The sequence below is a fragment of the Cetorhinus maximus genome, chromosome 6 (assembly GCF_964194155.1).
Source record: "Cetorhinus maximus chromosome 6, sCetMax3.hap1.1, whole genome shotgun sequence".
Taxonomy (NCBI): Eukaryota; Metazoa; Chordata; class Chondrichthyes; order Lamniformes; family Cetorhinidae; genus Cetorhinus; species Cetorhinus maximus.
The window spans coordinates 100,698,058-100,842,236 of record NC_135884.1 but is presented as its reverse complement, the minus strand read 5'-3'; the positions used below and the strand labels follow the sequence as shown (position 1 = coordinate 100,842,236).

The 144,179-nt window shown below is 41.0% G+C and overlaps 1 protein-coding gene across 1 annotated transcript; it reads left to right on the top strand.

The window, feature by feature from the left end:
• The first annotated feature begins 26,859 nt into the window (after window positions 1-26,859).
• On the top strand, window positions 26,860-126,571 carry pard6a (par-6 family cell polarity regulator alpha). Its single transcript, XM_078544202.1, has 3 exons — window positions 26,860-27,663; window positions 28,334-28,556; window positions 123,420-126,571. The coding sequence occupies exons 1-3, from the start codon at window positions 27,565-27,567 to the stop codon at window positions 124,262-124,264; spliced, it is 1,167 nt and encodes a 388-aa protein (XP_078400328.1). The 5' UTR covers window positions 26,860-27,564; the 3' UTR covers window positions 124,265-126,571.
• Window positions 126,572-144,179: the final 17,608 nt, after the last annotated feature.

Genomic DNA, 144,179 nt, shown 5'->3' with positions numbered 1-144,179 from the left:
CACAAACAGCAATAGAATAATGACCAGATAATCTCTTTTGGTGATATTGGTTGAGGAATAAATATTGGCAAGGACATCAAGGAGAACTCCCATGTCTTCTTTCAATAATGCCATGAAACTTTTTACATCCCCCTTGAGAGGGCAGACAAGATCTTGGCTTAAGATCTTATCTGAAAGATGGCACCTCTGACAGTGCAGCACTCCTTCAATACTGAAGTGTCAGCTGAGATTATGTTCTCAAGTCTCTGCATTTGAACCCACAACCTTCTGATTTAGTCGTGAGAACTGAGCAAAGGCTGATGCTATTTTTGGAAGGTAGGACAGATAAACATCACCCAGAATGTCCCACAGCTCCTGCCAACCAAATCATAGAATCAAGTAACAAAATGAGTGAAATGTTTGTAGAGATGTCTGTGACTCAGATCGCCCAACCTCCAAGTGGAAAATCAGAGGGTCAATAGTCCCTGTAAAGATTTTCCATGGATTGACTATGTGATCATCCCTCATTACAACGGTAAAACTGTCCCCCACTTCTGAGTTACTCTTCAGTTCTGATTTTACCAGCTTCGGCGTCAAATGCACTGTGACCTGTTCTACCACACTGACATATAAACAGTGGAAATATTGCACCATGATTTGGTTTCAGAAATGTTGGTGATTTTATTTTTACGGCTGTTTTCTCTGATTTTTATACAAGATAACGCATTCAATTTCAGCACAAAATGTGGAAATGTAGAAATTCCTGAGCAGACACTCAAGCAGATTGCATCCCTTTTTGCTACAAATTAAGTCAAACATCAATCATGTGACTGACAGTCAACATACTGACCATATTAAATTTGACATTGGTTTAATCAGACAAAGAAACATTGGCTTTTCAGGCTAATCATATTAATCCATGCAGAAATGACTGTAGGGTCAGGAAAAAAAAGGCCTCGGTATACGAAGGCTGCGGAACATGAGTTAGGTGTGGAGATAGTCCTGGACTAAAACGCTCTGAAGAATTTTGCTGAGGCTGCAAGTACTAGATCAGCTAATTAAAATAACACTTCTACAACACTAGCTTATTGGATACAACAGTGTAAATGTGTTATGCCATCTCCAAAAACTGGAGTTTTTTTTTTGTTTCTGGCAATAGTTGAGTTGCAGGCTGAGAAATGGATACAAATGAGGTAGATGTCAGAACCTGACAGGCATCAAGGTAAAGATTAATTTGGTGCTGACTCCTTTACAAGTCTTGTTGTAAAGAGATTAATTACCAGAATGGCCAATTATTCAAAATCTCAGAAACAGATTATCGCTGTACAAAATTCTGACCAAGATTAGAAAATGGATGAAGAATGTTACTTTCATGAAATAGAAATTGATATCACAATTACATCATCAGGACCTCAAACATAATTCTGGCAGCACAACTATTTCTGTGCCATGGACCTTGTGCATTCAGTATGAGAACATGTGAGAGCAGTGCTGATAGGTCTTTGCTACCTTAACCAACAACATAAAACCACATTAATCAAGACTCCTGTATTTCTGTTGCCTCTTACCTCTGCTTATACGGCTCAGCCACAAAATCTCTTAATTGGGTGTGAAGCATTTTGTGTCATTCTGAGGTCATGAAACGTAGAAACTAGTAGCAGGAGTAGGCCATTTGTCCCTTCGAGCCTGCTCCACCATTCAATATGATCATGGCTGATCCTCTATCTCAATGCCATATTCCCGCTTTCTCACCATACCCCTTGATGCCCATAATTTCCAAAAATTTATCAATTTCTTTCTTCAATATGCTTAGTGACCCGGCCTCCACAGCCTTCTGTGGTAGAGAATTCCACAGGTTGACCACCCTCTGAGCGAAGACATGTTTCCTCATCTCAGTCCTAAATGGAATGGCCTTTCCCGTATCCTGAGACTATGGCCCCTGGTTCTAGATTCCCCAACCAGGGGAAACATCTTCCCTGCGTCCAGTCTGTCTAGTCCTGTTAGAATTTTATACCTTTCAATCAGATCCCCTCTCATTCTTCTAAACTCTAGTGAATACAGGCCCAGTCAAACCAATCTCTCCTCATATGACAGTCCTGCCATCCCCGGTACTAGCCTAGTGAACCTTCGTTGCACTCCCTCTATGGCAATTAGATCCTTTCTTAGGTAGGGAGACCAAAACTGCATGCAATACTCCAGCTGTGGTCTCACCAAGGCCCTGTATAACTGCAGTAAGACACCCCTATTTCTGAACTCAAATCCTCTTGCAATGAAAGCCAACATACCATTTGCCATCCTAATTGCTTGCTGCACCTGCCTAGTTACTTTCATTGACTGGTGTACAAGGACATCCAGATCCCTTTGTACATCCACATTTCCCAATATATCACCATTTAAATAATACTCTGCCTTTCTGTTTTTCACACCGAAGCGAATAACTTCACATTTATACATGTTATACTGCAACTGCCATGTATTTGCCCACACATACAACTTGTCTAAATCGGAGATAAAAACAAAAAACTACTGCGGATGCTGGAAATCCAAAACAAAAACAAAAACAGAATTACCTGGAAAAACTCAGCAAGTCTGGCAGCATCGGTGGAGAAGAGAAGAGTTGACATTTCGAGTCCAATGACCCTTCAACAGAACTCTGTTGTATGTCTCCAGGGTGCGAAGTCCAACGCCTGATCCCCGATGGGTGGGTAAGGTGGATAATTTGTACATAAGGGTTAAATGAACTTGTATAGTCTGGCATAATGGTTTCGAGTCCAATGACCCTTCAGCAGAACTCTGTTGAAGGGTCATTGGACTCGAAACGTCAACTCTTCTCTTCTCCACCGATGCTGCCAGACTTGCTGAGTTTTTCCAGGTAATTCTGTTTTTGTTTTTGTTTTGTCTAAATCGCCCTGAAGCCTCCTTGCATCCTCTACACAACTCACAACCCAGCCCAGCTTTGTGTCATCAGCAAACATGGAAATATTGCATTTGGTTCCCACATCCAAGTAATTTATATATATCGTGAATAGATGGGGCCCCAGCACTGATATCTGCGGTACATTACTAGTCACCGCCTGCCATTCGGGAAAAGATCCATTTATTCCCACTCTCTGTCTCCGGTCTGTCAACCAATTCTCAATCCATGCTAGTATATTACCTTCAATCCCGTGTGCTTTAATTTTGCCCACTAGCATCTTATGTGGGACCTTATCAAAAGCCTTCTTGAAATCCAAATACACCACATCCACTGGTTCTCCTTTATCCATTCTACTTGTTACATCCTCAAAAAAACTCCAGTAGATTAGTTAAGCATGATTTACCTTTCATAAACCCATGCTGACATTGTCTAATCCCGTTAATACTTTCCAAGTATTCTGTTACCACGTCTTTTATAATAGACTCTAGCATTTTCCCCACTACTGATGTTAGGTTTAACTGGTCTGTAATTCTCTGTTTTTTCTCTCCCTCCTTTTTTAAATAGTGGGATTACATTTGCCACTGTAGGATTTGCCTCCACATTTGCCTCTGTAGGAACTGTTCCAGAGTCTATAGAATTTTGGAAGATGACCACCAATGCATCCAATATTTCCAGGGCCACTTCCTTTAGTACTCTGGGGTATAGATTATCAGGCCCTGTGGATTTTTCAGCCTTTAACCCCATTAATTTCTCTAGCACCATTTTTTTACTAATATAGATTTTCTTCAATTCCTCCCTCTCACTAGACTCTTGACTCCCTAATATTTCTAGGAAATTATTTGTGTCCTCTTTTGTAAAGACAGAACCAAACTATGTCTTCAATTCTTCTGCCATTTCTTTGTTCCCCATTATAATTTCCCCATTTCTGACTGTAAGGGACCTACATTTGTCTTTGTTAATCTTTTTCTCTTCACATATTTATAGATGCTTTTACAGTCAGTTTTTATGTTCCTTGCATGTTTACTTTCATATTCCATTTTCCCTTTCTTGATCAATCCTTTTGTCCATTTTTGCTGGATTCAAAACTGTTCCCAATCCTCAGGCTTTCTGCTTTTTCTGGCAATTTTATATGTCTCCTTTTTGGATCTAATACTATCCCTAATTTCTTTTATAAGCAATGGTTGAGCCACCTTTCCTGTTTTACTTTTGCACCAGACAGGAATGAATAATTGTTGTAATTCATGCATATGTTCCTTAAATATTAACCATTGCCTATCCACTGTCAACCGTTTTAGTAAGGTTCCCCAGTCCGTCATTGCCCACTTGCACCTCATACCCTTGTAGTTCCCTTTATTTAGATTCAGGACCTTAGTTTTGGATTCAATTTCTTCACTCTCCAACCTAATGAACAATTCTATCATTTTATGGTTGCTCTTCCCCAAGCACAACAAGACTGTTAATTAATCCGTTCTCATTGCACAATACCCAGTCTAGGATAGCCTGCTCTCTAGTTGGTTCCTCAATGTATTGGTCTAAAAAACCATCACGTATACACTCCAGGAAATCCTCCTCCACAGTATTATTGCTAGTTTGGTTTGTCCAATCTATATGTAGATTAAAGTCACCCATGATTACAGTTGTACCCTTATTGCATGTGTCTCTAATTTCCTGCTTAATGCCTTCCCTTACATCTCCATTACTATTTGGGTGCCTATAGACAACCCACACCAACATTTTCTTCCCCTTGGTGTTTCTTATCTCCACCCAAACAGGTTCCACATTACGATTTTCCGAGCCAATATCCTTCCTCACTATTACATTGATTTCCTCCTTTATTAACAATGCTCCCCCAGCTCCTTTCCCTATTTGTCTGTCCTTCCTAAATATTGAATAACCCTGGATGTTCAGTTCCCATCCTTGGTCACCCTGCAGCCATGTCTCCGTAATTGCAACTATATCATAACCGTTTACATCTATTTGCACTGTTAATTCATCTACCTTATTGCAAATGCTCCGTGCATTAAGATACAATGCCTTTAGACTTGTCTTATTAACCTTGTTAGTCATCTTAGCTTTATTTTGCACTATGACCCCATTTGTTTTTCGCCCTTGTTTTTTCTGCCTTCCAATTTTGCTTCTTACTTTTCTGTCTTTTCTTTCTATCCTTGTTTCCCCCTCCTCTGTCTCCTTGCTCAGGTTCCCATTCCCCTGCAATTCTAGTTGAAACCCTTCCCGACCACACTAGCAAATGTACTTAATATATGCAAGTTCTTTCTTTATCTTTTGTGTTGCTGGTGTCATTAATGGTAACCTGGATACTTGGTAACTTCTTTCCACACTGAAATTAATCATCACTACTGCTCTGTGATTTTCTGGCAGGAATTACTGAGTCTAACTTGTGTATCATTTGTTGATCATCAGCTATCTGCCTCATCTCTCTTTCGTACCAAGAAGAAAACCTGAAAGAAGGTAGCCACCTGTGAAAATAGCTCAATATGAATGGCAGATTATGTTGTGATTTGATCCTGATTCTACCAGTGAATGAATGGCAGAGAAATAACAGATTTCCCCACTGGGCCATCAGATGATTTTAATTTTCATTGACATCTTTCCTCAGTATTCTCCCTTCTCTTCTGAAGGGGCTGACTTTTGATGGGGATTGGACCCATCTCTGCTGTCTCAGAGATTTTTTTATTCATTCAAGGGATGTGGGCTTCGCTGACTGGGCCAGCATTTATTGCCCAACTCTAGTTGTTCTTGAGAAGGTGATAGTGAGCTGCCTTCTTGAACCACTGCAGTCCACACCCACAGTGTTGTTAGGGAGGGAGTTCTAGGATTTTGACCCAGCGACAGTGAAAGAATGGCGATATGTTTCCAAGTCAGGATGGTGAGTGACTTGGAGGGGAACATCCAGGCGGTGGTGTTCCCATTTATCTGCTGCCCTTGTCCTTCTAGATGGTAGTGGTCGTGGGTTTGGAAGATGCTGTCGAAGGAGCCTTGGTGAATTCTTGTAGTGCATCTTGTAGATGGCACACACTGCTGCTACTGTGCGTCGGTGGTGGAGGGAGTGAGTGTTTGTGGATGTGGTGCCAATCATGCGGGCTGCTTTGTCCTGGACAGTGCCAAGCTTCTTGAGTGTTGTGGGAGCCGCACTCATCCAGGCAACTGGGGAGTATTCCATCACACTCCTGACTTGTGCCTTGTAGATGGTGGACTGGCTTTGGGGAGTCAGGAGGTGAGTTACTCGTCACAAGATTCCTAGCCCCTGATTTGCTATTGTAGCCACAATACTTATATGGATAGTTTAGTTCAGTTTCTGGTCAATGGTAGCCCTCAGGATGTTGATAGTAGGGGATTCAATGATGGTAATGCCATTGAACATCAAGGGGTGATGGTTGGATTTTCTCTTGTTGGAGATGGTCATTGCCTGACACTTGTGTGACGTGAATGTTACTTGCCACTTGGCAGCCCAAGCCTGGATATTGTCCATGTCTTGCTGCATTTGGACATGGACTGCTTCAGTATCTGAGGAGTCTCGAATGGTGCGGAACATTGTGCAATCATCAGCGAACATCCCCACTTCTGACCTTATGATGGAAGAAAGGTCATTGATGAAGCAGCTGAAGATGATTGGGCCGAGGACACTACCATGAGGAACTCCTGCAGCAATGTCCTGAAGCGGAGATGACTGACCTCCAACAACCACCACAACCATCTTCCTTTGTGCTGGGTATGACTCCAACCTGCAGAGAGCTTTCCCCCTGATTCCCATTGACTCCAGTTTTGCTAGGGCTCCTTGATGTCACATGGTCAAATACTGCCTTGATGTCAAGGGCAGTCACTCTCACTTCACCTCGGGAGTTCAGCTCTTTTGTCCATGTTTGAGCCAAGGCTGTAATGAGGTCAGGAGCTGAGTGGCCCTGGCAGAACCCAAACTGAGCATCAGTGAGCAGGTTATTGCCAAGCAAGTGCCGCTTTATAGCACTTTTTGATGACCCCTTCCATCACTTTACTGATGATTGAGAGTAGACTGATGGGGCGGTAATTGGCTGGGTTGGATTTGTCTTGCTTTTTGTGTACAGGACATACCTGGGCAATTTTCGACATAGCCAAGTAGATGACAGTTTTGTGGTTGTACTGGAACAGCTTGGCTAAGGGCGCAGCAAGTTCTGGAGCACAGGTCTTCAGTACTATTGTCGGAATATTGTCAGGGCCCATAGGTCTTTGAAATATCCAGTACCTTCAGCCGTTTCTTGATATCACATGGAGTGAATTGAATTGGCTGAAGACTGGCATCTGTGATGCTGGGGACCTCCGGAGGAGGCCAAGATGGATCATCTACTTGGCATTTTTGTCTGAAGATTGTAGCAAATGCTTTAGCCTTCTCTTTTGCATGTATAGTGGGGGATATGAGGTTACAGATTGTGTTCGAGTACAATTCTGCTGCTGCTGAATGTCCTCAGTGCCTCATGGGTGCCCAGTCTTGAGTTGCTAGATTTGTTCAAAATCTATCCCATTCAGCATGATCATAGTGCCACACAACACAATGGAGGGTATTCTCAATGTGAAGGCGGGACTTAGACTCCACAATGACTGTGCGGTGGTCACCCCTACTGATACTGTCATGGACAGATGCATCTGCGGCAGGCGGGTTGGTGAGGGTGAGGTTAAGTATGTTTTTCCCTCTTGTTGGTTCCCTCACCACCTGCCGCAGACCCAGTCTAGCAGCTATGTCATTTAGGACTGGGCCAGCTCGGTCAGTAGTGGGGCTACAGAGCCACTCTTGGTGATGGACATTGAAGTCCCCCACCCAGAGTACATTCTGCAGCCTTGCCACCCTAAATGCTTCCTCCGAGTGACATTCAACATGGTGGAGCACTGATTCATCAGCTGAGGGAGGGTATTACATGGTAATCAGCAGGAGGTTTCCTTGCCCATGTTTGACCTGATAGGGTCATGGGGTCCGGAGTCGATGTTGAGGACTCCCAGGGCAACTCCCTCACCACTGTATACCACTGTGCCGCCACCTCTGCTGGGCCTGTCCCGCGAGTGGGACAGGACATACCCAGGGATGGTGATGGTGGTGTCTGGGACATTATCTGTAAGCCATGATTCCGTGAAGATGACTATGTCAGGCTGTTGCTTGACTGGTCTGTGAGACAGCTCTCCCAATTTTGGCACCAGCCCCCAGATGTTAGTAAGGAGGACTTTGCAGGGTCAACAGGGCTGAGATTGCCGTTGTTGTTTCCGGTACCTAGGCTGATGCCGTGGGGGTCCATCCAGTTTCATTCCTTTTTTGTGACTTTGTAGCAGTTTGATACAATTGAGTGGCTTGCTAGGCCATTTCAGATGGCATTTAAGAGTCAACAACATTGCTGTAGGTCTGGAGTCACATGTAGGCCAGACCAGGTAAAGATGACAGATTTCCTTCCCTAAAGGACATTAGTGAACCTGATGGGTTTTTACAACAATCGACAATGGTTTTATGGTCATCATTAGACTTTTAATTCCAGATTTTTATTGAATTTGAATTCTGCCATCTGCCATGGCGGGATTTGAACCCAGTCCCCAAGCATTACCCTGGGTCGCTGGATTACCCATCCCTAATTGCCCTTGAGAAGGTGGTAGTGAGCTGCCTTCTCGAACCACTGCAGTCCATGTGCTGTAGGTACATCCACGGTCCTGTTAGGGAGGGAGTTCCAGGATTTTGGCCCAATGACAGTGAAGGAACGACGATATATTTCCAGGTCAGGATGGTGTGTGAGTTGGAGGGGAACTTCCAGGTGGCGGTGTTCCCATCTGTCTGCTGCCCAGAAATGCTCTAGGTGCAATAGCTGGCATGAAAAGTGACATTTTACCCGCCGGTCGCAATGGCAGGTTTTTGCAAAGTATCGTTCCCTTCCCGCCTCATAAATTATACAATCACAAGAAACACACCATCTCACTGGCGGGCGGCCTCCGATTTGCCCACCACGCTGTTACCTCGCTGCTTCCTCACCCCAGGTGCCATATTTAATCTGCAGTCGCGCGCACTGTTCTCAATGCTTGCAGCCCAGGACTGCTCAATGAAGACATGGCCCCAAAAGCCAAGAAGAGTGCAGCCCCTTGATTCAGTGATGCATCCCTGGAATGCCTTTTGGATGCAATGGAGGCCCACCTCTACCTCCACTCTGGCAGGAGGTCCTCATTCTCACCACTCCAGCTTGGGTGGCAGCGGTGGTCAGTGCCAACACTGCACACAAGAGGTTGGCCATCCAGTGCAGAAAAAGGATGAATGATTTCATCCGTGCCACCAGAGTAAATCAACCATTTCATCACTCTCAACTCACTCACTCACAAGCCCATCACACATTCACTGGCATCTCACTCACTGCCAGCTCAAGGGACATCACCACTCACTCTCTCACACACACCCTCACATCTCCATCTGGCCTCATCTCCTCTGGAGATCACCTCTTCATCCCATCCATGGCTTCACTCAGCACATACACATGCTTGGCATCCTTCTCATTTGGCCTGGCATGTGCCTTACTCTCCATCTGTCTTTATGCAGGACAAGATCACGCACAATCAAAGGGCGAGGTCCCAGACCGGGGGTAGAGTGCCCGACATCAAGATCCTCACTCCTTTCGAAAGTTGTGCATTGGAACTGACCAGAGAGGATGTGGACCATCCTTGTGGCGACGGTGAGGTCGGCGGCAAACATCGACATGAGGATTCTGCATCAGAGCATCCCTATGGTAATCCCCAGGATGTTGACGGTGGGAATTCAGTGATGGTAATGCCATTAAATGTCAAGGGACGATGGTTAGATTCTCTCTTGTTGGAGATGGTCATTGTCTGGCATTTGTGTGGTGTGCATGTTACTTGCCACTTGTCAACCCAAGCCTGGGTATTATTCAGGTCTTGCTGCATTTGAACACGGACTGCTTCAGTATCTGATGAGTCGTGAATAGCGCTGAACATTGTAAAATCATCAGTGAACATCCCCATTTCTGACATTACGATGGAATGAAGGTCATTGATGAAGCAGCTGAAGTTGGTGGGACCTAGGACACTCACCTGAGGAACTCCTATAGTGATGTCCAGGGACTAAGATGATTGACCTTCAACAACCACAATCATCTTCCTTTGTGCTAGGTATGACTCCAACCAGTGGAGAGTTTCCCCCTGATTCCCAATGACTCCAGTTTTGCTAGCGCTCCTTGATGCCACACTTGGTCAAATAGTGCCTTGATATCAAGGGTGGTCACTCTCACCTCATCTCTGGAGTTCAGCTCTTTTGTCCATGTTTGAACCAAGGCTGTAATGAGGTCAGGAGCTGAGTGAAACATAAACTGAGTGTCAGTGAGCAGGTGAGCAGTGAGCAGTAAGCAAGTGGCGCTTGATAGCACTGTTAATGTCCCCTTCCATCTCCTTACTGATTGTCGAGAGTAGACTGATGGGGTGGTAATTAACCGGCTTGGATTTGTCCTGTTTTTTCTGTACAGGACATACCTAGGCAATTTTCCACATTGCCGGGTGGATGCCAGTGCTGTAGATGTACTGGAACAGCTTGGCAGGGGCATGGCAAGTTCTGAAGCACAAGTCTTCAGTACTATTGCCAGAATATTGTTAGGGCCCAAAGCTTTTGCAGTATCCAATACCTTCAGCTGTTTCTGATATCACATGGAGTGAATCGAATTGGCTGAAGACTGGCACCTGTGATGCTGGGGCTCTCTACAGGAGGCCGAGATGGATCATCCACTTGGCACTTATAGCTGAATATTGTTGCAAATGCTTCAGCCTTAGTCTTTGCGCTGACATGCTGAGCTCTCCCATGATTAAGGTTGGGGATATTTGTGGAGTCTGTTCCTCCAAGGAGTTGTTTAATTGTCCACCACAGTTCAGGACTGGATGTGCCAGGACTACAGAGCTTGGATCTGATTCAATGAGCTAAGGGCACAGATAGATACATGGCAGCATGACATCATTGCTATAACAGAAACTTGGCTTTTAAAGAGAGGCAAAAATGGCAGCTCAACATCCCTGGATACAGAGTTTTCAGGCAGAATAGAGTGGGGGATAAAAAAGGTTGGGGGTAGAGAATTATTGGTTAAAGAAACAATTACAGCTGTGAGGAGGGATGATATACTAAAAGAAGCATCAAATGATGCCATGTGGGTTGAGCTCAGAAATAAAAAAGGGGCAGCCACATTGCTGGGAGTTAACCATATACCCCCAAATAGTGGAAGGGAGTTAGAACAGCAAACATGTCAGCAAATTTCTGAGTTCAAAAACAATAGGGCAGTAATAGTTGGGGAACTTCAACTATCCTATTATCAATTGGGATACGAACAGTGTAAAGGGCGCAGAGGGTACAAAATTCATGAACTGCATTCAAGTGAACATTTTTAGCCAGCATGTAACAAACCCAATGAAAGGGGTGCAATTCTAGATTTAGTCTTTGGAAATGAAGTTCGGCAAGTGGATGAAGTAGCAGTGGGTGACTATTTTGGAGATAGTGACCATAATACAGTTAGATTTAGCGTCATTATGGAAAAGGACAAAAATAGAACATGAGTAAAAGTTCTAAACTAAGGGAAGACAAATTTTACAAAGCTGAGAAGTGAACTGGTGAAAGTGCACTGGATACAGATACTTATAAGGGAAAACGGTGTCAAATCAGTGGGAGGTCTTCAAAAGTGAGATTCTAAGGGCACAGTGTAGACATGTGCCCACAAAGAAAAAGGGTAGTACTGCCAAATCTGGAGCCCTCTGGTTATCTAAAAGCATACAAGGTAAGATAAAGCAGAAAAAGAAAGCTTATGACAGTCACAAAAAGCTCAATACTGCAGAAAGCCTAGAGGAGTATAGAATATACAGGGTGAAGTAAAAAATGAAATTAGGAAAACAAAGAGAGGATAAAAAAAAATATTGGCAAGGAAAATCAAAGAAAACCCAAAGATGTTTTACCAGTACATTAAGAGCAAGAGAATAACTAAGTAATGGGTAGATCCTATCAGAGATGTACATGATAACTTGTGTGTTGATGCTGAAGATGTGGGCAGGATTCTCTATGAGTATTTTGTCTCTGTCTTCACTAAGGAGAGGGATGATACAGACATTGTAGTTAAAGAGGAGGAGTGTGAAATATTAGTTAGAATAAGCATATTGAGAGAGGAAGTACTGGAGGGATTGACATCCTTGAAGGTGGTTAAGTCACCAGGGCCGGATGGATTGTATCCCAAGTTGTTAAAGGAAGCCAGGGAGGAAATTATGGATGCTCTGAGGATCATTTTCAATCCTTACTAGACACAGGTGAGGTTACCAGGGGATTGGAGATCTGTGAAAGTTGTACCAATATTTAAAAAGAGTGTGAGGGATAGGCAAGAAAATTATAGGCCAGTCAATCTGACTTCAGTGGTGGGCAAATTATTGGAATTAATTCTGAGAAACAGGATAAACTGTCACTTCGAAAGGCACAGGTTGATCAGGGGTAGCCAGCATGGTTTTGTTAGGGGAAGATCATGTCTTACTAACTTAATAGAAATTTTTGAGGAAGTAATAAGGAGGATTAATGAGTGGATGTTGTCTACATGGATTTTAGTAAGGCATTTGACAAGGTCCTACATGGCAGACTGGTCAGAAAAGTAAAATCCCATGGGACGCAGGGGAAGGTGGCAAATTAAATCCAAAATTGGCTCGGCGACTGGAAACAAAGGGTATTTCACCTCTCTTCTATTTTTACTTAGTTCTGTTGAAGGGTCATTCGGACTCGAAACGTTAACTGTGTCCCTCTCCGCAGATGCTGCCAGACCTGCTGAGTTTTTCCAGGTATTTTTGTTTTTGGTAATGATTGATGGATGTTTATGCGAATGGAAAGCGGTTTCCAGTGGCATTCCACAGGGCTCAGTGTGGGGTCCTTGCTGTTTGCTATATATATTAATGATTTGGACTTAACTGTGGGAGGAATGATTGGGATAAAAGCAAAATACTGCGGATGCTAGAAATCTGAAACAAAAACAGAAAATGCTGGAAAAACTCAGCAGGTCTAACAGCATCTGTGGAGAGGAAAAAAACCAGAGTCAACGTTTCGCATCCTTATGACTCTTCTTCAGAGCTAAAGAATGATTGGGAAATTTGCAGATGACACAAAAATTGGTGGTGTATTTGATAATGAAGAGGATAGCTGTTGTCTCCATAAGATATCAAGGGGGGAATTTTCCCCATATCAGGCGGCGATCGGGATCATGCGGCCATTTTGTGCGGGCGGGCCAATTAAGGCCCACCTAGCGTGTTTGGCGACTCCCAGGGACGGCGGAAGTGGGCAGGCGCAGGCGGAACGGCAATCACCGCTGGGTCCAATGGCGACCCGGCGGCCTGTTTAAAGGCCAAACTACAGCTGCACCAAGGCCAGAAGTTGGGGGAAGGCAAATGAGAAACAGCCGTGCAGGAGGGTAGGGCGGGTGGCCACTGTGCGCCGAGGTTTTCCAATGAGTGCCTTGCTGCCCTCCTCGAGCGGGTGGCAGCATGGCGGGATGTGCTTGTCCCCGAGGACTGGAGGAGGAGGCCACCTCACTTGATGAAGTGTGTGTGGGAGGAGGTTGCGGAGGTCGTGAACTCCCACGACGTGGTGCGATACTCATGGACCCAGTGCCGCAAGTGCTTCAACGACCTGCTGCGCATGGGAAGGGTGAGTAGCATGTTGGCATCATTCACTGCACACATCATGTAACCTTCTCCCCCGCTGGCGGATCACCCATGTCTGAGTGGCCTGAGTGCAATGAGTCAGTGATGGCATGTGTCCTTAGCTGGGCAGCCCACCAGATATTACCTATGTGTTCGTCAGCATGAGAGGGCTGTGATGAGATGGGTTCTGCACCCGCAGCATGTGGTGGACTGACACCCACATGACTGTGGTGGGGTCAACCTGGAAGAGCTACACCCAGGCGCAGTGGTCGAACACCACGACATGTGGAAGTCAGGGTGATGATATGGTGTGAGGGGATCTTCAAGGTGCTGTAGCACAGATGGATGTGCTGCCCTCTGTGGTCCATGTCATTGTGCCTCCTTGCAACGGCTGGTACAACTGTGTGTTCCCAACTGTGATGAAAGCAGCATATGGGGGAGGGAAAGGACAAACCAGGCATATTTGTGTGAGTGCTGGCCACCAGCGGGGGAACGGTGCACTGCAGACCTGCAGTGGCCAACTGGGCTTGGGGTGGGCTGGCCACGAGGAGATTGACGGTACAAGTATCATTTATCAATGCAATTTTTTCATTTGCAGGAGAAGAATTCTCATAACAGTGCCGAGCAGCTGAGGACTGGCGGTGGGCCAGGCCAGATAGTGATGCTGAGCCGCTTTGAGTAGGAGGCACTGGACCTGGAGGGGCGGCATGCACCCAGGTCCACGGGCAGGTATGTATGGCCAACACTCATGTCACCAGTAGTCTCCCAACATCCATGCTATTACTGATTGTTCAGTGAGTGACGTTACCAACATGGCTTCCCCAGTGCGTGTGGAATGATGAGCGCTTGATGAGCCAGGGGACAGGCATGTACATTGACATTGCCCGCAGGCTAACTGATCGAATTTACTCTTCCTTTCAGCATCATCGGCGCACGGCCGGGAGCAGGAGCAGCAGGGCCCCCCCTCTGACACCTGAGGGGCATGAAGTTGCACCTTTAGAAGCCTCACACCATCTTTGCCAGGCAGGCACCAGCGCAGATACTGGCACCTCGGCGGGCATCATATCTTCGGCTAGTGTCCCGGGTCACAGCAGTGAGGGCACTTCACAGTCGCTGGAGCAGCTGGCGGAGACAGAGACTGCCGATGGTGCCTGCAGTCGGAGGACTGAATGGGCCCAGGCACATGCTCAGTCCGTGGCAGATGATGAGCCTCTGGAGTCGCGGGCGTTGCAGCCAAGTGCTGACATGCGGCCGGGTGTTCGGGAACATCTGGTGGAAATACATGAGGCTCTGCTTGTCTTGGTGTCAGTGGTGGAGGAGTCTACGTGAGCTATAGCCAATGCATTGAGCCTCATGGTTGAATGGCAAGCTTCCTCCATGGAGAGATTGGCGACTCTCATGGAGAGGCAGCTCCAGGGACAGGATCAGGGGTTCTTGGGGTTGTGCTCAGACCTTCACGCCCTCACAGGGGCAGTGACCTCGGTGGTTTGGCCACCAGGTATCCCACCACAGTGCCCATCCATCCACGGTGAGCAAGGAGGGCCAAATGGGCCTCATGTTGGAGGAGCAGCTGCCTGTCATCTCTGCTGGCGCCTCTCAGGGCGCTGCAGATGAGGGCAGCAGCTCCTCTGCCCCTCTGCCAGTGACCACGGCACCCAATGAGGCTGCGACAACTGGGGAGATGCCAGCTGTGGAGCTGGCAGCTCCCTCCCAGGCGGGTCCATCACAGGCTCGACGGGCCAGAGGACGCCCGCCAAGGTCATCGAGGCCAACAGGACATCAGAGAGAGCAGGCTGTCTTAGATGCCACTGTCAGCGACAGGGCACCAAAAAGATGTAGCACCCGCAAACAAAAGATGAAGGCACCTTAGGCACACCCTGGGTTCATCACTGGTGCTTTTGTGTTGCTCCCCCGCCAAGAGTTGTTTAGAACTTTGTGTGAAGTCCAACACAATTTTATTTCTGTTATGTGAAGAGACTTTTGTTACAATATTAAATTTATGTCGTCACAAATGTCTGTGGGTTCCTCTTTTTTTGGAATGGTCCGTGGATTCCTGAGATTTGATGACTGATTTGTGTGACTTTTAGATTTATTCACTGCGCCCATCGCCAATCCGCCTATCCAGACAGATGAGGTCTCCAGGATGGAGGATACATGCTCCTTGGATTAGAGCGTCCCGGGTGTCCCTGCCTCCCTGGAGAATGCCCGGGTCAGCCTGTGCCCCCTCATCATTTCCCTGCATGTGCTCATCCTCGGACTCACTGCTGGACTCATCATGCTCAGCCCCAGCCACTCCGTCACACCTTCTTCATCCACAGTGTCCCCACTTTGCAGAGCTAGATTGTGCAGAGCGCAGCATGTAACCGCTATAAGCAACACTCGATCTGGGGCGTACTGGAGTGCGCCCCTGGAACTGTCCAGGCATCTGAAGCACATTTTGAGAAGACCGATGGCTCTCTCCACCACAGTCCTTGTGGAGGCATGACTTCTATTATAGCGCTGCTCAGCCTCTGTTCTTGGATGGCGGAGAGGTGTCATGAACCACCTTCTGAGGGGATAACCCTTGTCACCCAGCAGCCATCCATCTAGCCGGGCTGGAGCACTGAAGAGCCCCGGCACCTGGGAGTGTCTGAGGATGTAGGCGTTGTGGGAGCTGCCTGGGTACCTCACGCAGACTTGCAGGATCTGCATCCTGTGATCACACACTATCTGCACGTTCATGGAGTGGAAGCCCTTCCTGTTGACGAAGGCACCGGGCTCACCTGCTGACGCCTTGATGGCCACATGTGTACAGTCTATTGCACCCTGGATGCGGGGGAAGCCAGCAATAGCCGCGAAATCTCTGGCTTGCTCTGTCTGGCTGGCCTCGTCCCAGCAGTAGTGGATGAAGGTCAGTGCATGCCTGAACAGAGCATTTGTGACCTGCTTGACACAAGTGTGGACAACTGATTGGGAGACACCACAAAGATCACCCACTGAGCCCTGGAAAGAGCTGGAGGCATGGAAGTTGAGGGCAGCTGTGACCTTTAGAGACACGGGCATGGAGTGTCCACCCACACAGTTAGCTGATATCTCTGGATCAATCATCTGACAGATAGTGTTGACTGTCTCCCTTGACAGATGGAGCCTCCTTCGGCACTGCACCTCAGACATATTGAGGTAGCTGCTTCGTGCTCTGTATATCCTGACAGCAGGATAGTGGCGTATTCTGTGGCCCCTTACACCTTGGACTACCTATTGGCCCTGCGCCCCTTGTGCCTGCACCTGTCCTCCCAAAGGTGGCTCCCCTGGAGGCTGAATGTGCACTCCTGGCCTCCTCTCCCTTCTAGCCCTCCCTTCCTCCTCGGATGATGTGCCTCCAGTGGAGAGATCACCTCCCATTCCCAGGCTCAGGGAGGTTTGCTGAAACCTACAGGCCCCAAAACAAATCCTCACTGAAAAGCGCTGACCTGAAGGTTATGAGTGCAGTCCAAGCAGCTGCAATGCATTTGATACTTCTCCACCTCACACACGCAACTTTCAATAACTTCTGAGCACTAACTGTTAAATGTCTGGATTCGCAAAAACAATGATCCCTCTTTCCCACCCGTGATTGAGCATCATTAAAGTTTTGGATAGCCGCGAGCCCGAACGTCTTAAAATCCACGACAATTGGAGCCTCAATTACCTTAATTGGCCCAGTAATAACTGGCGGGTGCGCAAAGGACATCGTCGCGCGCCCGACCATGCGTCATTTTACGCGTCGGCATGTGGGTCCTGCTCCCTGCACGCCAATTAAAAAATTCTGCCCCAATGGTTTGGTTGAGTGAATGGAAAATTGACAAATGGAATTCAATCCAGAGAAGTGTAAGGGAATGCATTTGAGGAGGGCAAACACAGCAAGGGAACATTCAATAAATGGGAGGATATTGAGAGGGATTGAGGAAGTGAGAGACTTTGGAGCACATGTCCACAGGTTCCTGCAGGACAGGTGGATAAGGTGGTCAGGAAAGTAAATGGAATGCTCTCCTTTATTGGGTGAGGTATTGAATACAAAAGCAGGGGTGTAATGATGGAACAGTATAAAACGTTGGTTAGTCCACAGCTGGAGTCTTGTATACAGTTCTGGTCACCACATTACAGGAAGTACATAATTGCTCTGGAGGGAGTCAGAGGAGATTTACAAAAATGTTGACATGGCTGGGAAATTGCAGCAATGAGGAAAGATTGGATAGGCTAGGGTTGTTTTTCCTTAGAACAGAGTAGGCTGAGGGGTGACCTAATTGAGGTGTACAAAGTTATGAGAGGCCTAGATAGGTAGACAGGAAAGACCTGTTTCCCCTAGCAGAGAGGTCAATTACCAGGGGGCATAGATTGAAGGTGATTGGTAGAAGGATTAGAGGGGACATAAGAAAAAACTTCTTCACCCAGAGAGTGGTGGGCGTTTGGAATTCACTACCTGAATTGGTGGTTGAGGCTGAAACGCTCAACTCATCTAAAAGGGACCCGGGTCTGCACCTGAAGTGCTGTAACTTACAGACCAGATGCTTGAAAGTGGGATTAAAAATGAGTTACTAGTTTCTTTTTACTCTTTTTTTGGCTGGCACAGGCACGATGGGCCACTTTCTGCACCGTAAATTTTCTATGGCTTTATGATTGTGTAATCACTTAGCTTTGTCTATTGCTTGCTCCTTATGCTGTTTGGCACGCATGTAGTCCTGTGTTGTAGCTTCACCAGATTGGCACCTCATTTTAGGTATGCCTGGTGCTGCTCCTGGCATGCCCTCCTGCACTCTTCATTGAACCAGGGTTGACCCCCTGGCTTGATGGTAATGGTAGGGTGGGGGATATGCTGGGCCATGAAGTTATAAATTGTGGTTGAGTACGATTCTGCTGCTGCTGATGGCCCACAGCGCCTAATAGTTGCCCAGATCTGTTCGAAATCTATCCCATTTAGCACGGTGGTAGTGCCGCACAACACAATGAAGGGTATCCTCAATGTGAAGGTGGGACTTCGTCTCCACAAGGACTGTGCAGTGGTCACTCCTACCAATACTGTCATGGACAGATGCATCTGCGGCAAGCAGGTTGGTGAGGATGAGGTCAAGTATTTTTCCCTCTTGTTGATTCCCACACCACTTGCCACAGACCCAGTCTAGCAGATATGTCCTTTAGGATTCAGCCAGCTCAGTCATTATTCATGTTTAAGCCTGGACAGTGTTAGCTGGCTATTTAACTGTGGAGAATAATACAACCAAGCCCAATCCACTTGATCTCCACATATGCACATTTTCTATCAGGGGTCATTGGATATAGATGAGAAGTGAGAATTCTCTTTAATTGTTCCCCTACCTGGTCTAAGGTGACTGGGATCATTTACAGGATCCCAACTTTTAACCCTGGCTAACATCAGCTAACTCAGCACAGACCAGAAATTGAACCTTCTAATCTGCACACCTCAGTATCTCTTGGTGCATTTACCCTCCAAGCCATCAGGGGTGCTACACATTTCTATTTTTATTAGCATTGTTTCTTGTTTCCAATGTTTTGCTCAGAAAAGAACAAATTAACATCATCGGAGAGCACATGTAATAATGTAGTGTCATTGCACTGCAGAAGTGGTGCTACCTTATTTGCTGGGCATATGTTAATTTTAGAGAATGAATTAGTTTGCACAACTGTCAGCAACAATAGTGATCGGTCATTGCATAAGATGACCTTTACACAGTTCTATAAATAAAAAAGTCTTGGATTCTTTGATGATTTAGTGTGTAAGTACACTGCCGTGCTTAATAGTGAGCCATAAGGACTAGGGAGGTCTCAGGTTTAGTCTATAGTATGTGTTGAGTTAGCGATTGAACAGCGTGCACAATTGGATGTTGAATGGGAACAAAATTGTGCTCAGTTCTGATGCGCTCCATAGTCAAATAGCCTACAAGCACTCATTAATTTCACACACAACATGAAGTCTTTTGGGTCAGGCATCAAATGGATGTCAGTGGCCAGGCAACAAACCCCAGACTGAGCCCCTGTACTCAAATTTGAGGAGAAAATTCGAGGATAATGATAATGATAAGGGAGGAAAAAACATGGGACAGGTATATTTCCTTATTAGCGATATCTCTTTATATTTTGAGTTTATTCTGATCCAGTTTGAATGAATGAAAGACCTCATAAATGTTGGGAACGACTTCTGTATGGGACAAACGTACATACGAATTAGGAGCAGGAGTTGGCCACTCGGCCCCTTGAGCCTATTCCCGCTATTCAATAAGATCATGGCTGATCTGATTATAAAATCAACTCCACATTCCCACCTACCCCCGATAACCTTTCACCCCCTTGCTTATCAAGAATATATCTAACTCTGCCTTAAAAATATTTGAAGACTCTGCTTCCACCACACTTTGAGGAAGAGAGTTCCCAAAGACTCAAGACCCTCTGAGAGAAAAAAATGTCTCCTCATCTCTGTCTTAAATGGGCGACCCCTTATTTTTAAAGAGTGACTCCTAGTTCTAGGTTTTCCCACAAGAGGAAACATCGGCTGAGATTTTCTGTGTCCGCCGGCGTCGGTGTGTTTGGTGGTGTGAGCGGATAATATGGCGCGATCGGTTTCATGATGGTGTGAAACCAGTTTGCAATCTTCCGCTCAGCCTGCTGATGGCTGAATGTGTTTCCTGCCATTGGACTTCAGGAACCTCATTGTAATACATCTGCATATCATTATTAGGCCAGCTCGCTGGAATCGTTCTACCCCCCCACAACCACCCCCAGCCCTGCTGGATCGTCCACCCACATTGGCGGGAATGTGCTTCACAACAGCACATGACATGCACCTGGTGGGCCGCACTTCGCTCAGGACTTCAAGGTTTGTTTGCCTACCTTCCTTTGGTCAGCACTCGCAGTCATCAGCGCCAGGCTTCACAGACAGCACCACATCACTTTTAGGGGGGCTCACAGCAGGTCTTTACTTACCAAATCAGCCTTATGTGGGTGGCTTTATAATGGCTGCAAGCCTAGGGCTAGCTTGGGGAAGGGGGAGAAGTGGCCTCAGGCAAGGGAAGAGGCTGCAGGAGGGCTGTAGTGGGGAAGGAGGGTAACCCAGGGTGTGTGGGAGACACATGTTGATCTGAGCGAGTGGCCTCAAGATGGTGAGGGCTGAGGATGCAGACTCCAGAGGAGATGAGGTCAGATGGGCATGTTGAGGGTATGTGTTTGAGAATGGGTGATGATGTCCCTTGAGCTGGCAGTGAGTGAGATGCCAGTGAATGTGTGATGGGCTTGAGTGTGTGAGTTTAGAGTGATGAGATGGTTTCCATACCCTGACTGCATGAATGAGATCATTCATCCGCTATCTGCATTGGATGGTCAACGTCTTCTGTGCAGCATTGGCACTGAACATCACTGCCACTGCCTCCCAAGCCTGGTTGGTCATGCCTCTGCCCATCCTGTGGCCAGGGCGGGAGTAGAGGACATCGTGGCAGGCCTCCACAGCATCCAAAAGGTGTTCCAGTGATGTGACACTAAACACAGGGGCTGCAATCTTTATGCCTTTCGTGGACATCTTCCCTGCAATTAGTCCTGGCTGGAAGCACTGAGATGTGTGCGCACATCTGGATCTTAAATATGGCGCCCAGCATGATGAAATGGCGAGGTGATGGCATGGCGAGTGAATGACAGCCCATCCGCCATCAAAAGGGCGTGTTTCCCAGGAATGCATGACTAATGCAGTGGGTTTGGGATGATACGACGTGAAAACCTGCCATTGTGGCCGGAGGGAACACCCGCTACTGCACTCATTGCAAATCTGGGATGACTCTGCCTATCCTTTCCACATCCACTTTCTCGAGACCCCTCAGAATCTTATATATTTCAATCAAACCGCCTCTTACTCTTCTAAACTGCAGCGGATGCAAGCCTAGCCTGTCCAACCTTTCCTCATAAGGCAACTCACGCATTGCAGGTATTAGTCTGGTAAATCTTCTCTGAATTGCTTCAAATGCATTTGCATCCTTCCTTAAATAAGGAGATTGATACTGCACACAGAACTCCAGATGTGATCTAACCAGTGCCGTGTATAACTAAAGATTAACCTCCCTACTCTTGTATTCAATTCCCCTCACAATAAATGATAACATTCTATTTGCTTTCCTAATGACTTGCTGTACCTGCATACAAACCTATTGTGATTCATGCACAAGGACACCCAGATCCCTCTGTCAAAGCTCTGCAATCTCTCACCATGAAGATAATATGCTTCTTTTTTATTCTTCCTGCCTAAATGGACAATTTCATGTTTGCCCACATTATACTCCATTTGCCAGATCTTTGTCCACTCACTTAACCTATCAATGTCACTTTGTAGCCTCCTTATGTCGTCTTCACAGCTTACTTTCCTACCTATTTTTGTGTCATCAGCAAATTTAGCAACCATACCTTCAGTCCCTTCACCCAAGTCATTTATATAAATTGTAAAAAGTTGAGGCCCCAGCAATGATCCCTGTGGCACACCACTGGTTACATCTTGCCAACCAGAAAATGACCCATTTATGCTTACTCTCTGTTTCCTGTTAGCTAGCCAATCTTCTATCCATGCCAATATGTTACCCCCTACACTATGAGCTTTTATTTTCCGCTAGCTTTCTCTCCTAGTCTAATTTTTCCCTCCTTATTAATCTTTCAGTCATTTTTTGCTGTTTTTTTATATTCTGTCCAATCTTTTGACTTGCACCCATCCTTGTGCAATCATATGCTTTTTCTTTAAGTTTAATACTATCTTTAACTTTCTTAGTTAACCATGGATAGCGGACCCTCCCTTTGGAATTTTTTGTTCCTGTTGGAATGTATCTATTCTGTGTGTATTCTGAAATATCCCGTTAAATGTCTGCCACTGCATCTCTATTGACCTATCCCTTAACCTCTCTTGCCAGTTCACTTTAATTAGCTCTGCTTTCATGCCCTCATAATTGCCCATATTTAAGCTTAAAATACTACTCTTAGAACCACTCTTCTCTCCCTCAAACTGAATGTCAAATTAAAATCATATTATGATCACTACTACCTAGGGGCATCTTCACTATGAGGTCATTAGTTAATCCTATCTCGTTGTACAATACCAGGTCTAGTGTTGCCTGCTCTCTGGTTGGCTCCAGAACATGCTATTCTAAGAAACTATTCTGAAAACATTCTATGAACTCCTCACCTAGTCTTTGCCCATCTGATTTTCCCAGTCTATATGTAGATTAAAATCCCCCACAATTATCACCATACCTTTCTGGCAAGCTCTCATAATATCTTCCTTTATACCCTGCTCTACCATGTGGATATTGTTAGAGGACCTGTACATCACTCTCACAAGTGACTTCTTGCCTTTATTATTTCTCGTCTCTACCCAAACCGCTTTTACATTCTGGTTTCCTGAATTTAGGTCATCCCTTTCTATTGTGCTAATACTATCGTTAATTAACAGAGTCACCCCTCTACCTTTTCCGGCTTCCTGTCCTTCCTCATGTACCCTTCAATATTCAGATCCCAATCTATGTCATCCTGCAACCAAGTCTCTGTGATGGCTATCAGATTGTACTTATTTATTTCCATTTGCGTTATCAGTTCTTCATTTGTTTTCTTTTGCATTCTACTTTTTTTTGTAACCTCTAGCCTTATCCGCTGATTTACTCCTAGGTTTGTACTCTCTATCCCTTCTTGTCACAGTCTGTTTATCATTTCCCATTTTAGTACCTTTCTCTCTTGCCTTGTCTCTATCCTTTAATTTACCACATCTTCCCAAATTTGATCCCTTGCCCCTCACTATCCAGTTTAAAATCCTCCCCACTTCCCTAGTTAATGGATTTAACATGGTACTTAACATGCTACTTCCCATGGTATTTGTGGGAGTTGAACTCTGAATAAAACTAGTGCTAAAAAATCAATTCATGCACATGCTTCTTTATAAATAAAGGAAAGTATACCTTGGAAGACTTTAATGTACAATGGCATTGTCTTGTTGGTGTTGACCAGCAATAACAATGTAAAATGACAGCAATTGGACAAGAAGATGCGCTGAAACAGTGGGGATGAGTTTCCTCTCCATTTTCAGCGCATCAGCAATATTGACATGCCAGAGATGTTATGTCACCTCCAACATATTATCCTATCATCCCCAAATAGTTACCTATACCTATACACCATAGGGCTGCATTTTGCCTTCAATCCTTTTTGTCATTAACATGCTATCCTTAAATAACATAATTTTGAAGTATGGTGTCAGCTTCCACATGTATGCTAACAACATTTGGTTCTATTTCACTGTCTCCTTTATCAAACCCAAGCATTTCTTCTTTCTTCAACAGGCTATACAACAGTGATACCTGGATGGGCCAAAACCTTCTCCAGTTAAATATCAACAAAGCTGAAGTCATCCTCTTTTGCTCCTGCAAACATCTCTGCATCACTGTTATCAACTCCAACTTTGAACCTACAAGAGTGGAACTTTGGTGTATTGTACAACCCCGAGTTCAGCATCCATGTCAACATTTGATTCTCATCAAAACTACTTTTACCACCTCACTAACAGTATCCTTCTTTGCATTGTCCCTTCTCTTTGCTACTGCAACTTGTCCACATCTTTAGTATCTCAAAACTTAATTTCTCCTAAGCTCTCCCTGTCAGTCTCCCAAACTACAACTTAAGCGTGATAGATCACACCCCTGCCACACCTGTTCTTACTAAGCTTTACAGACTTCTCGTAGCCTGTAAATTTAATTTTAGATCCTTCAAATCCCTCCAAGGCATTACCCAACAATATGCCTGCTTCTATTCTTTAACTCTAGTTCCCCATTCCCTCTGCTTAACCATAGACAGTGCTTTCTGTACATTCAAAGTCATACTTAAGGTTCTCCTCATTGACTAACCTTTACCACTCCCAACACATCCTCCTACTCACTGTTTATTTTTAGTTCACCACCATTAAAATACACTGAGATGTTCCTCTGCGTTTGATGAGTGCTATAAAAATGCAAGTTATTATTAATTACAGTCAGTCAGGGAATGAACCTTTGAAAAACTGGAAAGAAGTATGACTCAGCTGGTAGCACTCCATGCCTCTGAGTTTTTAAGCATGACTCAAGGCTTAAGCAGGTAAATGTAAACTTGTGTCAGATTAGGGAAAGCAATCAGTCCAAAACAAAACAAAACTAATCAGCAAGACCATATTTTATTCAGGTTCTCAGTGGGAGAGGGAGCTACCTGTGAAAACTTTTTTGTGCATACATAACCTTCACTGGGAACCTCATCTACATGTCTGGAAAAACTCAGCAGGTCTGGCAGCATCGGCGGAGAAGAACAAAGTTGACGTTTCGAATCCTTATGAAACGTCAACTTTGTTCTTCTCCGCCGATGCTGCCAGACCTGCTGAGTTTTTCCAGGTCTTTCTGTTTTTGTTTTGGATTTCCAGCATCCGCAGTTTTTTGTTTTTAGCATCTACATGTCTATTCATTGCAAACAGAATTGTCGTCCATGATGAGCCAACAGCAATACAAACACTGCAGTCAGATCGATGGTTATGCTTTACTAATTAAGTGAAAGATCTAATTCCAATAGTCAACCTTTTCTAGTAGCAAAAGGTAGTTCAGGATGACCTGTGCATTAAATTCAAGTTACAATCCAAAATTATTTTAGATTTTGCAAGTATTTAGCTAGAGAAATCCCCTAATGCTGTTTCAATAGTTCAATTAAAAAAGTCTCACTCCCAATGTATTTTACAGCTACATTTTTATTTGCAGGTATCAAAGTGCTCATATATTATTTAATTCAGTTAAATAAGGTCAGTTAACATATGATTAAGCAATATACAAACCTCCTGCTTTCTGTTGCAAAGCTGGTGATTTACTCCAACACAGATTCCCACCAGAGGGTGGTGGGAATCTGGAGCTCACTGCCTGAAAGGATGGGAAGAGGCAGAAACCCTCATAATATTTAAGTAGTATTTGGATGTGCATTTGCGATACCATGGCATACAAGGCTATGGGCCAAGTGCTGGAAAATGGGATTAGAATAGTTAGGTACTTGTTTGACTGGTGCAGACTCGATGGGCCGATGGGCCTTTTTCTGTGCTGTAGACCTCTATGACTGTGCATTGTGGCATAGGATTCAAACTAAGGGAATCCTGAATTCCTGGAAGTCCTGTCCTATAATTAAGACATTAAAATTAATTTCAGTTTGCTTATTTAGGTAGACATTAAAGGTCCCATGTGCTATTCAAGGAAGTGCAGGGATTCTCCCTGTATCCAAGTCATGCTTTCTCTTTCAACCAAAATCACAAAATTACATGAAATCTATGGTGCAGAAACAGGCTGTTCAGCCCAACTGGTGTATGTCAGTATTTATACTCCCCATGAGCCTCCTCCCACTCTAATTGCCTCTTCCTGCTCAGCTCCCATTGCCTGCCAATCCAATTCAAGCATCAAACCTTCCTTTAAATTAATTAATGATACCTGCTTCAATAACACCATGTGGCAGTGAGTTGGACAGTCTCACCAATCACCATGTAGAGAAATTTCTCCGAATGTCTTTATTTGATATGTTGGTGGCACCTTATATTTATGAACGCTCTTGTTCTGAACTCACCCAGAAGTAGAAACAATTTACCTTAGATTCACTTTATCCCAAATCCTTTCAAAATTTTGAAAATCTCTATTAGGTTTCCTCTAATCATCTCTTTTCCAGGAAAAAACCTCAAATTTTTCCTGATGCATACAGCTTCTCAGTTCTGGAACCATATTTGTATAACTTTTCTGTACTTATCAAACCCTACAATAACTTTTTTTTGTAGTATGGACAAAAGAAATACACGGTATTCCACGTGGTTTAACCAAGGTCCTAAATAACTAACATTACCTCTCTGCTTTTGTATTTTATTCCTCCAGAAATGAACCCTAGCACTTTGTTTGCATTCCCAGGGTGCCTCCATTTGTTTCTTACCTTATCAAAAGCCTTCTAGAAACACATGTTTAAAATGTCTACCGCATTGCCCTTGTATATTCTTTCTGTTGCTTCATTAATTAATTCAGTGAGGTTCGTTAAACATGGTCTTCCTGCTGAAAATCTATACTATTGCTATTACATTCTGAGGCTCTTGCTGTTTTATCATTTGATCTTTTAACAGATAGCTTGGTATCTTTCTTACCATTTACATTAAGCTAACTGCTTTACAGAGCCCTGGATTAGTTAAATCTCACATTTTGTAAATAGGAGTTACAATCGCTGTTTGCCGGTGCTCTGACATTATCCTTTTTATATTGATTTTGTTTAAATATGTCTCTTCTGTTTCCCTCCTAGTCTCATTGAGTATCCAAATGTGCAATCCATCCACAGCAGGAACTTTATTCTTCTTAGATTTGGCTAGTAATTCTTCTCTTTCTATCGTACCTGTTATAATATTGCTCTTGATTCCTACTGTTGTCATTTCCTCTTTGTTGCCACTTCAGTGAAAACTGAGGCAAAATATCTATTCGGTATCACCGAAAGTAGATTATGTGCGTTCATCATATTGCTATTTGTGGAATCTTGCTTTGCACGAACATGGCAGGTGGCGTTAGCCTTCGCAAGTCTTCGTACTTCATGTAAATCGTTATACGTGAAGCGGTTTGAAACATTTCAGAAAATTATAACGAAGTGACCTGCAAAATGCTTGGTTTTCTTCTGATGTCTATTTACATTGCTTATAAAATGACTTGAAGGCACATACCTGCAACTGTTGCTCTGAACATCATTCTCTTGAGAAGGTACAAATTACAATCGCGTTCTAATGTTGCCATCGTTACTTGACAGCAACATTCCAGATGACATCATAATGATACCTGTCCTGGCCACGCCCCCGGGACCACAAGCAGCCATTCATGAATTTGAGGAGGCGGGAGTCATCATCGCGCGGTGACGTAGAGCCGGGCCAGTGGTATTCTCGCAGAAGTCAGTTCCATACGGTAATAGTGCAGCTACCTGCAGCTGAGTCTTAGCAGTGTATGGTTGACATAGACCGTGGGCAACGCAGTGAGACCATGTCCAAACACCACAGGACACCAGCCAGAACTGTGGACAATATTATCGAGGTGAAAAGCAAGGTAGAGAATTTGCTGATTACTTGATTTTCTTATGTAAAATTAGTATTTCTCTCAATGCTAAACTGGCTTCATATATCAAAGCCTATATAGCATCGTGGGATTTTTTTGGCAATGATGTAAGGTGGTTTAGGTTATGTAACAATGCAACAAAACGGGTCTCAATTCTACCGATCGCTGCTCCCTGGATGTTTTCCAGGAGCTGTGTGTGTGTGTTGTATTCACAACTGCGCACAGACTACGGTTACTTGGGACGTGCTGCTCCTGGGAGCGAATTGACCCGCTAGGATTATAACAAACCTCACCTTCTTTCGCAAAAAAATCTCAAGGCGCCTGCAATTTTTTAGGATCTGGCGGCTAATGTTGCTGCGGCACTTGTTTTTCTTGCTTCCTGCACAGACTCTTTAAGCTATGGTGCCAGTTTCTCAACATCTCGTAATGTGAATTATGATCGCAATGTTGGAGCCATATTTAATATTACGTATTGCAAAGAGTTTGACAGGCAGGGCTTCGCTCGTGAAAATGATATTATTGCTTACAAAATCTATTCTTGGATTTTTAAGACGGTATTTTGGAGAACTGGATTAGTTTAATTGTTATTTTGCTGAATTAGAAACCTAACAGAGTTTAAACGTGCAGGTGCTGCAAACTCAATTATCTCCTTTTTTCGCAGTTCGACGCTGAATTTAGAAGATTTGCTCTAAAACGTTCAAATGTTGGAGGTTTTCAGGAATTTTACCAGCTGATCCAAGCCGTCCATCAGATCCCGTACGTGGACGTATTGTTGGGATACACCGATATCCACGGGGATTTGTTGCCCATCAACAACGATGACAATTATCACAAAGCGCTATCGTCTGCCAACCCTCTGCTGCGAGTCATCATTCAGAGACGGGGTAAGTGCAGCACCTACTATACGACATTCTTTTTATTGCAACGCTGGCTCCCGAAGATGTTTCCCATTTTTTAAAAACAATTTGCTTTTGACGAGAGTAACGCGGAATCCGATAGTGGGTTAAATGGTCTGGATATCGATTTGAAACTATAGATAGTCGCAGCTGGTAAGAATGTCCTTCTTAATCACTTATTATCCTAAATATACAGAGAACCTTGTAACCCCGATCCAGGCTGAGTTGATCATAAAAGGTCTTAGCTATGCACGGAATCCCGTTAATCCTGAGCCAAAAAACCAGGAAAAAAATAGCGTTAGCGTGCAGTCTCTTTCAATGAGTGCTATTTTTAACCGACGATTTATCCATTATTCACTTTGCTTTTGTCTTATTTGGGCTAAATATAGATAGTGACTCACTGCTGCCAGTGTCAGACTTGGCGATAAAAATGGCTTTAAAATACAGATTTTTAGTAGAAATGATCTAAACTCCGGGTTCCCTGTTAGAATCGTTGATTAGATTTATGGGTTAAAATGTATTATTTTGAGGCGGATGTCTCACCGAAGGGTTGCTGGTTCCTGGGAAGACTTGTTTTCTCTTTAAAAATACTCCTGGGCCCCTATAACACTAGTTAGACCTCAGCTGGAATATTGTGTACAGTTCAGGGTGCCACACTTTAGGAAGGATGTGAACGCATTGGAGAGTTGTAGGAGAGGTTTACGAGAATGGTTCCAGGGATGAGAAACTTCAGTTATGAAGATAGATTGGAGAAGTTGGGACTGTCCTTCTTGGAGAGAAGGCTAAGAGGAGATTTGATAGAGGTGCTCAAAATCATGAGGGGGGTGGCTAGAGTAGATAGGGAGAAACTGTTCCTGCTTGTAAAATGATTGAGAACAAGAAGGCACATATTTAAAGTGATTTGCAAAAGAAGCAAACGTGATGTGAGAAAAAACTTTTCACACATCCAGCGGCTTGAGTCTGGAATGCACTGCCTGGAAGTGTGGTGGAGGCAGGTTCAATTGGAGCATTTAAGAGGGAATTAGATAATTGTTTAAATAGAACCAATGCGTAGGGTTATGGGGAAAGGGCAGGGGAATGGCACTGAGTCATGATGCTCATTGGGAGAGCTGTTGCAGACTTGTTGGGCCGAATGGCCTCCTCCTGCACCTTAACAATTGTGATAACTATGATATTCCATAAGTACCCAAATTAAGTTGAACGAATGTGCATCCCATACTGATGGTTACATACTAATCTTCTAGAATTCTAACCTTTGATGTGTTGATATGTGATTCTAGTATTTTTCTTCCTGTTCATTGTGGAGTCTGCAGAGTGGATGAGGGGCTAATCTGTAGACATCAAAATTTGTGTGGGCTACAAACTTTGCAACCATAAAGTTATCTTACAGTCCCCTAAACTATATATTATTACTTAAAAGTGGGGAAACAAAAATACAGGGTCTGCAGCTTTCGAGTGCCTTGGATTAAATTGTCAACAAGTGATCCAAACAGCTGTAGAAAGTTAGTAGTGTGCCCTAATGATGTCTTAACAATGCATCACAAACTCAATCAGTGTAATTGATTACTTATTGTATGCATAAGTTCTTAAACTACAGTGGATGGATTGTTGCTATCATGGTGGTTTCATGACTTGAGCATCTTTCATGCTACCCATGAATTGAGAATGGCTTTAGATTCAATTATGAAATGAAACTCAATAGGGTTATTTAATCACAGATCTTTTGATTGCTTAAGGATAATTGAATAACATCTTGTCTGAAGTGCAGCTGCAATTCCAGTAAAAACCATCTTTTGTATTTTATATATTTGCCACCTTGCTGGTGTCAAGATAACTGTTGTAACCAAAGGTAAATCGAGTTAGCAAAATTTTTTAAAATAAAGATTTAACATGTAGGTGGGAATCAAATATAGTATAGTAATTAATAGCCTGAGCATTAGTTGTTTGGAGGAAGGAGATTGCAAATATTTCACTCTTGCAGGAGGCATTTAATGCTTTTTACTGCCCATCTTGTCAATTTCTGCTCTGTCCAACCCACCCAGCCTAGTACTAGCCCTGTGAACTCTGCCAGTGAATCAGCTCTCACTGCTCCTCTTTGCATCTCCTGCAGAATATCCATTCATTTGTGAACAAGGTCCTTTCCATCCATAAGCTCATTGTGGATGATTGCACTGACCCTTGCCCCATACTTTTTACTCTCTTCCCTATTTTCCTCATCTCTAAGTTTGCCTTGTCCATGAAACCTACCACCTTCTCCCTTGATCCTATCCCCAATAAACTGCTGACCACCAACTTCCCTTCTTAGCAATATCAAGTAACATGAGGGCCAACTGTGCATTCTCCTAGGGTGTTGTCCTCCTTTCCTTCAAATATGCTATCATCACTCTTCTCCTGAAAGAAAAAGCGCCTTAGGCCCCTCCATCCTTGCAAACTACACCCCCACCTCCAACATCTCTTTCTCCCAACTTGTCACTTCTCAAATCTACATCCACATTTCTCTGAACTCCACATTGAATCCCTCCAGTTAGGTTTCCACCCTTGCCATAGTACCTCAGATGGCTCTCATTAAAGCAACAAATGATATCTTATGTGACAGTAAAAATGACAAAGGTAAACTATTCTTTCTCGTGCTTCTTGACCTGTCTGCAGTCTTTGACGTGGTTCACCAAACTATCACGACACCACACTATCCTCCTCCAATGACTTTCTGCTTTCAGCCAGCTGGGTTCCATTCTTAATTGTAGCCAGAGCAGTAGCTTCAATTCCTACTCCTGCACCTTTTGTCCAACAAGGAACTGAGGTAATCATTGGCTTCTCTCCCTCCCATTTCTTAGCCACTTGGTGATATAATCTGAAAAGTTGGCATCAGTTTCCACAAATATGTTGACGACACCTAGCTGTACCCCTTCACTGCCTCTCCTGATGCCTCCAGTGTCTTTGAATTGCCAGACTGCTTGTTTGACGTTCAGCACTAGAACAGAAATGTTCTCCAACTCAATCTTGGTAAGACTGAAGCCATTGACTTTGGTCCCTGCATAAACTTTGTTCCCGTAGCCACTGACTCCATTTCTCTCCCTGGAAACTCTTGAGGCCTCCACTTTGGTATGATATTTGACTCCAAGATGAGTTGCTAACAGCTTATCTGTGCCATCTGTAAGATCACCTATTTCCATCTCTGTAACTTTGCCCAATGCCACACCCCCTCAAACTCATGGGTTTGTGTTTTGTTACCTCTAGACTTGATTATTCAAATGCATTCCAGGCCGTCCTTCTATGTTCTACTCTTTGTAAAATGTTGCTACCTGTGTCTTAACTCACACCAAGCCCTGTTCATGCATCACCCCTGTGCTTACATTGGCCCCCTGTTGAGCAACACCTACATTTTTAAAATTCTCAATCTTTGTTTGTAAGCCCCTCCAAGGCCTCACTGTTCCTTATTTCTGTAACCTCCTCCAGCCTTTCAACTGCTGCTCCAATTCTGGTCTCTTGATCAACAATAATTTTAAGCAAAAACAAAAAAACTACTGCGGATGCTGGAAATGCAAAACAAAAACAGAATTACCTGGAAAAACTCAGCAGGTCTGGCATTCTCCGCCGATGCTGCCAGACCTGCTGAGTTTTTCCAGGTAATTCTGTTTTTGTTAATAATTTTAAGCACTTTGTTATTGGTGGGCATGCCTTCAGCTGCCAAGGCCATGAGCTTTCATTTCCTCCCTAAACCTCTGTACCTTGCTACCTCTTTCCTTTCAAGGCACTCCTCTTTGACCTCTTCGACCACAATTTTGGTTATCTGCCCTAACATCTCATGTGGCTCAGTCAAATTTTGTTTGAAACAATGTGAAGTTTCTACATTATCTTTTTCAGGACTACAGAACCATGTTCCAATAGTCTTTAAAGTCTGCTCTGAATATGGATTTTGTAATGCTTTCAGACCTGGTGCAGTCATTGATGAGGATTACTCATTTCCTATTAATGTTTTGGTTATAGCTTATATTAAATTTTTTTTAGTGAGATTGTTTGTTTACTGTTGCAGTGCTTTTCTGGTAGGTAAGCAAATGGCATGCTGCCAAGGTTCAAGAATGCAGTGGCACATATTCAAGAAGTTTAAATGCTTTGATATAGTTGCGCAATGCTGATAAAGACATGCATTAAGACCTCATGAATTCCAATACAGCACCCAAGTATTTGATATTGAGTGAGATAACTTTATGGACTGATTTCTACAATCTTAAGTGGATAAGCAAGTTATTTCTGTGAAAATGCAGAACAGGTTGAAGGTGTTGATTTGAAGGTCTTTGTTATCTGTGTACTAACAGATGATGGTTGTACTGGCCAGGTGAATGATGAAATTTTATCCTCTTTCTCCACCACACCCAGCTTCATGAGATTATACAATTACTGCCTAACTGAATCCAAATCTGAGTTTGTGCCTCCACAGTAAATCTTTTTTTACACAATATTATATTGTAAACCGTAAAAGAAAATAGCAAAAAAAATACTGCTCTTACCAGCTTCTTTATTCCCTGTCCCACAGTATGTAATTCATACAATTTAAAATGTGGAGTGAACAGGACCTCATCAAAGTTAGTTGTATGTAACATTCTGGTCCTTTTTAAATCTAGGGTTGCAAGTTTATGCCAGGAATATTGAACTGCTGCAACTAAACCTCAGTACTCTTTCAGTGCCAAACCTCCACATGCAATATCATTGGCAATGCCTAGTACTGAATCTTTTCACAGGCAATCATCAACTGGAGCTTTGTGTCACAAATTGCTATAGACAAGTTCATACACCATTCATTTGTGCGTGCTCTTCCTGTTTTATATTTACCTTCTTTGAGACGTTCAGACATTCTTTTTAAACAAAGTTATATAAAAGTTCTAGTTGGCTTCGGTGGCACCCAGTTTTAACATCTAACGTGGGGTTTTGTGCCACTGACTAAATGCTGGATAGTGAACCTATATTCCATTCAAACTATTCTTTAGGAAAGCATATTGTTTGATTTTTGTGAACATTTAGCAAGAGCTAATATGCTCTTACAAGATGCTTGGCACAATTTGGTAATCATAAATTGAAAAACCAAAATGGTACGTCACTAAACTAAAATGGAACTGATTCATTAGTGTGGGTTGCTGATTGTGTGAAGTGCTATATTTTGATCCATATTTAAAAATGTTATGTAATACAAGTTTTGTGTAAATAAATAATTGCATGCAGTGTAGCAGTGAGTCACGGTCGTAAAGCAGTTGTCACTAGCTTTTATACATTTAGCTGATTAAGTTGAATGCTTGCTGATGATGCAGAGACACCAGCTTGGTAACCTCTGACCTTTTTAAAAGTGGATAGGACTGTCTTGCAGTACTTCAGTTGGTAGCAGTCATGTGTATGTAAAATTCTAGTCATCTGTGTACAGTTGACCTAACTTTAAATGTAGCTGTGTCCTCCACTTCACCCCAAGCTAATTTACAATGTAGACGAATGGCTGGCTGATTTTTAAACATGTTAAATGTATGGGCAGGTCCACAGGCCTGATCAATGTCACCCCTTTGTTCTTGCAACAAGAAACTACATCTGCCAGTTCCTCTCACCTTGGCCAAGATTAAGAACAATACTTCTCCTCTGAAGGAAGAGTTAGGAATGAAAATCATGATTTTCATTCCAAGTTTGGTCTCAGTTGAGTCACTGTTCTAGGATTGTACCTACAGGTCTATTAATAAATCAGTTAGTTTTTTTTTTAACCACAAAAGATCATTTGCCAATTATCAGTGAAATCATGCAGTTAATCCTTCTAATGCGTTTTTTATTCGCAAAATGAGCCAGAGATCTGCTTACAGAAGTTTTAAATGGAGTTTAAAAAAAAAAGTGCTAATTTTGACATTTCTAATATGGGAAATTGCTGTGCAAGTAATGGGCCTTTTGCTGGATTTAGAGGTTTATTTGGATTTGTAGACCTGTCAATGAGATTGTTCCACAATGTGAATCCTTTGTGGAACAACGCAATCCTTCCTGCCATTGCTTTTGTACGTAGACTATGACTGTGAAATATTTTAAATATACTGCTATCATTGTAAAAACTGTCCATGTCAATGCTACTCTGTGTAAGTACATAATCATGGGAGGCATGCTGAACTGATGGGATTTTATTTTAGTTAATATAAATGGTCAGACAGTCCAGTGAAACTGGTGGACATTAGAGACAATATATGCAAATAAGCTACTTGAATCTTTATCATACTAATGCTCTTGTCAGGGTTTTATTTCAGATTTCCAACGTCTAGATATTTTGCATTTGGTTCAATTGAATGTTGGATCTTTCTGATTTCTACAGTCCAATTACTCTGAGTAAACACACTGAGGCATCTATTGGTATCTTAGTGTAGCATCTCTTTCCATTTCACACAATATGTTGGCATTTCTTGGGAAGGTGCCATTTGTGTCCACTTGGATATTAGATGGACAAATATTGACTCTTCTAACTGGAGTATATCTGTTGTACTTAACTCCTCTTGGGTTCACTCAGTTTTCAAATTAGATTCCTTTATTTTGCACAGTGGTCGATGTCAACTACCCCACAATGTTAAGATCAGCTTATTGTAAACCACTTTGAGTAACTGGATCAGGGTTTGGATCGTCAAATTCTGAGCGATCTAAGGTCTCAAATTTGTAGTCCATAGGCAAATATTTCAACCGAGCTGTAAAATGTGTCCCGGGATTATCCGCAGCCTGTCACATTGACTCCGTTCACTCACCCGCTGTGTGAGTGACTCCCCTTTCGCCCAGGAGCTCGGCTCTACTCTGGGGTCCACACTTAGGTGCAGCATTGCCGGAGGCACCGTCTTTGAGGAGACGCGAACCCCAGGTGCTGTCTGCCCATTCGGGTGGATGCGAGAGATCCTGTGGCACGGTTTGAAGAAAAACAGGAGAGTTAGCTGTCCTGTGGCCCCGACAAGCAGTCAGCCTGCTACCTAAACCTGTCAAACTCTCTGATCCTTTATCACCTTTGCGGTTTGTTGAGCCTTGCTGTGCCCAAATAAAAGGGAATCCCAAGTATATAAGCATATATAAGAGCCCATGGTGTTAGAGGCAAGGTACTAGCATGGATAGAAGATTGTCTGTCTTGCAGGAGGCAGAGATGGGGATAAGGGGGTCCTTCTCAGGATGGCGGCCGGTGATTAGTGGAGTTCCGCAGGGGTCAGTGCTGGGACCACAACTTTTCACTTATACATTAATGATCTAGATGAAGGAACTGAGGGCATCCTGGCTAAGTTTGCAAATGATACAAAGATAGGTAGAGGGACAGGTAGTATTGAGGAGGCGGGGAGGCTGCAGAAGGATTTGGACAGGTTAGGAGAATGGGCAAAGAAGTGGCAGATGGAATACAACGTGGGGAAGTGTGAGGTCATGCACTTTGGTAGGAAGAATAGAGGCATAGACTATTTTCTAAATGGGGAGAGAAATCTGGAGTGCAAAGGGACTTGGGAGTCCTAGTCCAGGATTCTCTTAAGGTTAATTTGCAGGTTGAGTCGGTAGTTAGGAAGGCAAATGCAATGTTGGCATTTATTTCGAGAGGACTGCTGAGGCTTTATAAGGCTCTGGTCAGACTGCATTTAGAATATTGTGAGCAATTTTGGGCCCCGTATCTCAGGAAGGATGTTCTGGCCCTGGAGAGGGTCCAGAGGAGGTTCACGAGAACGATCCCAGGAATGAAAGGTTTAACATATGAGGAACGTTTGAGGATTCTGGGTCTATACTCGATGGAGTTTAGAAGGATGAGGGGGGATTTGATTGAAACTTACAGAATACTGAAAGGCCTGGATAGAGTGGACGTGGGGAAGATGTTTCCATTAGTAGGAGAGACTAGGACCCGCGGGCACAGCCTCAGAGTAAAGGGAAGACCTTTTTAGAACAGATGAGGAGAAACTTCTTTAGCCAGAGAGTGGTGAATCTATGGAATTCATTGCCACAGAAGGCTGTGGAGGCCAGGTCATTGTGTATTTAAGACCAAGATAGATAGGTTCTTGATTGGTAAGGAGATCAAAGGTTACGGGGAGAAGGCGGGAAAATGGGGTTGAGAAACTTATCAGCCATGATTGAATGGCGGAGCAGACTCGATGAGCTGAATGGCCTAATTTCTGCTCCTATATCTTATGGTCTTATATTCTAATTAAATAAATGGACAGTTTAGTGGGTGGGGGAAGAAGACTCATATCAGTGATAGTTGTTCAGCAAGCCTTAAGATCTTGTAAAGTTCCTCCCTAAAGGGGGGGATGAATCTGTATGCACAATTGCTTCAAAACCACGTGGAAAATGTTTGCTGGGTTTATGTTTGGGAGTGCATGACTCTCTCTAAAATTTCCCTAGTTTGATGCTGATCAGTTGTAATTTCTATAGGAAGATTTATTTTCATGGTTAGGAGTGAGGATAGTTAGTGGCAGACCAGAGCTGCTTTTACACTGAGTTGTATTGGTGCTGTTGAATCCATATGTACACTTTTTGTGCAGACACTGGCAGGCACAAACATTCAAGAAAACTCATCAGATTTAAGACTGGCTGCTGGCAACATGTTTTATATTTTTAAAAAATCTCTTGGGCAATCCTGACATCAACTTTGCTGTTGCTGACTGTATTAGCATATTAATCTAATTTGAAAGCAAATTAGTGCATCTTCATTTTGAAGGATAGTTGTATCTTAATTATAGCTGAAGTTTTTTGAGGTGGTCACTAGTGTGATGGATAGGGGGGTGACAACAGAAGTTATCCATATTGACTTTCTAGAAGACACATTTGATAAGTTTTCACATTGAGCAAAAATTTGAAGTAACCCTGTGTGGTGTAAGTGGTGTTCCCAGGGATCTGTACTGGGGCCTCCAGTTTTTCATGTATATTAATAACTTTTGTGAAGGAGTAGAGTTGTACATCTATTTTTGTCAATTATACCAAGTGGGGAGGAACAATAAGTTCTGTGGATGGGGGCAGAAAGTTATAATGAGACATGCACTGCACTGTATTTCACTTCACTATAATGGTTTAAACTCCATTTTGGCTGTTAATATTCAGAATTGTCTGAACCATAGACCCAAGGAATTGTAGAGAAGGATAGTGATGTCCATATACACACTACTAAAAGTATAGGAACTAGAAGAAATCAGTGTAATAGAGTTTGGCCTGTATCTTAAAGATTTGAATGAAGCAGTAGAGATTTAAACCCAAGTTTGCAGAAAACACTGAATTAGGTTGGAATTCAAAAGTGAGGAATTATGCTTCAGACCTATTGCCCAATACTGGATACAGTACTCTGGAATGTTATGATACGGCAGGTGGTATTTGCTATGCTGACCAAATCCACAGGGGAAACCTGGCCATGCTATCACAACAGTTTTGCAATTTGTATTTATTATGAGAAGCTTGTGCACTGAATTCTGAAGTAATGAGTCCACTAACACCTTTTAGAGATCTTAAAATTAAATTAAAATATTTATTAACAAAAAAGAACTGAAACACATACACAAGATTACAGTTACACTGTTACGTAATATAACAAATCCCAAAATTCCTAATTAACCTGACTCCTAACTACACACCCCCTTTTAAGGCAACAGTCCCAAAATAGATTTTAAATTTTAGATAGGCAATCCAGCAAGGTTACCACAGGCACCCACTTGACAAAGGCTTTTAACAGAACTTTGGTTACTGGAACAGCAAACTTCTGCAAAGTGACTTGAGGCTCTTTCCACAAGTATCTTTTAGATCTTACATGGCCACCACCTGATACAACCTTCCTCCTTTAAATATATTTCACTTTCTTTAATCTGTAAATCCCATTGTTCCCATATGTATTTGGAATTTATTTTCCAAAACTATAAAAATCTTTCATGTTGTCAATATGGCCTTTCCTTTAGGGGAAAAACAAACGTAATAACCTTGCCCTATTTATCCTGTCAGTTGTAAAACTTCATGTTTCTTTGAAAAACAAAAACGTGTCTCCACTTAAAATGCAAATTTCATTCACACCCTGTCTGCTGAAATTTTTACCCTAGCTCGCTCATCAGCATTTCTAATACCCTTTTTACATCTAATTCTCTTTTTATAATTTCAATCTTACAATCTAACCAACTCTAAATCAGCCACACAGAACCATCTAGACACACACAAACACAAGCCTACTTTACCCCACAATAATATTATGAAAAATATTGTTTTGTGACAGCAATGCACCTTGGGGAACATATATTGGAGAAGGTGCAGCTCATAATCACATGAATAAGACCAGTTTATGTAAACTTGGTTTGTATTCACTGAGTTTAGAAAATTGAGGTGTTTAAATTTGATAGAGAAATTGTTTCCTCTGGAATCCAGAATGAGGGCATAATCTTGAAATTAGAGCTCAACCATTTGGGAAATAAATTGGGAAGCACTCCCTGACATAGAAGTGGAAATTTGGAACTCCTCTCCCCAAAAAGCTATGCATATTGGGTCAATTGAAATTTGAGGGGGTAAATGAAATGGAGGTACATATCAGTCATTGAATGGCATTAACTCAACTGGAGACATTAACAGTAATTTTAAATTGCAAGTGAATTTTGCTTTTGTATTTAGAATTTAGAATTGTGATTAAATATAAAATGGCTGTTCTGTGAAGCATTGTTTTGCATATTTGACTCAAGTGATGAATCTACATGTAAATACTGAAGCCAAATGAAAGTGAGCCTACTGTTAACACCTGGAACTTTTTACTTTGACTTTGGGTCTCAGGAAACTCTTGTTCAAATGAATTCTGGGTGATTTTTCATGCTGTACTCTCCCCATCTTGCGTTTGGAGGCTGGTTTCTAATGAGACCCACAAGCTTGTACAGGTCTCTGATTGCTATACCTCTGTTTATGAACTGGGGGGCTTAAGAATCCCAATCATCACCTGGAATTTTCCAGCCCCTCTTCCGGTGCCGCCGATGTGAACATAGATTTCAATGGCTCGCTGACCCTGCTGTGGGGTGGGTGAGGGTGGTGCTGGAAAATTCTGGCCATCATATTTAACATCAAAAGTAGTTTTGAACTTTTGTTTCAGATCCTTTCTTAAGATAACATCCCCATCCTAATATAGGGCAGGCCAAGAAATTAATGCAGCATGATACCTATAGCGTTTTGACTTGGAGTCAATTGTGTTTTAGCAGGTAAATTCAAAAGGCAACAAATCTGATCTAACATCTTTAATGAGATGAGACTATTTGTTCTTTGTGGTACTGTTATACCCTGTAGTACAATTTTTAAGAATTAGTGTCACAATGAAATCTGTTGAATTATAGGAACCATATAATTACCATGTTGGTGGTGAGGCCTGAACAACATATGCTAGGTAGGAGAGAAGGCTAAACAGTTTCCACCCATGCTGTCCCAGCTGTATCCTTGACATCTCCTTGGTAAGATAAAGTTATTGGCTCGGATCCTGAAGCATGCTAATTTCATCAGCATACACATTTCTGAGAAGGTCTTGTGGTGTAGTGGGTAGTACCTTGCCTCAGAGCCAGAAGGTTCGGGTTCCACCTCAGGATCTGATGGCCTGGGAAGGTGTGTTCATAACATGGCCAAGCAGGTTGATTATCAACTTGCCACTCCTTCTGACGCACATCAATGATATGCAGTAAGAGCAGGAGAGATTCCTGGTCAGCCATGTGATGGAAAGAAAGTTGGAGCCTCTATCATCACTATCCATAACTCCAGACTACAGAATGCAAAAGTACATGTTGGTACAGCAACTTGACTAGGTAATCTGTAACACAGCACCATCACCACACTCCTTGTTAAGCCAATGACGTTTGTGCTAGTTCAGCCACGTTCATCGGATATGTACCCAAAGACCTCTTTTGCATGGTGAACTGGCCACATGGTCATGTCTTCCTGGATGTCCACACCTCCGTGTACTACAGGGACACTTTGGAAATGAGATATGAAGATGGTGGATGTTGACACTGACAACTGGGAGACAGTCACTGATAGCTGTGAACTCTGGAGGCTGACTGTTTGTTTGGAAAGGCATTGGAAGAGGCAAGTAAAAACCGAAAGCTCAGCTGGCTGAGAAGAGGCCAGAAAATCATGCACCAGCTTAACCCAGTCTTCCTCTGCAGCAAATGCAGCAGAGACTGCCATGCCTGGTGGGGCTCCTGAGCTGCACCAGGTAATGCTTAACATAGAGTTGACCATCGAGGTGCAAACCATCATCTTATGAGACAAGTTGCCACCAATAAGGAGTCTGCTGAGTTTTCTATGTAAATTGAACTAGTCTAAGCTTATTTTGTGCCCAGTTAGTGGACAGTCAAAATGTTGAGCATTTGCACTGTTAAAATTTGTTTTATTTAAATCAGTGTTTCAACTGAAGCCAATCTTAGCACAGATTTGACATCATGATTTTTTTAGGTTGTAACCTTGAGTTGATTCGCAATTCCATGCTGCTGGTACAAGAAACTGCTATAATTTACAAACCCTTAGTTTTTGTCATGGGAATTGGAGGCTGGTGTTACTGTCATTTGTGCTATACTACCTTTACATGTGTATTGGTGAGATGGTGACCATTTTGGTAACAGCATTGTAGAATTTAGATCAAGTGAGATAGTGATGGAATCTATTTCTCCATTTTTAAATGATGGCAGGTGAAATTCATTTGTTATTTCTGGATGAATTCTGAGATCATGTCTGCCTTAAATCAGAATATTAAATTGACAAGATGCAGAATTGTGGATTCATGTGGGATATTAATATTTTCCCGAGCTCAATGTTGTTGAAACACATCAAATGTAAGAGGGTGCCATTTCTTGCCAGGATATAGGTTTTGGCGCATTATGTAAAATGGATTTCTGCCTACGAAGCATCATTGTAAGCCTAAAGAAAGCCTGACATACTTGTAATATTGATTCTTGGAATCAATTCCTGAGCAGCTGGTAACCAACAAATGCTGACATGCTGTTGAAATTGATAGATGCAAAATTCAGATGGTTAGTTTTTACTGGTTACAGATAGAGCAGAAGGAACAAGTTTAGAATTAATTGCTTTTTACTGCTCGAGTGAAAACAAAAATACCTGACAGGCTCGTGTGAAAATTGGAAATAAACTCTTGTTTCCAATTTTGCTTCCAATAAGATAAACTACACCACCAACTGAAAACAGATATATATTTAGATTGTCGCATTGACCATGTAACTGCCAAATGCCAGTTGTCCACTGTTGCAAAAATGAGATTGTCTGACTGCGAAGTAACTTTTAGTGTTGTTTTGTGTACATTGTTTTAAAGCTATTTTGGTTGAGGTTAAAACTTTTTCAATGTGATTTTTTTAAAAAGGGGCTTCTTTAAACTAAAATTGGTCACTCTGAATTTTGTGTATTAGTAATCCTGTATACTTGTAACCTGTATGCTAATACCTTCTAGTGACACACACACTCCCCCACCCACAACAAAAGAAACATGGCAGCATTCATGCTGGCTGAAAAAAATTGAATGAAAAGGTTATGATATAGCATAGAAGTCGAGTAGTAAAATTACTTGCATGGGCTGAAGTTGGAAGTGTAAGTCATAAGGTTGTCCCCAGTGTCCATGTGAAGAGGTTCTTGTGAATGTCTGATTTGGATAGCTCTGTTCAGTGGTTTATTTTTCGGGGAGATCTTGGGTAGGGAACGGGTAGAAACTAGTCCTAAACAGAAAATGCTGGAGACATACACCAGGTCAAGAGTTGTACAATTTTTAAAGTTTTTGAGCACCACTAGGAAGGAGATCTATTTATCTAACTGATGTGTTACCTCACATTAAACATCATTGCCTATTAATGCTTATATCACTCAAGTCATTAATTTAGATGCACTTGGACACTGCACCAGCAGCAAGTTCAACCCCAATCTTTGCAAACTAATATCCTCTTGTTCAGGATTCAAACCATATTCTCCCTCACCCTTACTGATCTCATCCCATCTATTCAAATAAGAGGAAGGGAAAACTTTTCTTTTTAATTTGGTTTCATTTCCTCTAGTGAATGCAGTTATATTTCCTGCTAGGTATCTGATCTTACCTTCTATCAGTATTAAGGTTTCTTTAAGTAGCTACTGCGACAGTAGATTCACAACTGCTCTTGTAGTGTAAAATTCTATTGGGTTCGGAGTCACCTTGGTCAGAATGCAGTTCTACAGCAACTAGTCTCATACCACTGTGACTTCATAATTGTGGTAGTATATCATTATTTAGAATGCAAATATGTGTCATTATCACACACAAAATACTTTTGCGGGAGAATTATTGCCCTGTAGTCAGTGACCAAACTACATTCCATTAAACAGGAACCAGAAAGATTGCATGCAACTGTGCACTTAGAAATAAAAGCAAAGAACTGCGGATGCTGGAAATCCAAAACAAAAACAGAAACAGAAATACTGGAAAAACTCAGCAGGTCTGGCAGCATCGGCGGAGAAGAGCGCAGTTGATGTTTCAAGTCCTCATGACCCTTCAACAGAACAGAGGACTTGAAACGTCAACTGCGCTCTTCTGTGCACTTAGAAATGTCTATTTTGTTACTCCTGTGCCAGTATTTTTCAAAGTTATATGTGGACCAAAGGTTTGCTCTTGCCTAGTGGCGCATGTAAAATCTCAGCCGATGAGTAAGAAAAGACGCACCAAATATATGCAGTGTGATGTAATCCAACTTTTATAGACAGGATTGCCCTGTTGAGCAAGATTTCAATTTTTTTTAAAAACAGACTGCTGTGCTAGTAAGATGCATTCAGCAACTTGTATTTATATAGTGCCTTTTTAAATTGGTAAAACATTCAAGGTGCAATGCAAGATGTTTGTCAATGTTAACCAACAAAGCTCTTGGAAGAGAAACAGGCATTATAAATAAAACACGTATGAAGCTTGTAGAATTTGAAAGGAGTATGACTTGTAAATGCTGCATCTTAAAACAGCCAATCCATATCAACATTTTTATTTCTAGTCATGAAGACTTTCTTATATAGCTTAAAAATCAATATAAATTTAGCCAGCTACTCTGACTTTGTTTAACAGCTGCCAAATCTAGTATTCTAAATTACCTGTGGTCATCCACTTCTATACCTAATGCAATCTTGAGATCAATAGCTGTTTTGACTGTCCAGCAGAAGATCATTTCCTGTTGAGTAGCAATCCTGCTATCATGATGAGATTAATTATGCTTTCCAAAATGATATCCCAACTATGAATATTTAGTACATGTGATGGGTTAGTCCAGAGTTCTTGAACAATAATTTAACCCTGACCCTGAGGAATGCATGTAGCTTCATTTATAATCATTAATGCTTATGCCTCAAACTGAAATTACATTCCACCAGCTGCTGTAGTGGGATTTGACCCCATGTCCCCAGAGCATTAGCTGGGCCTCTGGATTACTAGTCCAGTGACACTACCACTATGCCAGACTCCCCTATATGGTATACTTTGCATGCAGACTGTGCTGAAGGTTTTGTGTATTCTATTTCCTTCTCCTGCATGAGATCAGTATTTTACTGAAATCGCTTGAACCCTTAAGTGCTGAACAACTGTTGTGCTAGGATGCCTTCCACCCACCTCCTTGAAAGTCTCACTCAGTTGTCTGCATCTTTCTCTGATAACGTATGCTTCCAGTAGGGGATTAGTGATTCGTGATCCAGGATGAGTAAGCCAGCAATTAATGTCCTGTACCTCTTGGCTTGGTGGTATTATGGCCAACTGTAGTACTTAATTGTCCTGTTTGCAGTCAGCCAACCTGGAATGGAATCTACTCGATTGTGAGTTACTTAAGTAAAATTATTTTACTTTTTTTGCACTACCTTTGCTATGTTTTCATTATTTGAAATTACTGTATTGAATAATTCAATTAACTCAAACTGACTTAGATTATTAGAAGGACACTATATGGCTTTGTACTTGATCACTTGGTGAATTTACCCTTAGTCTATATTTGTCTCTTTTATAGAAAGGACTGTGTTTTCTGCTAAAGATACTGACTAGAAACACTGATTCGTTTAAACTATCCTAATTTGATGAGTTTGGGTAACATTTTGTTAGTCTGTTATTGGAGTATCATTGCTGACAATAGTCTCTAATTCAGCTACTTTGTGTTCTAAATGAGCTGGCACTGATCTTTGATGGCATGGAGTGCTAAGAGCTGCTTTCTCTTCCAATATAAATCAATTATTGGGAGAAAACCAAAATATTTCATATTTTGCAGCTTTAAGATAGTTCAAAATTTTGAATGACCTCTTATTTACGGAAGGTACAAGGTGGTGGGATGCTGACCATGAGAACTTTGGGATAGTCAAGTCTGGAAGTAACAGAGAACAAACAATTGTGTAAATGCAGCCTAAACTAAATTGTATTCGAGTAACTGGAAGAGGGGGGTCTCTGCTCGGCTTTACATTCAATTTGGACCTAAACATCTTTTCAGTCGTTTCGTTTTGGTGCTAACTAAGCATGTTATGACGCAGCAGATGATGTGTGCCAGGCAGATCGAATCCACGAGGGAAACTCTATCCCACTATTGCAATGGTTTTGCAATTTGTATTTATTTTGATGCTTACAATGAATTCAGAAGTAGTAAGTCCGCCAAGACTTGAGATTTTTTAAAAATTAAAATATTTACTAACACAAAAGATTTCAAACACATACACAGGTCTATAAATTACTATAAGTACTCCTAAAATCCCTAATTTACCTGGCTCCCAGTTACACCCCCTTTAAGGCAACAGTCCAAAAATAATTTTAGATTTTAAACAGTTCCAGCAAATTAACACAATACCCTGGGCAGTGGAATTCAAAATGACTCTCTCCAGCTTCAGTTTCTGTAGACAGCAGGCATATGCACAACTTCACACACTTCTGTTAGGTCTTACAATGCTTTTCCCTGACACACTGCCACAATTTCCTTTTTATACATGTTTCACCCTTTTTTAATATGTAAATTTAATTGTTTCCATATGTCTTGGAACTTTTACCTTTCTTTTAGATCTTTTCATGTTGCTACTATTCTCATTAACCTCATTGAAATTCAAATCCCCTTTCATCTATCTGAAAATGCAAATTCTCTTTACACCTTGCATGCAAAAAAAACTGCTTTGTACTAGCATTGACCTTGTAACATAAGTGCACCCTTTATTGAGCACAACTGCACTTTTGTTTTATTGCCAAATTTTGGGTAAGAATATTATGATCAATTAAGAGAATTTTTTTTTTCTCTCACTACTTTACCTAGCGATGGCCAGAGTCAGTCAACACAACTTCTATTTAAGTTACTTGTGACGTTTAAAGATTTTGAGATTTTCTTTCTTTTTGGGTAGGGCCCAAAAACTGACTCAAATTGCAGTCAACCCAGTTTTCCTATTGTAACAAAATGTCATGAGTCAACTACTGACTTATTTCTCAGGAAACTCATCTGCACAGTGTAACCTATTGCCTCACACTTTGCAGAAACATGACTGTGCTATAACCGAGAGTGTCAATGATGGAGATAAAGGGTGTGGTCTGTTCCTAAATCCAGTTGGCAAAGCTATGTTTAATTATCTTTATTGTGTAAGGATTATGTTACAGAAATAGTCCTTCTTAAATGTTGCTAGTGTGTTTAACACAGATCAATTTTAGTTGACAAAAAAAATGGCTGCACTACTGGGAAGGTAATTCTGGGGTAAGTTCTTAAATTCAGGTAATTGCCCAGGATGGATGTGCAGGGAGAAGGGGGGAAATTGACAACTTCACTGCCACAAAGGCAATGTGCAAGCTAATAGTATGGGAATGAATTGAGTGGAGAAAATTAGCTGAATCCAGAAAACATCATGCAGGCTAGATGCATCGGTGCAGACTTGAGGGCTGAAGGGCCTCTTCTGCACTCTGATTCTGTGATCATGGTCCTGGTAACAGCAAAACTGTCACTGGTTGCCGTCATTACCCAATGACATTGACAGCAACTTCTGGTGTCCCCACATACAGTTAAAACATGGAAATCAAGAATCAATTCACAAACTTCTGGCTGTTGCTGTCTGCAGGGACTTCAATCTTTAGAGATCAGTGGATGAGAACTTCTCCTTCATACTGCAATATAGATATCAAAGACTCCCAAAAAGTTGCACCTTGATGAAATGTAACTAGGGTTTAAAAGTCAACTATTGCTGAACAATCTCTTTGGTGCTGGAAAACTCATTTCATATTTGAGTAATGTCAATTTTTTTCTTTTTAAAAATCCATAGATCTTAAAGTTTAGAAGCTGAAATATCCAAAAAAAAAGTGTGCTCCAATCTTCATTTTACTCTGTAAAATTTAACTGTGTAAAATTTACAAAAGGGAGATCTTGTGGCACATTGCGTTGTGTCCCTACCTTGAAGCTTCGGGTTCAAATCCCACCCCAGGACTCGAAGGCCAAGGTAGGTGTGTTCATAATGTGGCCAAGCAGCTTGAGGATTGGTCTGCAAATCTTTCCAACATGCTAATTGCAGGCAGCAAGAGCAGGAGAGATTCCTGGTTACCCATGTAATGGAAAAAAAAGTTGAAGCCTCTACCATCATTAATCCATGGCTTTAGACTAGGAATGTTGCCATAGCAACAGACACCATTTTACAAAAAAATGAAGATGATCAGTGCACTTTACTTGGTTTGCCATCTTGTGAGCATTCTTCAATGTGAATGGCTACTTTCCCATGGACAACATATTGCTGGACACTGGAGATACTTTGACTTGATGTCAGATTCAAATGAGAAAGTTGATCTATACAGATTGTAGATTGTCTGAGGTCAGCAGAAAATGCCATTGCTTTGCTGCTGGTTGCAAAATCTGGATCTCAGTTCTCTAAGCATCAGTGATGTAGTTTTACAGTCCATTGCAAAATGTCTCAATCAAATTAGTTAATGTAATATAAATGCTGGTAACAAAGGTAATCTTTCATTAGTTTCCTGAAGGCAATGTTAACTGAAAGGGAAAAGGCTTCTAATTTTACAAAACAGGTAGTCTGAAAGGTTGTAGAATTGGGAGTGGAGGTTTGGCGATCAGAAAACCTGGAAGTATGGATTTCCAGGAGATTCTGACAAATTCAACAGTGGGACTTTTTTTTTGTGTATGTTTCCTGGCCACAGTCAGCCAGTTTGATAGCTGAACTGGCTATCGGGTAGGTGGGCCTGCAGCTCCAGGCTGCAACTGGGAATCCGTTATTGGGAGACAGTCAGTCCGATTCCTCCCCTCTAATTGGAAAATTACACCCTAGGTGCGTAAACATTTGAGCTAATTTTATTAATGAGCTTCAAGGTTTATCAACCTTGATTTATTGATTTAAAACCTGTTAATTCTCAAAAGGCCACTAGGATTGTAAGTATTCAGACATTTTAAGGGTGGAAGAAGATTTGTTTGATCCTTGTGATTTTAAGACTTTTCATTCATTGGAATGCACTTAATTACTCTTCCCAACTGTGTTAGGTTGATTAAATTTTGCTTTACATACAATAATTCAAATTAGACTGCATGAGAACAACTGTGCATTTTCCAAGTGCCTTTTCAGAGAAAAGTACAAACTATTGGGAACATAACCAGAAGAAAATTCAATTGCCTTTTTTAAACCACTATTTGTTTACTTAATGTAAAATAACCCAGGAAGCACTTACTTGGCTTTCAGCAAATCTGCTCTAATTGGTGAAAGTGTAAGAGCTATAATTATTTCCTCACTAATTAATTAAAAATCTTAAAGTTACTTCATGGCAAGTCTGAGCATCATGTCTAAGTATCTTGAGCATAAAGTATCTGTGAAAACTGGTTTCCTAGTGAAAAATTAATGGAGGGTAAGTGCTCACTCCCCATGCACAGTAATATAATCTCTGTTGGTTAGGGGAAAGAAAGGGCAAGCTTTAAGCCTTTTTCTGTAAATAGTGGTAATGATTGGTTTTCCCTTCTTGTAAGTTCAGAGTTCTGATCAATCTGACCTTTTAGCTCTGCTGGGAGCACAGACCTCCTGGCTTGCTGGGTGATTTCAGTGCTGCTGTGGCTGAGTGTGTGCAACCCAGATGCAACCCTTTTCTATGAAACTTTGCTTACTTTTCATGCACCTGCACTAACACAACTACCTTCCAAAAAAACACAACACACCCACGCCACCAGGGAGAGGTGGTCTTCTCTACTTAGATTTTCCTCTCATATCTGCTGTGCTTTCTAAGTAAAGCATTTTTTAATAATTTAAGATATGGTGCTAATCTGGGAAGTTTTTTTTTGGCAGGTTTAGTTCCTGGAATGGCAATACCCTGAAAGCTCATCACAATGAAGTTCTGTCATTGTGAAAAGTTCAGATGCTGATGACAAAGGAACTACGGTGGTAGTTTCATGCACTGTTTCATTTTCCACTTTGTTTGGAGCAGGGTATGATTTGACATGCAATTTTATATTCATTTATAAATATTTAATAATTAGATCATTTTACTAGAATGCAGAATCAATAGTCTTATCATTCACTTCCTATATTCCTTTCTGCTACATCTCTTCACACCTTCTGTCTAAAGCTACAACACAGGATTACTTGCGTGCCAAACAGTGTAAGCAGTATGTACTGGACAGAGCTAAGCGATCCCACAACCAACGGATCCGATCTAAGCTCTGCAGTCCTGGCACATCCATTCATAAATGGTGGTGGACAATTAAACAACTTACTGGAGGAGGAGGCTCCACAAATATCCCCAACCCCAATGATGGGGAGCCCAGCACATCAGTGCAAAAGATAAGGCTGAAGCGTTTGCAACAATCTTCAGCCAGAAGTGCTGAGTGGATGATCCATCTCTGCCTCCTCCTCCGGAGGTCCCCAGCATCACAGATGCCAATCTTCAGCAATTTCTATGCACTCCACATGATATCAAGAAACAACTGAAGGCACTGGATACTGCAAAGGCTATGGGCCCTGCCAATATTCCTGCAATGGTACTGAAGACTTGTGCTCCAGAATTTGCTGTGCTCCTAGTCAAGTTGTTCCAGTACAACTACAACACTGGCCTCTCCTCAGCCATGTGGAAAATTGCCCAGGTACATCCTGTATGCAAAGCAGGACAAATCCAACCTGGCCAATTACTGACCTATCAGACTACTCTCATCAGTAAAGAGATGGAAGGGGTCAACAACAGTGCTATCAAGTGGCACTTGCTTCACAATAACTTGCTCACTGATACTCAGTTTGGGTTCCTCCCAGGATCACTCGGCCCCATGACCTCATTTCAGCCTTGGTTCAGGAGTTCCTCAGGGTAGTGTCCTGGGCCCAACCATCTTCAGTGGCTTCATGAATGACCTTCCATTCATCACAAGGTCAGAAGTGGGGATGTGTGCAATCATCTGCGAAATGTTCACCATTCACAACTCATCAGATCCTGAAGTAGTCCATGTCCAAATGCAGCAAGACCTGGACAATATCCAGGCTTGGAATGACAAGTGGCAAGTAACACTGCCTGGCACTTGTGTGGCATGAATGACCATCTCCCAGAGAATCTAACAATCTCCCCTTGACATTCAATGGCATTACCATTGCTGAATCCCCTGCTTTCCAACATCCTTGGGGTTACCATTGACAAGAAACTGAACTGGACTAGCCATATAGATACTGTGGCTACAAGAACAAGTCAGAGGCTAGGAATCCTGCAGTGAGTAACTCACCTGCCGACTCCTCAAAGTCTGTCCACCATCTACAAGACAATCTGGAGTGTGATGGAATTCTCTCTCCTTGCCTGGGTGAGTGCAGCTCCAATAACACTTTAAGCTTGACGCCATCCAGGACAAAGCAGCCTGCTTGATTGGCACCCCATCCACAAACATTCACTCCCTTCACCACTGGCGCACAGTGACAACAGTGTACACCATCTACAAGATGCACTGCAGGAACTCAGCAAGGCTCCTTAGACAGCACCTTCCAAACCCACGACTACTACCATCTAGAAGGATGAGGGCAGTAGATGCATTAGAACCCCACCTGGAAGCTCCCCTCCAAGCCACACTCTGTCCTGACTTGGTGACAGTGAAGGAACAGCAATTTGGTTCCAAGTCAAAATCCTGGAACTCTCTTCCTAGCAGCACTGTGGGTGTACCTACATCACATGGATTGCAGTGGTTCAAGAAGGAAGTTCACCACCACCTTGTCAAGGGCAATTGGGGATGGGCAATAAATGCTGGTCTAGCCAGTGGTGCCCACATCCTGTAAATGAATTTTTAAAAATGTAATACTACAACCTTGTATTGCAATTTCGCAGATGGATAGAATAATGAATCCCAGCTCTTGTAACTAGATGGAAGTTGTTGCCATGCAAATAACTACTGTAACTAAATTAAAATAAAATTATCAAATACACAGATCAAAATGGAAAGCAGAATAGCGATCCAGCTCATGTTTGGTGGACGATTTCTCCTGATTAGGGATGGGTAATAAATGCTGGCGTAGCCAGTAATGCCCATGTCCCATGAATTAATTTTTTAAAAAACCTGTGTTCACACTAGGCTGGAGTTTCTATCTGGCCACTTGTATTTTTAATTCCTTCATGGGATGTGAGCATTGCTGGCTAGGCCAGTGTTTATTGCCCATCCCTAATTGCTTTGAGCAGGTGGTGGTGTGTTGGCCCCTTGAACTGCTGCAGTCCATATTGCATAGATATACCCAGTGCTGTTAGGGAGGGAATTCCTAAGATTTTGAACAACAGTGAAGGAATGTCAATATATTTCCAAGTTTGGATGATGTGTGGCTTGGAGGGAAACTTGCAGGTGGTGGTATTTCCCATGCATCTGCTACCCTTGTCCTTTTAGGTGGTAAAGATTGCAAATTTGGAAGGTGTTGCTGCTGTGCATCTTGTAGATGGTGTACACTGACACTGTCGGTGGTGGAGGGAGTGAATGTTTAAGGTGGTGTGGAGGCGCCAGTGAAGCAGGCTGCTTTGTCCTTGTCCTTTGTGCTTCATGGTAGCTGATTAAGGGGCATGTTAAACATAAGGCCACGTATTTACTTCAAATTCTGCTGCAGGAAGGACAAAGGGGAAAAAAACAAAGTAACATGTTGAGGCAGATGTACACATCTGTTACCATTGTACATTTAAAATCTTTCTTCACAAAACAATGTGCAAACCTTAAATGCTATCCACCACTTGAATTACAAAATAAAAATGAAAGATTTTAATGTGGACAGATATCTCTGATCCACTCAAATTTGAAATGTATCTACAGAAGCTGGTGTATTGTATCGTTTTGTTGAAGATAAAATTTATGGAGCAAACTCTAACAGATGACAGTATTCTACTGTTTGTCTGAGGATTTCTGCTTCACTGCTCCCTAACTAATCCGCCTGGAGTGGGATGCTAGTTGTACATTTGGGCAGCTGATAATGAACTACTTGGTGAGTTTTTCTCAATTACTGTTTGGATAAAGCAAGGGAGTACAATCCATCCATCAAAAAGGAATTTCTTGCAGGCTGAACTATATTGGAAACCATTACCACAATTTCCTCCTAGGTTTAGGAGATGCTCTGAGTCCTCCCAAGGGCTCCATTTATTGATTTGAAGTGCACTTGCATTAGACTGATTTAATAGCCCAAGCTCTCTACAAAGCATGATTTCAACAACCCATGTCATCAAAGGCCACCAAACAAATATTCTAAGAGCAATGGGTCTGGACAATAATAGAGGTTCTCTATTTCAACTAGGCCACAGATATTGGAGAGCGCTACTGAAATTTGCATCCCACCTAAGTGCAGTACACATGATTTAAAGAGGCTTTGTTCATAGCTGCTCAAAATTTAAATGTACACTATATAACTCAAACAACAGGCAGTTATCTCAAAAGGTTTGTACTATTCCATAATGTTTGTATTTATATAGTACCTAGAATGCAGCAAATGTCCCAAGGAGCTACAGTGGCATTAAAAAAATGGACACTAAGGCAGAGATGGTGATATAAAGATGGATGACCAAAAGCTTTTGTCGGTAATGGATGTGGAAGACGAGGAAAGAAATTAAGGGATATGGGGAAGAAATTTCAGTTACTGTATTATGCCTGGGGATATCCTGTCTCACTGCAGGACAGACCCATCAGAGCAGTACAATGGGTACAGTCAGGAGCATGTCCCTGCGAGTCTTGAACAGTGGCTCAGGACACCATGAAGTCTCAAGATATCAGGTCTAATGTGGGCAAGGAAACCTGCTGACTACCATCTACTGCTCTCCCTCAGCATTGAATCAGTACTTTCCTTGGAACATTGCTTGGAAGAAGCAGAGAGGGTAGCAAGGACACAGTATACTCTAGGTGGGGGACTTCAATGCTTTACTTGGTGGCACCACTACTGATTGAGCTGGCTGAGTTATGAAGGACATACCTGCCGTACTGGGCCTGTGGTAGGTGGTGAGGGAGACAACGAGGAAAAAGCCTACTTGACCTCGTCCTCATCAGGATGCTGGTGCATCTGCCTATGACTATTGGTAGGAATGACCACAATGCAGTCCTTGTGGAAGCTAAATCACATGTTAACACCTGAGAACACCCTCTAATCATGTTGTGTGGCTACCAATGCTCTGAATCTGGCTTATTTAACACCAGCCTAGCAGCTCAAACTAGCATCCAAGAGGCACTGGGCCATCAGTGGCAGTATTCCACCACAATCTGATCTCATGGCCTGGCATATCTCTCACGCTACCATTACCATCAAACCAGACAATCAATCTTTCCATGAAGAGCATGTCAGGCTCACCTAAAAATGTGCCAGCCTGGTGAAGCTACAACACAGGACTAAATGTACACTATATAGCAGAAGCAACATGCTGTAGATAGAGCTAAGCACTCCCATAACCAATAGGTCAAATCAAAGTTCTGCAGTCCTGCACATTGGCCATGAATGGCAGTGAGCAGTTATACAACTAACAGCAGGAGAGGGCTCCACAAATATGCCCTTTCTCAACAATGGCATAGTCTAGCATTTTAGTGCAAAGACAAGGTTTGAGTTGTAACCATTGTTAGCCAGAAGTGCTGAATGGATGATCCATCTGACTCCTGAGGTCCCCAGCAACACAGATGACTCTCTTCAACCAATGTGACTTGAGTACACTGGAGAGAGCAAAGGCTATGAGATACGACAATATCCCAGCTGTAGTGCTGACACCTTGAGCTCCAGACCAGCTCTACCTCCTAAGCTGTTCAGTACAGCTACAATGCTGGCATCTTACCCTACAAAGTAGAAGATGGCCCATGTATGTCCTATCAAGAGGGCAAATCCAATCCAGCCAATTACTGCCACGCAGGTCTACTCTCTCATCAGTGAAGTAAAATAAAAGGGGTCATTGGCAGTGCTATCAAGTGGCATTGGTGACCTGCTTACCAATGCTCAGTTTGGTTCCCACCAGGACTACTCTGCTATAGATCTCATTTTAACATTGGTTCAAACTTGGACAAAGGAGCTGAATTCCAGAAGTGAGTTGAGATTGACTACCCTTGACACTGGCATTGTGGAAACTTGGCAACACTGAAGCCGATGGGAATTGAGGGTGGGGACTCTCACTGGTTGAATCAAGTACAAAGGAAGATGGTTGTGGTTGTTGAAGAACAATCATGTCAGTCCCAGGACATTACCTGGAACCTTCTGCTTCAATGACCTTTGCTTCATCGTAAAGTCACAAATGGGAATGTTCACTGCAATGTTCAGTTCTGATTGCAGCTTCTCAGACACTGAAACAGTGCCAACAAGCAGCAAGACTTGGACAACAGCCAGGCTTGAGCTGATAGCTGACTTAGGTAATGATCATCCCCACTGAGTATAACCACCTCTGCTTGACATTCAACAGCATTACCATTGACAAATTCCTTCATCACCCTGGGGGTGGGTGGGTGTGGTCACCATTGACCCAAAACTTAACTGAATCAGTCAAATACTGTGGCTGTAAAAACAGGTCAGAGGCTGTGTTCTGTGGCAAATTACCATCTGCTAACTACCCAGAGCCTTTCCACCATTTACAATACATATCAGGAGTGTAATGGAATATTCCCCATCTGCCTGGATGAATAAAGCTCCTGTACCACCATCCAGGACTGAACAACCCAATTGACTTGGCACACCATCCATACCTTTTCATTCACTCCTTCCACCATGGGTGTACTGTGGCTTTAATCTGTATAATCTACAAAATGCACTTACAGATTATACACAGGCTTTCTTGTGTTTCCCAAACCTGGATCCACTACTGGTGAGAAGGAAATGGGTAGCTGGTGCATAGGAACACCAGTACCTGCAAGTTCCCTTCCCAAGTTTTATTATCCTGTCTTAGTGATGTATCATTACATCACCACTGGGTGAAAATGCTGGAACTTCCTAACTAACATCATAGTGGCAGTATCTTCACTGACAGCAACAATTCAAGAAGGCAGTTCACTACCACCACCTCAAGCAATTGGGGACAGGCAATAAATGCTGGTCTTATCAGTGACACCCATATCCATGAGCAATATTTTTTAAAACAAAGGTACAGCTATCAATAATGGAACAACGAATGATATGCAGAAGATTCCTGAGTCTGAGGAATATACATTTAGATCATTGCACTGGAGAAAGTTGGAAATGGGGATTATGAGGACATGGAAGGATTTAAATACAGTGTGGAGAATTTTTAAATTTGTGGGAAATCAGGACCTTGGGTCACCAAGAGGTCAGCAGGATAGTGCAGAGAAATACTCCATGGAGGGTGTAGGATGAAAAGGTGACCAATAAATCTTTGGAACAAGTCAAGTTTGGATATGACAAAAGATGGTTTCACCAGCAGATGGACTGAGATAGGGGTGGAGGCACTTCTTAATGTGATGAAGAGGATATGGGCTCAAACTCTGTTCTGGGTCAAATAGAACTCTCAACTTCCCATCCTATAAACATCAATTCTGAGGTTGAGATTGAGGAGGGTGGACACGTGCCCCAGTCATACTCGCACAGAATGTTTGTGGCTTTGATTGTGGTTATTTTTGGTTCTCAAGGTGGAAACCTGATTTGAGGGTTTTGAAAGGTGTTGGAGAAATAGAAGTTGGGCAAGCATGTCAGAGTCTAAAATCAGTTAACTTTTGTCTGTATCTAAACCAAAATGGCATTTGTTTTTTGAGCCACATTAACGTCATACTAAATTTCAAATTATAATTTTCTTCCAAATTGGATTAAAAAAAAAATTTACACAAGTTTTAGTTCAAAAGCAGCCAATAAAATTCATCAAAAGAACTTCATCTGATCATTGTGACCTTCAGCTTATTTTTCTCCTCCTGTTCCTTTCCTGAAGCTTAGCTGATCCTTGATTTATTGGGCACAGCTAAGCTAGATCCTGTCTTGTCCTCCCATTTTGTACTTGTTCTCATGATCCTCAGGGGTTTTGAACTGTGGGGAGGAAGTGAGAATTTTGACTAACTTTCCCCTCCTTAAACTAGTACCCTGCTATTATCACAGCTGAGTTCAACTAACTTAGCGCATAGTAGGATCAAATCTTGTTCCCCCGGTATGTGTGGTTCAGCTACTTACTAGACAAACTCTAATCTCTGGCCGTAGCACCTCCGCTAAAACATATGAAGCAACAATGGGATCATAGTCTATTTCCTGCTGCCAAATGTGTTGAAAATGACCAGTTGGAGTAATCTCTCCCCTGTATGACAAGTGATTACGCTTGGAGTAAATGTGTACAAAAGTTGAAACTTGATATAGTTGTTAAATGTAAAGTCTAATTCTTTATGGGCAAGCAGCTAAAATTGAGTTTTTATTTTTATTGTATTTATTTTTAATTGGTCACAGTTGATCAGTAAGTTAATCGTACAAAGCATTACTGTTCAAGATTGTTGAGAATTTATTTTAAAAATTTGGTTCATATTACTATTTAATGGTGATGGGATAAAGACCTGAGCCCATAATTCTTCCTCTTCCACATTTTAATTGGAGGAATAACCAAGTTTGGTTTTGACATAAGGACACAAATTGAGTGCAATGAACAAGTGTCAGTGTCCCACCTAGAGTGGCAGAAATTAAAGGAATGATATGCCCTATTTGATTGGAAGGAAATACAATTATTTTGTTAGTTAAGTACAAATGCTATCACTTCCATCTGGTAAACAAATAACAGTATTGTTTGAAGGTGTAATGCTTTCAACATAGTCTGGTCTTCTCTGTTTGTCAAACTCATGGCATGATTTAATCCACATTTAGGAAACGCCTTGTTTTTATACTGCCGATGAACTGCTCAACATCTGAATAGTACAAATGTGTTATATGCAAACAGCATTATTCCTCATTTCATTTAAATTAGCTATCCTTTTTCAGGCATTAATACTGTGCTGATGCTTTTAAGTACGGGCCTATGTTATGACTGCCTCACAAATATATGTTAGCATCAGACTTCATCTGGTGTACAGCTGTTGCTCATCGCTGAGTGAAATATTTGCCTAGTGTTTCTTCAGTAGTCAACAGCTGGAGCCCACACCGAACAGCCTGGTTAATGGGTAAAGTGAGGGAACGCAGCTCTATGCCTATTTAACTTCACAATCTGGAAAAAGTTCTTGCACTCCTGCTGTTAGGATACCTAACTTAAAAAACATGAATTTCCATGCAGGTTTTTGGAATTCTTAGAAAACAAAGTTGAAGGGTAGGGGGAAAGATAAATTATACTGTACTGCTTTATAAGATGCCAAACATCTAAGTTGTTCTGAATGCTGTGCTGTACTAAAATTTTAAATCTTGCTGCTTCATTTTACAGATATTTTAAATACTTATTGTAGGCATGGCATGAAAGAGGTGACAAATGCTGTATGGTTGGCTCAATCATGCCATTAAATGAGCAAACTTGCCTTGTAAAATGTAATGTATATTTACATTATGATGAAACAATCCTTTTAAGACTACAGTGTACTGAGGTGGGTAGCAGGATACTGGGTTTTTAATGTCGTAAGAAAAAAAAAGAAAATGCTGGAAATACTTTGGTATTTCCATCATTTTCTGTTTTAATTTCAGATTTCCAACATCACTATATTTTTGTTTTGAACATTGAGTGAGTTGTTTGAGCTGCTAGCAAGTGAGGTCAGCTGCTTCTATTAAGGACGAGTTAACTCCGAAGTACTGTTGAACATCGTTTTAAGGCTAAAGGCTTTGGTCACTGAACTGCTTACTTGAAATAACAAACAGAATAGAGAAGAGCATAATAAAACTCACCACTGCTTTGCTGTATGGTGTTTTCCAAGTTAACTGGATGGGATTGACTCAGCTGCGTGTGTGACTCAAATGACCATGTTTTGATTCTGATTACATGGACTCGAGTTAAATGAGTTTTAAGTCTGCTCCATTTATGTTCTCTTTGCACTTGTTTCTTATGGGGCTCTGATTTTACAAGTGGAGAGGCTCAAAATGTCAATTGGAGGAATGTAGAGATCTTTTAAAGGGTTTTAGGTCTTGAGGGAAGGGTGAGGCCATGAAGGCATTTAAAAACAATGAGAATTTTAAAATTTCAGATGTTGTGTACCAGGAGTTAATGTAGGTCAATGAGTACAGTGGTGACGGGTGAACAGTACTTAATGTGAAGTAGGATCTGGGCAGCGGAGTTTTGGATCAGCTCATTTGTGGAGAATGGAATATGGGAGGCTGGCCAGAAAAGCATTGGAATGCTCCAGGCTAGAGGTAACATAAGTATGGATGAAGGTATCAGCAGTACCTGAATGGAAACAGGGATGGAGATCAAGTCTCATCATCCCATACATGGGTATCGCCTTCCTTCATTGAACTGCGTCTGCTAAACTTTTGCTCACTCGCTTAGTCTGTCCATGTCCCTTTGTCTTTTACTGTACCTAACTTGGTTAAATGTACTGGTATATACTCTGAATTTTGTAGCTAACACTTTGCATTACTATATCAGTCATTAATATATTTGAAAATCTGAAGCCTCAGTACAGATCCCTGGAGAACAGCTACTTGTCTCCTATCTCTTGCCCAATTGTTGATCCATGTCACAAAGCTTACTTCCAATTTTGAATGTTCTCATTTTTGCTCAAACTTGTATAGATCCTTATCAAATGCCCTTTTGGAAATTCACGCAGACAACATCCATAATCACTCCCTATCCACTGCTGGTGACCTCATTAGTCAGACATTACAGACTTTTCCCAGCTCCTTTGTTAGCAGATACTAAAGTGCTCATTCACATTGTCTCTGAATTCCAGAAACATCTCCACAAATAATATTAAACTGGCATGCCTAGTGATCTAGTTTCTCTATCTCCCCAAAATCGAGTGGCATTCGCAATTTTCCGATCCAAAGGCACAGTTCTTGAACCTAGCAAAAGTTTTCGAAAATTATGACTAATGCATCTATAATTTCTGAACCTATTTTTTAAATACCTTTTTTAGCCCTAGAGATTTGGCTACTTAAGTACCGTAGTTTTTTCCATGGATTTATTTTTCAAACTTGTATTAAATTCACTAAGTATCTTCCATTTGAATTATTGGGTTCCCTTAAATCGGTATTTGTCCTCTTCTACCACTCTGGAAAAATGGATACAAAGTATTAATTTAACAAATATGCCATTTCCTATTATTCATATCAGGCATGTCTGCATCTGTCTTTAATGGCCCCAAACACCTGTTATTATCAAAAATATTTTGATATCAAAACTTTCATAGTTAGCCATGATATCCATTGCAATGCTCCATTTTTATTTTGCTACGTTCTTTGTCTCTGCTTCTTATAGCTCTTCCAGTCCCCTGTTTGTTACATTCCTTGTGTTTATGTAAACCCTTTCTTCTTTTGATACTGTATCTTGGCATATTGACTGCCCCTGGTGGCTCAGTTACATATGGCACCTTTTGCCTTTAGTGGGGTTTATATTGTATCAAATACTTTGAATACCTCCACTTTGTTTGCAGGTTTACTTATTTAACGGCACAGCCCAGCTTATTCAAAGTTTGCTTCAATTAATTTTAAAACCTGTGATTTGTGACACTCCCTTCTTACCACCACCCTCCCCACCCCACCCTGCAACTTAATATCAAATACAATCATGTTATGATCCCTATTTGTGAGATGATCTCTTGCTGTCAGATTATAATCCAATTTTGATTTACTTACTAATAGCCTGTTACAAAACACATTGTTCTAGAAAATACATTCTAGAAATTCACTGCCTTTACTATTCTGCTGCTCTGCTTCTGTCTTAAAATTTTTTAAAAACATAATAACCACATTAATTTTTGCTGCATGAATTCCTCATTTCCATATTTATCTCCTTCTTCCCCCACCTCTGCACCACTACCTGTCTGTGGGAAAACTGAGTCATGCATCCTTTACCATTCTTCAATTTACCCATTAATGTTTCCATTAATTTACTAATATCCCTTTCATTGTAATTGTATTGGCTAGCAATATTGCTACTATTCCCCTCCCAATTTCCTTACCTTTAAGATCCTATAGCCTGGAATATTTGGTTCTAGATCATTTTTGGGTTGTAGCCAGGTCCCTGTAATGACGACTACATTTCAGAGTTGAATTTGTTTCAAACTCAGTTTTTTAATGAATGCAGTCACATTTTGGAATATGAGAACAATAAAAACTAATTAACTTTTTATGCCATGCAATCTTCATGCACTGTGAATTTAAAATATAAAAATAATTCAAGCTAGGTTTACAGTAAACAAATCCTATTCTTGGATTGTGTCAACACATTGGGTTAGGTTGTTTTAAAATCAGTAAACTGTCTCCCTTCTGTAGCTTTTTCAACATGATTTGACTTGACTAATCCAGGACAATTTTGCTGGTTTTTTGTGTTGGCAAAGCTCTTATTAATGTTTTGCATTGATTTTACTTTCAATGTAATTTAATAAAAACATGATCAAAGCCTTGACCCTGCATACATAATCACTGCATCAAACAGCCAGCACCTCCTTAATTTCACCCCCAACCCCAAAAGAAAACCAACCACAGGAGAACTGCCCTGACTGAAAACCAGTAGTAAAATGAGCCTTGTGGCTTAAACTTGTTGGTATACCCAATATTCTGTATATTGCAGAAAAAAATAAGTGCAGGAAAGCCTGAAGGAAGAAAATGCAAATGTTGAAGGCACAATTTGGTGTATTTCTAGGGAAAATGGGGGTTCGATCTCTGGAAATCTTTAAATTTTTATATTGGTGCATTCAGGTTTCATACTTCCATACGTCATGATTAGATTTTAAATCTGGGAGGGGGAAGAAAAGGCATTTGGATTTTGAACAGACCAGCGAGATTAAGCAAACCTTACCTGAAGAAGAGTCATACGGACTTGAAACGTTAACGCTGTCTTTCTCTCCAGATGCTGTCAGACTTGCTGAGATTTTACAGCATTTTTTTTGTTTCAGATTTCCAGCATCTACAGTATTTTGCCTTTAATCTTAGAGATTAAAACCAAACATTACCTCGAGTCTCACTCCCTGATCCCTGGTCTAAAAGCTACCTCTCCTTTAACCGTTTCTGTTTCAAGGTCACAAGATACTTAGATGACGAAGCCTATTCACCTCTTAATTCATCCATTGAGAACAACCACACATCTGCTCCACACCAATCGATGCATCAAGTTTGATCCATTTTTTAATTTCCATTGCCCTGTTCAGAGGTCCATTTCAAATGTTAGCCATTCAGAGAATCTCCTGATATCAGTCTCACTTCCTGTGCACAACATTTTTTTAAAAAACACCTTGCCAGATTAAAAATAAGCCTGTGTGTAAACTGTTATTTGTAACAATAGTGTAATATTGTTATTATTTTGAAGAGTTAGGAACTGTGTGTGTACACAAGTATCCAGGATGTCACATCACTCATTACTGCACTACAGTCCATGTATCAAAGCAACACTGTTCTGCAGCACATGGTAAGATCTGGAAAAAAAACTGTCAGCTCCCATGTCTTTGTCTAAATGTGAGATTATTTCAAACTTCTGGGTACCACAAGGTATAACTGTTTCTTCTTGCCCAATTAGTTTCTAACAGCTGGCATAAACTGTAGTGCAAATCATCCTTTTTAGAATGCTACATGGACACTAGCTTTCCATTTCTGTTGTCTAACCTGGTTTGAAAGTGCTTAAAAATAATAATCTTGCATCCAAAATTTTTAGTGTAGAAATGTGCTGTTGGGAGTGATCCATTGGCACCAATGATTCTTTGTACTCTGATCTTGATCTTTTTAGTGTCTGAAGTGGGAGTGAGGTACTCTTGTCCTTCTCCCAAAAAAACAGGAAAGAGGGAAAAATCAACTGAGTTGTCTTGTAAATCTCTTGGTGGCGCACTCAAGTGGTCCTTTGGCAGCAGCATGAAGATGCCACCTCTTTCCCCTTTTCAGTTAAAAAATGGTTCATTGTACTGGAGAGGAGAGCAGCAGGAGATGAGGAACCAAAAGGAAAATGTTTAGAACGCTTTTTTTTAGTGCAAGCTGTTGGTGAATATTTTTTTAAACTTGTCTTGTAGTAACCTCAGCTGATCCAAGTAATTGACATTTGATAGAAATGAACTGCTGAACGACAGTATCACAATAATTGATTTTTCCATTTCTCCCGAGATGCAAGTCCCAATCCTTGTACCAAACATTGCATGGCACTGGCTTCCTCTGCAATTTTTCCAAACATAATTTTGAGGAGGCTCTCAGTGGAGCTGACACATTCTGGCTGGAGCATCTATTTATCTGTGACTCATCTGTCTACCCAAGGATTTTGAATGATTATTATATTTTTATAAAATACTAAAGTACATGTAAAAAAAAACTTGAATGTATATAGCACGTTCTTATGCCAACATTGTCTCCAAATACACCCCATAATTACAATTGTAACTGTTTGATATGCTTGCATTCTGATAATGCAGAAGATAACATATTGTGTTGATCACTGATATCATGACAGCATTTTAGAAGGACTAGGTTTGTGGTAGTTTGGATTCTTTAATTGTTTGTTTAGCACTGATGTGAAATGAAAATCCTAGTATAACAAGGCAAGAATATGCAAGGCATTAGTTCATTCGAACTACTACATTTATAGATAGTGTAGTGAGCTATTGGCCAGACTAAAAACAAAAAACTGCGGATGCTGGAAATCCAAAACAAAAACAGAATTACCTGGAAAAACTCAGCAGGTCTGGCAGCATCGGCGGAGAAGAAAAAAGTTGACGTTTCGAGTCCTCATGACCCTTCAACAGAACTGAGTAATATTAGAAGAGGGGTGAAATATAAGCTGGTTTAAGGTGGGGGGGATGGTGAGGGGAGAGAAGTTGGCGGGGGGAGGGGGGGGGGTGGTATGGTTGTAGGGACAAGCAAGCAGTGATAGGAGCAGATGATCAAAAGATGTCACAGACAGAAGAACAAAGGTGTTGAAGGTGGTGATATTATCTAAACGAATGTGCTAATTAAGAATGGATGGCAGGACACACAAGGTACAGCTCTAGTGGGGGTGGGGTGGAAAGACCAACAGGGCATAAAAGGTATAGATTTAAAAATAATGGAAATAGGTGGGAAAAGAAAAATCTATATAAATTTTTGGAAAAAACAAAAGGAAGGGGGAAGAAACGGAAAGGGGGTGGGGATGGAGGAGGGAGTTCAAGATCTAAAGTTGTTGAATTCAATATTCAGTCCAGAAGGCTGTAAAGTGCCTAGTCGGAAGATGAGGTGCTGTTCCTCCAGTTTGCGTTGGGCTTCACTGGAACAATGCAGCAAGCCAAGGACAGACATGTGGGCAAGAGAGCAGGGTGGAGTGTTAAAATGGCAAGCGACAGGGAGGTTTGGGTCTTTCTTGCGGACAGACCGCAGGTGTTCTGCAAAGCGGTCGCCCAGTTTGCGTTTTGTCTCTCCAATGTAGAGAAGACCTCATTGGGAGCAACGAATGCAGTAGACTAAGTTGGGGGAAATGTAAGTGACAGGCTGCTTCACTTGAAAGGAGTGTTTGGGCCCTTGGACGGTGAGGAGTGAGGAAGTGAAAGGGCAGGTGTTGCATCTTTTGCGTTTGCGTGTGGAGGTGCCGTAGGTGGGGGTTGAGGAGTAGGGGGTGATGGAGGAGTGGTCCAGGGTGTCCCAGAGGGAACTATCCCTACGGAATGTCGCCGGGGGGTGAAGGGAAGATGTGTTTGGTGGTGGCATCATGCTGGAGTTGGCGGAAATGGCAGAGGATGATCCCTTGAATGCGGAGGCTGGTGGGGTGATAAGTGAGGACAAGGGGGACCCTATCATGTTTCTGGGAGGGAGAAGGCGTGAGGGCGGATGCACGGGAGATGGGCCGGACACGGTTGAGGGCCCTGTCAACGACCGTGGGTGGAAAACCTCGGTTAAGGAAGAAGGAGGACATGTCAGAGGTACTGTTTGTGAAGGTAGCATCATCAGGACAGATGTGACGGAGGCGAAGGAACTGAGAGAATGGGATGGGACTACCGACTCCCATAGCTACCTCAATTACAGCTCCTCACACCCCGCTTCCTGTAAGGACTCCATCCCATTCTCTCAGTTCCTTCGGCTTCATCGCATCTGTTCTGATGATGCTACCTTCACAAACAGTTCCTCTGACATGTCCTCCTTCTTCCTTAACCAAGGTTTTCCATCCACGGTCATTGACAGGGCCCTCAGCCGTGTCCGGCCCATCTCCCGCGCATCCGCCCTCACGCCTTCTCCTCCCTCCCAGAAACATGATAGCGTCCCCCTTTTCCTCACTTATCACCCCACCAGCCTCCGCATTCAAAGGATCATCCTCTGCCATTTCCGCCAACTCCAGCATAATGCCACCACCAAACACATCTTCCCTTCACCCCCCCCGGTGGCATTCCATAGGGAGCGTTCCCTCTGGGACACCCTGGTCCACTCCTCCATCACTCCCTACTCCTCAACCCCCACCTACGGCATCTCCGCACGCAAACACAAAAGATGCAATACCTGCCCCTTCACTTCCTCTCTCCTCACCGTCCAAGGGCCCAAACACTCCTTTCAAGTGAAGCAGCCTTTCACTTGCATTTCCCCCAACTTAGTCTACTGCATTCGTTGCTCCCAATGTGGTCTTCTCTACATTGGAGAGACAAAACGCAAACTGGGCGACCGCTTTGCAGAACACCTGCGGTCTGTCCGCAAGAAAGACCCAAACCTCCCTGTTGCTTGCCATTTTAACACTCCACCCTGCTCTCTTGCCCACATGTCTGTCCTTGGCTTGCTGCATTGTTCCAGTGGAGCCCAACGCAAACTGGAGGAACAGCACCTCATCTTCCGACTAGGCACTTTACAGCCTTCTGGACTGAATATTGAATTCAACAACTTTAGATCTTGAACTCCCTCCTCCATCCCCACCCCCTTTCCGTTTCTTCCAAAAATTTATATAGATTATTCTTTTCCCACCTATTTCTGTTATTTTTAAATCTATACCTTTTATGCCCTGTTGGTCTTTCCACCCCACCCCCACTAGAGCTGTACCTTGTGTGTCCTGCCATCCATTCTTAATTAGCACATTCGTTTAGATAATATCACCACCTTCAACACCTCTTTGTTCTTTTGTCTGTGACATCTTTTGATTATCTGCTCCTATCACTACTTGCTTGTCCCTACAACCACTTCTCTCCCCTCACCGCCTCCCCCCACCCCCCCCCACCTCCTAATATTACTCAGTTCTGTTGAAGGGTCATGAGGACTCGAAACGTCAACTTTTTTCTTCTCCGCCGATGCTGCCAGACCTGCTGAGTTTTTCCGGGTAATTCTGTTTTTGTATTGGCCAGACTAGTAGTTTTAAAACTAATGCATTTTAATGGTTAAATTTATCCTACTAATGGAATCCTATAAAATTGTGGATTTTTGTGTATACTAAATGCAATACCCTCAATGTGAATTATCCTATTGTACAAAAGTTTTTTGCAGCCTTTTATTCTAGACTTCTGCTATGCTGTGGCACCTCTTTTTCTTTATCTTACACTGACTCATGCTACAAGGATAGGAGAACAGCATCAATGACCAGTGCTTTGATAAGAGGCCTTCATACAACTGTTCACAAAATCTTGCATTTAAATAAGGAAGATTTTAAAGCTGTGAGCTCTGAAGTTACTTTGTGTGGAACAGATGAAAAGATCATGTCATTTAAAATAAAAAGGTTACATAACAATATGAATTTAGGGCATCAACATTTCTCTTTCAAAAACAGAATTTCCAAACCAACAAATGGATATTTTCCCCTTTTCAGAAATTATTGCAGAAATTACTGCATTTAAAAAATAAAAAAAATCCTGCTTCTGCCAGTATTAGAATATGACACGTGTGAAGGAAAATTCGTTACATTGGTGCACTAATTATATTTTAAAAAATAATTCCAGTCCCGCCCACCACGGGACCAGAAATTCCCATCCAAAGTCAATGGACCGTTTCTGGTCCGTGAAATTGTCCATCCCACCCGCTATGATTCCTGTGGCAGGCAGGACCAGAAAATTGAGGTCGAAGCTTCTAATCATCGTTGGAATAGCTGCAAAGCCAAGATGAAAAGAAAAAACATATAGCACCTTTCACAATCAGGGGATGTCCCAAAGCACTTTTGCAGTTAATGAAATACTTAGTGTATTCACTGTTTTATTGTTGGAAGACACAGTAGCAAATTTGTACACAGCAAGCTTACACAAACAGCAATGACATAAATAGCAAGATCATCTCCCTTGGTGATGGTTGAGGGCTAGGTATTGGTCAGGACTCAGATTTCTCCTGCACCTCAAATAGTGCCATGGCATTGTTGACGCTCACCAAAGAGGCAAAGTGAGTTTAATCTTCCTTCTAAAGAAGGCACCTTTTGGCTGGTGCAGTGCTGAGAGAATATTACACTAGTACTGCACTAAGTGTCAGCCTAGATTTTGTGCTCGGCCTTTGTAGGGCTTGATCCTGCAACTTTCTGACTGTACTGCTAAGTCAGGCCATATTCCTTTGGCCTCTTCAAATTATCATTTCCATTTGTCCTTGGGACACCCAAAATGCTTAACAGTTAATCTATTACTTTTTGAAGTGAAGTCACTTTTTTTGGGAGCAAATTTGCCCCCACAAGGTCCCACAAATGATTAACTAATGAATGACTGACTGACAATCAAAATCAAGAAAAACAGACTGAAAGAATGTTGACCAGGACACCAAAAGAATTCCCTGCTCTTTTTCAAATAGTGCAATGGAATCTTCTATATTGCTCATATTCAGGTAGGTGTAATGGGATAGTTAAACTGATGTCAAAAAATGGCATCTCTGAAAATGCAACACTTAGTACTACATCAACACAGCAGCATAGTTTGTGTTCAACCCCATTGTAGAGCTTGAGCCCACAATTTTGATTTTAATGAAAATGCTACCAACTGAGCCAAGTTGACTTGATATTTTCTGGGATGGATGCGTGAATTTGATACTTGACTAAATGATATTTGAGGAGGCCAGAGGCTTCCAAAATATTAATTTTCACTGCTTTTTTATATAGTTTAAAGTCATACTCTTCTCATGACCCAAAAAGCTAGCTTTATACACACAGGGTATCTTGGAGCAAACAAACCTTTTTCTTTAATTCCTGTAGATTTCCTATAGGGTGGCAGAATTCCATTATCTTGAAACACTACCTCCCACTCCAAACAAAAAATTGCTACATAAGACACCTTTTTGTAACAGGCTAACCTATTGCACACGCCTATTAATGCAGAATTGATTCACCAACGGCAAATTGCATGGGTGAAATATTAAGCAATCCAATATAGTAAAGATTATCTGAAAACCATTCTCGTGGTTAACCTGACAAATTAGTCCACCAGATCCCTTTGACTTCTCTCAATTTATGAAGCATTCCTCCTGAAGTGAATAATTTTGTCCTATGAAATTGAGAATATGGTCTTGATAAATTAAACAAGTGCAAGCTTAAAGTTTAATTGTTCTTCAAATGCTCCTAATTCCTTGAAAGCAGGCAGTTGCTTTTGAAAGTTGGTCAGTTAGATAAAGTTGTGTGCACAATTTATAGACACAAGCATGTGGGCGATTGAATGCGAGTGTTGCTGAGGACTGCAAATACATAGATGTTTAATTTGAGACTTTAGTCCCATTTCATTTGTAGTAGGCTCAAATCACTTGACTGAACTGATAAATCTTTCCTGCAGCTTGTTCTGAGAGGATTGAAGGAAGTGTTGTGATGCATCAAAATTATACACTTTTTTTTGTGGCAGCAATGTGGACATCTGGTGGTACATTTTTGACTTTGCTGTGTGAATGTTTTTTTTAAAAAAAAACCAATCACCTGGTCAAATTGCAGAGGAAAATCACGTGGAGAGGATTGCATGTTCAAATAAATTTTTTCATCTATTCAGGTTCTGCAAGGGGTGATCCAGTTTAAGCAAAAGTAGATGTTTTAAATGAAGCATAGAAAATGGCAGTTTTTAAACAAAATCATAGACAAAATTTCACTTTTGTCACCGTTTTTAGACAGAAGAACAGAAGCTAGGGACAAAAAAAAATCCTGAAAACAAACAGACAATGGAATATCCATGTTCACAAGCTGCAAACAAATTCCATACTTCAAGTTTTACTCCTAGTGAAGCAGGCTTTTGAAGCAGTGTATTCTTTTGCGTCTGAACTGCTCCAGTAATTTTATATTCTTATAATTCTGTGCATATGAAAATTGACTGCATCATCCATGTGCTGTTTTTAATTTTGATCCTGGGAGAGCTGTGAGTTGACTCCCTGCACTTGTACAGCTAAACATGTCTCCTTTATCCTGGCTACAGATTTTTCAACCTGTGAAAACTAGGTCTGAATTTGCTGAGTATAGCAACATCTGTCCCTTGTTGTTCTAGGATTGGAAAGTGCTGTCAAAGGAACCTTGGCAATTTGCTGCAATGCATCTTTTAGATGTACAAACTGCTTCCACTGGGTTGGTTGTGGAGGGAATGAAAGCTTAAGGTGGTGGATGGGGTGCTGATCAAGTGGATTACTTTGCTTTATCCTGAGTTGTGCTGGTGCTACACATCCAGCTCATCTAACACCAATGGGCTAAGTTAAATGTTTCAATTGCAGGCGAGTGGAGCGCATACCATTGCAACCCTGACCTGGTAGATGGTAGACAGACTTTGGGGAATCAGGAAGTGAGTTAAATGCTGCAGAAAATTCCCAGCCTCTGATCTGTTGTAGCCATAGGATTTATATGGTGGGTCTAGTTTGGTTTCTGGTCAATGGTAACCCCTAGGATGATAGTGGGGAATTCAGTCCTAGCAATGTCATTGAATGTCAAGGGGGTGTGGTTAGATTCTCTCTTGTTGGAGATAGGTTTTTTCCTGGCACTTGTGTGGTGCAATTGTTACTTGCCAGTTAATGGAACAAACTGAATATTGTCTAGGTCTTGCTGCAAATGGGAAAGAACTGCTTCAGAATCTGAGGAGTTGCAAATGGTACTGAACGCTCATGCCCACTTCTGCCCTTTGTGTTGAGAGGGAAGGCTGTTGAAGCAGCTGAAGATGTTTGGGCCTAGGACACTACCTTGAGGAACTCCCCTTGCAGTGATCTCCGGGGGCTGAGATGATTAGCCTCCAATAACCACAACCATCATGATCCTCCATCTTCTCCATTCTGGCCAAGTGTCAGTGGGTAATGGTAACACCTTTTTTTATTTCTTTGAAGTTAAGCCTGGCATCCACATTATTTGTATTTTTACAACATGGCTGAGATCAGATCCCTCAGGATGAATTGTTAAGTATGGATTAGTGTTCTACTGCTGTTACTATATTGGAGCACCAAACCCACCTCCTCTTCTCCCCCCAACCAATATGATGGCCTAATTAGAAATTATAACAAAGCAATGTTATTTCATTTACTTCATTGAAAGGGCTGGGTGGCTTGGTGAGTGTCTGAAATGTGATCTTGTGGATTGGCTCAAACAATGGTTATCAGCAATATTGGTTTTGCACATTGTATCTATGGAACCAGAGTGAAAAAACTCCTTGCTGCTTATCCTTCCATAGCTTGATTATACAATTGATTATGATTTGAAATGAGTGCAGTCAGGAAATATGCAGTCAGTGCTAGATGTGGGAAGAATGTGAATTTGAATGATCTCGACTCTGATTGTAATCCTAATCTATTCACATTCCAAGGTTTGTTGATCAGATTAATGATTTATGGCTTTGTTCTGGTTAAATTTCAGCCTGGTGTGTAAAGGTGTTAATGTTTTTAATAGAGTAATTGGAGACCATTCAAGTCATATTAGAGTTGTACTTTTGCTTTTTTTAACATGTGGCTGAGGAGGGAAGTAGTTTGGGTTGGGTTTACAATGAGCCACATTCCACAAGTAAATTTATTCAACTGGTTTGAATGGTTTAACTGGGTGTATTTCCAACAATGTCAAACATGTCAGCTGGCTTTAGACTATGTTTAAGGGTGACTGGTTGGTTTACATTACTCAAGTTTTATCTTCTTGAGTAGCTTAATATTTCTGGCTAGTATTTTGAACACCAGTGATACTTATTGACTTAGCAAGAGTTTGAGTGGCTTATTGCAGTTTTCTTTTCAAATATGAATTGTGAATGCCATGAAGGAAATTCTTGCAATCTTTCAATATCTCTGGTTGGTTTAAGTGGTCTTACAAATTTTTTATTGTCACTGATCTTTTGTGCAAATCATTGTAGATTTTCACATGTTGGAAAAACTGAAGCTGTGGGTTATATTGACCTAGCCACAGAATACATTGCAATGCACAACTTGGTTGACTTCAGCTGGAATATTGTTCTGAGTTTGGAGACCATTCTTTTTTTAATATAAAATATATGATCCATCAATAAAACTTTGAATTTTTAAATTTCAAAGTATATTTAGCCTTTTAGTCAATTGCTGTCAGACTAAGATTTTTAAAAAAAAGTAAACTGAGATTATGGGGAAACAATAGTATGCGTAATGCTTGGTTGTTTCAAATAGTTTCTGGAGCTGGGTGGAACTTGCATTATAAATGACGTGTACAGTGTGGTATGTTTGAAAAAGCATAGCCTATAGAATAATGAGACCTCACCTCCCCAGATCCATTGTATTGAAATAAACATTTATAGAAAATTGGATTCAGCCAGTAGCTTGGTCGTTAGTGCTAAAATGATAGCTGTAATCTTGCAATTTTTTTTTTACAAGGTTAAAATGCCTTCTAATTAATAACTGCTAATAGCAGGAGCTCAATTGATGGAACATTAAACAGTTCTGAGCACAGCAGAGAAGCAGACTATTTGGCCCACTGAGTCTTGAATGAAATATCTTGTTTTATTGCTGAAAAGAGACATGCTGCTGAAGCTTTTCATCTTGCATTCATCAGGACAAGCGCAAGAATACCAAATTTCAAATGAACACAACTTATACTACAGGGGAAAAAAAAGGAGCTGATTGGTTATCAGTTTGACTTTGGCTCAAGTTTTGCCAAGGAGAAAGCAATCAGCCTACATGTCAACCAATTGGAACCCCTTTTCATTTGAAATTTGATATTCTTGCATCTGTCCTAACGTGTGCAAGAGGAAAAGCTTCAGCAATGCGTCTCTCTTCAGCAATAATCATGTCTGTTTATATCTTGCTGAGTAGGAGAGGGAGGGGAGAATTGGAGTTTGGCCAAATTAATCTGCTTTGATTGACTTATCACTAAGTAATGCAGATGCAATTGGGACAGTATGATACTTTCAATATATAGGAAAACAGAAGTATTATTTCTGCTATTTGTTCATTGTGCATTTTATTCACTTTGTTCATTTCCTAAAGGCATTTGCTACAGTGCCACGTAATAGACTTGAGAAGTTATAGTTCACAGAACAAAAGGAACATTAGCAACATGAATACAAAATTGGCTTGAATGACAGGAAACAGAAATGGTTAATGGATGCTTTTCAGGTTGGAGGAAGGTTTGTAGTGGAGCTCTCCAAAGGTTGGTATGGGGACCCTTGCTTTTCCCGATAATGATCTAGACATTGGTGTACAGGGAACAATTTCAAAATCTGGGGACGATACAAAACTTGAAGTATTGTCATCCTCGCAGTTTACAGGCATAGACAAGTTGGTGGATGTGTGGCAGATTATGTTCGATGTGGAGAAATGAGGTCATTCATTTTGGTAGGAAGAGCATGGAGAGACAATATAAAATAAAGGATACACTCAAAAGGGGGTGCAGTGGGACCTGGGTGTATATGTGCATAAGTCATTAAAGGTGGCAGGATAGGTTAAGAGAGCAGTTAATAAAGCATACAGTATCCTAGGCTTTATTTATAGGGGCAAAAAGTACAAGAGCAAGGAGGTTGTGTCGAATTTATATAAGGCACTAGTTAGACCTCAGTGGGAGTATTGCATACAGCTCTGGGCACAGCCAGAGTACTGTGTTTAGTTCTGGGCACTGCATTTTGGAAGAATATGAAGGCATTGGAGACAGTGTAGAAGAGGTTTATGAAGATGATTTGAGGGATGAGAAACTTCAGTTACAAAGATAGATTGGAGGAGTTGGAACACTTCCTTGGATAAAAGGCAGAGAGAAGATTTGATAGAGAAATTCAAAATCATGAGGAGCCTGGACAGGCTAGATAGGGAGAAATTGTTCCCATTGGTGGAAGGATCGGGAACCAGAGGGCACAGATTTAAGGTAATTGATAAAAGCAGCAAAAGCAATATGAGAAAAAAACTTTTTCACTCAGCGAGTAGTTGAGGTCTGCAATGAACTGCCTGAGTTCAGGTTCAATTGAGGCATTCAAGGGAAGTAAGTGATTTCCAGGGTTATGGAGGGGAAGTCGGGAGAATAGCACTAGGTGAAATGCTCATTCAGAGAGCCGGTAGAGGCTGAATGGCCTCCTGTGTTGTAAGAATTGTAATTCTGTGATATACGCTTTCCCCTCAAACAATGGAAAGGTAGGTGGGATGAACAATCTTAAATCTTAAACTACTTGCTTAGAGGTCCGTAGTTCTGTTAGATTTTCTTCTCCCTCTGATGTATACATGCTGTATAATCATTTTAAGGGTGCCATATTTGACCCTGAGATGATGAGCTTCTGGCCTCGCAATCAATCATGCCATTGTGTATTTCCATCTTTTGACTTCATGCCTGCCTCAGCTCACCTGGTGCTAAAACCCTCATGCTTTCATTACTTCCTAGACCTGACAATTCCAATGCACTCCTGCCTGGTTTCCCACATTCTATCCTCCGTAAACTTGAAGTCATCCAAAACTCTGCCTGTGCCTTATCTTGCACCCACATTCTACCCTCCTAAACTGAAGGTCATCCAATATTCTGCCTGTGTCTTAACTTTCACCAAGTCCCATTCTTCCATTACCCTGTGTTTGCTGACCAACATTCTGGCTCCTGGTCAAGCAACACCTTGATTTTTAAAAAAATTCTCATCCGTTTTCAAGGCTTTGCCCCTCCTTATCTCTAATCTTTTCCAGGCCCACAACCCTCTCATATCTGGGCTCCTCAAATTCTGGCCTCATAAGCTGCCCTCACCTTTAATTGCTCATATAAACGTAAAATATTGCAGATGCTAGAAATCTGAAATAAAAACACAAAATGCTGGAAAAATTCAGGTCTGCAGCATCTGTGGAGAGAGAGTTAACATTTTGAGTCTGACACTTCAGAGCTGAGTTTTTACAGCATTTTCTGTTTTTATATCTCAAAATACATATCTATATTTAATTGCTCATCTTTGTCCACACCTTCTGTTGCCTAGGCCCTAAACTCTAGCCTCCCTACACCTTTCTCTGTCTCTCGCTGAAGACACTCCTTAAACCTACCTCTTTGACCAAGCTTTTGTTCATTTGTTCATCTGACCTATCTCATTATGTGGCTCAGTGACCCAGTTTATTTTTATAATGCTATGGTGAAAGTGCTTCGAGATGGTTTATTAGGTGAAAAGTACTGTACAAGTTTTTTTTGAAAACTTTACTTGTACTGTAATACAAGGCTCATTATCTATTTTTGGTATAAAACATTTCCCCCCCCAAGACTACATTTTTATCAAATCATTATTAAAAATATTGTTTTTAATTGTAAGAGTTGGTTAGAATTGAATGATGTTTTAGTAACTGATTTTGAGACTATGTATATGTCTGTTCTTTTATAAATCAATCTTTTCAGCTACTGCCAGAAATATTATATTAGTATGGTCTCCCATAACCTGTTCCAGAACAGTTGTTGGCTTGTGTAACTCAAATGTCTGGCATTGTTGTACTTAAATTTACAGTTGAACTATAGGGACAAGATTTTAATCTGTCTTTTGAAGTTCTGGCTGATGAACAGTTTTTAGCATGACTGACTTAAAGCTGGCAATTTCCTTCATGACTTGGTGGGTGTAAAATATGAAACTGAGCCATATGGACCAGAAGGCCCTAGGATTGATCTGTGGACTATGCTAAGTTAGCTGATTTCAGCTGGAGTGTTACATTTGGCTAGGATTCCCACTGCTAATTTGTCATACAGTGACTCTTGCTGAACTGTGTTTGTGTACATTTTGGGTGAAAATAAAATTTGGCTTGGTATTGGTTTTACAGGCTAATAGTTAATAAATGAACATTTGAGCAGGAGGAAGAAGGGATTAGAAGCTGCTTCAGAATGTGGGAAGGTGACTAGGTGGGGTTGCTGAGTGTTCTAGAAAGGAGACACTGGATGAGCAAGGACACCAGTGAGTATCAGAGGGTGCAAAAAGGAACCATGAGGCTGGAAGAGATTGTGGTAGGAATGGTGTGTTGTAGAGGGGTTTGAAATGCTAACTCATCACTGAAATGAAACAGCTCAAATTAACCCTTTAAGTACTGACTGTCTTTTGGACTTGCATGTTTGTTAACTGCCAAAATTATTTTTTCTTTCGATAACAGGCATGATGCCAACGAAGTTTGTGCCAATCCAATAACCAGCTTTTTGCCCACAGTAACCCTGGGCAGACCACCACCCCAAAGCACAATGATAGGTTACCATGATTGTTTGGCTCAACTTGTAATCTGGATTCTGTGTACAGGGTGATTGAATCAAGGATGGAGTTACATAAGTGATGGTAGTGGTTGAAATAGAAAGCTTTGTTTTATGTTTAATTCGATCGTTTTGGTGTGTGTGTCTTAATGTTGGAAAGAGCTTGGTGAGAATGGCAACAAATTAACAATTAATTACATTTTTAGAAGTACAATGACTGGTATAGCAGCCATTCCACATTCATGAAAATGCATGAGATGAATGATCAGACATCAGATTTGATTACAGGGTTTCAAGCATAACTTCTCAAGCAATTCAAATCTATCCTGAAATTATTTTCCTTAAGACTGTGTATTTGATTCAATATTAGCATATTCCTTATCACGTTGCTCATGAGTTAGATTCTGTTGCAAAGTGGTTACATGTTGGCATATTGTGAATGGCTTGTAAGCCATTCTAAGCTCTTAGAGTTGTAGACAGAGATGCATGCTAAGACTCTAAATTTTGTCTCCCTAGCAGTAGCTTGTCGAGCACACCTTGACTCTGGCTAGGCTTGTCACAACGGCAAGACCACCAGTGGAAAACTATTTTTGGACATTTTTAAACGTGCTGCTGTATAAATAAAATCATATGGCTTTTTGAGAGAGGTTTTGTAGCTTTGTAGGTCTTTACTACATTAACACAAATTAGTATTATAAATAAGTTTCGCAGTGACCGTTCAAGATGGTGGCCAAAAAAAGGTACTTGGAGAAATTTATTGGTCTATCATTTATTTGATTTTTAATTGGATGTTATTGAAATCACTGATGGTTTGTTTGGAACACATTAAGTTGTGATTTGTCATAGTTTCTGAAAGTGAAATTTCAACCAATCAAATACAAGTATGACAAGTGTTGACAAACCATATATGCTGGACAAAATTGGGTATATGCATGTGATTTGGCATTTCTGCTAGATTTGCCTGGTTCTATTACATGTTTTTAAAGATGGGAGTAAAACAATAGTACTTGAATCTTAAAGGTTCCCTTTAATGAGTTATGCAAAACTCGGTCTTTAAATCATGGTAATGTTGATCACTTGGCATTTGTAAGTACATGGTAAGGTTTCGGGCAGTTCTGCACATTTTGAGGTACAACGTTTGTCTGGATTATTTTTGATAAGGAAAAGCTTCATTTAACATTGGATATCCAAACTTTTTTAAAAATATGGTTTTAAAGCCTTTCTAGTGTAATTACCCTGAAGAAAAAAATTAAACTATAATTTTAAATAAACTCAAAAGATTAATACTTGGCTATCACTTATTTGTGCGTTCACTGCATTCTTGGAAACAACAGATGAGTGGACTATACTTGGCATTCAGGATTAAGTTCCTTTTCCTTTTTTTAGATCCATTGTGTAGGGTAAATCTCAAACTGGCAAACAGCACATCAAATCAGCAGACTGGCGCTAACAAATCCAAACTGTGCTTTTCAAATGTAAATGTCCTGTGACATGATGTGAGAAGCTGGTATGAGAAGTCTTAAGCTCGACTATAAGCAGCAACTCCCTGAATGCTAGATACATTGTACTTTTTTTATATATCACTGTTTATGATAACCCTCCTTTTGAAATAGAACTCTTCTCATCCAGAGGGTAGTTGGAGTCTGGAACAAAGTTCCTGAAAGGGTGGTGGGGCAAGTTTGATCGAGGTATTCAAAAGGGAATTGGATTGCTACCAGAAAGAGAATGTGCAAGGTTACGGGGATAAGGCAGAGATGTGTGACTAGGTGAAATGCTCTTTCAGAGCCAGTGCAGACTCAATGGGCTGAATAGCCTCCTGTACTGTAAAGATACTGTGATATTGACTGAAATAATTTAAATTGTAAAGGAGAGTGATCAAACCCTCAAGTGATAGATTGAACCATTAAGTGATGGAAACATTCACGTTGGAGTGTGAATTTGGCTGGGGTGAAGAAATCTGAAAATTGATAAATCATTATCTGAAAAATGTTAGTGTTATTACATTATCAATGTTTCGATTCATTCAGCAGTGAGTTAAAGCAGCGATGGAAGTAATTCCCTCTGCTTGGGGGATCAAGTTCTGGACAAATGGGATCTGATTTTGCTTTTCCAAATTAGCTGTCCCTCAATTCGAGGATGTCATCAACTCGGTTCCTGCCATGGGTTGTCTTATGACCAAACAGGCTGATTCTCCAGCTGAGTATCTTTGGACACATGGGGCAGGATGTCCCACAAGGTAGTGGGATCTGAAGTGCAGGATTGGCTTTCTTTTCTCCTCTGCCTCATCAAGATGTTGGGGCTTAAACCTTGATAAGTTGCCATTCGACACAATTGGTAGCAAGCTCCTCCCAGTCATTAATGTCAATGCTGCTGTGCTTCAGGGAGAGTGTCTTTGTCCTCCGCGTTGGTCATTGAGTTGTAAAAACAGGACCTGGAAGGAGAGTTTTCAGCCATTTAGACTTGTCTGGTCCATCAAAGTTGATTTTGCAGGAGTTTTGTCTGAATGCTTGTGGAGCTGGCTTCAAGAAGGATACTACCATTGTCAGTCCTCCCATTGAATTCAGAGGATGTGGCAGAGGCATTGCTGATGGAATTTCCCTAATGCTGTTATATGCTGCTGATGCAATCTAGGGTCCCACTGCAGTACAGGAGCGACAACTGTTCTGTACACTAGGTCTTTTGTTGAATTTCCCAAATCTTTGTCAAACACTCACTGTCATACTTTGTAGAAAGCTGAGCTGGCACAGCTGATTTGGTATTGGATCTGCTTGTCAAGTATTTTTTTTTTTCACAATCCTGCTTTTGCTTCATGATGTGACTGCAACTGTCTTGAGTCGGAGATCTGAAACAGACTCCTTAAAATTCAGAGCTGAGTCGAGAAAGGCTGTGATAGTGTTTTGGGTTTGGGGGTGCACACACTATTTATAATCTACCTAATGGTGGCTATTCACCTTGAAGATCAACTGTCTTCTGGTGTCAGCATTAAATACTGTCAAAAGGAAAACTCTTCAACCTCAATTTCTTCTGTATTTACACTTGGTCTTTTCCAAATATAACTAACTCTATTCTACCATATTTGCAATGGATGATTTGAGGATACGTTGATCATGCTGTCTAAAGCATTTTTCAGAATGTCAGCTGTAGGTTGGTTGCCTTGCTGCCAATGGCACACTGGTATTGTTTGCTTGCTACTTATTATAAGTTGGAATGCTCTTTCCTTAGACTGGAAAACCTGTACATCAAGATCCAAATTATCTAGAAGACAACAAATGCCTTACTTAGCTGGAAGTGCAAATGTATAAGAGCTATGCTTATTAAAGTGAATATGAATGTGTAATTATGTCAAGGTGGTGAGTTTAATTTTATCACCTTGATTTTTTTTTAAAAAAAGGTCATTTTGCAATTGAGATTTTCTAGAAGGCAGAATCTTGAGGAAAGGAGATGAGGAACCTTTTTGGCCCAGACAGTTGTAAATCTTTGAAATTTTCTATACCAGAGAGATTTGGAAGTTCAGTTGGTTAGTCTATTCAAGAGATTGATTTTTGAACAGAGAATTGTGATATGGGGAGGAGTTGATGTCAGCGATGAGCCTATTCTGGCAGTGAGATCAATTGGCTGTAGGCATACTCCTATCTCATGTTGCTGTGTGCAGATCCTCTGTCAGAACTGAAATTTTGCAGATAGAGCATCCTTTTCCCATTATCTTTGCATAAAACCACAGTCTCAAAAGGAATTTAGCAGTAATATTTGGAGGTTGGGAGGTCATAAAAAAGTTTTAAACATTTAGTATTGTCTTGATTTAATGGTTGAACCAGTGAGTGGAGTTAAAATAGTCGATTCAATCTGGACTGAAGTCAGTTAAGTTCCTTCATGTTGAAAGGCTATGCTTTTTTGTTGCTTTCATCTGCTTGTTGCCAACTGGCTCTGGAAAATGTTACATTAGTCCACTTTTGCCACAGGTTCTGATGGAAATGCTAATTATTATCACCACTGGGGAAAAATCATGGCCATTGATATCCTTGAGCAGTTGCTGTTGAGCTGTGAGAATTTTTGTTCAATTCCCTAAGACTTGGATAAAGTCTCTTCAATTAAAGACATCTTGGCATGCTAATTGCATTAAATCAGTTCTGTGCTACTAGAATACAAATTACATGTCTGTACAGTTTTCTAATGGGGAGAATTGACCATAAATATGTATTCAATAGGCTTTCAATTATAAGTAGTGAAATCAAAAATCCTGTGCTTCACACCCTTAACAATGATCTAGGACTGCATTAAAAAGCATATTGGTCAACAGTCCATTTTTGTTTTATTTACTTGGTGTTGTAATTTATTTTATTGCATTATTCCCTCTTAGTTCCTGTCCTAAAACATTGATGCATATCTAGTTTCAGTGCTGGCTACCCTCCAGCATTTCCTCCTAATCACCAATTCTGTAATTATAGGGGATTAAGATCATGTTATTTGATTTGTGGGGGAGAGGGTTGGAAAGTTTTGTTGCCCTTATCAGAGAGATCACAAATAGAAACAAGAAACCTGTGTTTGCTCACTCCTTAGCCCAGGAGTGTGGAGGCTAATTGCAATATTGCCACATAGCTGATGCCCACTAAGCCCAGAATGATCAAGCTTTCTTCTGGTAAAGCTTAATTACACCGTATTACAAAGGACCCATGACATAGTATTCAAAGTGCAGAAACCCATTCAGTCCAGGAGGCAGTTATTGCAATTTCAAACATTATATTCAAAATTAATATAATTCCTGCAAATTGTAATGGACTTTTTAAAAAAGCTGAAGCTATGGCTGCTTGTAATGCTGAACCAAAGGAACTTGGCAGTATCAGAGAAGCTGACACCTTGTATCTCTGAGATGTTGATGACCCTGTGGGCTGCAGAGACCTAATTTGAGGGGGATTATGTAAAGGCCATCTACATTTAATAAGCCTGGCCTAACTACTGGAGTCTATCAGTCTGCTAGGACAAAGGACCCTGCACCTTTCCTTTCAAACTCTTAATGGTTGAACCATTAACAAAGTGGAGAGGTGGGAGTTATGTGACATAACCTCACCCCAGCTGGATGAAACAGTTGTACTGTCTTGCTGTACTGCAGATCAGTCTTCCATCTTCCATATAGCAAACAGCAGCTCAGAGATCTGTCCAGGTTTGAATGTCTGCTCTCCCATCTACACTGTTTCTGCTAGGACTCTGGAACTTCTATATCATCGCCTACAAGACTAGTTCATCTCTGCGTGCCTATCTCATTGTGGAAGTCAACTCTACTGGAAAAGTGAATTATCCAGCATCAGTTTTCAACCTGCCAACCTCTGAAGGAACACATCATTGCACTTTGACTTTGAACTCATTTGAAACAATTCTTTATTCTGGGGTCTTTGCCCTGTAAATTTTCTTTGTCTATCCCCCCTCTTTTCTGAGTGAAAAGGAGACCATGTTGCGACCCCCCCCCTCCCCAAACCCTTGTGTTTGTGTGTGCAAATAAACTAACCCTGAGTTTACCCTATCTTGAGTTTGCTGTGGGGTTATTAATAGAAATTGGATCACACCAAAACTGAGGGGTTGGGAAATGCACCACCGCTTATAAAGGGGAAATCAAAATCAAAAATGCCTTTCTGTTTACGGACAGGTGAGAGGAGAAATCGGGGCTGTTTTTAAAGTAAACCCCCTTCCTGTCCGTAACGAAATGCATATTTTTGCATCTGTTTTACACCTCTTACAATTTTTATTCCCATTGAAGCCAATGGAAATAAAAATCTGGAGAAATGTGACATAGGCTACCACTTTTCTATTTGCCCTTTTACACTACCTCACATTCAATGGCCCAGATTTTTGATTCAATGGCAAAGGAATGGTGCCTGACATTCATTTGTACTCGCAGCTGCCTACAAAACTTTTTTGTGGATTTTTGAATGGCAACTTACTGTTGTGTGATATCTGATCCAGCACCACGCAGGGGCTCTCCAAATGTGTAAACAGGACAAGCAACATTGTGGCTCGCCAACCAATAAGACTACAGAATCCTCAGACACAGGAGTACAAGTTAAATATTTTAATTCACTATGTACAGAAAGTGAAAGAGGGAAAGACATGGGATTGAGGGAGAAAAGAGACAGAAATCATTAACTTTTTAAAAATTGTCAACTATTAAATGCTGAAGGAATGAGTTTCCACAAATGTGAATCAGGGCAAGAGATTGTTTAGCAGTAATATGCCATTTTAAAAAAAATCACTTGTGCCTGAATGTAGCAGCCCTAACTTTTATATCCTGCATGTTTATTGGGTAACTAGTGGGTAAGTACAGATTCTAACGTCAAGCTCATCAAGGTTCCAGTATAGTGAAGCCTGTATAAAAGCGGAGCAACTCTGACAGCGAGTTCCAGATTTCTGCATGTGTGCAGGCACCAGAAGTTGTTTTCTGAAGCTGAGTTCATGTGTATCCAGTAAAATACAGAAATCTAAAGGTTGCTGTCTGGTTTAGTCTAATAATGATTAGTGCTGGTGGTCTTGCTATTATAACATAAAATCCAGGCCAATATCTTGTCTTTTGATTCTGTTCATGCACAGTCATAGAGGTCTACAGCACAGAAAAAGGCCCATCAGCCCATCGAGTCTGCACCAGTCAAACAAGTACCTAACTATTCTAATCCCATTTTCCAGCACTAGGCCCATAGCCTTGTATGCCATGGTATCGCAAGTGCACATCCAAATACTACTTAAATATTATGAGGGTTTCTGCCTCTTCCCATCCTTTCAGGCAGTGAGCTCCAGATTCCCACCACCCTTTGGTGGGAATCTGTGTTGGAGTAAATCACCAGCCTTGCAACAGAAAGCAGGAGGTTTGTATATTGCTTAATCATATGTTAACTGACCTTATTTAACTGAATTAAATAATATATTAGCACTTTGATACCTGCAAATAAAAATGTAGCTGTAAAATACATTGGGAGTGAAACTTTTTTAATTGAACTATTGAAACAGCATTAGGGGAATTCTCTAGCTAAATACTTGCAAGATCTAAAATAATTTTGGATTGTAACTTGAATTTAATGCACAGGTCATCCTGAACCACCTTTTGCTACTAGAAAAGGTTGACTATTGGAATGAGATCTTTCACTTAATTAGTAAAGCATAACCATAGATCTGACTGCAGTGTTTGTATTGCTGTTGGCTCATCATGGACGACAATTCTGTTTGCAATGAATAGACATGTAGATGAGGTGCCCAGTGAAGGTTATGTATGCACGAAAATGTTTTCACAGGTAGCTCCCTCTCCCACTGAGAACCTGAATAAAATATAGTCTTGCTGATTAGTTTTGTTTTGTCTTGGATTGGTTTGCTTTCCCTAATCTGACACAAATTTACATTTGCTGCTACTCTAGGTAGCTTCATTAGTAAATTGGGGGAGGTATGCCACCAACATTGTATCAACTACAAGTTGAACTATGAATGCATAATTTTGAAATGGAACTTCGGTTACAGAGGCCATTCTGCAATGTTACCAATACACTCAGGTTGTTTCAGCATGCCCAAGTCAATGGGTGTAATTTTACACTGGCGGGATTTTATGGTCCTGCTGAAGTCAATGGACTTTTGAACAGCTTGTTGTGTTTTACGGCCCTGCCCTGCCCCTGTCACGACAGGGCCATAAAATTCTGCCCAGTATTCCTGAATTAGTTTCAAAAAGCAAACTCAAATGCAAGTACACTATAAAAAGTTTTTCAAAATTTGTTTCAATTTTCTCTCATCCTGAAAGCACTAGCGCTTGCTTGCCAGCTACATACCTGTACCTTGCCCAGTGGGAATTCTGTGTTGGAAAGTTTAGTGCTGTGTAATAGACAAGCCCAGCCTTTTACTCATCCGACATTCAACCCATGCATACTTTCTAACTGAGGTCATGGACAACAGTCAGGAAGGTAGAATGGAATAGAATTGCAATGTGATTCTGCTGTTTGTTCAAATGTCACTTGATCTGCCTTTTATATCAGTCTGAGAGGTGGGACATGGATAGCTACAGCACTGAAAGGAACAATTTGCAAATGTTTCCTTGTCAGTTACTGGTGAATATTTCTGAACAAAATTACTTTTTTAAACTACTTTTTACCTTGTTGCAAGTGTCGCTTCATACATAATATTTCATTACCCTGGATGCCATGAATGCTAATCTTAAATTAGCATATTTTTGATTGCAAGCTTCTGTACTGCCTGACTTTGAAATTTTCCTTCATTGTCATCAACTCAATTATATAACTCCCAACCCAACAACACAGCAGACCCTCACCACATGGACTGCAGTGGATCATGAAGGTAGCTCCCCTCCACCACCTTGAGGGCAATTTGGGATGGTTAATAAATACTAAATGCATTAACTTAAATAAAACAAGTCTGTCCTGTGTAGACTACTTTGCTCTGAAGTGGAGTAGAGCATTTACTGTTTTGGACAAGCTTAAATTGACGCATGATTTACCCAGTTATATGGACCGAATGTACTTTTCAATTTTAAATAGATAGTTTGAACCTGTACACACTTAAACAAAAATCATTTAAAAGTGAAGATTTTTGTGGAGTAAAGGATTACCTCATTTAATTGAACATTGCACAGAAAAATGCATGTTATTTTTACAACTGTCTCTGGATAGGCAAGGAAAACGTTACAAACCACTTTCACTTTATACTGTTTGCTTTGAGTATTGCAGTCACTGGGCTCAACAAATGACGAGCACTCCGTTTGCTGCTTTGGAGTCTGCATGAAGTGGAATTAATCTTGGACATGGTCTTGTTCTATAATGGAACACATTGAAATTCAGTAACCGACAGCTGCATTCATGGAATGTGGATTTCGTAAAACTGTAAAGTGCTGGTCTGAAGAGTATATTATAATGAAGGCAAAAACAAAAATACCTGGAAAAACTCAGCAGGTTTGACAGCATCTGTGGAGAGGAACACAGTTCCTCGCAGATGCTGTCAGACCTGAGTTTTTCCAGGTATTTTTGTTTTGGTTTTGGATTTCCAGCATCTGCAGTTTTTTGCTTTTATTATAATGAAGGTACAGGCTAACATGATAGACTGGGAAGGACAGGACTAAGAGGCAAAGACACAGACCTTAATTATTAGATTTTAAAGGTAGGATACGGGGACACTGAGGACACGTGCTTCTTATAAATCAACACAAAACACTGGTGGTTTCTAAAAGTATAGAAATTTTACCAGAGTAAATTGGTAAGTTCACATTTTTCCTGATGGATGCTTCAAGCCTATCAATAGTAATTAAGTCTGTATTATTTGTTTGACTAAAACAAATATTCTGATCATTTAAAAAAAATCCCCTATTCATGTTCAATCAAAAAACATTGCTCTTCAAACACAAATACTTAAAATGACTTTTATCCTGATTTTTTTTTTGGAATTTTTAAGAACTTGGAAATCTAATTGTTCTGAAGTACGTTACTTTGATCTATCGTATTCCACTGGATCAGGTAACCTCTAGTGTTACCTTCGATTTCATGCATATCCAAGGGGTAATAAAGTTAAATTATTTAAGGATCTGACATATGAAAGACTTTATTTGCTTTAAAATGCTGTGTTTTTACTGGCCCTCATGCTATAAGAAAGGCTGGGGGTAAACTAAGAGGGAGGAGAAAGGGTTCAATTGAACTACACAACAGGTCTACTGTCCCTTTTTACTTGAACTTAAATACAACTGTGGCACAATTTTAATTATTCAGTGTACACTTTGCTGGAACAGGAATGACGATGTAATTTTGAAGGTAGTGTTCTTTGGACAGTCCAAACAACAGTTTCATTTTAGTATATTTTGAGGATTTGCTTGCTACCTGGCACAGATTCAATAACTAATACTAAGCTATCTTATATATGCATGCTCTATTATTAAAAAGCACTCAACTTTTGCACCCATTTTCTAAGCAATTTCTGAAGCATTTTTAGATATTGAATAGTTTGACTGAAAGGTGAGTTAAATTTGGGATTATTACAGAACATAACCAAAGGAAATGCAGTCAAATAATTGTTCTTTATCTACTGCACTTTGGTCATGCTTACAAAATCCTGTTACTCATTGTGTAGCTATCCAAAACTTTTTACCTGCAGGATAAATTTGAACATTCAGCCTGTGTGCCACATCTCAGATCAGTAACCCATAACATTCCTGCAATTTAATAAATGATTAGTGTTCAGGAGCCTGCTGGTAGTGAGAGAAGCATTAAAACCACAACATTAGAACTAGTAACTTGAGAAATTCCCCTTTTATACTGTTGTACTGGTAATGTCACTTATATGTTTTTGTATCAACAGTGTTGAATGATTGTCAACTACTTGGCCAGAATTGAGGGTCCCCCACTTCTTGAGCATTAGGACCAACAGGTTGTGAAGTTCTTTTAAAAGCAAATCAGTATGTCATTGACACATTACACTGATTACATTTTTCAGAATTAATTATTCTTTGATTTGCAAAGTGATGACAGTCAGGAACATGGTAATTTATGAAAAATTAGTGAGTGCAGTAGCTTAGCAGTTGTGGATGCTAGTCCAGTACTACAACTACTTGAACTTTAATGTAATAAAATATTCCAAGGCACTTCAGGAAAACTTAAAGCAAAATTTGACACCAAACAACAAAAGGAGATATTGGGCCAAATACCCTAAAACCCTATAGATCATGGCATATAAGTCTACCTTTTGAAGCCTCAAAATGGGGTTAACTTAAACGCTGAGTTTAAAAAAATGTGAACCACTAGTCTGGGTGGTTGCTATTTTGAAATGTGAAAAAAAAACACTGGTAATTTATATTAAATTAACATCACAGTTTATTAAATTAATTAACCACGTCAAAACATTTTAAAACCATTCAATTCATCATTTTCAGCATCTGATGCAAAGAGTTCATCAAATTCATTGAGTCACTTTTTGGCTATGGCATCATAAGGATACCACTCTGGATCAGATGTGGCTTCCGCTTTCAGAATCATCATTCCACATCTTCCTCTCCATCCACTGTATTGGATAGTCTGCATTTTTTAATCTATCTGATGACACTTGATGCAGCAACAGCATCCCATCATTTGATAATGAAACCCCACAAAACATCAAGCAGGGGAGCGCACACAGGTATGTGCATGCCGAATGGGGGAGTAGGGTGTTGGGCCAAGAAAAAACCTTCACTCAAAAAAGAGTATACGTGCACATGATCCTTGAGTGGCTTGTTGAGGCATGGGTGCTATTTCTTTGCAGGCGTCTCTTGATTGCAGGCATCTCTTGATCTCAGTAGTTACATGGGATCTGAACATGTCCTACACTAATCTGCATTCTTTATGTAGGCCACTGGGACATCTGTTCTACACTATCAATCCATAACTTCACTCCATCCAACTGTTGTCATGGACATGCACAAAACTCTTGCAGGGATCTTGATGTTTGGCATGGTTTTACAGTTTGGCTGCTGGACATATTGAAACTCATGGGCGTTTATCCATGTTGCTGTTGTGGCATAATAAGTACTCCTGTTTTTTGCCACAGTCTGAATTGCTGGAAACTAGTCATTTTTGGCATTGAGGTCTTTTGGTAGCCCCTGAGCAATCGTAGTCTTGTGTTGTGCCATAAAGTGGCTATACCAATTAGCTGTTACACTGAAATCTTTGAACTTGAGATTTGAATTGGCCCACTTAATCAGATGGGTGGCTGGTCCCTCTTTTGATGGCATATTTGGTCTTGTCAGATAGGATTCCTCCTTCCATTCTCACAGCAGTTTTTCTCTAACACCGAATTCCCTTTCTGCAGCACAGTTGTTTGATGTTGGCAAATATTATGATCTTATAGCTTGAAATTGGCTTCATATCTTGATTTGTTTTGCTGGAGGACCTGTTTCTGTTGTCACTTGCCATGCTCTGGGTGAGTCTTGAACTCCTGTGCATCTTTGCAACAGAGCCTGTGTCGCCTGCTTGATCCCATGTAGTATAAGGCAAGTTTTTTAAAAAAAAAATGCATATCTGGGGTGAAAAATTGGAGGGCAGCTACTAATCAGAGTATAACATTTGTAACTGAAAAGGGGAGTCAATTTGTATGCCAAGTATATGCAAACATATGACTTTTGGTGCCAAAAGAAATCAGGTCATCTTTCAACTTATACACTGATCTAATGTAGATTTAAGGGCCTCTTTAAAGTGGAGAGGTTTGAGTTTAGGGCCTTGTCAAATGAAGGCGTGACTACTGATGGAGTGAAAAAATCAAGAATGCTCAAGAGACTAGAGTTAGAGGGCCACAAAGTCTTTAAGGATTGTGGGGCTGAAGAGGGATCACGTGTTAAAGTTCTACCATGGCAAATTCTTAAACAATCTGACTATGAAAGGTTGCAGGGTAAAAAAACAACAGATTCCCTAATCTGTAAGGGAAGGACTTGATTCACCATACCTGATCTCATCTACATGCAATGCTGGTCTCATACTATAAATAGTTGACTCTTGCTGCCCTTGAGCAATTGAGGCTGAGTGAGTGTTAACCACATTCCAAGAATTCTTTTCAATAAAAAAAAAATCTGTAATGTAAACAAATTCTTTCTTCCAATTTTTCCTTAGTTTTAGATTTTGATTTTCCTTTCCTCTTTTTAGTCTTTTTTTATTAAAATGGCACATTTTTTGTTTGTCCCCTTTCCAATTTTTTCTTTCATATGAATGTCTTTTTGTCAGCTTCTCAATCTAGTATATGAGAACCTCTCCCAAGTGAACTTGCCTTTGAAATGGAAAACTAAATGCCATTTACTGAACTACTTTTTTAAAAAAAAAGTAGCACTTTTATGGAAAAATTGTAATTTTATGTATATTCATTTTAGTCAATTTTTCCAATGTAGCATTTTGATAACCTTCTCACGGTAGCCCTATCAACTTAAGGCTATCCTTTAGTGTCAGAACAGGTCAATATTTTCCTGGGAGCATAACTAAGACCCTGAAAGTAGGTTTATGAAACAAATCTTTGCAAGTGTAGAGTTCAAGGTGATGTCACACCACAAATACAGCAATAATGTGTAAGTGAAAAATTTAATCTGACCTCCATGAAGCTTTGAAATTTAGAAATATTCAATGTGGATTAAGGGGTAAAAAGTAATAATCTGGCCTACTTCACTCTCAATCGCTCTACACACACATTTAGCAATGTGAGAACTAGTAATTTCTTTAAACATCATCCTAGTTAAGCTCGAGTGTCAGGTGGTCTAGTCATTGTCCTTATTCTTGCATACTACTTGATCCAAAAGGGGATTTCTTAAATATTTTCAATGGTGGCACGTTCACCAATCAGGAGGTCATGGGTTGAAACCCCAGTCCACAGAGGTGAGTACATAATCAAACTCTGGGCCTCTTCTGACACCATGGCACTTGGTGTGGGCCACATTTAGCAAAAGCTATTTGTATTCACTGGTGTAGGGATTGATGTGTAAGATGCCTGTGCTTTGGGCACAATTGGTCCTATACTATTGCCTAATTGGTGCTTGCTGCTTAAGCATTTGTGGTAGCTGTCTAAGATCACTATTGCATCAATTTTAAATGTGCAAAGATTGGCCCTGTCCCTCTTTTGGGAGCCATCTACAAGATGAGGGGGGAAAATTAGGTGAAGCATGTCGTGCAAGCACCAACTAGCTTTTCAATGCTGCAGCAGCTGAAAAAAATGAAGTTCCTTTAGTATCCTCTTGCTCCATAGCATTTCCAAGTGCATATCCAAATACTTTTTAAACGCAAGGAGAATTTCTGCCTCTAACACCCTTTTCAGGCAGTGAATTCCCAGACCCTTGTTGTGCTCTGGCAGAAAACGTAATCTAACTCTTCTAATCTTTCTGCCATGTGGTTTAAATCTATGCCCCCCCTGGTTATTGACCCCTCAATAAGGAGAAATAAGTCATTCTATCCACTATATCTAGACCACTTCCCTCCCACCACCACTGCTCCACCCCCCCCACCCCAACACTACCACATTTCTTGACACCGATCTCCTGCCACTTGGTCTCTGTCTACCCTATAGCCCAACCCCTTTCCCACCACTACCCTGCACCATCTGGTTCCATTATCTATCACTCCTCTAAGTGTATGCCCGCACTGCTACGGCACACAATTTTAAAGGCACAGTTTTCTGGGGCTATTGGAAGCAGTGTTCAGGTGATCTGGCCGCCAAGTTTCAACAAGACTCGGCAGGCTGTGGATCAGGTGAAACCGTTCACACAGTATAAGCACTGCTAAAATAGGCTGATGCTTGTTGGTGTCTTCAAATGGTAGATTAAACAGAGGCCCTCTCTGTACACTTAAGTGGATGTGCAAGCTGTTGTGGCCAAATTTGAGGTTTTCAAAAATCTGATCATCCAACTACTTGATTTTTCTGTTTATAGGATCTTGTTATGTGCAAATTGTTGCTTCCTTACATTAAAGCGGTGACTATGGTTCAAAATGTATAAATGGACTGCGAAATGCTTTGGGACATCCTGAAATTGTGAAAGGCATTGCATGAAATAAAATTATTCTAGCTAAGGAGCATACTGCAGTAGTGAGATGGTTCCCAGTGAATAATGATTTCTTAAAATTACAAATTCTGGTGGAGTTGCATTTCTTCGCAATTGATTTGGCTCAGGCGGCAGTTGTTATCTACACTGTTTATTGGTTCAGCATTCAAATTCTTTGCAGGAACTTTATCTCCTCTTGTTGCTGTGGAATACAGCCTGTCCAACCAATACTAGCTTACACTGGAATAGTGATCTGTGAAGTGGCTGAGGAATTTTGCAGAAACTCGGGTCAACAGCACTTAACATGCCTGGACAAATTGTTTGAAATTGTACAAAACATTACACTAGAAATACAAAAGGCTCCTATAAATAGTTGCAGTATTTTTTTATTCATTCATGGAAGAACATCACTGGAAGGGCCAGCATTTATTACTTATCCCTAATTGCCCTTGGTGGTTAGCCCCTGCCTTGAACCTATGCAGTCCATGTGGTGTAGGGACACTCGCAATGCTGCTGGGAGGAGTTCTGGGGTTTTGGCCAACTGGTGGTGTATGAGTGGCGATTATCATTCTATGTCATGGTGTATGGCTCTGAGGAGAACTTGCAGGTGATGATATTCCCATGCATCTTCCTTTGTTCTTCTAGGTTACGGAGGGCATGGTTTTGGAAGGTGTTGACAAGAGCCTTAATGAGTTGCTGCAATGCATCTTGTAAATGGGTACACGCTGCTACCACTATGCACAGGCACTGGAGGGAGTAAATGGTGACAGTGGTAGATGGTGGCATATCAAGGGGCTACTTTTTGTCTTTGTCGAGCTTCTTGAGGGTTGTGCTCATCCAGTCAAGTGGCGAATATTCCATCACACTCCTGACTTGTGCTTTGTAGATGGTGGACAAGCTTTGGGGAGTTAGGAAGTGAATTACTTGCCTCAGAATTCCCAGCCTCTGACCAGCCATTGCAGCCACAGTAATTATATTGCTCCAATTCCATTTCTGGTCAATGGTAACCCCCAAGAATGATGGTAGAGAATTCAGTGATAGTAATTCTGTTGAATGTCAAGGGGTGATGGTTAGATTCTCATTGGAGATGGTCATCGCCCAGACTTGTGATGCAGATATTACTTCCCACTTATCACCCCAAGCCTGAATGTTGTCTAGGTCTTTCTACATGCAGGTATGGACTGCTTCAGTATTGCAGTGTTCAGTACTATTCATCAGTGAATATCACCACTCCAGACCTTATGATGGAGGGAAGGGTCATTGAAGGTTGGTCCTAAAACACTACCCGAAGGAACTCTGGCAGCGATGTTTTGGGACTGGGTTGATTGGCCTCCACCAGTCACAACCATCTTCCTTTTGTGCTAGGTATTACTCTAACTAGTTGAGCTTTCTCCCTAATTCACATTGACTTCAATTTTGCTTGGGCTCTTTAATGCCAAACTTGATCAAATGCTGTTCTGATGTCAAGGGCAGTCCCTCTGAAATTCAACTCTTTACAGCCTTGGCCCAACATAGGTAATGAGATCTGGAGCAGAAATGCCCCTGGCAGAACTCAAACCGAGTGGGTTATTGTTGGGTAAGTTCTGCTTGATAGCGCACTCAATGATACCTTCCATCACTTTGCTGATTCAGCTTAGGCTGAAGGGGTGGTAATTGGCTGCATTGGATTTGTCCTGCTTTTTGTAGACAGGGCCTGTTTGGGCAATATTCCACATTTTTGGTAAGATGCCAATGTTGTATCTGTACTGGAACAGCTTAGCTATGGGTGCAGTTTGTTCTAGAGCACAAGTCTTAGTGAGGATGTTGTCAGGGCCCATAGCCTTTGCTGTATCCATTCCATTGCCTTCAGCTGTTTCTTAAAATCAGTGAACCAAATTGGCTGAAGACTGGCATCTGATGCTGGGGACCTCGAGGAATCAGAGATGGATTATCCAATTGACACTTCTAGTTGAAGATAGTTGCAAATGCTGCAGCCTTATCTTTTGCACTGATGTGCTTGGCTCTACCATCTTGTGGATGGCAGGCAATGTCCGGAGCCACTTCCTCCGATTAGTTGTTTAAATGTCCACTGTTATGACATGGCAGATGTGTGCCAGGTGGATCAAATGCACAAGGGAAACTTGATCACGTGGCTACAACTGTTTTGCCATCTGTACTTTATTTTGATGTGTGCCTTGAATTCAGTAATGAGACTTCCACGACTTGAGGTTTTTAGAAAACTAAATTAAACGTTTATTAACAAAAGATTTCAATCATATACGTAGGTCTACAAATTACTACCAAAATAACTCTTAAAGCTCCTAATTAATCTGGCTTCCAGTTACACCCCTGTTAAGGTAACAGTAGGAAAACCAATAGATTTAAACAAACCCAGGAAAAGCAACACACTGCCCTGGACAGTGATATTCAAACTGAGTTTTCTCAGCTTCGGTTCCTGTAGACAGCAACTTGATGCACAAGAGGCTGGAGGTTTTTCCACACTTATTAGATCTTAGAATGCCTTCTCCTCTTACACATAGCCTTCTCTCCTTTTTTAATGCAAATTCCATTGTTCCAATATGTTTTTGGAACTTTACCCCCCTCATAATATAAATCTTTCATAGTGCTCATATTATCAGCAATCTTCGGAATAAATAAACACACACTGTTTGGCTTAGCTGCTTCTGGCTGGGTGTTACATCCTACCATCTCTTTGAAGTTCAAACTACCCTAATTTATCAAAATGCAAATTTTCCTTACACCTCACATTCTAAAACTTCAGCCATGTTTACATATTTAGCATTTCAAACTTAGCTGCTTTCTGATAGGTGGTCTGGAGTCTTTGAGTTGTCTCCAATTCAATTAAATCTCACGTGCATACTCTATCCAAACCCTACCATTAACCCACTCTTACAATAAATCACTGAAAATTATTATATTTCATCCATTACCACTCACGACTATATGTAACAGGACTGAAGATCTGATCCATTGGTTGTGGGATGGTTTAGCTCCAACTTGCATTCTGCTTATGAAAGATGAGCTTCACATTTATTAGCAAACATTCCAGTTTCCTTTAGTATGCCTGTGCACCTTGGTTACGAAGTGATGTGCTGCTTGTGGTATTCGGCACCACATTCCATTCCGTTTAGTGATGGATCACCTGATTCCATTATCAGTAAATCAGTTGCTGTGAACAGTCAGATATGCACACAGCTCAGTAATACATGAAAAGAATACACTTTAAAAAACCATTCAGGTAAAACAATGTGGAATGACTTGTTGGAAGTTGGAATCATTCATTCCAGCAGTATGTTTCAAGTGGTGATTCATAGATTGAATAGTTGGAATAGATGCACTCACTGCCTCAGTACAAATAAATCAGTCATGTGCCACTTGGTGTGTTTAGTCAGTTCAGGCCCTGCCCCCTGACTTGCATTCTGCTCAGGTTTCAATCGAAGTTTTTGTTCTGTTTATTTTTTAAGGACAAATCCTGTGGTGTAAACAAAACGCTAAGGACAAGTCTGGGGTTCCAAACCCTTAGATTATTTTTATTCCCATAATGTACAATTGGTCCAAACAATTATTTTGTTTATTACAAAATGTTCTTCCTATATTAACTCATCTCCTATCGCTTCTGGAAACTTTCACTAAATCCTTCAAAGAGAAGGAAAGCTTCAGAGGCAGGAGGATTTATTCTCAGGTTTACACACTCATGCCCTTCCCTATAGTTTTTTCATTTTTCTTGCCTGACCCCTTTTTTTTTCCTTCCCTGCCTACTCCAGTGAGAAGGGTGGAATGTGATTTGCTGCTGGGTCTTGGCTATCTGTCCAGAAACCAGACTGCTGCACACAGGGATAGATTTTTTTAATTTGCTTTAGGTGATGTATACAATACAATGGCTCAGATTTTTCTTGTTACCCAACACACCCAACTTGTGTAAATCTAATATTGCAAGCAATTATGCATAAGCTCTACCAGTATGATTTGAAATGTGTATTTTTCTTAATATAATTTGGAATTCGATTATTGTCTTCTTTGCACAAGTCTGTTTAAATGTGATCATAGCAAACAGCAGTTTATGGGGAAGTCAGTGTTCAATTACTTGACCTAATTGTATATTCCTCCTGAATTCCAAAAGTAGCTTTCCATCAGAAATGGTGGTGAAACCAGAATTGTTCTTCAGTAAAGTAATGGAAGGGGTCATCAACAGTGCTATCAAGCAGCACTTGCTAAGCAATAACCTGCTCATTGATGCTCAGTTGGGTTCTGCCAGGGTCACTCAGCTCCTGACCTCATTACAGCCTTAGTTCAAACATGGACAAAAGAGCTGAAGTGTGAATGACTGCCCTTGACATCAAGGCAGCATTTGATAGTGTAGTATCAAGGAGCCCTAGCAAAACTGAGGTCTGTGGGAATCATGGAAAATTCTCTGCTGGTTGGAGTCATACCTAGTAGAAAGGAAGATGGTTGTCGTTGTTGGAGGTCAATCATCTCTATTCCAGGACATCACTGCAGGAGTTCCTCATGTGGTGTCCTTGGCCCAAACATCTTCATCACTGACCTTCCTTCCATCATAAGGTCAGAAGTGGGGATGTTCAGTCATGATTGCACGATGTTCAACACCATTTGTGATGACTCAGATACTGAAGCAGTCCATGTCCAATTACAGCAAGACCTGGACAATATCCAGACTTGGGCTGACAAGTGGCAAGTAACATTTATGCCACACAAGTGCCAGGCAATGACCATCTCCAAGAAAGAATCTAGCTATTGCCCTTGACATTCAATGGTATTACCATAACTGAATCCCCCACTATCAACATCCTAGAGGTTACCATTGACCAGAAACTGAATTGGACTAGCCATATAAATACTGTTGCTACAACAGCAGGTCAGAGGCTAGGAATCCTGCAGCGAGTAACTTGCCTCCTGACTCTCCAAAGCCTGTCCACCATCTACAAGGCACAAGTTGGAGTGTGATGGAATACTCCCCACTTGCATGGATGAATGCAGCTCCCACACTCGAGAAGCTTGACACCTTCCAGGACAAAGCAACCACTTGATTGGCACCCCATCCACAATCATTCGCTCCCTTCGTCGACACAGTGGCAGCGGTGTGTACCATCTACAAGATGTACTGCAGGAACTTGCTAAGGTACCTTAATCAGCACCTCCAAAATCCAACACTGCTACCATCAGAATGACAAGGACAAGATGCTTAGGAACACCTCCTGGATGTTCCCCTCCAAGCCACACACCATCCTGACTTGGAACTATATTAGCATTCCTTCATTGTTGCTGGGTCAAAATCCTGGAACTCCCCAACAACACTGGATGGTACCTACACCACATGGACTGCAGTGGCTCAAGAAGGCAGCTCACCATCACCTTGTCAAGGCCATTTGGGGACGGGCAGTAAACACTGGCTTAGCCAGTGATGCCCACAGCCCATGAGTGAAAATTAAGAAAAAAATTTAAACAGTCCAAATATGTAAATATACAAGAATCTTTAGGATTAGAGTTTGGTCTAGGTGGCCCATGCAGCTATTCCTGGTTGAGCACCCAAGGGCAGTGAACCAGAGTGTGAAGAGATCAATGTCAAGGTGCCTCCCTCATTGGTAAGTGTCCTTGTAAGTTCCAGGGGCAAGCAGTTGATTGGGGTGGGGGAGGGAAGAGGCAATCAGTCCTGTTCCTTCTGATTCCACGGAAATATTTTTAGGAAAAAAGAAATTAATGTCTTTTTGCTGAGAGGGCTGAAGAGCCCTGAGTTGGGTAGGCCCAATAACTGACCTGTTCAACAGCAACTGATTTCTGGATGGGGTCCTTCAGTAGGTGTTGGCCCCTAATTTACATATTTAGGAGCCTGTCAGTTTGGGCATGCAGACAAGCTTTTTAAAAAATATAGCATTGGGGTTAATGCCTGTTCATCTTGGGTGCATGACTAAATTGGTATGCTTTGCATTCAATTATAAATCGAAGTGCAAAGCCTTTATTTTAATTTCTACTCTCTGGTATCTTGCTGGATCAGGTGAGAGATACTGAAAGACTGTAGAAATGTTTACAGTGGTAACAATTTCAAAATTTGTATATAAAACATCATTGAAGGAAAGTTGAACTCTGTTTCATTATTATTCTAATTACATGCCCAAAAATGGAATTACATCTCTGGGGTAGTGTTAAAGGTTGCTTTCCGGAACTTTGCCATGCAACTGATTGTAGTTCTGAATAATCCTCGTGGTAAAGTGCATCAGACGTGTTTTGAGTGACTTACTTTCTGAATTAACCAATAATTAGAAAAACTTCTAACATACAACATTCGCGAGATGTTTTGGCTTGAAGCGTTAGTCGCCAAGTTTTACTCAAGGCAACTTCTGAAAAGTCAGTGGTGAACACATCCCTGCTGATAGTAAACACTCCAAGTGTTAATTGACTGGCAACTGGACTTCTGCCCTTCACCTGGGAGGAAGTTCTAGCTCATAGCTGAGGGCCAATCTTTAGTCCCAGCAGCACCAGAAGCTGTAACCGGGTCCCAGAGACTGGAACTTGGGAGTCTAGGATCAGGTAAGTGAGGGGAGGTGAATCCCAAAGTGGTGGGCAGGGCTGGGGGAAGGAGGAGGTTGGGGGTGTAGGAGAGGCTGGGGGATAGGGCACCTGATGTTGAAAAGAGACTGTTGACAGAGGCATACCCTGCTTCCCTCACCACCACCCCTCCACCTTCTTTGAGGCCTGAGCAGAATGACATTCTGGGCTTTCTCTTCCTTCTGCCAGCCTGAAAATTGAAGCTGGGTGGGAAATGGCCCTTAAATGGCTAGTTAATGATCACTTAGCCTCTGGGTGGAATGGGGGGGCAGTCTAGGCCTCCCCTGTCCCACCGTATAGTTGCAGAAAGGTTGGGGCAAGTGGCAGCCTGGTGGGAAAGCCATCCGAGAAATTTTAAGCCACCCCTTCCGTAAACCTGCTAGCGAGGAAATGTAATGTTCTGCCCATGGAGTTAAAAACATGTTTGCGAGCTTAAAAGAAAAGGATTTTGGAAATGGAGCAGTACTTGCAAAATAACAAGGTTGGGTTTCTTGAGGCTTGATAGCTGTGATTTTTAAAAATGGAGAAATGGTTACAATGCCACCTAGCTTGGAGACCAGGAGGATAAGTTGAATAGTCAGCAGTTTAGTGGTAATTGGGTCAAGGGAGTAGGAGGGGGAGGCTTGGAGATACTGAATATTGATGGAGGTAACTAGAGAAAGATGCAGTTCAAGTTGAGGGCAGGGGAAACCCGAAGAGAATTGTTTTTGCTTGTGCAAGGTGAGGAAGCAGCAGAGAACTGAACAGGTGGCCTTGGGCTCGGTGACAAAAACAATCAAGAGGTCAAGGGTGTTTAGTGATGGAAGTGAAGAAAGGAGGCTAAAAGTTTTTGCATACTTCTCTGCCAAAACCGCTCGCTACAACAGGATGATCCAAGAGCCATGGAAGTTTTGGTAGAGGAGAGTGAGGTGTGAAGACTGCACAAGTAAATGACAGCAGTTCATGACTAAATCAGTTAAAATCAGATTTCTGTTAACTACCTTATATTATATTATGCTGTGGGACTCTTCTTACCAGTTATACTACAGAAACTATGGTTGCCCAAGGAGAAGATCTTGCTAAGGTATGCAAAGATTTGCAAACTAAAATACTCTTGTTTCTAAATTGTGGTATTACAAATGTGTTTAATGGCACTAACTGAAAAACCAGTATGGAGTAGTGACTCTTCAGTGCTCCTCTTGGCTTGACGTGGCATAACTGAAATGTAGCCTGACTAACGTTGACCTCTGGTTACTAGATTACAAACTCCCTTGTGTTTGTATATCTTCAACATTTTGTCTATTTCAATTGTCTGCATAAAGCTGCTCTTATTAGAGTTTGAATGTAAGCTTAATTTTATCTGATAAAATTGTTGCTTTGTGAATCTTTCTCACAACTGTCCCTTGTTAAATAATTTAACATCTTGAAACAAATTTAAAGGTGGCCATACTGAGCAGACATGATTATATGGGAGTATAATTTTTTAAATGCCATCCTGCTGCTGCAGCAATTTGTGACCCTGTATCCAAGCAACAATGCCTCAATTAATTTGAACATCACCTTGTGTCGTAACATAACTAGAATTATATTACAAAAGGAAATAATAGCATAATTGGCTTGATCAGCCAAGAGTACAAAATTGAAGCCATAACAGTTTATTTGGATGGTATCATTTTAAAATTGATTTTGGCTGGCTTTACACATGCAGCTGCAAACAATTTGCTTGCAATAAACAGAAGGGCAGAAATTTAGTTTTAAGCATGGGAAGACTACCACATTTCATACCAAATTTTGGCCGCCTTATATGGGATTTTTATTGAGCCCGGTCATGGATTCTCCTCTAACTGTACTAATGTACTCCTAAGGTGGTAAACATTTGAATGACGCTTTCTATGTGTAACCAAACTGAGGCTAAATGCATTATTTATAATCTTGGGGCTCAAACCTCCATCCCAAAATAACTTTTACTTTTGATATTCCCTGTTCTCATTCCTCTGTCCATGGAATCAACTTCTAAAAGCTAGAATCCCACTTTATAGTCCTGACTTACTTTTAAAATGTGACTATACCACTTTAAAAATTTTTCCAACAACTTGTATTTATGTAATGTCTGTTAGTGTAATAAAATGTCCTAAGACACTTCACAGGAGCATTATTATGCAAAATCTGACATTGAGCCCTGTAAGGAGATATTAGGGAATTAGAGGTAGATTTTAAGGAGCCTTTTAAAGGAGGAAAGAGGCAGAAAGATCTATGAAGGTATTTCTAAATCCTGGGGCCTTGAAAGCTGAAGGCATAGCCTCCGATGGAGGAGTGACTAAAATCAGGGACGTGCAAAAGGCAAGAATTTGAGGAGCACATATCTTGGGGTTGTGAGATTGGAGGAGATTGGAAATGAGGGGCAAGGCCATGAAGGGATCTGTAAACCAGGATGAGAATTTTAAAATAGAGGTGTTGCTGACTGGGGGCCAGTATAGGTCAGCGAGCACAGGGGTGATGGGTGAATGGGTCTTGGGGCAGTAAGGACATGAGCAAGCAGCAGAGTTCTGAATGGCCAAGTTTATGGAGGGTAGAATGTAGAAGGTTAGCTAGGAGAATGGTCAAGCCTAGATGTAACAAGGGCATGGATGAGAGTTTAAGCTAGGTTGAAGTCCGATAATATGAAGGTGGAAGTAGGCATCTTGGGGATGGAGCAGATCTGTAGTCAGAAGATTTGGTGTCACATTTTAACCCAGAAGTCAGGGTTAAATACAAAATCAAACTTTCAGATGGTATTGTTCAGCCTCATAATTACCAGGGAGAAGGATGGAGTCAGTGACTAGGGAATGGAATTTGTGGCAGGGATTGAAGACTGTTGCTTTGGTCTTCCCAACATTTAATTGGAGGAAATTTATGCACATCTAGTAGTGTACATCAAACAAGCAATGTGACCAATTCAGGACAATGGAGGGATTGAGAGAGGTGGTGAAGAAGTGGAGCTGAGTTTTGGCAACACAAATGTGGAACCTGCTATATTTTCAGATAGTGCTGCCAAGATGCAGCATGTAGATGAGAAATAGAAAGGGGCCTTGGGGGGACGCTGGACATAACTGTATGGGAATGGAAAGAGAAGCTATTGCAGGTGATTTTCTGGCTACAACATGATCAATAAGAATGGAACCAAATGAATGACAGGAGAAGCACTGGAGGGGAATAGTGTGATCAATAATGTTAAAGACTGCAGACAAGTGAGAAGGACAAGAAAGGATAGTTTACTGCAATCAAAATCACATAGGATATAATTTGACTGAGGGCCATTTCAATTCTGGGCAAGGGGCACAAGCCTGAGTAGAGGGATTCAAACATGGAGTTCTAAGAAAGATGAGCACAAATCTAGAAGGTGACAGCATATTCAAAGACTTTGAAGAGAGTTTGGGAATGGGATGATTGTTTGCAAGGACAGAAAAGACAGACTTGCATTTATATAGGGCCTTTCATAACCATAGGACGTCCTGAAGTGCCCTACAGCCAAGAAGTATTTTTGAAGTGTAGTCGCTGTTGTAATGTAGGAAACAATTTGCACAAAACAAGCTCCCACAAACAACAACGTGATAATGACTAGATAATCTTTTTGCGATGTTGCTTATGGGATAAATATTGGTCAAGACACTGGGGATAACTCCCCTGCTGCTCTTCAAAATAGTGCCATGGGATCTTTTATGTGCGCCTGACCAGGCAGATAGGGCCTCAATTTAACATCTCGTCCAAAAGCCAGCACCTCTGACAGTGCAGCACGCCCTCTGTATTGGTTTCAACCTTGGTTTTGGTGCTCAAACACAAGAGTGGGAGTCAGGGATTGTTTTCTTTTGAGTGGGAGTGATGTTTTAAAGGGGTGGGATGGGGGACAGTTCCTGAGGGGAGAAAAGAGAACTGTTAACAATATCAAATAATGTGGGGCCAGCAAAGGAAGTTGGGTGGTCAGCAGTTTGGGAAGAGGGTCAAGAAAAGCGGGAGGTGAGTTCATAAATGAGCTAGGAGTTATTATGAAAGAAGATAGGAGAGAAAATAGTGATTAAAGTTCAGGATTAGACAATAAACTTGGCCAAGGGGGCTCAGGGAAGGGAAGGAAGCAACAGACAGCAGAATGGGTGTCTCAATCTTAGTGACCAAGAAGTCCGTGGGATCTTCACACTTGGGAGGTGAGGATGGAGAAGGTGGGGAGAGGGGTTCAAGAGGATTTGTATTTAAGAGAAGTTGGAGATTATCTTGTCATTCTAGGACAACAGCAGGAAATGGGGTTAGAATGTATTGCTCTCCACACAAGGAAGTCAGATAGCCTTGTCTGATTTGATATGGGAGTAGTCTGGTCATACGAAATGCAAGGTCAAGTGGGTGGCTGTGAATACAGATAAGGAAGCTTGTATGGATGATAGGAGGGCAATGAGCATACCATGGTGATTTCAATCTCATCTTCAAACTGCTGAGGACAAGAAGTCCTTTAGCATATGCCAAGGGAGACAGAAGGAAGCTGTAGGCTTGTCTGCAGGAGTCGAGCTTGAAATGGTGGCCAGAGAGTAGAAGGTTGAATACCGAAGGGTTGGAGTAAGAATTTGAGGGGATATATGAAAAGGCATTTCAATAGGCAGGGTCCTAGAAAGGATAAAGGGAAATAAGAAAGGAGGGAACTAGGATTGATGGGCTCAGGTTTGGAGCAACAACTGAATTGTGCGTGCAAAGAGGCGCAGCAAAGTTCAAGTTGCGTAAGGCCTGCTTACATAGCAAGATTAGGTTAGATATGTCCTGGTGATAAACAAGGAATAGATGGAAAAATTATAATGAGTTCAGAGTTAGTCAAAGGTTAGCGTAGATAGGATGGGGTCAGTTGAGTATTGACTATCTGATATCCAGATCCCAAGCATGATGTGGTGAGCAAGTGAGCGATTTGAATGATAGAGTCTTGGAGGATGCATTGCTGGAGGTATTTCAATGGGAGTGAACATCTAAAGGTGTGCAGAACAGGTCATGGGGTAGATAAACTGTGGCTAAGCTGGCATTCACCCTAAGATCTAAAGCCAGTGGAGACAGCTCAGGAGTGAATCTGTGGTCAGGACCCAGATTGTAACTGATGGACAGTTGTAAGTTCAGCAGGTAACAGTAGAGGTGAGGGATGGCTGAAGGCTAAACAAAGTGACGTCAAATTTTAAGAAGCTGAACAGCAGATCAGAGACACATCAGCTGAGTCTTAATGTGGTGACCAGTGGAGAAATGTCTTGATGTCCAAAGATGTCAAGATATCTTTAAGCCAAATTTAAGCAATGAGGTTGAGTCAATGCTCAGTGAGGAAACCAAAGAGCAGGCATGGTTGAGGAACAAGCAGTGAATTTACCCAAGTAACTTTAAGCTAGCATTTAACTTACAGATGGGGCTAACGTGCACTCACTTTTAGAGCCAGGGAAATGTGAAACAGAGGACACTGGGGTGGGGAAATGGGCAGCGGATGACCAAGTAGAGAATTGTAGAACAAAGGATCTCCCCATGATGCTACCAGCCCAGGAACCATCTTTGGAGGGGGGAGGGGGTGGTGTGAAATGATGGCAGTATGCCAATGGCTGTTCCTATAATCAGATGTTCAGTCATAGCTCAAATCCATGTAATAAAAGAAAATGTGAAGCTGACCTAGAGTTAGGAACATAAAATATACAGTACATTTTGCTGAGAAAGAAAAGGTTTTCCGAGAAATGGAAAATTCTTCCCTCCAATTGTTAATGCACATGCAAGAGTATTCCTGTTTGAGAATGCTGTTTGTCTTTGATGTTGTAAAGGTATTTATAGATCACATTTGTGATCCATTATTTAAAAAAAAAATACATCCACCAGATGGATTTGGTTATGTTTTGGCACATTGATCCCTGTGGCGCTTGTTGTTAAGTGAAGACCTGCAGGAATAGTACTAGAACTAATGGTACAAAAATCTAGCAATACACATTAGTAATTTGTTGCATTGCAGCACCTTTAGATTTCTACCAAAGAGCAAAATGGATTTATAAGTAACCAACCCATCTTAATACAAATCAATATATACAAAATGAATTATCAGCTGTTATCATTTGATAAGCTTGCATTGATGACAGCTAATGTTTCAGTATGTGCAGTATTGCTTCCTGGTCATTGCTGTCTGCAATGATACTGCTGCAGGTCTCTAAAGACTGAAAGCAAATAAAGCTCATAATTTCCTTTTGGATTCAGATCAGTGCTTCACTCTTATGGTTTATGATCTCTTAACATAGATGAGATTACTGCCTTTGTAATCAGTTCCAAACATCCAATGTTTGGTTATCTTCCTGCAGTGCAATATAGCATTGAATAATTCTAGTCACAACTGTACATCTACTGGGAAGATGGTTTGCAGTAGTATATTTTGTTTATTGTAGACAGAATGTCCATAAGTCATTTGTTTCTTTCTGTATAAAAACCACCAGCTCCAGTATGACTCACCGGTACAATTCCACAAAATCAACAGCCCATTGGTATCATGACCAAATGGTCAATCTTCAGGGCTGAATCTAAACAGTGAATTTTGGCAAAGTTTGACTATGGTATCTAAGCTGAGCCTTATCCTGTCCTTCTGCATGTGAATTCTCTAGCAGGAATCACTGGGCATCGAAGGGAGGGTTGATGGTAAACATGACTATTTTTTTCCCCTTCTCTCGTAGAACAAGATTAGCTAATTCAGCAGACTTCAGGAAATGAATCTGGAACTTTTTAAAAATGACTTTGTATACCTAATGTAAACCTTAACCACAAGTTAGGCCAACCACAACAGAATCCTGGTGCTAAGTTGCCAAATCAGCTCACTACTTTGCTCACAAAAGCTGTAGTCAAAGGTGGGATAGATATCGAAATGATCTAGCATCTAAAAACTGGGCATCCATGAGGTGCTCTGGGCCATCATCAGCAGAATTGTACTCAACCACAATCTGTCACCTCATGGCCTGACATATCCCCCACTCTACCCATTACCATCAAGCCAGGGTATCAATCCTGGTTCAATGAAGTGCAGGAGGGCATGCCAGGAGCAGCACCAGGCATACCTAAAAATGAGGTGTCAAACTGGTGAAGCTATAACACAGGACTAGTGTGCCAAGCAGCAAGTGATAGACAGGGATAAGTGATTCCACGACCAATGGATCAGATTTAAACTCTGCAGTCCTGCCACAGTCGTGAATGGTGGTGGACAATTAAACGACTCACTGGATTAGGAGGTGCCACAAATATCCACATCCTCAATGATGGAGGAGCCCAGCACATCAGTGAAGCATTTGCAACAATCTTCAACCAGAAGGGGGTGATCCATCTCTGCCTCCTCCAGAGGTCCCCAGCATCACAGATGTCATTCTTCAGCCAATTCAATTTGCTCCATGTGATATCAAGAAACGGCTGAAGGCTGTATTGGATACTGCAAAGGCTATGGACCCTGATTATATTCTGGCAGTAGTACTGAAGACTTGTGTTCATGAACTTGCCACACTCCGAGCTAAGCTGTTTCATTACAGCTACAACATTGGCATCTACCTGGCAATGTGGAAAATTGCCCGGGTATGTCCTGTAAACAAAAGGCAGGACAAATCCAAGCTGACCAATTACTGCCCCGTCTATCATCAGTAAAGTGATGTAAGGGGTCATCAAAAGTGCTATCAAGCAGCACTTGCTAAGCAACAATCTGCTTACTGAGACTCCGTTCAAGTTCTGCCAGTGTCACTCAGCTCCTGACCTCATTACAGCCTTGGTCCTAAAGTGCTGAACTCCAGAGGTAAGTGCGACTGTCCTTGACATCAAGGCAGCATTTCACCGTGTGGCATCAAGGAGCCCTAGCAAAACTGGAGTCAATGGGAATCGGGGGTGGGGGAGACACACACTCCCTGCTGGCTGGAGTTATGCTTAGCACGAAGGAAGATGGTTGTGATGGTTAGAGATCAATCATCTCAGTTCCAGGACAACACTGCAGGAGTTCCTCAGGGTAGTGCCCTAGGCTCAACCATCTTCAGCTGCTTTAGCAATGACCTTCCTTCCATCATAAGGTCAGAAGTGGGGATGTTCACTGATGATTGGTGCTGAACATTGTGCATTCACCATTCATGACTCATACTGAAGCAGTCCATGTCCAAATGCAGCAAAACCTGGACAATATCCAGGCTTGGGCTGACAAGTGGCAAGTAATATTTGTGCCAGGCAATGATCATCTCCAATAAGAGAGAATCTAACCATCACCCCTTGACATTCAATGGCATTACCGTCACTGAATCCCCCAGTATCAACATCCTGGGGGTTATCATTGACCACAAACTGAACTGGACTAGTCAAATAAATACTGTGGCTACAAGAGCAAGTCAGAGGCTAAGAATTCTACAGCAAGTAACTCTTCTGACTCATGCCTGTCCACCATCTACAAGTCACAAGTCAGGAGAATAATTTAATACACTCCACTTGTTGGAGCTGCACTTGACCAGGCAATACTACAGCTTGACACCATCCAGGACAAAGCAGCCTGCTTGACTGGCACCCCTTCCACAAACATTCACTCCCTCCAACACGTGACAAACAGTGGCAGCAGTGTGTACCATCTAATAAGATGCACTGCAGCAACTCACCAAGGCTCCTTAGACAGCACCTTCTAAACTCATGACTGCTATCATCTAAAAGGACAAGGGCAGCAGGCACATGGAAACACCACCTGGAGTTCCCCTCCAAGTCACTCCTCATCCTGACTTGGAACTATATCACTGTTCCTTAACTGTCACTAGGTCAAGATCTTGGAACTCCCTCCCTAACAGCACTATAGGTGTACCTACACCACGGGTTGCAGCTGGTTCACCACTGCCTTAAGAGCAATTGGAGATGGACAATAAATGCTGGCCTAGCCAGCAATGCCCACATCCTGTAAATAAATAAAAAAAATACTTCAACCTTGTACTGTAATTTAGTAGATGGATAGAATGATGAACCCCAGCTCTTGTAACTAGATGGAAGTTGCTGTGCAAATAACTAACTGTAACTACATTAGACTAAAATTATGTATTATCAACTACACAAATCAAAATGGAAGGTAGAATAGCAATCCACTTCATGTTTGGATGATTCCTCCTGATTATCCAGAAACTTTTGACTAACTTGGTGCAGTTCTTTTAAGTAACAGAAGATGGTTGAAGGTGGTGTTTACTGTGTATATGAAATCTCAAAAGGCTTTGGTAAGTACTACCACCACCTCCAGGTGTGTTGGCGACCATGGACTGGTCCATGATTGTTTGGCAAAGTATTGCAGTGGTTGCCATTGCCTTCTGCAGTATGGCTTACAGGAAACAGTCCTACTGCCTGTCGTTAGGCATATTGGAAAGAGCCACAGGCTGTTTGGCCACATTACGAAAGCACCTTTCTTGGCCATTTAAGTCCTGAAGTGGGACTTGAGATCCGAGCTTCTGGCCCAAAGGTAGGGATGCTAACACTGCCACAAGTGGCAAAGTACCACTTAATTTTTTTTAAAAAAAGGAAGCCCATGAGATTTAAAGGGGCAGTGGCAGCATGGATATGAAATTGGCTAAGATTCAGAGCAGAGTAATGTTGTTGAATGATTGTTTTTCAGACTGGAGGGGGAAATACAGTGGAGTTCCCCTGACTTAGGTTTACAGGGTATAATTCCTAAGGCTGTAGATGACATGAAATTCCTCAGTAGCAAACTGAGGATAGCAGATGTGGACATATATGGGCAAACACATGGCAGATGAAATTTAATTCAAAGAATATGAAGTGATGCATTTTGGATGAGGAGAGGCAATATTGACTAAATAGTGCAATATTAAAAGGATGCAGGAACAGAAACCAGGAGGTTTATGTTCAGTGGCAGGATTTGTTGATATGCCTATTATAGCATACGGAATCTTTGGCTTTATAGAGGCATAAAGTATAAAAGCAAGGTTATGCTAAACATTAAAAAAAAAATCTGTCTCAGCTGGAGTTGTGTCCAACTCTGGGTACGAAATGTTAGCAAGGATGTCAGGGCCTTGGAGAGGGTGCAGAGGAGATTTACTAGAATGGTACCAGGGATGAGGAACTTCAGTTGTATGGAGAAATTAAAGATGCTAAGATTGCTCTACTTGGAGCATAAGAGGAGGTTACCATTCAACCCATTGTGCTCGTGCTGACTCTTTGAAAGAACTATTCAATTAGTCCCACTGCCTGCTTTATCCCATAGCCCTAAGAGCAGAAATGGTTAAGGAGAGATATAATAGACATGTTCAAAATCATGTAATGTTTAGATTTGGTAAATGAGGAAAACCTGCTTTTGGTGGCAGGAAGGTCTGTAACCAGAGGACAAAGATTTAAGGTAATTGCAAAAGCCAGAGGTGAGATGGGTGTATTTTTACACAACAAGTTATGATCTGGAATGCACTGTCTGAAAAGGTAGACAGTAACTTTCAAAAGGGAATTGGAGAAAGTTGCAGGGCTATGGGGATAAAGCAGGGGAATGGGACTAATTGATTAGCTCTTTCAAAGGGTCAGCACAGGAGCAATGGGCTGAATGGTGGCCTCTTATGATCCAAGTTTCTATGAACTCTATCATTGTATATATAACCACATGTTTTACAATTTAAACTGAAACTAATAGTATTGGCTTTGATGAACTGTAATTTGCTTTGGAATGTTTGCCTGTTTTTTAGAACTTCATAAATACTATCTACAAAAATCAAGGGCATAAGAGTTGTTGAAAATTAACATGCAGATTTATCACAGCTATTTTATGGAGCCACTTAATACCAGAAATGCTTTCCTTCCCCGCCCCCATCAACCTAGGTAACGTGTTAAACATTAACAGCTCAAGTGTATCAAGTTAGACAATTCTAATGAATAAAGAAAACAAACAATGAAAGAAATTGGCAGCAAAATAATTTTAAAATGTTATCCAGATGAACCACATTCTGCTTTTATAAAAAAAAACTAACCCATTTACCATTGAAAAGTTATATCCATAGCTGAATTACTCATTTAACCCTGCTATGCTAACTCTTGGTTTAGTTCTACTTTTGGACACATTTCCAAGCACCCCCTTGCTCCTATTTATTTCCACATGTACCATGTTAACATGCATGCAGATATTCTAAATCCTAGACTAAGATTCTGTATTTTTTAATGTGTAGCTGGAAATGCAACTCGTGCATCTCTGAAAGTTGATTACTTTCAGTGCTATTTTAAAACTAGTGCAACAGGCTTTAATTGTAATTGATTTAGGCACGATTCCTCTAATCTAAGTATTTCAATACAGACATGCAACTGTAAGTAAGTATAGACATTGAACAACATACCCGATGACTATATTCAACAGTGCATGGTGCATTCTATGGAGGGCTAAGCACCAATTTCCAAAGTTATGAACAAATGGGGAGAAGCAGGGCGCTGGAAATTCCAGCTTCAATTGGAAGATGTTGGTTTTTGTTCTGTAAATGCAAATCAGTTTTCATGTGAAAGGTGCTATATGCAGAAATATCCCAACATGCTTTGTAAAAACAGTCATGAGGTTAGATGTTGAGCTGAGAGATTAGGAAGCAGCTTGTTTAAAGAGTGACTTTGAAAATAGTTGAAATATGAAGGGACTTAAAGGAGTCAGTAGAACTGAGGCAATTGAAGGCTTTGTAACCAATGGAGTGAAGGGAGGGATGAGATGCACAAAAGCTGAAGTCACGAAGAGAACGTTAGTGTGGATTTGGTGCTGGAAGAGCAGGTGAAGCAATGCCATGAATGGAAGAATATTGTAAATTCTATAAATTGGGTAATGGAATGGATGCTAGATTAGCAAGAAGATAAGTAAATGGTGTGCAGCACAAGTTGGGTGTGACGGGGTTTGAGAAGGATGAAAGCAAGGAGTGTTAAAGCTGTCAAATGTGGAGGTGGTGGTTATCTATAAAAGTTTCAGCAGCCTGGGGGCAGAAGCGGGCAATCAGTTTTAGTAAGTAATATGTGGGTTTAAAGCTCAACTCTGAAACCAGATGCTGAGGTTGTGAACAATCTGGTTTAACCCAAGAAAGTGGCCAGAAAATAGGATGAATTCCAGGAAGGAAATGTCGTTTGTGATGGGAGGTAAACTTTATGGTTTTGTTCTTTGCCAGGGGCTTTAACTCCTCCATATCTTGATGGCAAATAAGCAGTTTGATAATACCGAGGTAGTTGAGAGGTGCTGGAATGATCAACCTGTGTGTGAAAGTTGCCCTGCATGCCTGTGAATGATGATGCAAAAGGCAGTTAAGGATTGATTCTTGGGAAACCCCAGAAGTGACTGGGGAGCATAGAAGTGATTATCAGAGTTACACCAGGTACTTCCAGGTAAATAGGATTAAAAGAATGCTACTTTAGTCCCATGGAGTTGGACAATTGAAGGGAGGCATTGAAGAATGCAGCATTCAATATGGTTGACTAAGAGGATTGCTAATTATAAAGCACCAAGACAGGATATTGTTTGTAGCTCTTGACTAGAGATATTTTGGTGTTTGTAAGTAAGTGGAAGCCAGACTGGAGGGATTTAAATTGAGTTTTAGAGGTGGGTACAGAGCTGGGAGCAATCGACACTGAGGATCTTGGGAGTTTGTAGGTGGGACAGCAACCTGAAAGCTTGGAGTAAGGTAGATTTTTGAGCAGAGCTTTTTAAATAAAATAATTTCAGTATGTAAATATTTCCACCCCTATCTTAATATTGCTAATTTGATCAACCAACAAAGCCTCATTTTTCATTTACAAAGAAACCACACTAATCCATGCAGCAAAATACTGAAAATGCTAATACACCACAGGTCAGATATCATATATAGAAAAAGAAACAAAGGGTAGTAATGTTAAGGTCATTTTTTTTCCCTTTGTCAGATTCAAACAGGTTTCAGTTTTGACAGGACAGATCAATTGTTGCAGCCAAATGATCATTAAATCTAGCTAAAGCTGAATTCTAAGACATTTTTAATGTTGTGCTTTTGCATTAATGCTACATCCCAGAATTACAGAATGTTTACAGGAGGCTGCCATGCAGCCTGTAGTGTCTGTGATGGCTCTCTGAAGGAACAATTTGCCTAGTGCCACTCCTCTGCCTTTTTTCCTGTCGTCCTTCATTCTTCTTCTGATAATCCAATTCTGTCTTGAATGTCTTGATTGAATCTGCCTCCACCAATCCCAGACAGTGCACCTAGATCCTTAACTTGTTTTGTAAATGCAAACTGCATTTACAAAACAAAGACTGACATCTTCCACTTGAAGCTGGGAGTTCCAGTGCTCTGCTTCTCCCCATTTGTTCAGAAGAAAGTTTGGAAATTGGTGCTTTGCTCTCCAAAGAATGCACCATGTATTATTGAAAGTAGTCACCAGCTAGTATTTTGTTCAATGTCTATACTTAATGACAGTTGCATGTCTCAAATGTGTGAAGTTTTTCCTCATATTGGCAATTACCTTTAAAGCTGTGTCCTCTTGTTCTCTATCCTAACACCAATGGAAACAGTTTTTCCCTATCTACTCTGTTTGAGTGCTTCCATCAAGTATTTTCGACCTTCTCTTCACGAAAGAGAAAAGGAAAACTGTTCCAGCTTCTCCAGTCTATCCATGTAACTGAAGTTTCTCATTCCTGGAACAATTCTCATGAATCTTTGCACTCCCATGCCTTCACATTCTTCCTGAAGTGTGGCATCCAGAACTAGACACAGTACTCAAGCTGAAGCCAAATCAGTGTTCTATACAAGCTTAACAGAACTTCCTTGTTTTTGTACTCTATGCCCCCATTAATAAAGCCAAGGATACTGTATACTTTATTAACCATGCTCTCAACCTGTCCTGTCACCTTCAATGATTTATGCACATAAACAACCAGGTTCCTCTGCTCCTGCACCCCCTTTAGAATTGCACCTTTTTATTTTATATTGTCTCTCTGCATTCTTTCTACCAAAATGAATCCCTTCGCACTTAAATTTAATCTGTTACTTGTCTTTCTGCCCATTCCACCAACCTGTTTTATATCCTTTTTGAAGTCCTATACTGTCATCCTCACCATTTACAATACAGTAAAATCCCAATGAGTCGAATCCCAGGGGAGCCGCTTCCAAATTTGTGTTTTAAATAGAGCTTCATGATAACTGAGCAGCCCCATTTCCACATGAATGCGTCTCTATGTAACCTGATATGTCTATAAACTAAAGTGTGTCTAAAACGATAGATTCAAATGTCAAAATGAAAACACAGTAAATGTGTGAAAAAGTCTATTCAATTTGTTCATGCTTTAGTGACCTGAACTTGCAAAAGGCTGGGGCTTTGCATTGAAAAAGGCCGGAGGTCATCCAGGCAGTTTTGTTAGCCTCATGCTGCATAGGTAGTGTCTTGACATTTGCGAAGCAACATGGTTTCTTGGACTTGCCTGTCACAAGAAGTGGCAGTTTTTCAGTGCCATCCATGTTGACATATTCCTTGCTCTCGTTCCCACTAGTACATGTTTCACCTTTAAACATCAGAGCGGCCTAGCAAAAGACGGTAAAATATTCTAGGTTCATCCATGTTAAAAATATCTTGGTGCATACTTGTTTGTTAGCGAGACCATTTTGGAGCCAATCATGTGTCATCATTGCCGTAACTACCACACCCTCACCGCTTGTCTCGCAGAAGATGATGCCATGCCTTGTTTTTAATTGGTCCAGCCATCTGACACTGCAGGAGAACTGCATGTGGCCCAGCTGCTTTGCCAGGGTGAGTCCCATTTCCTGCAGGATTGGACCAGAGATTAGAACATTCTCTGCTTGGGCCACCTTATATCATGTTAGCAAAGCTTCGTTTTCATTCTGTCTGCTTTCTGCTTCATGTCACTGTTTTCCACTTGCTGGATTAGCTTTGTCTTCTTTCTGTTTGACAACACTTAAACTTTCTCACAGGTTTAACCATACTCTCAGGTTTTGCATGTCCTTTCACTGGAAGGTCTTAATGACAAATGATGGCTTGCTCAGCATTCCATGATTTTACCCTTTTTGCGTGGTCTAACTCTGCTATGGTTGGTAAGGTCATATGTCAAGCTTGGACAAGTTTGGCTAATCCAGAGTAACCAGTGCAGAATTTTGGCTCATCACTGGCATCGTTCTATGGGCATTTGTTATTCTGCTGGCAAGAATGGTTGACGGCTTCGACAGAACTAGAATTTTGAGTCATCTGAGTTTGACTCATTATGATTTCACTGTACACCCAAGGTCTTGGTCATTAATATGTATCAGGAAGAGCAGGGATCTAACACTGATCCCTGGGGAACTCCACTCCAGTCTGAAAAACCTTCATTAAGCGCTACTGTTTCCTGTCAATCTGCCAATTTCGAATCCATGTTGCTACTGTCCCTTTTTTCCATGAGCTCTAACTTGGCTCAGAAACTTGTTGTTTGGCACTTGATAAAGTGCCTCTTGGAAGTCCATGTACACCACAACAGCATTAGCCTCATCAACTCTGTTATCTCCATGAAAAACTCAGGCAAGTTGGATAAACGCCATTTACAAATCTGAGCTGGCTTTCCTTAACCCACGTTTACCCAAGTGACTATTAATTTTATCCCATATTATCGTTTCTAGAAGCTTCCCCACCACCAGGTTATACTAACTGGCCTGTAGTAGCTGGGCTTATCTTTACACCCTTTTATTGAACAAGTCTCCAGTCCTCTAGCACCATCCTTGAGTCTAAGGGAGACATTATTTTGGATTTTAGCAGACCAGCACCTCTAATTGGTTTACTGACTCTACTGCTAAGGTAAGAGCTGGATTTAGCAACACTGCAAAACACAGCACAGACATCAGTCTTCTGGAATCCAAATGAAACCAACTCCCTGAAGGATTCTGTTTGAAACATCAACCTCTTTTTATATCTCTACAGATGTTCACTGACCATCTACTATCCACATTTGTTTTTTTTCACCCATTGCAGAGAGCTATCCCATTAAAAACTGTTTAATGTAGATACCTAATACATAACATTGAGATTTCATGTACACATGACTTAAAGCCAGCTAACGTATTTGCAACATTTATGACTTTATATTGTTTAAAATGGTGAATATTTTTCAAAAACAAGCCCTGGAAATACTCAGCAGGTCTGGCAGCAGCTGTGGAGAGGACACGTTAACTTGAACATGACTCTCCTGTTTGAACTATTGGGCAACTTGCTGCATATCACAGGTTTCTGAACATTTCAGGGTGACGATTATTAATGGTGTAACACTTGTTGCTGAGGGTACCACTAGAGGTGCTGGAAGGAATATACCACAACTTTGTTCTGTTAAATGTATCATGTGAGAACATGACAAACTATGCAGTACATCAGAAGGTCTGGTCATTGTCAAATAGCATCCTTTATAGACCAATTCTGTACGTAAAAGTACAAACATTCTGATCCATTCCATGTTCATAATAGGATGCTTCATTGTGACTTATTGTCATCTCAGCCAGAAGATTGTAGGTCAAGTCCCATTTCAGCACATAATCCAGGCTAAACTTCCAATGCTGCGCTGTTTTGGGTGGCATCTTTTGGATGACACATTAAACAGGCCATATCTACCCCTTAGGGATCTGATGGCAAGATTCAAAGAGTATTTGAGTTGCTAACACTTGTCCCTCGATTAACATCACTAAAACAGATTACCCATTCATTATCACGTTATTTGTGGGACCTTGCTGTTGGCAGCCATTTTGCAATGTTTCATACATTGCATCACTTCAAAAATGTGCTTGATGGTTTGGCTCAAGTACTCTGGGATGGCCTTGGTCATAGGCACTATATAAATGCTTGTCTTTTGTCCTGTCTCATCAATTGTTGAAACTGCCATTTGATTTGAACTAAAAACAGAAAATGCTGGAAACACTTAGTAGGTCTGGCAGCATCAAAATGTTGTTGGACTCAAAACATTAACTGTGATTCTCTCTCCAGATGCTGCCAGACCTCCTGAGTTTTTACAGCATTTTGTTTTTATTTCAGATTTCCAGCATCTGTAGTATTTTGCTTTTATTTGACCTGGACTGCTAAACACCTAAAATCTCCTTTTGTGCAAACACCCTTTAAGGGGTATTTCCCAGTCCTTTGTCCTTCATAACTCATTACTGTTTCATGCCATCTGGGCACTTGTTCATTTAAGCCTTAATTGTGTATGAAGTGGATTCCTGATACTTCTTTAAAATTCATTCACTGGATGTGGGCTTTGCTGGCTGGGCCAGCATTTATTGCCCATCCCTAGTTGCCCTTCAGAAGGTACTGGTGAACTGCCTTCTGGAACCGCTGCAGTCCATGTAGTGTAACAGTGCTGTTAGGGAGGAAGTTCCAGGATTTTGACCCAGCGACAGTGAAGGAACGGCGATATATTTCCAAGTCAGGATGGTGAGTGATTTGGAGGGGAACTTCCAGGTGGAGGTGTTCCCATCTATCTGCTGCCCTTGTCCTTCTAGATGGTAGTGATTGTGGATTGGAAGGTGCTGTCTAAGGAGCCTTGGTGAATTCCTGCAGTGCATCTTGTAGATGGTACACACTGCTGCTCCTGTGCGTCAGTGGTGGAGGGAATGAATGTTTGTGGATATGGTGCCAATCAAGCGGCCTGCTTTGTCCTGGACGGTGTCCAGCTTCTTCACTGTTGTAGGAGCTGCACTTGTCCAGGAGGTGAGTTACTCGTCACACGATTCCTAGCCTCTGACCTGCTCTTATAGCCACAGTATTTATATGGCTAGTCCAGTTCAGTTTCTGGTCAATAGTAACCCCCAGGATTTTGATAGTGGGTGATTCAGTGATGGTAATGCCATTGAACATCAAGGGGTGATGGTTGGGTTCTCTCTTGTTGGAGATGGTCATTGCCTGACACTTAAGTGGCAATTAACATTCGTGCCACATGTCAGCCCGAGCCTGGATATTGTCCAGGTCTTGTTGCACTTGGACATGGACTGCTTTAGTATCTGAGGAGTTGCGAATGGTGCTGAACATTGTGCCATCATCAGTGAACATACACTTCTGACCTTATGATGGAAGGAAGGTCATTGATGTAGCAGCTGAAGGTGGTTGGGCCTAGGACGCTACCCTAAGGAACTCTTGCAGTGATATCCTGGAGCTGAGATGACTGACCTCCAACAACCACAACCATCATCCTTTGTGCTAGGTATGACTCCAACCAGCAGAGAGTTTCCCCCTGATTCCCATTGACTCCAGTTTTGCTAGGGCTCCTCAGTGAAATGCTGCCTTGATGTCAAGGGCAGTCACTCTTACCTCACCTTGGGAGTTCAGCTCTTTTGTCCATGAGGTCAGGAGCTGAGTGGCCCTGGTGGAACCCAAACTGGGCATCTGTGAACAGGTTATTGCTAAACAAATGCTGCTTGATAGCAGTGTTGGTGACCCCTTCCATTACTTTACTGATGATGGAGAGTAGACTGATGGGGTGGTAATTGGCCGGGTTGGATTTGTCATGCTTTTCGTGTACAGGGCATACCTGGGCAATTTTCCACATAGCCAGGTAGATGCCAGTGTTGTAGCTGTACTGGAACAGCTTGGCTAGGGGCGTGGCATGTTCTGGAGCACAAGTCTTCAGTATTATTGCTGGAATGTTGCCTTTGCGGTATCCAGTACCTTCAGCCGTTTATTGATATCGTGTGGCGTGAATCGAATTGGCTGAAGACTGGCATCTGTGATGCTGAGGACCTCCGGAGGAGGCAGAGATGGATCATCCTGTCAGCACTTCTGGCTGAAGATTGTTGCGAATGCTTCAGCCTTCTCTTTTGCACTGCTGTGCTGGGCTCCTCCATCATTGAGGATGGGGATATTTGTGGAGCCACCTCCTCCAGTGAGTTGTTTAATTGCAAGTAATTTAAAAAACCCTAAAAGCTGCAGTAATGATTACACATCATATATTCTGAGCAGGTTCCTATGGTTCACTTGGAGACTGTTCAGATATAGGTGTTCGTCTGCAGACACTTGTGCAAAGACTGACCAGTGCGGAATGGAAGCAACAGAATGATTTTTCAATGAAATCTTTTGTTCCATGCAGCTGAAGATCTCAAGATGTATAAAAAGGAGGTTCTTGGGTTTAAAGCTGTTAAAACAACATTCTTCAGGAGCTCCATAGATATGAGCATACTTTTGTTTCTACAGGAACATGCATCATGATGCCAGATGGTTGTTATAATCTATTACTTCGTCTTTCGGGATGCCCTGCCTTCAGTTCTTGAGTTCAGGTGTTCTATAACGCTACTTCAGAATGCTTTACCCCTTTCCTAGTTGGAGTTACATCACTGACGTGCTGATGTAATTACAATTCAAAAATGTTCCTTAAACGCTTTTTTAAAATTCATTGTAAGTTGGCATCTTGTTTCCTGCTTTATGCTCTATCATTTAGTGCATCTTTCAAAACTGGGTGAGGATCTGTTTTAGAGATGAACACAGTTTCTTGCTCAAAGCTGCAACTAAAAACACCTTCACTAAGATCTGAGTTTATAAAGGATTGTCTTGATATACATTTTATAAGGTCTTTCAATATCACTCTGAAAATAGAATAAAGAGAACTGGATCCCTAAAGCTACTGCTTTTCATACTTCAGAAGTTGCAGTATCCTAAAGGATGACTGACCCCAGCCACAAGATAGCATCTTGGTGTTACATATAGATTACATGTGCGCTAAGGCAAGCTGCCACGTTTGAGGATGGAAAAGAACAATTTGTGTTTTAATTTGCTAGAACAAAATGGATTATTGTTGGGGAAAGAATAAAAGGGATGTAGATGTAGGTCTGGTTCATATTGTAACAATCTGCAAATTGAATTTGTCGGCTGGGGGCAGGGAGAGAGGCAAAATACTGCATATGACTGGTAAAGCAATATTTTCTGTGAAGATTAGTGCCCTTCTGCAAGGCTACAGGAAATCAATTTCTGCAGAATTTTGTGGGGAGCAAATGTTCATTTATATAACTATAGCAAAGTTTATAAGACTACAAATGATAACTTTGCCCAGTAGAACTTTTTAATGGATAAAAGCAGGCTTGTTCTTAAAGTAATCTGGAGCTTTGGCCAGTTCCCAACCACCAGTCAGACAGTTACGACATGCCAAGAAATTATAGCTTGAATCTCTAAACTGTGTACTGTATGTGAACATTTTCCTTGTCATGTATGACTAGTAAATTGATCAACTTTGTTTAATAATATTGCTCTATTCTAGGCAGACCTGGTTCTTCCTTCCATATGTAAAAATAAAGTTCAAAAGTATTTTTATAATTTAAATTCAAAAATACTTGCCCTCTTGCAGGCCTGGGATTTTTTTTTTGAAAGGAAAACATCCTTGGACACTGAACAAAACCATTTTCTTAGTACTTTAATGCACTTTTTAAAAAAAATTGGTGCCCTAAGCTGCTTTTATATTGTGCTAAATACCATGCTAGCAGTATCAGCATCCAGCGCACAAGCCTGATGTAGTCAGCTGCAACCAAAAGTTAATTGGCTAGAATCTGCTAAGGCCCAGCAGCCAAGAAGATGCAGAATCCTGAAAAGGTTCAAGCTGGTTGCACTAAGGCCACATTTCGGAAATCAGCGCGACATGCTTAGATTTTTAGTGCGATATAGAAACAGCTCTCAATTTGTGTAATCAGTGCTCTTTATATGACTCAAGGTAGCTAAATTAATGAGCAAATGGTCCTCCTATTTTGCAGCATGTTTCAGGCAGACTTGTCTTGAGTTGGATTCTTGAGTATGTAACAATAGGAATTTTAAACAGCAGCAGTCATACAGTAGGAACATTAATAATTAATGACTTATGTCCTTGTGCATTTACACCAACTGGTCCAAACTGCAATAGTGCAAAGGCAAGATGTCATATGGCTGCCTCACTTGAAGTGTTTGTAAATTTGCCCTAACAATTCATTTAATCAATCTTGGGTGAGTTTGGCAGTTGATATTGCCTGTGAGCAGCTCAACTGGTACTGGTTTTTATTTCACTTAGACCAATGAAATAATCCTGTATTGTGTGCTGTCAGGAGAAGTTTTGTTATGTTGAGTTTCCAATAGTGCTTTTGGAAGAAATGAATGAAACCCGGTGTTTCTCATTTGACTACTGGGCAGTGGACAGGCCAAAAACTTTAAAAGCGTAGATTAGATGTTGGAAAACTTATAACTTTCATATTGGCATGCTAGTGTAACATTTTTCAACAAGTGATAACTTCCAGTTAAATGGGTTAAGGAGGACCAAGGGTCACAATTTCAAGTTTTATAGGGCCAGATGTAGGTAGTTGTCAGAAGGTGGTCCTTTTCCTAGAGAATAATGGACCCTTAAGAAGAACAGGCTGCCATCTTACATGGTAGATGCCGATTTGCTGAATTCCATTGAGAGCTGGGCCTGGTCTTGGTTAGATGGACGTCACCTCTTACAAAGGATTGTTACATCATAGAACTTGGGGCCAGAGTTATCTCCTGGACTTGTTTTGATTGCCCAGAAAGGTTGCAGAGGAATTTTCCAGAATTTCCTTCCCTAAATTTGGACTGGGTTTTTATTCGAACATAAAGTAGGAGTAGGCCACTTGTCCCCTCAAGCTTGCTCTACATTCAATAAGATCATGGCTGATCTGATTGTAACCTGCCCCTACCCCCAATAACCTTTCACCCCTTTGTTTATCAAGAATCTATCTAGCTCTGCCTTAAAAATATTCAAGGACCCTGCTTCTGCCTTTTGAGGAAGAATTCCAAAGACTCATGGCCCTCAAAATTTCTCTCCATCTCACATTAAATGACTGCCTTATTTTTAAACTGTGACTGCTAGTTCTAGATTCTCTTACAAGAGGAAACATCCTCCTCAATATGCACTCTGTCAAGGCCCCTCCTGATCTTTAAAGGTTTTGATCAGGTTACCACTTACTGTGCAATCTTTCCTCATAAGACAACCTGTTAATTCCTAGTATTAGTCTAGTAAACCTTCTCTAAATTGTTTCTAATGCATTTACATCTTTCCTTTAAATAAGGATACCAATACTGTACACAGTACTCCAGATATGGTCTCATCAGTGCCCTGTATAACTAAAGCATAACCTCCCTACTTTTGTATTCAATTCCCTTCACAATAAACAACATTCTATTAACTTTCTTAATTTAATTGCTGTACCTGCATACTAGCCTTTAGTGCTTCATGCACTAGGACACATCTGAGCTCTGCAGTCTCTCTCCATTTGGATAACATGCTGCTTTTTTATTCTTCCTGCCAAAATGGACAATTCCACATTTGTCCATATTATACTCCATTTGCCAGGTCTTTGTCCATTCACTTAACCTATCTATGTCACTTTGTAGCCTCCTTACGTTCTCCTCACAACTTGTTTTCCTTCCTTCCTTATCAGAAAATTTATCAATCATACCACCTGTCCCTTCATCCAAGTCATTTGTGTAAATTGTAAACCGTTTCGGTTCCAGCACCGATCCCTGTGGCACACCACTCATTACATCTTGCCAACCAGAAAGATATCCATTTATGGCTATCTTCTGTTTCCTAGCCAATCTTCTGTCCATACCAATATTACTCCCTACACCATGAGCTTTTATTTTCCGCAATAACCTTTGATGTGGCACATTAGCAAATGCCTTCTGGAAATCTCAATACAGTACATCCACATTTCCCTTTATCCACAGCACATGGCTCCTTCAAGGAACTCCTATAAATTGGTTAAAGTGATTTCCTTTTTACAAAACCATGTTGACTCTGCCTGATTGCCTTCAACTTTTCTAACTGTCCTGCTATAATATCTTTAATAGTTTCTAACATTTTCCCTATGACAGATGTTAAAATAATTGGCCTATAGTTTCCTGCTTTCTGTCTCCCTTTTTGAATAAAGGAATTCCATTTGCTATTTTCCAATCTAATGGAACCTTTCCCAAATCTAGGGAATTTTGGAATATTAAAACCAATGCATCAACTATTTCACTAGCCACTTCTTTTTAAGACCCTAGGATGATGTCCATCAGGACCTGGGGATTTGTCAGCATGCAGCTCCCAACAGTTTTGCTCAATATCACTTCCCTGGTGATTAAAATTTTCCTGAGTTCCTCCCTCCCTTCCAGTTCCTGATTTACAGCTATGTCTGGGATGTTATTGGTATCCTCCATAGTGAAGACCGGTGCAAATTACCTGTTTAATTCATCTGTGCTCTCCTTATTTTACATTATTAATTCCCCAGACTCACCTTCTATAGGATCAATGCTCACTTGTAACTCTTTTCCTATTTAAACATCTATAGAAACTTACTATCTGTCTTTATATTTCCAGCTAGCTTTCTCATGTACTCCTCTTTTCCCTCCTCTTTTTGTCATTCTTTGCTGTTCTTTATTTTCTGTCCGATCTCCTGACCTGCTACCCATCTTTGCACAATTACACTTTTTCTTTAAGTTTAATACTGTCTTTAACTTTTTTAGTTAACCACAAATGGTGGGTGGTCCTCTTGGAAATGATCTTTCTCATTGGAATGTATCTATTGTGTATTCTGAAATTGAATTGAACAATTGAACTTCTGCGTAGAAAAGATTAAGTTCCAAGACTCTAAGATGGAGCCAAGGCAATCTTTTAACAAGTTAAATGAGTGGACAACAAGGTGGTAGGTGGAGTATAATTTGGGCAATTGATGTATTCAGTTTGGTAGTAAGAATGCATGATTTTGGTTGATTAGTGGGCTCTAAAGCAGAGTCTTGCACTTCTCCATCTTGCATACGCCATCCTGTAAAGGTCTTGCCGCGTTTTGTTTTTCCTTCTGATACAGGAATATTGGGACCAGTTGTTTCCTGTGTTACAACTGAGATTAGTTAGATCATAGGGAATTGAATCGGAGATCTCCTGGTCGGCATTATCTGAGTTGAATGTAACTATTGTACTACTAATTCTCAGATGAATATTTAGTGCTGAAGTTTGGGGAGCTGCCGCAGAGGCACAATGGGGAAAGGCTGCTGTCTAAGACCTTTCAGCCAAAGTACACCAAGGGGCTGGAAACTGTAACTGTATACCTGACATGAAATGTATGAATCGTATACCAAGAATATTGCAGTTGTATTGGGGCACCTCGAGTGGAACATGCTATATGGAGAAAAGTTGAATTTTATTGCACTCTGTAATTTTCAATTCAATGTTTTGTAATGTGCTTTTACAAATTTATGAATAAAGTATATTTTTGAAAAAAAATTAGAACTTAGTCTGGAGTAAGTCTTGCTGTTATGCTTTAAAATCAATTAGTGCTCGAGAAAGCTGCCAGATATTGAAATGCTAAATTGTATTTTCAATTGCCTTCCTACTGTAGTTCAATGGAGCATTACTCAAGAATGCTTTTTCACAAGCATTTAAAAACATTTCTCCTGTCTGGCAAAGCTTTTGCAGACACTAAATCCATGTATGTGATAGTGATTATGGTAAAAATGTTGATTACTATCATCTGAAATACATGATTTGCTATTATGCCTATGCTAGAATGGCCTCAATCTGCAAAGATCAACTCCAGTTGCAAATTTATTAATTTAACTTTGTATTTGCTACACTCATTTCTAATTTTGTTTAAAAACTAGAATTCTTGTTAAACACTTTCCCTTCAGTGTATGTTTGTAAAAAGGTTACAAGGAGCATAATTGCAATATAAAGATTAGTCTCTCCTCTGCAGCCAGCTTAGATAACATTTCAAATTTGAGATTTAAGCAAGTGGAGTAATGTGACTAATTGGATAGCTCTTTTAAACAGCTGGCAGAGGCACAATGGGCCAAATGATTCTGAACTGGGACTATTTTTGACCCAGTCAGTAGTAACCTGAACATAGAATTGTAAGAAGTGATGAACAATATATTGCTTTTTAATCAAATATCACGTTATATTTGGTTTTAGAGCTGTTGTAGAAGGACAACAGTAAAGATTTCATTTTGCGCTTATTGATTGTTCAAACTGACAAAAAGCATCTTAAGATTTAACTTGGTATCGGCTTTTTTGATTGTCATGGTACATAAAAGGGGTTAAAACCAGCTTCACAAATTATGTTGCATCATATTGAAGGTAGCATTTTACAAGTCTGCTGGGCAGTGACCTGGTGGAATGGATTGACTGCCTGTTGTAGAACCCACTTAAATTTTTTTATCCCTTTTTTCATTTGGTTCTACAATAGGTGAGCAATCCATTCCCTGAGGTCACTGACCATGCAGCAAAGTTGGAAAAGAACCCCTGTTCAGCAAATCGGCATCTACTGCATTAGATGGTGATGAATTTGTTGGTCACTGGTCAATTGGTTTGAGGAATGAGCTGTGCTCTTGATTGGAACAAAAACGTGTTATATGATTTCAAATGTCTTTGTGATAAGCAGTTATTTGAGAATTTTCAAAGCCATAGTTACTCTTGTGAACTAGTTTGCATCAGTGATCTGTTTTGGTAATGAAGTCAAGCTCAACTTATTGGTTTAATTCTTTTCCCTTTGGCAAGGTTTCTTGCAACAATGCCACATAAAATGGCTGAAATGTTACTAGAATACTGTTAAGTGATTTGAATTTTGTACTGTGGTTTCGACTAGCGCGTAGACTTCAGTGATTCGAGAAGGTGGCTAACCACCTTTTTCGAAGGCAATTAGGGGTGGGCAACGATGCTGGCCTAGCTGGCAACATCCACATCCCATGAAAAAATAAACCCCCTCAATAATATGCATTTAGGTTAATGGAAGGATTTTTGAGATCTTTCCTTGAGCTTTACAGGAATGTTGCATTTTCATCCTGCAATGCAGGCAGAAAAACAACAAATTTGAAATCCAAATAAAGGACTCTACATTGGGGAGGTGGTGGAGAAGAAGAATGCACTCATTGTCTTAATCTATTTAATAATTGCCTTAAAGTTTAAATATCATCAAATACTTACACTACAGGACAGCAAATAAAATGTTCATCAAATCTGAAGGACTGTATGACCATTGTAACATCACAGTTGCTTTCAAGATATTCATTGAGGTTTAAATAGTTATCCATGACATCTGTCAAGCAATGTATCAAGTTATGTTGTCAGTGAGTTGTAAGGCTTGAAGCGACTTCTCACATTTCAAATACTGAATTTGATGCAATGTGAATTTAATATTCAATTTAAAGTGCATATTTGTATGCATGTTTTCAGCAAAAAGGGGAAGAAAACTAGATCTTGATGTCTTGTTATATCTTAGAAGGTATGATAAATCAAAGCATACTTGTAAGCTAATTAGTCCAAATAAAGTAGAATCACTTTGTAATAGACTAACAAGCAATTAACAAACAATTTAATGGATTGATCAGAAATCAATTGACCTGATACACACTTGGTCCTCTTCTCTTCCCCACAAGGTGCTCCACATTGATTTTTATTTTTTCAATTTACCATCCAAATGTTAATTGGATTGGCCCTACATGAGAAATGTATTGCTTCAAGTTGCCAGGCTTTACATTAACATAAACTGACCATAAAGAAATTCTATTTTGTCACAAGGAAAAGTTAATCTCTTGAAGTAGTCTGGCAGACAGCAGTTGCAGCAATGTTTTATCAGCTCAAGCAGTAAAGGGTTGAAGTCCCAGGGGTTGCCAATCACTTAAGTCCAGTTAAAATGGATTTTCAGGTCAGTCAAAAGGGCCACCGGGACAATGTAGTATGATATATTCTCATCTGAGGATGGATTAGCTGTGATGTACAATTTATAACTTTTTTTTACTACCATTGTGAATCCCATGGGGTTGGCTGGTGGGCTGTGGTGGTTAGAGAGAAAACAGTGTTGGAAAAGTTGTTTAATCTCATTCCTAATATAAGCTTTTTAATGCTTGATTCAATTGTACCATCAGTGTGGAACCTAAATTGTAGTTCTTAATGTAAAGATGATATGAAAGAATACTTACTATAGAAAATATTTTTAAGTTCTTCCAGGGTGTGGGGGTTGGGTGGAGAGAATGGAGGTGGATATAGAAGGAGTCATACAAATGAGTAGTAAATTTATCTATTACTGTCAACCATGAAGTTTTATCATTGTTTCCTATCCACAGTTACTTCCCTGTTGAGAGAGAAGGTTAGTGCCTCTTGGAATGGTCACATTTCATTTTGATGGGAGCAGGTGTTTCAGAATGCCCTGAGGGCTAATTGGTGGAGGTGTAAGGAAGGTTTGTGGAGTGAATTATGCCTTCACTCTTTCCCTTCTAGTTTTCTATTATCTTTATTTATCACGATGATAAATGATTGTAGAGAATGAATCTCACTAGTGATCAACCTGTATGGCAACATGTCATTGAAGATGCCAAATTCAAAGAGTAAAAACTTACACTTCTCAATTTATCCTAAGACATACCTTTCTGTAACAGTGTAGCTATTTAACTGTCACTTTAAGGGTACTTTTTACACTTTTCCAAACAGTTTGAAATTTATTATAAACCATTTGGGAGATTCACTCTGTTGGGAACAGTTCTACAACTGGGGGGGGCGAATCATATTGACATAGGAGCCTAGGACTTAGGAGTAGGCCATTCAGTAAGATCTGGTTGTCTCAACTTCGGTTTCCTGTCTGCCTCTCATAACCCTTGACTCTCTCTTGTCTATCAAAAATCCAACTCAGCCTTGAATAAATTCAATAACCCTGCCTCCTCAGCTTTCTGGGGAAAGAGAATTCCACATGCTAACAATCCTCAACATTTCTCCTCATCTCTTTCTTCCTAAAAGGGATACCTCTTATTCTTAAGTTGTGTCCCCTAGTTCTAATCTCTCCCACAAGAAGAAACATACGCCCAGTATCAAGTCGCCTCAGGATCTTGTGTTTCAATAAGACCAGCTTTCATTCTTCTAAACTCAATGGATATAACTTTGTTCATTGCTCTGTTCTATGTAAGCTCAAATGTTACTGCTGATGCAGAAAAGTAACCAAATATTTTCATCTTTCTGCAGCTGAAGGTGACTGTGGAGCATTCGGAACCAATTCCCTCCTGCGCAAGAAAAAAGGTCTTCATGTCCTGCGCCCTGTCCATCACAAGTCAAAGCCTCACATCTTGATTGGAATGCCTCAGGATTTCCGACAAATCTCTTCTATTATTGATGTAGACATCCTTCCAGAAACTCATCGTAGAGTTCGCCTTCACAAACATGGCTCTGACAAACCACTTGGATTCTATATTCGTGATGGGGTGAGTGTACGGGTCACCCCTCAAGGAGTGGAGAAAGTTCCAGGAATCTTCATCTCACGGCTTGTCCGGGGTGGCTTAGCAGAGAGCACAGGCCTGCTCGCGGTGAATGATGAGATACTAGAGGTAAATGGAATTGATGTTGCTGGGAAGTCGTTGGACCAGGTGACTGACATGATGGTGGCCAACAGTCACAATTTGATCATCACTGTGAAGCCAGCAAATCAACGAAATAATGTTATTCGCAGCAGCAGAGCTTCTGGTAGCTCTGGTGTGTCAACAGACAGTACACCAAGCCAGCATGCCATAACAACTACTTCAAACTATAACCACTACAGTACAGCAGAAGGAGAGAGTGAAGATGAAGGTGATATAATAATCGAAAATGACATGCCGTCATACATTCCAAAAACAGTATTCCCCAATTATGTGAATGGAGACCTAACCAAAAAGCTGCAGCATAACATCTCTTTAAACAGCCCGCTGCTAGACAACAAAGAAAGTAAATACAAAGGCTCATTAAACTCTTTGAACACAAACAGTGACAGTCCCAGCAAAATAATTTCAAGCCATGGAAACATGCGAGAAGATGGAACAATGATAACGCTATAGACCTTCTCCCCTGTTCTGTCACTTTTTTTAGTATATAGAGCATTCAGAATAAAACTTTATATTTGTTGGTCAATTCATTGTTGAGCTTGACAGGAGCCTTGTTAAGGAGGTTGGAATCAAATTTACTTTCACCCAGCAATATTTGTCAGTGGTGAATCAAAAGGGTATTGGCAAATATGAAAGCAAGAGGAAAAAATTGCAACCACTTTTTACATTAAGGATCTTTCAGAGAATTATGCTTCATATTATTTTGGAAATGAGACATTTAATAACTTTGGTCATTACCAAATACTTAGCTAAGACATCACTTTAGGAGCCAACCTCCCAAACAATTCCAATTTTATAAAACTGAAATACACCACTTCATACAGTTGCAATTGAACAAATGTTACATGTGACCTGAAGACACACAAATGTATCTTGTGAAATTGCAAAACAAGTGTTTAAAAAGTTAAGTTCAGTAACCTCATACCACAATTCTTGCACATCTTATAGTGACCTCATTACTACAAACATCAATTTTTAAAAAAACCTTACTTGGCAATTTCCTATTATTTCCATTTCCTATTTGATAGCCCCTTTTTCCTATGGAAAATATAATTACAAAACTGTGTACTGAAATTTCTGTGGAACACTAGTGAAACCTTTCTCAAAATTGCTGTTTTCCTCCCTGAGAGGAAAATATTTGAGTGCTTTGAAAATTATTTAAACTTATAGATATGCTGCTGTAAGTTTTTTCATTTCTGGTGGTATGAGGGTAATCTGTCAAACATCTACCTGTATCTTAAGAGACCCTGCTGACTTCAGTGCTCTTTATCATGCTGCTTGATATCTTCTTTTATGTTGTAATTGTTTTACAGCCTATTTTTTCAAAGCAATATTCAACATGAGATGTGTGAGACTGTAGATTGAAAGCCCAAATGTTTTCCTTGGTTAATATTTTACAGTAGTTAAAGTCAAAAATTGATAATTGATCTAGAGTTTCTTTGACCTTAACCTCAATAAACAAAATCCGTAAAATGGAAGCTCTAGATGACTGGAAAACCTTGATTCTATCTTTAAATGAAGCAGCACTGTCATCTGCATTGGCTGTGTAAATGGCTATTACATTTTTAATTCTTTGCAGAACTAAGATTGGAGTTAATTCAGTGGATGCCATGAAGGTATGATTTTTTCATTTTGTTTTTAAAAAGTGTTCCCACATTGAGAAAATTGTGGACAGTCTAAATTCCTAGAACAACTTTCTACTAGACCAACATATTGACTGACCGTTAAAGCTTTTGTAACAGAACAGACTCCAGTCTGTTTCAATATAAACTTTTACAGCATGACTAATCTTCCTTCATTAAAAATGATAGAAATACTGAGTGCTTTCCATATGCAAGCCATGCAGACCCTTTACCTTGGTAACAAGGGGCCTTTAACAATAAAAATGGGGTTTATTTCTTCCCTGTATGGAAAAGCACATCAAGAAATACCAACTAAATTTTTCTATTAGTCTCAGCTGGTTAGTTACATAGCCAAATATGCTTAAAATTTAAATCCAGAGTTCATTCACTGACCACTGGATTAAAAGCAATAATCAAAGTATTTGCATCTCTGCGCACTTCAAAAGCATTTCCACTAGTCTGAAGCACAATGACTTGGCAGTTTTAATAAGCTTCCTGTGGAATGAGCATAGTGTTTCTTGGCTCTGCTTTTTCCCAAAACACAACTGGGACTGCCAAAAACTCTTTATTAAAGACAATATTTCCTTAATACTGAAAAGGCTCAAGCTTTCAGGGAAAAAATGCAAATTGAAGTGAAAATGCTTTCAGGAATTCTCTCTCTTAATTTTCATTTCAACATAAATGACTAATCACTTTAATACATTGTACACAGAATTTGTTTTCACCATTACCTTATTTTAATTATATTTTAATGGAGGTTCCCCCAATCACATTTTACTTATGGTAGTTCTAAGTCAGCAGGGTTCAATGGTAGGGTATAACTTTCCTGAAGGTTTTTTTAGACCATCTATGTATTTTTGTCAATTTGTTATACGTCTAATCTGTTTACTAAAGAGATGGGGGCAATTTTATCTAACTGGGAATATTTTGTATAAATTTTTTATGAAATGAGGGCAATATTTTTCTTACTTTTTTGTATTTGACCCCACTCATCCTTCGCCTCTACCTGATTTCCCTTAAACTGTACAAACCTTGTATTTATAATATTTAACAGATTAGCAGTCTTAATGGTTCAAGCTGTATAATATTGTGAATGTTACATAGATGTATGATTATTCAAATAAAAATTCTAACAAGGGCTGGTGTGTCTTTAGGCTTTGTAAACCACCAGTAATCTATTACAACTTGCATTTATACAGGACCGGTGAGGCGCACAAAATTTCCAAGGTACTTCACAGATTGACATATGGCAAACTACTGAACCGGGAACGAGATCGAGGGTTGACCATAAAGGGATTTTTGGGTGGTTTTTAAAAGCAGGAAGAGATGGAAGCAAAGGGGTTTAGAGGAAGTTTTAGAGTAGCAGCATCCATTTAGCTGAAGGTTCTGCTGTCGATGAGCTTCATGTTTTAACTTCTCAAATGTTGATTTGGTTCCTTTTCAATGTCGTGTTCAGTAACTCCTCTAAGCCTGTTTGCCCCTTGTTGTTAATGCTAGATTGAGTAATTAAGATTTTTTTAAAAAGTGAAATTCTCAACTGGGGGAAAAAATAATTCTTGTGATTTAAGGGATCTAGGCAAATAGATTGGAACAGACAATTGTAGGGTAAAGCAGCAACAGTGTGTAGAAAAGTGTTCAGCTACAAACTAAGCATGATCCTTTAGCTTTGGATGTTGTATCTTTTTCCAATGTGTCCTGGATAGCACTGGTGTTATAAACTAAGGCTTATGACAAATGTCGGTAGCAATATTTGGTTAATAACCATGAAGTTATTGGGAAGTATTCTTTGGGATGTGGGTGTCTCTGGCAAGACCAACATTTGTTGCCTATCTCTAATTGCCCTTGAAGTCTTTTAGGCCATTTTGAGGGCAGTTGAGAGTCAATCATATTACTGTGGGACTGGAGTCATATATAGGTCAGACCAGGTAAGGATGACAGATTTCCTTCCCTAAATGGCAATAGTGAACCAGATGGGTTTTTATAACAATTGATAATAGTTTCATGGTCACCATTACTAAGACTAGCTTTCAATTCCAGCTTTCAATTCCAGATTTTTTTTTATTAATTGACCTTAAATTCCACCAGATGCCATGGTGGGATTTGAAGCCATATCCTCAGAGCATTAACCTAGGTCTCTGGATTACAGACTAGTCCAGTGACTACCACTACGCCACTATCTCCCCTAAATAACAGGACAAAGGTTGAGAGAATGATTAATAAGAAACACTAAACTGAACCATAAAACCTGTTTTTGAAGAGATAGTGCAAGTGGTCAGCTATGGCAAAAGGTAGGGCCTGTTAAGGACCCAAAGGGAAATCTTGTGGAAGCAGAGGTCATGAAATATTTTGCTCCTCCAAAGGGAGCAGATGTGAAGGTTACAAATAAGGGGAGAGGAAAGTTATGGACAGTAAACAATAGGGCAGACTTACTTAAAAACATTAGCAATACTGAAAGCTGGTATGTCACCTGGTCTGAATGGAATGCATCCTCCTTGCTTAAAGAAGTGCAGTTTGGCATTGGTCATCTTTCAGATCCTTAACGGGTACAGTGGCGCTAGAGGACTAATGTTCTACTGCTACTCAAGAAAGGGGAGAGAGGTAACCATGAAACAACAGGCCTGTCAGCTTAACATTGTGGTGGGGAACTTTTTTTATTCATTCATGGGATGTGGGCTTCGCTGGTTAGGCCAGCATTTATTGCCCATCCCTATTGCTGTCAAAGGTGGTGGTGAGCTGCTGCCTTGAACTGCTGCAGTCCATGTGGTGTAGGTACACTCACAGTACTGTTAGGAAGGGAGTTTCAGGATTTTCACCCAGCGACAGTGAAGGAACAGCGATATATTTCCAAGTTAGGATGGTGAGTGACCTTGGAGGGGAACTTCCAGGTGGAGGTGTTCCCATCTACCTGCTGCCCCTGTCCTTCTAGATGGTAGCGGTCGTGGGTTTGGAAGATGCTGTCGAAGGAGCCTTGGTGAATTCCTGCAGTGCATCTTGTAGATGGTACACAATGCTGCTACTGTGCGTCAGTGGTGGGGGGACTGAATGTTTGTGGATGTGGTGCCAAATCAAGCAGGCTGCTTCATCCTGGACAGTGTCAAGCTTCGAGTGTTGTTGGAGCTACATTCATCCAAGCAAGTGGGGAGTATTCCATCACACTCCTGACTTGTGCCTTGTCGATGATGGACAGGCTTTGGGGAGTCAGGAGGTGGGTTACTCGTCGCATGATTCTTAGTCTCTGACCTGCTCTTGTAGCCACAGTATTTATATAGCTAGTCCAGTTCAGTTTCTGGTCAATAGTAACCCCCAGGATGTTAGTGGGGGATTCAATGATGGTAATGCCTTTAAACCTCAAAGGGCAATGGTTGGATTCTCTCTTGTTGGAGATGGTCATCGCCTGACACTTGTGTGACATGAATGTTACTAGCCACGTCACCTCAAGCCTGGATAGTGTCCAGGTCTTGCTGCATTTGTCCATGGATGACTTCAGTATCTGAGGAGTCATGAATGGTGCTGAACATCATGCAATCATCAGCAAACATCCCCACTTCTGTCCTTGTGATGGAAGGAAGGTTATTGATGAAGCAGCTGAAGATGGTTGGGTCGAGGACACTATCCTGAGGAATTACTGCAGTGATGTTCTGGAGCTGAGATAACTGACCTCCAACAACCACAACCATCTTCCTTTGTGCTAGGTCTCCAACCAGCAGAGAGCTTTCCCCCTGATTCCCATTGACTCCAGATTTGCTAGGGCTCCTTGATGTCAAGGGCAGTCACTCTCACCTCACCTTTGGGAGCTCAGCTCTTTTGTCCATGCTTGAACCAAGGCTGTAATGAGGTCAGGAGCTGAGTGACCCTGGCAGAACCCAAACTGGGTGTCGGTGAGCAGGCCATTGCTAAGCAAGTGCCACTTGATAGCACTGTTGATGACTCATTCCATTACTTTATTGATCGAGTGTAGGCTGATGGGGCAGTATTTGGCCGGGTTGGATTTGTCCTGCTTTTTGTGTACAGGGCATACCTTGGCAATTTTCCACATAGCTGTGTAGAGATGCCAGTGTTGTAGCTGTACTGGAACAGCTTTGCTAGGAGCATGGCAAGTTCTGGAGCACATCTTCAGTACTATTGCTGGAATATTGTCAGGGCCCATAGCCTTTGCAGTATCCAGTGCCTTCAGCCGTTTCTTGATATCACATGGAGTGAATCAAATTGGCTGAAGACTGGCATCTGATGTTGGGGACCTCTGGAGGAGGTAGAGATGGATCATCCACTTGGCACTTCTGGCTGAAGATTGTAGTAAATGCTTTAGCCTTATCTTTTGCACTGTGCTGGGCTCCTCCATCATTGAGGATGGGGATATTTGTGGAGCTGCCACCTCCAGTGAGTTGTCCTCCACCATTCACGACTGGATGTGGCAGGACTGTAGAGCTTAGATATGATCTGTTAGTTGTGAGATTGCTTAGCCCTGTTTATCACTTGCTGCTTATGCTGTTTGGCATGCAAGTAGTCCTGTGTTATAGCTTCACCAGGTTAACACCTCATTTTTAAGTATGCCTGGTGCTGCTCCTGGCATGCCCTCCTGCACTCTTCATTGAACCAGGATCGATCCCGTAGCTTGTTAGTAATGGTAGAGTGGGGAATATACCAGGCCACGAGGTTAGATTGTGTTAGAGTACAATTCTGCTGCTGCTGATGGCCCACAGCGCATTCATGGATACCCAGTCGAGTTGCTAGACCTGTTCGAAATCTATCCCATTTAACATGATGGTAGTGTCACACATCACGATGGAGGGTATCCTCAGTGTGAAGGTGGGACTTCATCTCCACAATGACTGACTGTGTGGTAGTTGCTCCACTGATACTGTCATGGACAGATGTATCTGCAGCAGGCAGGTTGCTGAGGATGAGGTCAAGTATGTTTTTTTTCCTGCTCGTTGGTTCCCTCACCACCTGCCGCAGACCCAGTCTAGCAGCTACGTCATTTAGGACTCAGCCAGCTTGGTCAGTAGTGGTGCTACAGAGCCACTCTTGGTGATGGACATTTGAAGTCCCCCACCCAGAGTACATTCTGAGCCCTTGCCACCCTCGGTGCTTCCTCCAAGTGGTATTCAACATGGAGGAGCATTGATTCATCAGCTGAGGGAGGGCAGTACGTGGCAATCAGCAGGTGCTTTCCTTGCCCATGCTTGACCTGATGCCATGAGACTTCATGGGGTCCAGAGTCGATATTGAGAACTCCCAAGGCAACTCCCTTCCGACTGTATACCATTGTGCTGCCACATCTGGGCCTGTCCTGCCGGTAGGACAAGACATAACCCAGGAATGGTGATGGGTGATGTCTTGGACATAATCTGTAAGTTATAATTCTGTGAGGAAGACTGTCAGGCTGTTGCTTGACTAGTCTGTGAGACAGCTCTCCCAATTTTGGCACTAGCCTCCAGATGTTAGTAAGGAGGACTTTGCATGGTTGACGGGGCTGAGATTGCCGTTGTCATTTCCGGTGCCGAGGTCAATGCCAGGTGGTCTGTCTGGTTTCATTCCTTTTTTGTGACTTTGTAGCAGTTTGTTACAACCATGTGGCTTGCTAGGCCATTTAGAAACCAGTATTGGGGACAAGAAATCTTAATTTGGAAAGGCATGGTTTAATCCAGGAAAGACAGCATGAATTTATAAAAGGCAAATTGTCTGACTAATTTGAATTCTGAGGCTATTCGAAGCAGTTCATTTAGATGTTGTGCATCTGGACTTTTGAAAGGTATTTGACAAGTGCCACCCAGGAGTCTTGTTAAGATGGCAGAAGCCCATGGAATCAAAGGGTAACTGGCTGTATGGATATGGAATTGGCTCAGTGACAGGAAGCCAAGGATGGTCATATGTTTTTCAAACAGGGAGGTGGTTTGCAGTGCCGTTCCCCAAGTGTCAGCTTTGGGTCCATCACTCTTCAATGATTAGAAATGATCTAGAGTTTAGAGAGGAGCTTTATAAAGCCTGCAAATGATACAAACCTGACAATGTAGCTGATAGTGATGAGGATAGCTGTAGATTTCTGGATGATGAAATGGGCAGAGGTGAGACAGATTGAGTTTGATATGGAGAAACGTAAAATGTTGCACTTTGGGAGGACTAATCTAGAAAGACGGTACAATATAAATGGCATGATTTTTAAAAGTGTAGATAAGCAGAGACCACTTTTGTCCTTATAAACAATCCATTAAAGGTGACAGATCAGGTTGATGGTTTTAAAAAAGCACATGGATTTAAAAATGTGTGTATTTAGATCAGGCTCGAACTGGTTAGACCTCAGCTGGAGTATGTGGACAATTCTAGCTACCACACTTCACGAAAGACGTCAAGGCTTTGTAAATGTACAGAGGAAATTTCGCAGAACATAACTGGTAAAGAGGCTGAAAAGTTCAATATTCTCCTTAGAACAGATATGATTAAGAGGTGACCTAGAAGAGGTTTTCAAGATGCAAGGTTTTGATGGAGAAAAGCTATTCTTTCCAATGAATGGCAGGGAGGGGGGGTCAACAACTAAAAATCATAGATTTTAAATCTATGGTAACCGATCTAGACACAAGATGGAATTATTTTTACTGAATATGCATGAGAAGTGGCGGAAGTGGATTTCATAAATAACTAAGGGAAATGGATAGGTACTCGACGGAGGAACTTTTCAGGGTCACAGAGGAAAAGCAGAGCTATAGGACTAAGCATGGTTGCTTTTTCAAATAACCAGTTCAGGTCAAATGGCCTCTTGTTCTGAGTTTCTATAGCAGCCTTGGCTTCAGTTATCTAGGCCCTATGCTTTGGAATTCCTCTTAAACACCCACGTATCTCCCTTTCCTCTGATTCACATGTCCCCCTCCATCTTTAAGATCCTCCCTTAAAACCCACTTCTTTGACTACCTTTTGGTCACCCCCCCACCCCCCCTCCCAAAATTTAGTTTTGCCTGATTATGCTTAAGTGCCTTAACATTTTCTACATCAAAATTTTAATTTATGATGCCTTTAAAGTATCATTACTGACCAGCTTTTACTTGGTACTTTGGCAAAATTATATGCTATGGCAAATTTAGCTCATTTTCTGCCTTGATAGCTGCAGAGTTCCCATCTGTTGGAGTTTCTATTCACTGCTTATGCTAGGAATGTCTTTGCCAATTATAGCATTCCCTCCTGGCTACAGTCTTGGGCTCCAGATATTTTGCAACATGGGTGTTCTATTGGATCCTGAGCTAAACCTCAAACCATATTCTGTCCAATACATTGCCCACTTACTTGCACTTGACATCATCTGCCTCCACCTTTCACTCAGACCATTTGATGCTGAAACCCTCCTCTGTGCCTTTTGTCACCTCCAAATCACTCCCAATTTTGGAATTTGTAGATCATGCAATTAGGTTTGATCTCTGCATTTCTGCTCTATATCCCATTGTTAAAATCCAGAGACTCGGACAGACGAATATTCTGCATTAAATAAATTGGGGAACATGTTTTTAATAGCAACAATGAATAAACCTACTTAAAGTATAATATACAATCAATGTGCAAGAAACCAGGCAGGTTAATCACAACTTCAGTGAACTGCATAGTAAACTTTTCTAATTTAGTAATCAAAACAATTTGTTAATATTTGGACAGCCTCCATTCTCTTCTTTGTAAACAAAATCTCATGCAAATTCTGGCCTGTTAAGGGACACTGCCCCCAGGAACAACCATGGACAAAAAAGTTTGGTTGAGGGGAGGGGAGGGGAGGAGGGAAGGTGATGCAGGGGTGATGGAAAACATGGAGATAACAACAGCACAATCCTTTTCAAAACATTGTGATATGTGAAAGACAGCAAATTAGCCATCTGAATCCTAACCCTTATACATCATCCCCACTAGAGGCATTATGTAAATATGAATTGGTTTATCTAAAGATATATAGTGAAACTTTTGATTAGTGCAATCAGCAAAAAATATGATTACAAGGCACATGGGTTTCAATGACTTGTGTGTTTAACGTACAATATGTTGCTGTCATCAGTTATGAAGTGTTACGATATGACCAGCGAGGCTGACCAAATCCACAAGGGAAACTTGGCCATGATATCACAACGATTTTGCAGTTTGTATTTATTGAGAAGGCTGGTGCGCTGAAGTCGGGAGTAATGAGTCTGCTACCACCTTCAGAGATTTTAAAGATTACATTAAGTTTTTTTCTTTTGTTAGTAAATGTTTTAAACACAAGATTACAGTTTATAGCAGTTCCCAAAATTCCTACTTAACCAGGCTCCTAACTACATACCCTCTAAGGCAACAGTGCAAATAGATTCCAAATTTATAAAGTCATCCAGCACCCACTGGACAATGGACTTCCAAAGACTTTTAACCCAACTTTGATTACTGGAACAGCAAACTTCTGCAGGGTGGCTAGAGGCTTTTTCCCAAATCTGTTTCACACAGTCACCTTTCAAGATCTTGCACTGCCTTCCATCCTCCTTTAAACATATTTTATCCCTTTTGGTTTGCAAATCCCATTGTTTCCACTTGTCTTTAGAAGTTACTTTTCCCAGAATATAACAATCTTTCATGTTATCATTATGGCCAGAACTTTTGGGGAAACATCAACATAATAACCTTGCCTTATTTATCTTGCCAGTTGAAAAAATTTAATCAGGTCCCTTTAGATAAATGGGAAAGGTGTTTGATTTTCAAAAAATGCACATTTCATTCACACTGTATCTGCTGCCCTCGCCCTATCTTTACTCATCACCATTTCAAATGCCTGTTTTACACCTCACTACTTTGGACTACAAGGTTTAAATTATCAATAGTTTCTATTTAAATTAACCCCATACATGCGCGCGCACACACACACAAACTTGCTTTAAAATATCCCGCAATAATATTAGAAAAATATGATTGCCTTCTGTCAAGGAACTTTCACCTTTTTTTCATAAAGGTGGCTATAACTAGATATTCCAGCACCACCTTTAAACAGCGGCCAAAGCACAGCACTGCTTTTTACCCCCAGTGGCAAATTGAAAATCTATCCCATTGTGTGTCAGTGCACATCTGAATATTTTCCTCACTCTCTTGTTTTAAGCTCTATTTTGGAATCTCTCTCTCTCACATCCTTCATTTAAGCTGCTGTGTCTCAAAGAACAAAGAAAAGTACAGCACAGGAACAGGCCCTTCGGCCCTCCAAGCCTGCGCCGATCATATTGCCTGTCAAACTAAAACATTTTGCACTTCCGGGGTCCGTATCCCTCTATTCCCATCCTATACATGTATTTGTCAATCTGCCTCTTAAACACCACTATGCCCCACACATCTCCTCTAAAGTTTTCTCCTCTCACCTTAAATCTATGTCCCCTAGTAATTGACTCTTCTACCCTGGGAAAAAGCTTCTGACTATCTACTCTGTCCATGCCACTCTGCACCCTCTCCAACGCCTCCATATCCTTCTGCTAAGTGGCGACCAGAATTGCACGTAATATTCCAAGTGTGGCCTAACCAAGGTTCTATACAGCTGCAGCATGACTTCCCAGCTTTTATACTCAGTACCCCTGCCGATGAAGGCAAGCAGGCCATATGCCTTCCTGACTACCTTATCCACCTGCGTTGCCACTTTCAGTGACCTGTGGGCCTGTACACCCAGATCCCTCTGCCCGTCGATGCACTTAAGGGTTCTGCCATTTACTGTATAATTCCTACCTGTATTAGACCTTCCAAAATGCATTACCTCGCATTTGTCCGGATTAAACCCCATCTGCCACTTCTCCGCCCAAGTCTCCAACCGATCTATATCCCGTTCTTTCCTTTGACAATTCTCTTCACTATCTGCAACTCCTTCAACCTTAGTGTCGTCTGCAAACTTCTCCTTGAATGATTGGGAGACAATCCTGTTAATTAACCATCCAGCACTAAACATTTGCCTTTGGAGCCTCTCATTATCTACAGTTGTGGGAATGTTGTAATTAGAAACCAATCTGTATGGTCTAATTTGTAAATCATCTAATTGTGGGGGCTCTCCCTACCATACAAGAGGTGTCAGCTGTGGCTCAGTTCATAGCACCCTCGCCTTTGAATCAGAGGGTTGTGGGTTCATGTCCCACTCCTGGAAACCAAGAACTGTGAATGTACTCGAAAAGAGTTACATGCGATCTGTTGATAACTCGAAAGAATTTTTTTTTCCCTGCCATACAAGCTGTAGTTAGCTATTAACAAGGTTAACAATTTTTCCTATTAACAAGGTCCAATGTCAGCCTTTGTTAGATAGCAAATTAGCTTTAAACCAAAAAAAATGTGGACACTAAGCACACTATTAAACATTGTACCATGAAACTATATTAAAGATGTGAACATTTATTGTCTGATCTATTCAGCATTGTTGCTGTTTTTAAAAAAAAATGGATACAATCAAGCAGTAAAGAGGAAACATACCTTTGTGGCCTCCGATTTCTTTTTTAAGGTGAGATAGATAATTAATATCTGCTATATCAAAAAAAATGGGGGGATGGGTGTTAGTAGTGAGTTCTACTGGGTCAAATATTAGACTGTCGAACACTTTATTCTTCAGGCTTTAGGAACAAAAAAATTGTCCTTTTACAGAGTCTCTACTTCAAGCAAAAGTACTGCAAATGGGACAAAGGGTTTTGTGTTATTCTGTCTTGTATAATACAGCATTCCAAAGATAGCATTGGTTTTTTTTCTCCTCTTCAGAAAAGATCCGTCAGCAATGCTGGAAGGGCTATATCATTGTGACCTGATATTAAACAGTTTGTACTGGACTTAATGCACAAAGAATCCTTGTAAACATTGTAATGTGTGCTCCTCCTTTCCATCTTTAGATAAACTGTTTTTATATACTAAGTTGGGGGAGGAGAGTCTTGTGTGCTTGCCTAATTTGTTTCGCAATGTAATGATACATTGGGTTCAATAAATCATTTTAACTAAGATTTAAATATTAATTCATTAAAATTATTTGTCTAGTCATTCAAATTAGTGCAAAATATAGTGAAAATCAAGCCATACTCGAGTTTAAGGCTCCTTTGTGTAAAAGGTACAGCCTCTGCAATCCATTAAATGGGCAACTTGCAACCTCATCACCTCAGTTGAATTGCAGAAACTGTTATCACAGAGCAAAATACCTATTGAAAATGAGATTTTTAATACTAACTTGAGAACCCACCTGATAGCTCATCATTAGGAACTTCTAGAATTATTTGTGGTGGGTTTGTAAACCTTTCCTATTGAAAATTGAACATAAATGTTTTCAAAAGCTTATCACAAATGTTTAATGAGTGACCTAACTTCAGGAAGGATGATAAAGTCTGACTAAATCAGGAGGTATTGGAATATTTTAGTTACAAGCAAGAGGAGTATGTTGTTAATACCTCATGATTTACAAACTCAAAAAATATGGTGGGTGTTATGCCAGTGGAAAAAATAACTGGTTGTTTCAATCTGTATTTGATAAATTGTCAAATAGTTCAAATATCTGCTTCTCCTGGCCTTTGGGTTTTTTTTAAAGCAATGAGAGTGAGGGAATGAATAAGCAGAAGACCAAGCAATAATAACTCTCAATCTTTTTCAAAACTGTCAAAAACTAGCAAATGCCACAAAACAAATCACTCAATTTCTTCACATTGATTTTGGCTGCCATTTGCTGTTTTCCTTCATTTCAGGATAATAAATTTGGCTAAAAGTTATATTTATAAAATGACAGCACATAAAAGTGACAGAAAAGAAAATCCTAAATTTTTCCTTAAGTCCATGGCAGGCTCTGCTGTACAGGGTGGGAGGCACAGAGAAGACGAAGCAAAATAGTGATAGGAGATTCGACAGTTATGGGAAAAGACAGGCGTTTCTGTGGCCTTAGTTGTGAATCCAAGGTAATATGGTGCCTCCCTGGTGCCAGGTTCAAGGATATTTTTGAATGGCTGCGGAACACCCTGGGGGGTGGGGGTGGCGGAGAAGAACAGCCAGCAGTTGTGGTCCAAGGCACAAGTCAGGAGTGTGATGGAATACTGCCAATTTGCCTGGATGATTACTGCTCCAACACCACAACACCACTCAAGAAGCTTGACGCCATACAGGGAGAGCAGCCCACTTAGTTTGCACCTCATCCATAAACATTCACTCCCTCCACCACTGATGCACAGTGGCAACAATGTATACCATCTGCAAGATGCACTATAGCAACTCACCAAGTCTCGTTAGACTACCTTCCAAAACCACAACTTCTACCAACTAGAAGGGCAAGGGCAGCAGATGCATAGGAACACCACCACCTGGAAGTTCCCCTCCAAGCCACTCTCCACCCTGACTTGGAAACATATCGCCGTTCCTTCACTGTCGCTAGGTCAATATCCTGGGACACCCTCATGGCACTGTGGGTGTACCTACACCACATGGGCTGCAGTAGTTCAAGAAGGCAGCTCACTGCCACCTTTTCAAGGGAAATTAGGGATGGGCAATTGCAATTGTTATAATACAGCAGATGATGTGTGCCAGGCGGATCAAATCCACGAGGGGAACTTGATCACGTGGTCACAACAATTTTGCAAGTTGTATTTTATTTCGAGATGGGTTCCCTGAATTCAGTAGTCATAAACCCACCAAGACTCTGGAGATTTTTTACAAAACTAAATTAAGCATTTATTAATAAAAGATCAGATTTCAAGCATAGTTCTACAAATTACCATAACTCCTAATTAACCTGGCTTCCAGTTACACCCCCTTTAAGGCAACAGTAAAAATCAAATAAATTTTAAACAGATCCAGGCAAATCACCACAATACCCTGGACAGTAGAATTCAAAGTGGCTTTTCCCACCTTCGGTTTCTGTAGACTGCAGCTTAATGCACAAAAACTGGAGGTTTTTCACACTTCTGGTAGATCTTGCTGTGTCTTCCCCTCTGACACATAGCCTCTTCTCCTTTATACATGTTTCTCCCTTTTAATGTAAATTCCATATGTATTTGGAACTTTACTTTCCTCAATATAAATCTTTTCATAGTGCTAACACTATCAGTAACCTTTTGGAAAAATAAACACACTGCTTGGCCTAGCTTCTTTGGCTAGGTGTAACATCCTACCACCTCTTTGAAATTCAAACTACCCTGCTTTATCTAAAAATGAAAATTCTCCTCACTTAACCTTCTAAAACTTTGACTATGTTTACATATTTAGCATTTCAAACCTAGCTTCTTTTTGATAAGTCAAAAGCCTCCTGACCAGCTGTCTCCAATTCAATTAAAGCCCACACACAGAAACTATCCAAACCCCACTATTAACCTACTTTTACAATAAATCACAATAATATGAGAATTATTGTACTTTCATGACACAATAAATGCTGGCCTAGCCAGCAATGCCCACATCCCATGAGTGAATATAAAAAAAGGAACAGAGGACTATGGTCATTGTATCATAAGGTTTAGGTTGGCTATGGAAAAGAACAAGGAACAATCTAGAGTAAGAATAATTAACTGGGGACAAGCCAACCTCAATAGGGTAAGAATGGATCTGGCCCAGATAAATTAGAATTGAAGATTAGCAGGCAAAATTATAACTTAACAATGGGCTGCTTTTAAAGAGAGCGTTCAAATGCAGATAAGGTACATTCCATGAAGGGTAAAGAGAGAGCAAACAAATCTAGAGTTCCCTAGATGACAAAAGAGATGGAGATTAAGATGAAGTGTGCTTATGACAGGTGTCAGGTGGATAATACCATCAAAAATCAGGCCAGAAATAGAAGGTTCAGAGAGAGATTGAAAAAGCAAATAAGAGAAACAAAGAGAATATGAGAAGGGAATGGCAGCTAATATAAAAGGGAATCCAAAAGTCTTCTCTAGGTATATACCTAGTAAAAGGCCGGCAAAAAGAGTTGGGCCGATTAGGGACCAAAAAGGGGATTTATGCATGGAGGCAGAGGGAATAGCTAAGATACTAAATGAATACTTTGCATCCAAGGAAGATGCTGCTGCCCAGGTCATGGCGAAAAAGGAGGCGAATCAGACCCTTGGGTTTAAAAGACTACCTGTACTTAAGATTGATAAAGCAGCGGGTTGAATGAGATGCACCCAAAGATACTGAAGGAAGTGAGACTGGAAATTGTGGAGGCACTGACCATAATTTCCCAATCCTCCTTGGATACATGGGTGGTACCAGAGGATTGGGGAATTGAAAATGTTACATCCAACGGTCCCGGAGGCTTCAAAGGAAGTGAAGGGGGCGAGACAGAGAGCAGGCCTGGAGGCTTAAAAGAGTACAAGTGGGGGCGAAACAGAAAGCGGACCAAAAGGCTTAAAAAAGTGAGAGAGGGGCAAGTTAGAGAGCAGACCTGGAGGCTTCAAAGAGCGCGAGAGGAGGCAGGACAGGGAGTGGACCCAGAGGCTTTAAAGAGCTTGGTGGTGGTGGGGCTCAGTCTATGGACTGTCCACATTTGGAGAAAATCAAGTGTGATGTCACAGGGAGCAAGGTAAGTAATTGGTTGATAGTATTTTTGCTTGCTTATCTTTTAAGAATTAGTACAAATTATTGGTAACTGTAAGGTTTTATTAGTAGTAAGGTTTGTTATAGCTGTAGTAAAGCTTATTGGGAGCAGTAGGGTTTATTAATTAAAATTAAAGTAATAAATTAATTAACACATAATAAAGATGGCAGGGCAGGTGATGTGTTGTGACTGCGGAATCTGGATATTCCTGGAAACCAGTGTGATCCAGGGCAAAAACATCTGCAGTAAACGTCAGCAACTAGAGGAACTTCAGCTCAGAATCACTGAGCTGGAAGCCAAGCTGCAGACGCTGCGATGCACCAGGGAGGGGGAAAAGTTACCTGGACACTTTGTACTAGGAGGTGATCACACCCCTTAGGCTAAGCAGGTCTTGCATTGGTCACTGGTCAAGGACAGGAGGGTGTGGCGGTGAATCAGGCAGGTAAGGGGGTCTAGCAGATAATGAAGGGGAAGCCTCAGCCCCTGACTTTGTCCAACAGATATGAGGTGCTGTTACCTGTGTAGATGAGGAGAAGGACTGCAAGGGGGATGAGCAGACAGGTCAGGTGAAGGATGCAATTCAAGTCGGGGGAGCAAAGGCGAATGTGTCAGTGATAGGAGACAGTATAGTCAGGGGGATAGATACTGTTCTCTGCAGTCATGACCAGAAGCTCTGACGGTTGCATTGCCTGCCTGATGCCAGGGTTAAAGACATCTCCTCCCGACTGGAGGTTTAGAAACTCAAAGGGAAAGGTTGAGGCATCAGTGGAGTATAGCAATGTGGGTAAAGACAAGCAGAAAAAGACAGAGTTTGAACAAAAATTGTACATCAATGAATAAGGCCATTGCAGGGAATGGAAGTAAAAAATGAAATAAAAAGTTCTTTACCTGAATGCGCGCAGCATCTGCAATAAGACAGATGAACCAGTGGCACAAATAGAGGTAAATTATTTAGATCTAATCACTATTACAGAGACATGGTTATAAGGTAATCAAGGTTGCGAAATAAATATTACAGGGTACATAATATTTTGGAAAGACAGTCAAAATGGCAAAGGAGGAAGAGTAGATCTGATAGTAAAGGATGATGTAAGGACTTCAGGGAGAAGAGATCTAGCCTCAGAAGATCATAAAGTAGAATCAGCATGGGCAGAAATTAGAAATAGCAAGAGTCGGAAAACACTGGTGGGAGTAGTTTATAAGGCCCCCTAACAATAGTTATACTGTTAGACAGAGCTTTCAAGACACAATCATTGGAGCTTGTAACAAAGGCAATGTGATAATTGTGGGGACTTTAATCTTCATGTAGACTGGGACAATCAGATTAGCAAGAGCAGTCTAGAATGAGTTTGTGGAATGTTTTGTGACAATTTCTTGGACCAATACAGGGATGAAGCAATCTTAGATCTAGTATTGTGTAATGAAGCAGGGTTAATTAATAATGTCATAGTAAAAGATCCTCTGGGAAATAGTGATCATAATACCATTGAATTCCAGGTTAGATTTGAAAGTGATATACTCTAAGCACAAACAATAATATTAAACTTAAAGCCAGTTACATAGGTATGAGGGAACAACTGGCTAAGGTAAATTAGATAAATAGACTAAAAGGTGTGGAGGTAAATGAACAGTGGGAAACGATTCAAAATGTCCAACAAAACTACATTCCATGAAAAAACAAAAACTGAATAAGAAAGACCCATCCGTGACTCACTCAGAAAGTTTGGGATACTATTAGATTAAAAAAAGAGGCTAACAATATTGCAAAAAGCAGTAACATGCCTGACGATTTGGAATGTTTTAGAAATCAGCAAAGGACAATCAAAAAGTTGATAAAAAGGAAAAAAAAAATAGAAAGAGAATAAACTAGCCAGTAACACAAAAACAGGTTGTAAAAGCTTTTATAAGTATATAAAACAGAAGAGAGTAGCTAAAGTCAACGTTGGTCCATTAGAATCGAGACAGGAGAAATTATCATAGGGAATGAGGGAATGGCAGAGGCACTGAACAAGTATTTTGTGTTTGTCTTCACAGTAGAAGATAAATTTTTGTTCCAGAAACAGATGGCAAACTAGGAGCTAAAGAGAGTGAAAAAATTAGGGAAATTAATAGCAAAGAAAAAGTATTGGAGAAACTTAAAGGACTAAAATGCGACATATCCCATGGGCCTGATGGCCTATGCCCTAGGCTTCTAAAGGAGATAGTTGCAAAGATAGTGGATGTGCTGGCTGTGATTTTCCAGAATTCACTGGATTCAGGAATGGTCGCATCAGATTGAAAGTTGGCAAATGTTACTCCACTTTTCAAGAAAGGGGGGGAAAGAGAAAACAGAACTAAAAGCTAGTTAGCCTAACATCAGTTGTTGGGAAAATGCTGGAATCTATTATTAAGGAAGTGTTAACAACACACTTAGAAAAGCATAGTATGATTAATAAAACCATGTTGATTTGTTCTAAAGGGAACTCCTGTTTAACAAATTTATTAGAGTATTTTTGAGGATTTAACTGGTAAGGTAGATAAAGGGGATCCACTAGATGTAGTATATACCTGGGTTTCCAAAAGGCTTTCAATAAGGTGCCACACAAAAGGTTACTAGGCAAGATAAGTGTGCATGGAGTTGGAGGTAATATATTAGCTTGGAGAGAGCATTGATTAACAGGATAGGAAGCAGAGAGAGGGCAGAAATAGGACTTTTCAAGTTGGCAGGTAGTGGATAGTGGAGTACCACAAGGGTCAGTGCTGGGCCTCAGCTATTTACAATCTACACCAATGACTTAGATACATTACTCTCTGTCTCTTCATCTAAGTTTGCTGATGATTCCAAGCTAGGTGGGAAAGATAGCAGTAGGGAGGGCACAGGAAGGCTGCAAAGAGATATAGACAGGTTAAGTGAGTGGGCAACAAGATGGCAGACAGAATATAATGTAGGGAAATGTGAAGTTATTCACTTTGGTCAAAAAAATAGAAGAGCTTAATATTTTTAAAAGGTGAGAAACTTGTAAGTGTGGATGTTCCAAGGGACTTGGATGTGCTAATACAAGGAACACAGAAAGTTAACATGCAGGTACAGCAAGCAATTAGGAAGACAAATGGCATGTTGGCTTTTACTGGAAGGGGATTGGAGTACAGAAATAAAGAAGTTTTGCTAGAGTTGTACAGGGTTTTGATGAGACCACCTCTGGAGTACTGTGCGCAGTTCTGATCTCCCTACTTGCATGAAGATGGCAGTACAGCGAAGGTTCACTAAGTTGGTCCTTGGGGTGAAGGGGTTGTCCTATGATGAGAAGCTGAGCAAATTGTGTTTATTTTCTCTGGAGTTTAGAAGAATGAGAGGCGATCTCATTGAAATGTACAAGATTCTAAAGGGGCTTGATAGGGTAGGTGCTGAGAGGGAATCTAAAATGCAGGGCACAGTCTTAGGATAAGGGACCAATAATTCAGAACTGAGATGAGGGAACATTACTTCAATCAAAAGGTGTGAATCTTGGGAAATCTCCAAGCCCAACAACTACAGACCAGTCAATTTAACCTGTGGTGGGGGAGCTTTTAGAAACAATAATTCTGGACAAAATTAATAGTTGTTTGGGAAAATGTGGGTTAATTAAGGAAAGTTAGTAGGGATTTGTTAAGGGTAAATTATATTTCATTAACTTGCTTGAGTTTTTTGATGAGGCAACAGAGAGGGTTGATGAGGGTAATGTGGTGTACATTCCAGAAAGCATTTGATAAAATGCCGCACAACAGACTTGTGAGAAAAGTTAGAGGTCATGAAATAAAAGGGGCAGCAGCAACATGGATACAAAGATAGTAGACTGACAGGAAACAGAGAGTAGTGGTGAACAGTTGTTTTTATCAGGCTGGAGGAACATTTATGGTGTAGTTCCCCGGGGATCGGTGTCAGGACCACTGCTTTTTCTGATATATATTAATGGCCTCGACATTGGTGTGCAGGGCATAATTTCAAAATTTGTAGCTGATACAAAGCTTGGAAGTATTGTGATCCATGGGGAGAATAGTGTAGAACTTCAAAAAGACATAGACAGATCAGTGGAATGGGTGGACAAGTGGCAAATTTAATGCAGAGATGTATGAAATGATTCAGTTTGGTAGGAAGAATGCAAAGAGACAATATAAAATAAAGAGCACAATTCTAAAGGTGATGCAGGAGCAGAGGGACCTGTGCATAAACCATTGAAGTTAGCAGGACAGGTTGAGAGAGTCGTTAATAAAGCGTATGGCATCCTGAGCTTTATCAATAGGG

Excerpts from the sequence above, each read along its gene's own strand:
- pard6a (XM_078544202.1), top strand. The coding sequence starts at position 27,565 with ATGGTTGACATAGACCGTGGGCAACGCAGTGAGACCATGTCCAAACAC. Across the intron at positions 27,664-28,333 it reads TTATCGAGGTGAAAAGCAAG|TTCGACGCTGAATTTAGAAG; the intron begins GTAGAGAATTTG and ends CTTTTTTCGCAG. Across the intron at positions 28,557-123,419 it reads AGTCATCATTCAGAGACGGG|CTGAAGGTGACTGTGGAGCA; the intron begins GTAAGTGCAGCA and ends ATCTTTCTGCAG.